Genomic DNA, 118,554 nt, shown 5'->3' on the forward strand with positions numbered 1-118,554 from the left:
TGATTAAGAAATAATTAATAAGCTATGTATATGTAAATTTTTTACAGGGCGGGCAACGTCGCCGGGTATCAGCTAGTTCCTAAATAAAATACATGTAGAAATCATTTGCATGAGAATGTTTTTGCAAATGAATATGCACCGAGATAAATAGAAAAGATGCATTTAAAAACGCATTTCCGTTTTTTGCTTGGTTATTTGTTCTTTAGCACATATTTTCTCAGTTTTAGTTCATATTTAGCCATTTTTTTAAGTGGAAAATTCGGGCTCTAATTACAGGCGAATCCCGTTTTAACGAATACCGTTACAGCGAAAATATCGTTTTAACGAATGGTTTTCTAATCCCTCTAATAAGTATACATAGGAACAATGCAAACAATCTGAAATTTCTTTATAACGAAGTGTTTTCTCCGGTTTCTTGGACTTCGTTATAACAGGATATTCGACTGTATAACAATCATTTAATGTATTGTTACCAAAGTGAATGTGACAAGGGCGTAGCCAGAAATTTCGTTCGGCAGGGGGGGACCAAAGTGATAGAACAATAGATTTGGTCATCTTTTCCCCTTTTTTCGGTCATTTTCTCACATTTCGGACGAGGGGACCAGACCCCCAAGTCTTCCTCTTCGCTACGCCCTTGGAATGGGACTACCCCTGAGCATGAGCGTACCCAAGAAAACCAATCTATTGGGGGGGGGGACACACGGAATTTCTTCCAGAGAATTTTTGAGTTGGTGCCAATTTTCCAAAAGCATTTAATTAACAAAAATTTATTTGATTGTTGGGGGCGTAGCCTTTGCCCTTGAGTCCCATTCTAGTTTGATCACGGTCCAAGTAAAAATATACTTTCATTCTCTCTCTCTCTCTCATTGAAACGAGCACAACTCCGGTCTATCGCCATAGGCAATTTATTCAGATCTAGTCATGCCGTAAATCTGAGTATATCCTGCCAGGATCCCCCAGATCTCATGAATCCCGAAATCCCCTGGGCGGGGTCATGAAAATGACTATATACAAAAAATATATTCAGAACAGTATATGCATCTTTATTTATTCCAAGGTTGGACAAACCCCAAGTGCCAGGTCACCATGGTGACTGGAAAATCTGTATTCGCGCCTAAAATTTTGTATATGTGATTGCTAAATCAGAATCTAGTGATGGCTCAAAATTTTCCGATTTCATAATTGTCTTCCAACATAGAAAGGAGCAGAGCCACAACTAGAGAAAGTAGGTAGGTCTGGTGCTCCGGACGCTGGACCAGAATGTGAGTCGAATTCACCCTTTAACTGCTTCTTCTACATGCAAGGGGCGCCAAAATTCCGAATTGCCCCAGATGACAAAGTATCTAGTTGCGGCCCTGGGAAGGGGGTCATCAATTCCCAGAAAGGTTGAAAAAAGATTATTTAAGATACTTTTCTCGTGAAAAAACCATGCTTGGCTCTTACAAAATTTGGCTGGTGCCTAAATTTTTTAATGATTTTTGTCGAGCCCTGTATTTATTTATATTTTATGATACAGTGTATATTTCCCCCAAAATCAAATTACATGTCACTTATTTAAGATTTATTTTACTCTCATATATCACGTTTTAAATTAGAAAAATAATAATTTTTTTAGTTGCATAAATTTCTTATTAAAAACTCGATTCAAATATTGTCCCTTTTACAAGTATGCAAGAAAAATGGAGTTTAAATTTTTCTTAAATAAATTTTAAATATGATTGAAAAAAATAAAACATGGTAAGTTTTATTAATTTATTGATATGTCTAACAGAAAAAAAAGTATTTTATACTACGCTTTATTGATTATAACTATTAGAGGGCTGCAAAATCTAGATTGTTTTTGAAGATTCTGAATAAATTATCATTAAAGAAAATGTTTAAAATGCATGAATTTATCAAAAATGTGTAGCTATATTTAATATTGCTTACTTTTTCTGTCAGGAAACTGTGCGGAATCACGAGGAACTTTTCCGTTTTCTTGTAATACAACATGTTTTACTAACAGAAGGTTATACTGTACGTGCACAACCGAATGTGGTCCACACAAACCATAAAATACTGTGGAACTGTCTATCTCAACATTTGTGGGGGTTTTTTTTCAGGGGAAAAACAAGGAGTTTACTTCAAGTGGCTCCAAACACAGCTATTCTTATTTTGCAGAATCACAAACCTCGTCTAGATTTTTCTTCACCACCGTAATTTCTTTATATTCCAATTAGGATCATCTATGTCGGCGTCCTTCACGGATGGCCATCCATTAAGCACAAAAGCTTTTAAAGCCTTGACCGGCGGCGTCAAGAAGAATGTAGTTTTCAGGATCAGAAGGGGGGTCCCCATATGGACGGATGCCTCCAGGTGACATATTCCCCACATAAGCGACACGCTATACACTCCCCGTCCTTCTAATTAGGAAATGGTGATTGTATTCAGTAAACCTGCATTGAAGCAGCCGAAACTGAACCCTATTGAAATGCTCTTTGTCAGCTGCAGAAGGGGCGGCCCCTTTATCATGAAGAAAAAAAAAAATACATGGAATAAAAAGTCCGCCAAAGATCCCAGGCTAGAAGCCCTTCTCCAGTATGTGGGAGTCCATGGCCGTGCTTATAGCTCGCTGAGTGCCCCCCCCCCCGGGAAACACGCCACTAGATGCCACAGACGGGCTGTAACTAGGAGTGAAGATCATTTTATTGTCGGGAAAGGGGGGGGGGGAAAGCATCGAAATACCTCCTTGAGATCGACTGTGATGCCGCAAGATATTTAAAATTTCTAACAGTGCTGCGAACGTAAACAGGGTATGTAAAACCCCCTCTTTGCGGTCACCGGCTGGACAAATAGAAATTCGTCCGTAAAAAAGAATTGATCGGGAAAGGAGGAACCCTATTAAAACCTTGAGAATAATTCTTCATTTTGAAATAAACACAATTTTTTGAATAACATAAGTCAGAAATACTACATCCTTTTCAGAAAAATTCCCCAATATAATTTGCAATGGAACATAGAAAAAATTACAGTATTTTCCGATAAATAGAGGTCGCATCCTGTAAAATGGCCGGAAAAAAGTGTTTGTGGAAAAATCGCCACTTTTTTTTTTACATGTCACAGCTTCGTATAAAGGCCGAAACTCACTGTACTGACGTGACGTGATTATTCCGAGTCTAGGTGTGGAAAACGTATCCATGCGATTTTTTTTGGGGGGAGAGGGGAAGATTGAGCCAGCTCTCCGAAATTAATAAGGGGGGGGGGGGGAGTCTCGATCCCATTGGCTTAAAACAAGTTACGACTTAATGCACTTAACATACGACTTAATACAAGTTACGCTTACGACAGGTCCAAGCACTTCCCTGTGAAAAATCGGGGTCCTCGCGAAAGATCTGTCCAAAAGCCCGGTCCAACGGAGACAGGATCAATTTAGTCGTGGAGGGAGGGAAGAGTATGTAATTTTTTCACCCTCTCCCCGAATCCTCCTCCGATCGAAATGATATTTTTCGTCTTCCACCCCCCCCCACCCAGAATTAGCAGTCCCCACAAGAATTCCGCCTGTGAAAACTGCCTTCTTCCCTAGTTCCGGCCCTGGCTACCTAAGTGTTGGAGTACTGGAAACAGGGCTGGGGGGAGGGGTCAAATGTCTAGGGTGCCGGACCAGAGGGGGGGGGACGCAAATTTCACCTTTTAACCTCTCTTCAACATTTATTGAAATACCGTATTTAAAATTTCTATATAAGAGTGCTGCTAACGTAGATAGTTTGAGAATCCCTGATTTATAAGGAGGAAATTTCATATTCCTAGTATTAGAATGCAATAGTACCCGGCTCAGGGGGCTTTGAAATTTTCCATTCATTTCTTATTTTCTTTTTTTTTGTGTGTTAATTTTATTTTACTATTATTTATTTGATTCCCCTCAAAGGCACCGGAACCTAGGAGTGGAGGATATTTGAGCCCAAAAAATTTTGTAAGGCGGTTGAGCCCCCCCCCCCAATAGTTTTTAGAAGAACAATGCAGTGCGTCTCTCTCCACCCAATGTTAATTTCTTCATGTCAGCGCCTCTGTTGTGAAGAACTTGTTAATAAGCTTAATCATTGTTCACTTTACCTCCTCCCACTTTTTTTCTTTTTTTGTGTTGCATCATGTCCCCATCCCCAAGGGTCACACTCAACAAAAGAAGGAAGAGATGCTCTTGAGTTTACCGACAGTGCAAGCAAGAGAAAGGTTCCCCCGCCCCCAAGTTATTTACACTGGTGCCTTCAGGCACCTCTGGGAGGACGCAATTTAGGATGAATGGATGCAGGATTGATTCGGAGATAAGACTACTATTGTCACAGAACAAGTGCGTTGAGATTCTGAAGAAAAGTAAAAAAATAAAATTTCGAGCAGATGGATTTCTACTATTTAAAGAAATTTTTTGTCAAAAAGTTTTTTCTGAGCCAAGTGTGAGAAACATATCCACTCGAATTTTTGGGGGGGCCGAGCCGGCTCTTCTAAAATGGTGGGGGGGGGGGGGGCTCGGGCCCACGGGCCGGATACAAGTTTACGCCTATGTTCTACCCCCACCCCCAGTCAAATTTTGTTGTGAAGGGGCTCGAAAAATGTTTCGGCATCGATCCTCAAGATCTGTTATGAATGGGCATTTAGAATGTGCTTTTTTCCCCAATATTTTTCAAAAAAACATTGAGGGGGGGGGGCCTAAAAGTTATTGGTCCTCCGCATATACGAGACTCAAGCGTGTACGAAGGAGAGGGAGAATGCATTGCACAATGGTTTTTTTCAGTAATTACTGGGAGGCTCAGTCCCCTTACAAAATTTATTGCGAGGGGGGGGGGGCTCAAATGGCCTCAGCCTCTAGGTTCTGGCACCTATTCTTTATAGAGTGTAATTTATTTCGGTTTCAATATCATTGCTTCCCAATTTTCAACCTTCCCCCTCCCCCCACCATGCATCTTTGGGCTTATTTTCATGTCGGCGCCATGGCCGTCCTCCGGTCGCAGTGAACAAAAGAAGAGACACTCCATCGAGAGACACTCAGTTTTTGCCACAGGCAAAGAAGAAAGAGCCCCCCTCAACACCGCAAAGAATCTTCCTCTCAGCCGTGCCTTCTGGCAGTAACCGATGGAGACCGATTGGAACCGATGGAGGGTGCAATTGGGGATTGAACGGCAGGGAAGAAATGAAATAAACGTATTGTCATGGAACAAGAAAGCCAAAGACCATCCAGATTTTTTAAAAGAACTAAAATTTTGTGCAGATTGTTTCCATTAACTAATTCATAATTAGGACAACTTTTGGTTAAAAAAAAAATTTTCATCATTGCAAAATGAATAAGCCATATTCATACGAATTTTTGGGGGGGCTGAGCCGCGTCTTCAAAAATGTTGGGGGGGCTCGGGCCCATGGGCCCTATAGAAGTTTACGCCTATGGAGAAGGGCGGAAAAATTTGATAGCCCACAGTCGGTAAAACCATAAATCTGGCTCTGCCTAGGTCAAGCGAGGGACTAGGTCAGTGAGTGACGTAAACAGTTTGCAATTATGAGAGTGAACAAAAGAGCAACTTAAGTGATCTAGATAGTGTAAGCATGGGAGTGACCAAGAGTTATCTAAAGAGCGTGCAAGCATGGGAGTGTCAAGAGCGATATATAAAGTGTAAGCATGGGAGAGATCCAGGGAGAATGGGGGCAGGTCAGTGAGAGACAAAAAGAGTGACCTAGAGCATGTGCAAGCATGGGAATGGCTGGAAGCATATGAATGACCAAAAGCGACCAGATCAGTGAGAGAGTGACAGGAAAGTTCATAAGCTTGTGAGTGACCTAGAGCATTTGCAAGCACTTGAATGATGAGAAGAGTGACCAGGCAAGTCAGAAACCAAATGAGTGGCGGTGGCGTATTCGATCTGGAGACAGGTGACATATTTCAAGTGGTGGAGGCAAAGCTCAAGGTGGCCAATTTGAGGAACTAGCGATCAAGACTAGAATGGTTGGATGATAAACTGGAGTAGTTAGACTAGAATGGAAGAAGGGCAGCACAAACCATAAATCTGTCTCTGGTAGTCCTTGTGGGTTTCAATCCACATTTGTTGCGAAGGATCTCCTGATAATGACAACAAAATTGGTACTTTAACACCACAGACTAGACAATAGTTTTATTTTTAGAAAAATTACATTCAGCAGTGATATGGGAGAAATGTCATTTGCTTGCATGCAAAAAACACTAAAAGTGACAATTTCCTCGATAAAAACATTAATTTCATTTGTGGAATACGTTTTGTTGAAAAATGGTTAAGTACGACAGCAACACACACAGACATCAACATTTATTACATAAATACAACAGAGATGATCAGGAGAATGAGGTTTGTTCAAATAGTATCCCACCATAATTTTTCGTGCGTGAACCAATGAAGCTAGGGAGGAGGCATGGTTTGGTGCACGCATGCAGGCAATCCTAGTGTGCATGCTTGAATTTTTTCCTGCTAGCAGAAGCTACCAGTCACTGGCAGACCACAGATGAGCAAGGAAGTGTAAGTAAGCAACATCACATTTTAGGTTTTTGACAAAATGGTGGTAAAACTTAAACAACGCTGCTGTTTTAATTGTTATGGAGCTACCAATTGCGATGCAGAAACTCTTGATAGTATTTCTTGGCCCCCCAAGCAGAATGTTTTGCATTGTTCTGCAACAAGCCCTCAGCTGACTAGAAATGTTCTGCGGTAAAAATCACCATATAATAGTGTTTTTTCCACTTTTCTTAAAATTCATCCAGATTGTTCTGTAGTAACACTAATTTTTCTGCTACGTATGTTGCACATTTTGGCATATTCTTCTTTGGGAGGCTCCTTGGTGATGGTTGTGCAGGGTGATGCATACTTTAGCATGTCTGTGCGATCTCCACACAGAATTGTTTCTGCTAGATCTTTAGCACAAACTTTGCTGAGAATCTCCTGAAGCCTAAATCATCAGTCAAAATGGAATGAATGGATCCAATGTTAATGTTTGCCTCATCTGCAAGTTCTCCGATCATGTTTCAACTATCCTCCAACATCGGAGCCCTCACTTGGTCTTATTTCTGGATGTCGAGGGCCTACCACAATAGGATTCACTCTCCATTGATTTGTGGCCATTTTTGAAGCGGTTGCACTGCTTCTGCTTTATTAGTGTGGTACCCACTGTTTAATCTTCAAAGGCCTGTTGAATCTTGCGGATCATTTACACTTGGGAATCATTAAGCTTGACACAAATTTAATGCAGCAGCATTGTTCAAATTTCATCATTCTGCCATTTTGTCAAAAACAGGAAATGTGATGGCGCTCCCTTACACTTCCTCACTCATAGGTGGTCTGCCGGCGACTGGCAGCTTCTGTGGGCAGGAAAAAAATTTGATCATGCAGGCTGGGACTGCCTACATATGTGCATCAAACCAAACTTTTGTAGCTTCATTGGATCAGCTTGAAAAAGTTATAGTCATATACTCTTTGAACAAACCTCATATGAAAAATATTGCGTTAAGCTTACAAAAAAAATTTTTTTTGTGACTCCATACTGAAGATGGTAAAAAAAATTTGACAGTTTTTCATCTTCACACAAACATACATACAGTGAAACTTCCAATATCCGGAACAACAAAACTAATTGTTTTTTTACATGTGCATATGCAAAGATATGTATGTGTATGCTGAGAAGGTGGTGATGCCATGTAAGTCAGTCAAATGCATGCCCTTCTCATGCGTTATTGAAGTGATCAAACAGAGATGTCCCGTAGAATATTTACAAAATTGTTCAACCATGAATTTTTCAGTTATAGAAGACATTAAAAAAAAATTGTCAACTCCTTTTGTTATTTGATAATGACAACAGGATTAGACCCAATAATAAAGACTTACAGCATTGACAACCATGTCATAAATCTGCACCAGTGGAATTCTTGGATCCATAGACAGTTTGAATTAGGGCCAGATTTTCATAAGGGGAAATAGAGTATTTGCACCCCCAAAGCCTCCATAACTTTGCCCCCCAAATTCAAACAACATATTCACTGACTAACCAAACATCTTTGAGCCTTGTCGCAATGGTGTCCTAATTCCTGCTTTGCCCCGGGCCTCTTCATGTTGGAAACAGGCTGTGGTCAGTTCCAACGCTGGATTCTGGAAGTAGTCACACGTTTCCATCACCATAATTAACTTGGAAGATCTCTGTTTTTTTCGTAGCTTTTCTTTCACTTGATTTTCCTGTGCTCATCTTCAGTCTATTGTGTTTGGTATCGCTGCTTTCCATGCTCTGATAGTGTACACAGTTTCCCCCAGTGAAGTAATTATCGGAGCAGCAGATACTCTCGTCAATTTTAATCAGTTGCATCCTCTCCTTTGCAACTTTCTTTGTTTTGTCCTGGGATTGATAACACCCGTCAGCACTGGAATGAGTTATTTTTAAATGAACAGACTCAGTGGTCACATTCACCACTCAGTGGGGGAGGAACATGGAGCATTTGAGAAAAACACTGATGTGCATGTGCGGTGATCTAACATAGCTGGAAAGAAAAACTTAATCACGACTTTCATTCGATGAATCAGCACCAAGCTTTTCATGATTATTCCTTAACTGCTATTAGCTTGTAACAGGAATTCTGAGATTTTCCACGAATACAGATTTGCTCTAATAGGGACTTCGACATTCATTCATGTGCCAGTCAATTCGCCTCTCAACCAACAACCAATACGCAATGAATACCCACCTAGAATGTCTTTTTGGGGGGGGGGGGTGCAGGGTTTAAGCTACGGTCATATTTCTCGCAAAATGGGAAAGAAAATCGCAGAATGGGAAAAAAGTAGTAGGCACTTTCACAAAAATGCGCACATGAGGTACACAACGAGTAGACATCCAACCAGCAATCATTACATTAGGGGCCATTCAAGTATTACGTCAGCATCGGCGGGGCGGGGGGGGGGGGGGTTTCGGATTTGCTGACTTTTGATGACAAGGGGGGAGGGGTTTGAAGGTTGCTGACGTCATCAACCACCCTTTTTGAAGGTATGAAATATTCTAAGCTGCTGACGAAATTTTGCTGACAAGGGGTGGAGGGGTCAAAAATGGCTAAAAATCTGCTGACGTAATACTTGAATGGCCCCTTAGCATTGTAGCACTTTGCTAAATCTTTTCCCCTCATTTTCGTTTTTTTGCGAAAGGAATTTTTTATCCAGCTTAAACCCTGGGGGGGGGGGGGGGTGAGACGTATGCTTGAGTACCCCTGAAACACTGCAACAATAGGTTCATTCCCAACATACGGTAAACTTTATTGTTGTCAAGGGTGGGGGGAAGGAAGAAACATGGAGCAATTGAGAGAAACACATGATGATGTGCATGTGTGATCTCACAGCTGTAAAGAAAAACTAAAAACTTCATCACATGACCTTCGTTGTGCCAAAAAGACTGTTCTATGTCAAAACAGCAATGTTGCCATCACCTTCCTCTCAGGAGAATTTTTTAATGATATTGGGTTCTTATCGTCTCACTGGTAATGCTATCAAATAGCACCAAATCGGGTGCAGTGATCAAAAAATAGTCGCCAAGCAGTAGTATACCATGTATTGGGAATTTATCCAATAATAGTCAAAGTATGTGTTAATATAAGAAATTTCAAATTCTCTCCGTTCTTCAGAGTTTAACTTTTTTTTTCAAGTGAAAAAACACATCATTTGTGAGAACGAAAGCATTGAAAAAAATGACAAAGATCAGGGATTCTTAAACTTTTTCCCACTCATGGTGCCTATTTTCCCTAATCAATGCTTATCTGCAGCTTATGGATCCCTAGAGCAATTTAACAAAGAATATCTTTGAAAAACTTTCGTCAGTGCCGCAGCTCCATGGTGAACCTCACAAAGGTTTGGGCACATAGTGTGAGAATCCCTGACTTAGATGATTTGAATGCAATACTAAAAGATGTTACTTCCCTGTTATAATGGCCTTGGTGAGAAAAGGGACTTGTAGCGTTCCCACGTTAACAATTTAACATATTCATTCCCTCTTTCATACCAAGACCAGTATTGGACAAAGAAGTACCCAAAATATTATACAGTAAATTGCATTTAACCATTATACACTTTCTTGTCACTAGATGGTGGCCACTTTTAAATTTTGAGAGAAAAGTCTTGTTTATTAAATTAAAGATGCATGTTTTTCGTGTCATCAAATGTGCAAAATGTTTTCCAACAAAAATTTTATCACATGGCATTGCTGACATCGAAAGGAGCAGTGAGCGGTGGTTCCAACGTAATGCTCTCCTCAGACTGCGCTGATGGCGACGACTCCATCCTCGTCGGACTAGCATCATCCATGGTTGTTCCGAGACTGTAGGGAGACGGGTCTGCTGAGGAAATATCAGCGTTCAACAAGTCCCCGTCATCCATCGGTGTAACTGCCCTAGAACTCCCAAATTTCTGGTCCACTGGTGATACATCTTCGGTTTTAGCATTGCTCGCGTCACTGGGACTGCCGCTGGTAGTGCTTGGCGCGGTTGCCTGAGGCCGTCCCCTCTTCCGGACAGTTGTGTTAGTTCTCATTTCTTTCATATAAGCTTTGATTTTCTGCAGCATGAAATCTGGGACAGTGAATCCTATTATCTCGCTTTTCATCAGTGTGCGACTGTTTCGGTATTCCTCTGTATCTGCTAGCTCCAGCATATCTTCAACCAGAAGCATGTACGCTTTGCCGCCGGTCGCAGGCATGAGATTATGATCGTAGAGCCACTGCTTGTCGTCTTGATCACCAGAGTACTTGAACAAATCAGGATGTTTTATATACAGTCGTCCTCTCGTAGCACCGAGACCCAGGGCTTTGTTGGCTTTTGCACCCATGATGAATTCAGTATTCGAAGTAAGTCGCTCTGGATCCCATTTCGGACCAACACGTCGCGGTATCTTCGTCTTCAACTTTATTGCAGTCGTTCGCCCAGAAGATGCACCTTGGTAATGAATAGGCGGGCGACCTTTCTTTTTTTTAGGCTTTTGCGTGATAGCGCTGATATCGGAATCAGTATCAGAATCTTTCCGTTTTCTTCCGACATGCTTTGCTGCATGACGATCTGGTTTAAGCTCTGATACATTCTTTTCTGCTGTCTCAGAATTTTCATGAGTATTGTTGGCACTGCTAACTGTGACATTTGTGGTCTGGTACATCGCTTTCGCTTCTTCGAGGATCTGTCTGCAAACTGCCTGGATATGGAGATCAGTGACTGATGCTTCACCGTTGTTCTCCTTTATGTTGTCGATGGCCATCTTGAAGAACTTCTTCAGATATTTTTGCAGTATGTCGTCGATTTCCTTATTGATGCTTTTCTGAAGGTTTTGACGGACAATATCCAGGGACTTTGCCGTGCTGGTCACAAAGCCCAAGCGCGCTCGCTGCATGACCATGACCTGGGATCTGTACGTTCCCCTACAGTTATTGTTGCCGGTGGAGAAATTGTTGAGGTTTTGCGCCCTCATGTTGAATGTATTTTCCCATTTGACCATTTGAATACCTGGTTTCTGGCTGTCTTTCCGTGGGTTCGTGGGTTGAGTGCCAAAGAAGCGTGGGATCTGTAGTGATTTGGACTGCCGGACCTCGGGCTTCGGTAGATGCCATGTGAAGCGAGATTTCTTGGACGTCGGAGAGTAGATCTTTATGGTCGGTACTCGCGATGACATCATGATTTTAACCTTAAATTTGCGCAAAGCTAAGCACCTTCAACTTTAAAATATCCGATTATTCACATTATTTGAAACACCAAAGCGTAAAGAAGCGACATCTCATCACATAATGAAAATTTTACCGGAAAATGATACACAATACAAACTGGGAAATGCTGCATAATCCGAAAATGCTAATACTTTGTTGACATAAGTTCCGAACGGCCGTGACCGCTCATCAATATTGATCCACTTTTTACTGACAATCACATATGGATAAATAAATTCGAAATAATTATACCACTGAGCAAATATATTAATATTCGCATATAAAAATGTGGAAAAAACTGCATTACTTAGAATTTATGACATGAATAGTCCGAAAAATTGATTTGAGCTCAAAAGCCAATCACGATACAATTCTTATTCCCACTTTGGATAATTTTTCAAAAAGAAACGCACGGTGATTCGTTAAAATTTGTTTGTTGTCCAGAGGCAGGGCGCGTGTGGGCATGTGTAAAAAAAAAGTGTTTTAGTTTCCATAGCAACATAGTTTATCCCTCTATTTGTGCTTTGTTTATCTGATAGTAAACAACATTTGGTGATCTGTCCTTGTTGACGTCGTAAGTATGGTGTGACATTTATGTGGTACACAGGGCCGTGACTACACAGGGACAATCAGGGAAATGCACCGGGGGGGGGGGGGGCAGATTTCGAGAGACAGCAAAGGAATCAGATGAGAAAGATTCATGGCCCTCACACTCAAGAATGATGTTGTGCCAAGCCGGGGGGGGGGGGGGGGGGGCAGCAGGAATGATCTTTACAGTTTTTTGCCTTTTCGCACTCCAAATTCACTCTTGAGGGGCTGTGTGAAATCTGGCTTGGAGTTCGGTCGAAAACCACAGCCTAGGGACACTGCTGCAGGATGTGGGGCCATGGAAAGATTAAAATCATAGCCCATGATGAGAGTTGGGGGGGGGGGGGGAATTCACCCCGAAATATGAGGAAATGTCTGAATATATATAGAATGACATGCATTGTTCAACCACTTTGGGCCCCCTTGAAAATAAGTTGTCCTCCCTATGGGTGATCTGAACGCTCGCATTGGTAATATAAAATAAATTTCTGTCTACAGCCCTCTCATAGCCTCCAAGGTTAATCTACCCCCTTTCTAAGGCACCTTTATCATCAAGGAGCTCTACCCCTGGCAGGGTCGTCTTAGAAGCATTATGAGCTCCTGAGCTAAGTGATTATCTGAGGCCTTTTGCCTGACTAAAAATGCATGTTTATACAGTGGCGTATTCACAGGAGGACTTGGCGGGCTATAGCCCAGGACGGCAAGTTTGGGGTGGCGACAGATTTGAAGAATTTTCTTGAGTTGTCAAGAAAATTATAATACTCAGAGAAGGGCTTTTCCAAAGTCAAGTCCAGTCCTTGACTTTGATACAGTTTATCTATTCTACTGATGATGTCAACTACTAGTGTTGGGGAAACGTTGAGAACTAACTCAAACGGATGATGGTCTTCAAACCCAAAAAAACAATTTTCAACAATTCTGAAATTATTCGTATCAGTAGTTCAGCAATTATTTCATTAATTCTGTGACTATTTTTTTCATTAATTATAAATTTTGATCATTTATGAAATTATTATTTTTTTCAATAATTCTAAAATTATTTCTTTCATTAAGGTGTTTTTTAGCATTTCTGTAAATTCTGTAATTATGTACACCTTTTGGATGTCAAATTCGGTCTTTTGAAATATGTAGCCTATAAGAAACCATAGGCTTCGGAAACTGTTTTGCTCAGGGTTCTCCCGTCACCACAACCCTTTTAATGTATCAAATGCACAGCATTACTATTGAATCTGAAAAGTATATCACAGTTCTAAATATAGTAGTACGTATTTCCCTGTAGCTAGAGCTCTTTATTGATTTCTTGTTTTTGGAATTTAATCAGTTTTCTATGCAAAGTATCTATTTAAAAAAAATTCTTGGGAGGCCACAGCAAAAAGCTAGGACCGCCACATTGTCTCACGGGCAAGCGAGTAACTAGGCTAGGGCAACCGTGACCCCAAGCCATATGGGGTCCCTCACAAAAAAATTTTATGCTCATTTTGCATAATAATAACTCTTTCTGGAGGGGGGGGGGAAGAAAAGTCTGCCCTGGGACTTCAAGAAGGCACCTATGGCCCTGCCCTAGAATTTCTCCAACCTGTGCATGAGCTTACAGAGTAGGGAGAATATTCCATGATTGGGATGAATGCTTTTATTGTTCAATGTTCGTGAAAGATTGAATTATGAATACTATTTTTAGGTCTAAGATGGATGATATTGATGATACAGAAAAGTCAGATGTGAGTAACCTTTTCTTCATTGATTCTTATGTTTCATAACATGCGTGAAATAACAATTTCTATGAATTTACTCATTAAGAGGTTAATTGCATGAATGGTGAATTCCTATCATAAATTCCCCCTTTTTTTTATTACGAAGAAAAGTGAGTGAATTATTATTTTGGCTATTAAATAAACAGATTTAATTTCTGTTAATGGACTGGACTTGAAATTTCTCATCCCCAAAGCAGAATGTTTTGCAATGTTCTGCAACAAACCCTAGGCCGACTGGAAATATTTTGTGGTAAAAATTCCCATAAGTAAGAAGTCACCAATGAACAAGGCAAATACATAAACTCCTAATGCATTTTGACACCAGTGGGTGTTGTCACATCATGGGTGGATGACACCCATTGGCATCAAAATGCATTGAGTTTGTGTATTTTTCATGTATTTTCCTTATTCGTTGGTGACTTCTTAATATTTCCGGGCAAAGTTAATTTACTGTTCCTAGTGTTTTCTACATCTTTCTTAAAATTCTTCCAGATTGTTCTGCAATAGCACTGCTTGTTCTGCTACGACATACGTCATAGATTTCGGCATATTCTGCTTTGGGGTTTCTCATTTGAATTGATTAAATTAAAAAACCGTTCTTTAATGACGATCATGGTTTTATTGGGTTATACTTTATTTATGTTCTGCAGCAAAACTGTCATTTAAATTTTGTTTTCATTATAAGTTATGCAGCATAACAAAAAACACTACAGTGCATAGATTTATTTTGTAGAAAGTTTTCTTTTATTCATCCCGAAATTTCCTTAATAAAACTGTACCTAACGTTTGTTTTGTTCCAGCTGATTATGAAGTCAGGAATACCAAGGCCTTCATCACGTCCATCCTCTCGCCCACTGTCTCGACCCACTCCGTCTGCCAGAGTCCGTGCTCTTGGAAAAGGTGATCTTGAGGAAGTGGATCGAAACAGTCAAGAAGATGAAGAGGAAGAAGAAGATGATGATGAAGATGAGGAAGATGAAGAACAGGGAATACAAGTTGAAGGGTAAAAAATCTTTGCTGCTGGTAACTTTACAAGAAATACATCACAACTATTCACTTGCCTAAGCATGTTTAGTGGCAGTTCACCGAGTTGCATTAAGATAAATATTTTTATTTTATTATGCAGTCAAACCAAGCTTATAAAAAAATCTCCACGCATAATGAAAGAAAATTTTAGTCTCATCTCCTAAATTTTATCCATCATTATAAGATATCTTATTAAATCAGATGTGGTAATCAAATTTTTGGTTCCCTTAAAGTTAGTTGTAATGCATTTTTTATAACATTTTATGGGGATCAAATGTCTATTGTTGATGGATATAGGACATAAGTTTCACAAATACTTTCATTAATCTTTCAAGTTTCAGTTTTTTTTATTCTATAGAAATTATGATACCAGTAAGTAATTGTTGTCGTATTAATATATTAAATTCTAGGTGTAAAACAGATGTGGACATCCTGAGTTGTATCATTATAAAGTAAAATTATAATATGCCATCCCAATGGCATAAGTTTTGTAGTGCTGCTCTAAAGCATTACTATCACAATATTTTATGAACTATTTGCCCTACTTAAATAACTAGGAAATGAAAAACAAACTCGTGGTTGATGAAAGGAAAGTAGATACAGTTCTTTTTTTCACACCTTTTTTCTAAAATGCATAGTGGTTCTAAATTCATGGGATAATGAGAGGTGATAGAACATATACCTAAACAAGCATTTTTCATCATGGAAAGTGTTGTGTTTTCTTTAACACTTTGTTAGCCGAGTGGATAACACATGGGTATTTATTTTGATGAGTATTTATTATTACGTTAGACTTAGATAGATTACATACATATAGATAGGAAGAATTTATAAAGCGGAAAGAGCAGAACATTTAGACATCTTGTCTACTTGATGTCCGAGGTGGAACTCACTAGTTCCCCTTACACAACACTAGGTGGCGTTGTATGTTCTTATCAGTTTAGTTCTTTTAGTCATTTCTTATGAGGACACCACATTCCTCCCCGCTAATTTAAAGATCCAACTGGACAGGAGCTTTCCTGGTTGTTGGGAACGTTGCAAAGGAACGGGAGTACTGGACATCGCTGTAGGCTTGCTGGACGTCGCTGGTGCCTTAGCTGGTGTTGGCAGATCGCTACTGATCTCTGCCTGAGTTGTCTGTTCTGGAGCAATCTGTACCTCGGAGTTAGAAGCGACAGGAGTTGATGAAAGTTTGCCTGCAACTCTCGGTACCACCAAGGTTGGCTGAACTTGATTGCCAGCTGCTCTCATCTGGTCTATGTGACGTCGGAAGAGAGTTCCATTTACATCTACAGTGTAGTGTAGAACTACGTCTTTGTTGAGAACAGTTCCGAACTTCCACTTGTTATTGGCGAATCTGTAATCTCGCACAGCCACACGATCTCCTGTCTCGAAAGTTCGGTCATAGAAGTCTGTGACCTCATTTCTGATCCTTTCTTGAACCCTGTTCTTGATATTTGGCAAGACTAGGTCTATCCTTGTTCGGATTTCTCTTTTTAGGAATAACATTCCTGGGCTTTGCATGGTAGTCGCATTTGGCGCTTTTCTGTAATTCAACAGAAACGTGCTCACTTTTTGGTAGATGTTTCCGGGAAATCTTTGCATCGCCCGAAGGGATTGTTTTAAGGTGTGAACTTATCGCTCTGCCTGCCCGTTGCTTGATGGTTTGAAGGGAGCACACGTTTTGTGCTTTATTCCATTATTCCTCATGAATATTTCAAACTTGTGTGATGTGAACTGAGGACCATTGTCACTCACTAACACTAAATGCAGTCCAAATTGAGAGAAAACAGTCCCATAGGCATTCAACTGTCTTGAACGTGTTTGTTGATTTCATCGGGTATACTTCCATCCATTTAGAATGAGCATCGACTACGATCAAAAACATATGCTCGAATATGGGACCTGCGAAATCTACGTGAATTCTCTCCCATGGAGCACTCGGGTATTCCCAATGGTGTACCCTTGCTTTCACCGGATCAGACTTGAATCTGGAGCAATCTGGACAGTTTTTAGCAGCTGTTTCTATGTCGCTATCAATGTCCCTCCAGTAGACTTAGGATCGAGCAATTGCTTTCATTTTAACAATGCCCAGATGGCCTTGATGGAGTTCATCAAGAATTTGATTTCTAAATTTCTTCGGAATAAAAACTCTTTGGCCATGCATTATACATCCGTCCTGCAAGGTGTACTCGGCTTCCTTCCCTCCTAAAGGTTCACCGAATTTCAATTTCCTCAGCAATGGACCCAACTCTTCATCATTTTGGGTCTCTTTTGCTAAATGTTGAGCTTTCACTGGTAGTATTTCAATTCGATTCAACTGGAAGAGTTCTATGTCATCCTTGACAACTAAGTCTTCCGACCTTAAAGGTAATCGGGAAAGACAATCTGCATTACCATGGTTCTGTGTGTTACGATAGATGATATCAAACTGATATGCTTGTAAGATCAAGGCATAATGCAGAAGTCGAGTAGCCGTCAACACTAGTAGACCTTTCTTCGAGCTGAATATCGCTACCAAAGGCTTGTGATCTGTTATGAGAGTAAATCTTCGGCCTTTCAAGTAAAGCATAAATTTCTTTACTGCCCAGATAATTGCCAAAGCTTCTTTGTCAATCTGGGAGTATCTCTGTTCCGTTTTCGTCAGCCTACGAGAAGCGAAAGCAATTGGTCTTTCTGTTCCATCTGGTAAGACATGTGATAGAACTGTTCCTATTCCCACTGGAGAAGCATCCGAAGCAAGAGTAAGAGGTAGTGTAGGATCATAGTGCATCAAGATTCGCTTTGAGAAAATTTCCTTTTTGATCTTCTTGAATGCAGTCTCACACTTTTTAGACCAACGCCCCGGAACGTCCTTTTGTGTCAGCTCATTGAGAGGATAGGCAATGGTTGCCAGATTTGGACAAAATTTCCCATAGAAATTTACCATGCCCAGAAAACTTTTTATTTCTTGTACGTTTTTCGGTGCGGGAACTTTCAAAATTGCTTCAGTTTTCTCATTTGTTTCACTGAGGCCATTTTCATCAATTTCGTGACCTAAGAAATTTATTTCTTTTTGAAAAAATGTCAGGAGCATGGGCTGAAGTTAAATTTGAAAAAGAGCAGAACATTTAGACATCTTGTCTACTTGATGTCCGAGGTGGAACTCACTAGTTCCCCTTACACAATACTAGGTGGCGTTGTATGTTCTTATCAGTTTAGTTCTTTTAGTCATATCTTATAACGACACCACAGAAAGTGTGGCCTAATGTGAATGGTTGAGGTGCAAACTCTGCAATAAAATACATTGGCATCACTAATTTTGGAAATGAGGTCCCCAAATGTTTCAATGGGAATCATGCACACAATGCCCAGGAGATGGACCCAAAAAAAAAAAAAGAAATAAATAAAGAGGAGAGAGTATCAGATGGATGCCATGTAATGGGATCAACATATCCAATACTATCCAATCCATTGGAGCAGAAATGTGTTTAAGTAATTTAGTGTTTTTCTGCAAAAATGGGCAAACTTTGCTTCTTTACCACATGTACTCCTTGATGGTTTATAGCACATACCACAGTATATCCATTAAAAAAATATAATATTTGCTGCAGGTGTGTGAAGTCCTATTGTTCACTTTATAAAAGCATCTCTAACGTCTTTGCTATTGGGATTTCACTACACGTTTTATGACCAAAATGCTTGCTTAGGTACCTTTATGATATTGTCCCATGAATCATGGACACCCTGTATATATGCATATATCCATATAATTTAATTAAAATATAATTAATTTCTAATTTAAGTAACCTTATTTCTGTAATATTCATTTTCTTGAGCTTTCCTATCTGGTACTGGCATTTATTATTGTGCATGACTTTAAGCCTTGACTTGCATGTGAATTTTTTTTTCAATGCACTTTGCACGTAGCATGAAATCAAAGCAGCTCTTCTACAGGCCTGTTACACCAACAGCAATGCATGGGAACCACAAGCGCTTAAATCGAAGAAGAAGAATGCATGTGTCATCATCCTCAATGCAGGACATGTTTAGATATGCCGATGAACTGTCATTATCAGATTGTAGCATTGGTGATGAGATTCTTTATGATTCCTATTATGGCAATTTAGAAGATGAGAGGGATTTATTATATCAAGAACTTCCTTATAATAGCAAAAGGTGTATTTTGTATGCATTGATAAATTTTGATTTCGAAATTGGCGTTTCATTTGTGTGCACTAATTTAGTCCAAAAGCTTAGGATTCTGATTTTTAGTCAAAGAAAACAGTACAAATTTCTGTGTACAATTATTTATTTTGAAATATTTATACAGAAGCCAAAGTAGTTTGGTTATTAACATTTTGATAGCTTAGACCAGCGGTTCTCAACCTTTTTGACTCGCGGAGCCCTATCCAGTTTATAATTTCTATGGCGGAGCCCTTTTTGACTCGAGGAGCCCCTTTTTTGTGCATAATTTTTATGGCAGAACCTTGTAGGCCTCTTTTATTTATTTATCTATCAAATTTATTGATTTATATTATTTTACTTGAGTCACCGCGGAGCCCCTGGGACGTGCACATGGAGCCCTTTGGGCTCCGCAGAGCACCGGTTGAGAACCCCTGGCTTAGACACTCTGGCAAAATGTTCATTTTTAATTAAACTGACTTTAAACTGTGGGTTCCAACATGCCCTCTAATTTTTTTACCTGCACAGGCCCATTGTTACTTTGTACACATAATTTTTGCATCTTTATGGAATTGATGAAAAAACATGCTTCCCGTATAATGTGTTGAATTTCTCAAGTGTAGAAAAATATATATCCCTGTGCTCGAAGTATTTCAGTATTGCACAGTCATGCACATGAACAGCTTAGAAGTAGCCTTGGGTCCCAGCATTATGTTTTATTCAGATTTTTTTCTTCTTTGCAACGTTAAAAATGAACAAGAATCTTCTGGCTAAAAAAGCCAGTGTATACTTTGTCAAACTTATACCATCATTTTGTAATGCCACTATTTTCATGAAACACTATAATTCAGTATTTCCCCAATGGGGTTGATGTGATGGATCTGGGATAGTTGTGGCGGTAGAGGCTACACTTACAATATGGGATCTTATTGAATGGTTTAGTGAGGGCACGGGCCATAAAGAAGAAAAAAACCCCATTTCTGAAAGGGAGAGATGGTGGCACAAAATTTGGCAAATTCTGCTCTAATGAGCTGAATGAGGCCACAACATTATATTTGTTCTAAAGTCTAAAGTATGATACTAATTGCATGAACTGATAGCTTGATATTTTTGATTACTTTGAGAAATCCAAACTTGATTTGAAACTTAACCCTTCAAGCAGTATTGACTTAGGATATCTAGAATCCTTTAAGAAAGATATGTAGACTCCTTAAAGGCCTCTTATTTTAGCATTATCAAGTCCAAATATTTTGTAAAGTTGATTTTTCAATGGAACCTTTTTCCCTGTACCCTTTCTTTGCACCTGCTGAAAATTAGAAGAAAGCCTTTTTTCTGAATTAAAAAAAAAGATATGGTGTTTTAGAGGGGGTTTAGTGATTTCTGCTCTGCCATTCAAAGGGTTAGTAATATTTTGTGATTGAACAATTTGCATGATTGTTTGCCTTGAACCTTCTATTTTTTCCCGACTAATACATTGGCATATCATAAATGAGTATATGACATATGAGTATCTCATTTGTTATTTCCTCAGATGGATCTGAAAATTAAAGTAACACCAATTTTTAAATCCCACTCAGACATATCTAATCACTCGTGCAATGATTGCTAATCTAAGCATAATGATGATAGCACCTACAGCAGTTATGTTACATTTTAGACGGGCTTTAAAATGGAACAGTATGTGGCACAGGGTTGCAAGACTGTTTAGATTGAATAAAACTTTTAACTTTTTTATATGAACATGATATTTTCCTATGATTTCAATCTTGTTGGCATTTTTGTGAAGGGCTTATGATCCCGCTGACTTCGAACACTTGACCGTTTCCAATGATATGAAAGAAATGTTCCAGTACATTACTAGGTGAGTTATTGACAATAAAATCAGTTGCTCAATCTGATGGAAAATTTCACGTTACTTTTATTGATTGCCAATTTTGATTGGTTCTGAAATAATTTTTCTCACTAATTCTGAAAAAGTTTATGATTATTTACTGATAATAAATTTAAATGACTCTTTAATCATTAATTTTGATGATTCTGAAATTATTTTCCTTCTCAATATATGTTAAAAAATTATTTCTTTCAATGATTATGCAATTATTCTTTTATTGATTGTGAAATAATTTCTATCAGAAATTATAAAATTATTTCTGTCATTGATTTACACATTATTATTTTTCACCAACTCTGAAATTATTTCTTTTATTAATTCTGAATTTTCATCAATTCGAAAATTACTCTTTCATAAATTCTGAGTTTTCATCAATTTGTTCTGGAATTATTTTCATTTGTTCTAGAATTATTTTCATTTGTTCTAGAATTATTTTCATTTGTTCTAGAATTATTTTCATTTGTTCTAGAATTATTTTCATTTGTTCTAGAATTATTTTCATTTGTTCTAGAATTATTTCTTTCATCAATTCTGAAATGATTTCTATTTCTTTCATCAATTCTGAAATGATTTCTATTTCTTTCATCAATTCTGAAATGATTTCTATTTCTTTCATCAATTCTGAAATGATTTCTATTTCTTTCATTAATTCTAGAATTAATAGTTTTTAATGCTTTCAACCATTTTCTGAAATTGCTCAGCAGGCCATGACAAAAAGATATGAGGGTCAAATGTGATCCACGGGCCATACGCTGAAGACTCCTGATTTAAATGATTATTATTTATTAATAACTTTTACAATTTATTTTCAAACAGTATTTGTTAAAAGCTCATCAATTCATAAAAAATCTTTTGAAAGCAGACAGTTTTTTTTTCTAGGTATGAACCTTTTCCAAAAAAAAAAATATTTTACGAATATGTTTTTCAAAGTTCAAAAAGCTTATGTATAATGTAAAAAGCTCACATACAACTATCACTTTCTTCCCGCATATTTTTGTTTTTGTGTGTATTATTGTCTCGAAATAAAACTTATTAATTGTCTCAAAATTTGAAAAACAAAGTAAAATTAAATTTGAAAATTTCCTCAAACATATAACCATTGTCATGTTTTTCTAAAAGATCCCACTGGCTATAAATTGTATCATACATATTACAAGTCAGTTTTGATGAGATCCAAATCACCATTTAAAGGGTAATAATGCTATTTGTTTTGTGGGATTCTGAATTTTTTTGGGAAAAATTGAATATGTAACTATTTTACAATTTTAAATAATCATACACAATAAGTTAAATTGTTATATTGTTTTTGTTTCTCACAGATACACACCTCAGACCATAGAGTTAGACCATAAACTCAGACCCTTCATTCCAGAATATATACCAGCAGTTGGCGATATTGATGCCTTCATCAAGGTACACTTTTCATGAATGTAAAATACCAATTATTATAAATTTGAATGCTAAAATGTAGCTATGACATCAACAGGCATTAAACATTTATTCTTTTACTTATTTAAAAACAATATCAATAAAAATCTTTAGTGATAAATTCTTCAAATTTATCCTAGCAAATGTTTTTTTTTTGGTGTATGGATAAATAAATAAATAAACTTGTGTTGAACGGACCTGATGAAATTTTGGAATTAGTTCTTGTTTGAAGAAGATATTTACTTTTTTTGATGATTTTCTCATGGTTCATTCTATTCTCTGCTGTTAGGTTCCAAGGCCAGATGATGAGTTAGATAAACTAGGTCTCGTGGCTTTGGATGAACCATGCGCTAAACAATCTGATCCAACAGTGTTAGACCTGCAACTCCGAGCCATCACTAAAGAAACAACAACAAAAGCGGTTGTAAGTTAATTTATTATAAGATTTAATTTATTTATGGGACTTTTATTATGGGTCATAGGTTTTTATTGCAGTAATTGAGTTTAGAACACTGCTTATATGATATTTAAATAAATATCATCTGTGGGTATTTAAATATAAATATCATACGTATAAATATTTATGATATGATTTATATAATAAAAATAGTTACCTGAATACTTTTTTTTTAAAACTTGGATTATTGTGGATATTCCTTTGTTCCAATTATTAAAACGTTGTTGTACATTATTTCCAATAGAGTTTCAAAGCATCATTTTTTTAATTTTTTGTGCTAAAAAGTATTTGTCACAGATTGATACACCTTTCCACTGTGGTTCCATCCCCTATTTCTGAATTTTTAAAACATTTTCTTTTCTTAGGCTGTGAAAAAACTTGAAGATGCTGACAAACGTCCAAAAGAGGTAGAAGCATGGATCAACAGCATTGCCAATCTTCACCAATCAAAGCCGCCACCAACTGTGCATTATGCAAAGTGAGTGGAACCTTTCTTTCAAATCGAGCACAACACAGGTCTATCACCATATGCAATTTACTACCTAGTGAGTTGTGCCGGTAGTGTAAGTGTGCGTGCACCTAACAGTCTGAGGTGTATCTAGTGTTGTGTCTGATTTTTCAGTGCTGCCATCTGTATTTCAGAAGTGAAGTGTAATGATTGAATATTTGTACCATTTGTAGGCCTGTTGCTCTAGTGAGTGGAACCTGTTCATTGGCGATATGGCAGCTATTGGAGAATAGATTTTAAAAGAATGAAAAAAATCATATTTTATAATTGAAACTCTTATCTCCCTCCTCTTTTTTAAAAAGAGTTTTGATCGTTATTTACGCAAGGGAAAAAAATAAAATTTTGCAGAGTAATATGTATTTGTATTTTACACATTGCAAAGAGTGTGTAGTTTTGTTTCTCAATTTAAGTTTGAATCTAAATTAGATCATGCTAGTTGATTGTTATCTCACATTTATTTAATCATAGTATGTTAATATGCCAATCTTTAGTGTGTCACTGATTCTTTCTCAATTTTTTTTGTGGATGAAGGAATATGCCTGATATAGAAGCCCTAATGCAAGAATGGCCTCCAGAATTGGAAGAATCTTTAAAAGAGGTCATAGTCACATTTTTTAGTTTTAAAAATGTCTAAATTTTATTGAATAAGATTGGTAGTAATAGATTTTGAAATCATGTATCAATTTCAAACCATGTATTTTTTGAAAAAACTAGATTAAGTTTTTGGACTGCTCAACTATCTAAAGAGAGATAGATCATTGGTAACTTCAATAGAAAGTTTCTGATTATAATTAAATACTTTTTATAATAATAATGTTGGTGACGCACACACACTACAGTCAAGAAAATTTTGATACAAATCTAATTAATCGAATATGGTCAAGCACCTATATAATGGTTTTCAAAGAACAGAAAACACACACATGTATCATTATAGAGGAGTTATCATAATAGATGGAATTTATTAACATTATGAAAAGTGCATCAAAACCAGAGAATGATATCGTTATATATAATTTTCCCTTCATCAGTTAATTAGATAAACAGAATATAATTTTGATAATTTTTGTCTTATACTATTTTTTTAATTTAGTACTTACAATGATTTTTGTACTGCTTTAACCATGATAAGATACCTAGGATTATCTCTAGTTTTTTAGCTTATAGACATTTACAACTTAATTAGAAATATACTGTAATTATTATTATACATCTATTTTTGAACAAAACTTGTATCAAGTGAAATGACGTTTGCATGCAATTCAATTTAAACATTTTTATTATGAAAAAAATCTAATTCTAAAAGTTTGTTATCATACTATTTTTCACTATCATTCATTGTATCCATATTGATTCAACCAAAACTATTGTCCTCTGTAACATTCACAGGTTGGCCTTCCAACAGCTGATCTTGATTGTTCTTTAGAAGAATATGTTGATATTGTTTGTGGTGAGTTGGTTGAAAATTGTTAATTACAATTTCAAAACAGTGAAAAATGTGTTAGGATAATTCCAGTTACTCTATTAGAAAGCATTTTTGGTTGAAATGAAGAGTTTTCTTCCAATTCTCAAAAATATATGCTTGTTTATGAAGATAATGTTTAAAGAAAAAAAAAACGGTTCATGTTTTTTAAATTTAATAAAAAATTTTTTTGGATACTGGAGATTATGTACTGGGCTTACAGTAATCCTACGCTAGAGCAATGGTCTTGGTGATCAAGGGATGAATCCTATCACTTTTTGTTTTGCACACTATAATTTCACTTTAGAGACGCCTGTAAAAAATCCTGGGCTGAGATCTCCAAGGATTTCAGCAGCCTGGGAGAGTGGTTCCAGGGTTTGAAGAAATGTGGGTGAGATTAATTTAAAAAAGTTTTTGTTTGCTTTCTGAAAATTTGTCTGACATTGTAATTTTTGTGTTTTAATCATTCATCATTCTTCCTCAGTGAAATGAACATGCCTCTGTGTAAATTTACATTTTTTTTGTAGCTTAATTATATTAAATAACAATTGTTAAATAATGAAATATCAAATAATTAATAATTGATAATTCGCAATAATTGATAATTCACAATAATTGATAATTCACAATAATTGATAATTCACAATAATTGATAATTCACAATAATTTTAATTAATAATCAATTGTATTTCCTTAAAAAGTCATATTTATATTATTGTTCCATGGAGGATAATCACCCTTGAGATGATAGAATTTTTTCCTGTTGTTCTACATTGTGAGCAAATGAAACTGTTTTTTCAGTGTTTATATATTCACTGTACATAGATTTTAATATCTGGCAATTTCTTCAACATATAAAAAATTCTAACAGGTCTTCTTGATATACCCGTGTATAAATCACGCATACAGTCGCTTCATGTGCTGTTTTCTCTCTACATGGAATTCAAGAATTCACAGGTTAGTTTGAAAATGAACAACTTTTCTAATTATACAGTAGATACTGAATTTTTGAAAAAAAATCTTAATTTTATTAAAATATATTTCCACATTAGTTGATGTGTAGAAAAATATTTTTTTGAAAATGATTGAAGTTCCCGTTTCTCTATTTGTTAACCATTTTCTTTCAAATAGCATTGCCTCTTAAAGATGATGATTCACAAATTTGTATATTCTTTATATTCATTACAATTCTATTAGCATTTCAAGTCATTGGCGCAAAATGAAAGTGTCGATGATCTAGTTGATATAGATGATGACGATGATGGAGATGATGACAGTGATTCAGACGATTTACCTAGAGGTGGTCGCGGAAATTTTTCTGACAGTAGAACAGATAGACTTGTTATCAGACAATAATGAAGTTTTGCACTTTATTTGAGAAATAGTGTTTGTTGTTTTATGTATTGTTTGTTATTGATAATATCGACTCACATGTTTATATCGTGATAATATATTATTTAGGTTGCCATTCTCTGAAAGGTGATTGTTAATAAAGTCAGATGATCTAGTCTATAATTTTCATGTTTGGATGTTTTAATTTAAGTAACAGCATAAGTGAGGTGTTGGAATTTAATGATTTTTTTGGGATGAAATGTTTTCTGCCACATTCTTCCACATGGTTTTATAGTGATTTCATTTCCTTTCAGATGCTGTTAAAAGATCGATTTGTAAAAAAAATTATCAGTGAAAAAATAGGGGGATTCAGTAAAATAATCATAACCAGAGGAATAATATACTGTAGAAGTTAAAATTTATATATTTCCTCTAATTATCCTACCAATTGATGAAATTCACACCTCTCTCCATCATACAAAAATTGAATATTCCCACATCATAAGAAGAAACATTCGCATGGATATCGGTGCTTGAAATTCTTGTTTTTTGACAATTTTACTTGATAAAACAATTGTCTTGAATAGAATGGAGATTGCCATAGGAATTAGCAATTACTGAGAATTTTAATCAATATTTTAGAGCATTTTCCTAATGTGCAAGTTTCACAAATTGACATTCTTTCGATTAAGGGCCATATTATATTATATTAAATTTTAATTATAGGAAATTTAAATTTAAATTCTTAATTTCAGATTTCTTCAATTATGTATTAATGAAGGTGACTGTATCACAGCTCGATTCCCTTCTTTCCCATCTGATCATTTCTCATATTTTTCTACACTTTATAGGCAAGTAAAAAAGAAATAGTTTTCTAAAAGAATAGTTTATATGATTTAACAATGACATTGATATGCTATGGTAAGTGGGATAAATCGGTTATTATACATAACAACCGTTTATTATGCATGCTTACCAATCTTCTTGATAAGTTATTTATGCCGTTTATCGGCGAATATGCATAATACCCAAGTGTCGTTGGTAAATTTGATAAATACTTGAAATTTATCGCCTTTATCTGTGATTATGCATAATACTCTGGTGTAATTTGTGAATTCGATAAATATGAAAAAAAAAAAATCAAAATGAGTCTAGTGTATATATGTGATGAATATAGTCGGACACCTATATAATAACAAATTTTACGATCGTACCCCGATATAATACAATACATGTATGAATCATCATGCATAGGCTATCATATAGTAAGATTTATCATGTTTACCAATGACGGACGCTTGGGTATGCAGAATCGCCGGTAAAAGTGATAATTGTTTTAGTACTTATTAAATTTACCGAAGACGCTTGGGTTCTATGAATAACCACAGGTAAAACTGATTAATTTAGGGAAATTCATCAAACCAAAATGCTCTTCTCGATTACCCATAATAACCGGATTTATCACATTTGCTGTAACGGTACATCCATAAAACGATTTTTTTTGTTACTTTGTAAACTGTCACGAGAATGACCTCGAAAAATCGTACGGTTTATAAATTTTGAAAATGACTTGCCAATAGTATTGAACGAATTGCGGTCTTTACTAATCAGATAATTCTGTTTTGTTGAGAGCGATATGTATTTTATATTGCATTGATTTAATACAATTATTCATTTGCGTTATATTTCTATTCGAATTCAAGACAACGGAATATATTATTTCTCGTGTACGCAATTTCTGACAAGCATGACGACCTTTTTTTTTGTTTTTTTGCCGATTTTTCTATTTACCTACGTCATTTTTTAGCATTAGAATTTCCTGATTGGAAATCATCGTATGCTGACTCGAGTTCATGTATCCATCTATTAATGCGACTTTGATTGCTCGTTTAGTGACGTCTTAATGGCTGATCTTTGTCAAGAAGCAGAAGGAAAGCTTTTACCATTAATTTCGATTCATGTTACTTCAAACCTGTTCTTGCGTATTTTTAAGTACTATGATATGTGAAGATATAAACACAAAATTTTGAAAACATTTCGTTATTTTCTAAACCATCAAAATAACGTCTCATGTACATTTGTTCAATTATTGGTTCAATCACCATATTTTCCTTAACATTGATTTTTTTATGCAAAAAAAAAAAAAAAAAAAAAAAATCAGTGACAAACATTTTTTTATTAATTTTTTTCCTTTTCCCTGTGTTTTTCCCCCCCCAGGAATCAAAATTTTAAACTCCAAGGCTGCATGCAAATTGTCTATGTGATGTATTACACAGTATGTTTGATAAAGAACGAAAGTCGTTTGTATAATGCTTATCTGCGACTTCCTAGAACAATGCCGTAGGATTCTGGGATGCGGTGGGTGCTCAATCATCCACAGAATTTTGGAGTAGGAAGGCGAGCACCTCCTGTGAATTAATTTGTAAATCGAAATCTTCTACAATGAATTTCAGTGGGGCACCGACAGGTTATAAAAACACTTGCAATTACGTATTAAAGATTAATGCAATTAATTGTCGCAGAATAAACTAATAAAGAAAGGGAGGGGGTTATACAGTGGCACAAAGTTCAGATCCACTTTATTTTAAAAAATGTGATTAATTCCCCCCAATTTTTATAGGTAAGTACCCTTGGGATATATAACTCGTCCGCCTCTCGTTTCTATTCTGTCTCTTACATATCGTACATAAAGCGTACATATACGTCCTAAACATTCCTCTGAGGATTTCCTAACGCTGGGATTCTCGAACGTTTCCACACGCGGCTGCCCATTTTCGTATTCAATGCTTATCCGCGAGCTCGGTCGGCTTTTCAACCAGAGCTTTTTCACAGAGAATCTCTCCGAAATACCTTTGTCAGGTTCACCGCTTCGCGGTGCCTTGACAAAGGTTGGAGGCGCATAGTTTGAGAACCCCTGTTCTAACGGATTGGTATATGCCGGAAGACGCATTTATACTGTCAGAGTTATGAATTTCTCCGTATCATATTAGTGCTCCATCTGTCTTCCATATTTTTAACACATTCGCATCGGGATATATTTTCTGAAACTTATATTGGTTTTATACTTATTAATATCATTATCATATAATAATAATAATGATATTATTAGCATAATTATTACTATTTAATGACTCACATAATATAATATACTTCACTAAACAAAACATAATGCGGGAAAGCCCGTAGATTTGGCTTTTCACGACCCCTGCATAGTGAATTTATAGCGTGAAAAAACAAAATATGAGAATTGTCTCGGGCCGTGTTAGCCCCACCTTTGTGGGGATTATGGCGAATGTGTTAAGTGAAAATGGGAATTATGTTTTAATTTTCGTGTTCTGTAAGTACGTATCACGTTGAAGGTCTACCTGCTTTTTCCGACTGACTTTTTGAAACGGGTTGATCGGCTCACATAAACATCGTACTATAGATATCTCTTGTATATTGTTGCCCACATTCACTCCTCGAAATTAGAAAACCGCAGAAAACTCAACTTCAGCCGGCAACCACTGCTCCCTTCCAACGGTGTTCGAACCTGGATCCTCACGACACGAGTCCATCACAATGTCCCATGCGACCGCACAATCAATCACACTTTTACAAAACAAATCACACTTTTCCTCGCTATACAGTCAACCAACTCTGTTCACAAACTTTTCTTTTTGGGAACAATTCGGTTTGCCAACAACAAAAAATGGTTCGTTCACGAACACGCAAAACCGTCTAAATCAACATATTTTAGAAGTCCGAGGTTATAATTTTTTTTGTCGATAGAATTTGATTAAAAAGAGTAAAATATTTCACACATCACAGTAAAATTCCCACCACCAAATGTTTCTCCATCCGATGGATCATCAGCAGGCTCTGAAGAGAAGAACTTTTTCAGATTCAATAATATCTGGCGTAGAACTAACACACAGTCAAGTAACATGTGGGAAAACTGTTTCATCATCCTACAACTGCATAGTTCTTATTTACAAAGTTCGGCAGCGAGTATCTTTCAGAACCATCAGTTTGGCTTGGAGTATATGTTGTGGCCAGGGCCAGACAGTAATACAAGCGGACATTTTGAGGGCTTTGATACTCTCCTCTCCTCTTAACCAGATCATGGCACGCCGCTCTTTCTCAATGCAGAGACTTTAGCTGGTGGTCGAACATGACCTGGGCCGTACTGGAAAATATGCGTGTATGTGTTGTGAGCCTAATGTGAAGTCTGTTTTTGTGTAATGCTTGTTATATGTGTGTGTAGTGATGACACAAAATTTTCCAGCTACGACTGAAGTGTAATGATTGAATAATTGTATCATTATAGGCCCGTAACTTCCTGTAGTGAGACTTTTTTAACTGGCTCGCATTCACGCCTCGAAGTTGGGAACCACAGAAAACCAACTTCAGTCGACTACCACTGTGACAATCGGTTCGGTTTGAACCCGGAATCCATTACCATGACCACTCGATCAGCACAGCGAGGGCTTTGATAATGAGATTATAAGTTAGATGATACATATTCACGAAACCAGATTTCGCCCTTACATTGTGTTTTCAATCCGTTTGCATTTTATTTTTTTCGAATTATGGTAATTTTTTCCAGTGTTGATTTAATGAATTCACACACAAGGTTGGTTTAATCAATTGAGTGCTGGTTTAATCAATTCACAGTGTTAGTTTTTAGATCATGGTTAGAAAAATTGATGGAAGATGGCAGCACTATATATAACAAGCCTTCTTCAGAAACAAACTTCACGTTAAGTTTACAATGCAGAGGAATGTGAACGACGTGCATGTGTGATTTAGTAGTGTTGATTTAGTGGTAACCGTATTGGTTATGCAAACGAGCAGCACAGTAGAAGTTCACACTAAAAATCTTCGGAATAGATTTATTTCACATTAATTCCTATGGGGAAAAATTACTTCACTTCGCAAACAATTCTGTTTATGAACTACCTTCAGGAGCGAATTAAGTTCGTAAAACTAGGGTTGATGTATTCCACTTGAACGATTTACATTTGTGCTTTTCCACCAGTCTCTGTGCCCCTGCTGAAGTTGGTTTTCTATGGTTCCCAAGTTTGAGGCGCGAATGCGAGCTTATCTTCCTGTTTCGCCACAGAGAGCAACAGACCTACAACGGTAAAAAAATTCAATCAATTACATTTCACTCACAAATTGAAATATAAAGATGGCAGCGATAAAAGTTCACACACAATACTAGATACGCACTCAGACTGTTAGGTCCACACACACACACACTTCCGGCACAACTCAATCAGTAGTAAACTTCCCATAGAGGTCATAGTCATGGACTTGCATCCCGGGATCGAACCCCATCGCTGTCACAGGTGGTGGCCGGCTGAAGTTGGTTTTCTGTGGTTCCCAACATCGAGGCGCGAACGCGAGCCGATCTCCCCGTAAAAAAGTCTCGCTACAGAGAGCAACAAGCCTACAACAGCACAATTATTCAATGATTACACTCCCGTCATAGAAAAATTGATGGCACCACCACACATACCAAGTATTACACAGTAACAAACTTCACGTTAGATTCACAACGCGTACGTACACGCACATTCCAACGTGTACCATTTCGTTAGAAATCCCAAAGAGAAATGTGGACGAGGTGCATGTGTGAGTTAGTAGTAGTAAACTGGCCATAGCGATAGCCCGGAGTTGTGCTCGACTTGAAAGGAAGAAAGAAAGTTTCTGAGTGTGCCCTCCTATAAGCATTTGCCATGGTACGAAACTTTCTTGATGTTGATCCGTGGCTCCCTTAGAATATCCCAGGGCAGTACATACGTATCGATTTGATTCACAGTGATTACGCATTTCCGAAACGGGCATTCACAGAATTTTTACATTCACTTTACGCATGCTCGATCTTGAGGCGCTTCGGTTTCATTATAAAAGTGGAGTCACATACTCGATGAGAATCACATTATTACTATACGTCAAATAGGATATTATATAGAAAATAGTACTCCACGGAATGCAGTTTGGAATCACTGAACTGCAGCATTTGATTTACGGAAGGCAATTGTGGTATAATCTTATCTAATTCTCGTAAGTATCATTTACTTCATAAGTGCTACAAAGGGGTGTAGGTCGATTGCCTCACGCTGAGTCGTTTTTCAGATAAAATAAATCGATTACCCTCCTCTTTATTTCAGAAAGACAGGTCGTTTGCCCTTTACCCCCCTCCTCCGCCGATTTCTTAACATGGCAGGTTAATTATTAGGCAGATTATCCTTACTCGGACAGCAAGCGAAACGTTGTTCATCCTTCTTTTTCCTATTATAACACGCGACAGTTGATAAAGGTTTCAAGTGACTCGAGCAAGTTACATGAGAAATATTTTTTAGTTAATGCTTGTGGAGTTCCACTTATACCATAGATAATTCTGTGTTTTCTTTTATTAATCTTCATTTCTGTGGATATGGGGATCGCTTCCAGTAAGCACGGGAGAAAAAAAGAAATTGGTGCCTTATTTTGATTATACAAATTTATAAATATAGCAAAACGAACGAATGTATCAATTGGAGATGCACAAATAGAAAGTTCCGATTCGGAATTACCTCATAATCGCGAGCTGGAAAATAATCCTAGAAGACTAATAATAGACTAATTTCACGATGATGCGATGAAACAAAATCGGTAAGAAGCCTTTTGGAAAATCATTCAAGTAGAAATCAGTGTTTCTCGTCATTCCGAAAATATCACTGTTGAGGTTTAGGAATACACAGCATATGGAAAATCTTAATGCATCGAACGAAGCGAACGTATAGGCATATAAAAAATGTATGCCCGTTCAAGAATTTTACATGTATCGGGAGATAGATTTGTCCTGCTTGTTTCCAACATTCGAAACATAATGAGCACTGTTGATGAATGAGCACTGTGAAATACATTAAAACGGGCATTAAGTTTGAAATCTTTATTTCAATGATTAAAGGTCTCTGAACACAGAAGAGACATCGTATTAACCGTTATTTTACTGTATGCGTTTTTTTATAAGTGGATGCGACCTATCAAAATAATCAAGAATTCTATTAATTATTGGGGAATTGATATTTCCGATGAAAGAAATGATAGAAAGTATAAAGGTATCTCACTAAAATTTATACGTGTGAAATCAAGAAGTATCATATCAAGTCAAAGATAGATGTCACTAAAAACAAAGCTAATTTATCTTTGTACGTACAATTACCGAAACTGAAACTATCTGGAAAGAGGAGAAGGAAAACAAACTTTTGTTTTTATATAAAAAAAATTATTAACCGACTGTATTCAATTTCTCTAAGATTGAAGTATTCACTTCTGTACTAAATTTCATCAAAATAATAATTTACAACATAAATTTCTCCAAAACAAGAGATAAAAGTATTCCTATAACATGTATTAATTCACAAATTAAAGTTTATAAGTCAACAGCAGAGGTCGGTAGTAAAAACAAATTTTCTGGCATGCAAATCAACTTATTTTTGATCGGTCTTCCAGGGTCTTTTCCAAAATTACACGTAATTTTTACATATGATTACAGGTTACTTAAATAATATATGTTTGAGAAGTTTTAAAATCCCCCCCACACCATCACCTACAATGACGAAAATCAGACAGTGGGCAATCGGCCTGTTGCGGGAACACGCTGGAAATTCAAACCCTTCCGTTTTAAGGGCAATCGACCGAGCCCCCAACAAAGAGAACAATTTTCTTTAAGCATTTATGAATTTTATTAACAAAAATAACGAATATTTGAAAGATTTTATAATATTCCCGACACAGTTATAATATGTACTCAGTTGTTTTTTGACTAGGTCTACTAAACCGTACATGCACCTCGTAAATAGTACTTCTTTGTGGAACTTCCAACGTGCCGTGTATGTGTGTGGAGTTTGCTTCTGAGGAATCCTTTTTCGGTGTCTAGGAAGTGCTACCAGCAATGTCCGAATTCGTAAGCAAACCACTCGGCAGGCTATTATGCCCGTTGTATTATGCGTGAATAATTGTAAATGCTGTTACTACAATGACTTGCGATGCAACAACACATAAGGAAAAACATATCTTTAGCCATTAGAAAACGTACAAAATTAAAATCCTTCCCATCAATCTTCGCAAAATTTCAATAATGCATGTTAGTGATGATTCAGACGTGTATCTATATCTACACCTTGAATGAACGTTCTTTTGTTTTGGGGAAGGGGAGAAATTAGCATTGTGCTTTTTTTCCTGTTTGTTTTAGAGCCTATTCAACGTCTATTTGATCACGTTTAAATTTATTTATTCGAATGGTTTTTTTTGTTTTCACACATTGCACACTCTTTCCTACAATAATAGTGTGAGGAAACATTTAAATGCTCGTTCTTGAAAATTACGAGACATTTCTTAATCATATTCCCACATTTATAAATTTATGACCTGCTGTAAGCTAATGGATAGGTTAATGCAATGAAAACATTACTGACTGTGATAAAATCGTTCGTGTTAAACTTAGAATCGCCTTCGCTGTAAGGAAAATAATTAATATGCCCGTAGGGGGAGTCATTAAGACAGTCACAAAAGACAATTGAAAAATAACTTACAGTGAGATAATCACTTCAAAACTATTTTTATTCTCAATATTCTCAACATAATCTCCACCAATATTTATGAACTTATCCCGTCGTTTTATCAGTGCATCCAAACCAGCTGCATAAAATTCTTTGGTCTGCTTTCTCAGCCACATTAGGACTTCACCATCTGCAATGCATTTCCAAGATAGTTCTTTTAGTGGAGGATTAAACAGATAAAAATCGTTTGGGTCTAAGTCGAGACTGTGTGTAAGATGTATGTTGAAATTTTTAAACAAATTTTTTGAATTGTCTCCTGTGTTAGGGGAAGCTAAATGTCGATCAGCCCGAATCAATTCCTCCACCTGCTGCACAGTTGGTTCAGTTTCAATCAAAATGCCCGTTCCGATTATTGTTATGAATTTTTGAGCAGCCTTGAGAGAGAAAATTTATCGACCCAATTGTGCGCTGCTTTATGCAATAAACACTTCTCTCTTATAAACAGGAAATATTTCTTTGTGAATATTTTTTTCATCAAGTCTTTTTGTTCATAAAAATCGGAGAGCTACACCTGCCCCCTCTATCGTACAATTATCGAGCACGATCACCATTTTAAAACTGAATTACGCATGCGTGCGAATGCTGCGAGTTGATATCAAATGAATATCATAAAGCTGGATATAATGCAGTCATCTATTAACATTCTTTAAAAGTACTTGTTATTAGTCTAAGATATATATATATATATATCAATTTATGACTTAATGACTCATCCTCGTATAATTAAAGATAATTAATAATCATAAAAAGTGCTAAATAAATAAATAAATATATATATATAAATTTATGACTTACTTAATGGTTCATCCTCGTATAATTAAAGATAATTAATAAGCCTACAAAGTGCTCAGTAAAATCATTATGCACATCACGAAATTTCGAACAATTTTTTCTCCCCATCGTTTCACATCCCGAGCGATCCCATAAGATTCTATATTGTATCCGTAACTACAGTGGCTAGATGTCCGGGAAAATCCCGTTTTTTCCCCATTTTCGTATTCAATGTTTATCCGCGAGCTCGGTCGGCTTTTTCACAGAGAATCTCCCCGAAATACCTTTGTCAGGTTCACCGCTTCGCGGTGCCTTGACAAAGGTTGGAGGCGCATAGTTTGAGAACCCCTGTTCTAACGGATTGGTATATGCCGGAAGACGCATTTATACTGTCAGAGTTATGAATTTCTCCGTATCATATTAGTGCTCCATCTGTCTCCCATATTTTTAACACATTCGCATCGGGATATATTTTCTGAAACTTATATTGGTTTTATACTTATTAATATCATTATCATATAATAATAATAATGATATTATTAGCATAATTATTACTATTTAATGACTCACATAATATAATATAAGAAATATACTTCACTAAACAAAACATAATGCGGAAAAGCCCCACAATTTGAACCTTTGGAAAGCCCGTAGATTTGGTTTTTTACGACCCCTGCATAGTGAATTTATAGCGTGAAAAAACAAAAGATGAGAATTGTCTCGGGCCCTGTTAGCCCCACCTTTGTGGGGACTATGGCGAATGTGTTAAGTGAAAATGGGAATTATGTTTGAATTTTCGTGTTCTGCAAGTACGTATCACGTTGAAGGTCTACCTGCTTTTTCCGACTGACTTTTTGAAACGGGTTGATCGGCTCACATAAACATCGTACCAGGGGCGTAGCCAGAAATTTCGTTCGGGGGGGGGACCACTTTCATTTCAGGGGGGGACCAAAGTGACAGAACAATGGATTTGGCCATCTTTTTCCCTTTTTTCGGTCATTTTCTCACATTTCGGGGGGGGGGGGACCAGACTCCCAAGTCCCCCCACCTCGCTACGCCCTTGCATCGTACTATAGATATCTCTTGTATTTTGTCGCCCACATTCACTCCTCGAAATTAGAAAACCGCTGAAAACTCAACTTCAGCCGGCAACCACTGCTCCCTTCCAACGGTCTTCGAACCTGGATCCTTACGACACGATGTCCCATACGACCGCACAATCAATCACACTTTTTCAAGAGAGAGATTTAAAGTAGAGTAAGTAGAGAGAGAGAGAGAAGGAGAGATTTAGAGTAGAGTAAGTAGAGAGAGAGAGAGAGAGAGAGAGAGAGAGAGAGAGAGAGAGAGAGAGAGAGTAGAGTAAGTAGAGAGAGAGAGAGAGAGAGAGAGAGAGAGAGAGTAGAGTAAGTAGAGAGAGAGAGAGAGAGAGAGAGAGAGAGAGAGTAGAGTAAGTAGAGAGAGAGAGAGAGAGAGAGATTTAGAGTAGAGTAAGTAGAGAGAGAGAGATTTAGAGTAGAGTAAGTAGAGAGAGAGAGATTTAGAGTAGAGTAAGTAGAGAGAGAGAGAGAGAGAGATTTAGAGTAGAGTAAGTAGAGAGAGAGAGAGAGAGATTTAGAGTAGAGTAAGTAGAGAGAGAGAGAGAGAGAGATTTAGAGTAGAGTAAGTAGAGAGAGAGAGAGAGAGAGATTTAGAGTAGAGTAAGTAGAGAGAGAGAGAGATAGAGATTTAGAGTAGAGTAAGTAGAGAGAGAGATAGAGATTTAGAGTAGAGTAAGTAGAGAGAGAGATAGAGATTTAGAGTAGAGTAAGTAGAGAGAGAGATAGAGATTTAGAGTAGAGTAAGTAGAGAGAGAGAGAGAGAGAGATAGAGATTTAGAGTAGAGTAAGTAGAGAGAGAGATTTAGAGTAGAGTAAGTAGAGAGAGTGAGAGAGAGAGAGAGAGATTTAGAGTAAAGTAAATAGAGAGAGAGATTTAGAGTAGAGTAAGTAGAGAGAGAGAGAGAGAGAGAGAGAGAGATTTAGAGTAGAGTAAGTAGAGAGAGAGATTTAGAGTAGAGTAAGTAGAGAGAGAGAGAGAGAGAGAGAGAGAGAGAGAGATTTAGAGTAGAGTAAGTAGAGAGAGAGAGATTTAGAGTAGAGTAGGTAGAGAGAGAGAGAGAGAGAGAGATTTAGAGTAGAGTAAGTAGAGAGAGAGAGAGAGAGAGAGAGAGAGAGAGAGAGAGAGAGATTTAGAGTAGAGTAAGTAGAGAGAAAGAGAGAGAGAGAGATTTAGAGTAGAGTAAGTAGAGAGAAAGAGAGAGAGAGATTTAGAGTAGAGTAAGTAGAGAGAGAGAGAGAGAGAGATTTAGAGTAGAGTAAGTAGAGAGAGAGATTTAGAGTAGAGTGAGTAGAGAGAGAGAGAGAGAGAGAGAGAGAGATTTAGAGTAGAGTAAGTAGAGAGAAAGAGAGAGAGAGAGATTTAGAGTAGAGTAAGTAGAGAGAAAGAGAGAGAGAGATTTAGAGTAGAGTAAGTAGAGAGAGAGAGAGAGAGAGATTTAGAGTAGAGTAAGTAGAGAGAGAGATTTAGAGTAGAGTGAGTAGAGAGAGAGAGAGAGAGAGAGAGAGAGAGTGAGAGAGAGAGAGAGAGAGAGAGAGATTTAGAGTAGAGTAAGTAGAGAGAGAGAGAGATTTAGAGTAGAGAGAGAGAGAGATAGAGATTTAGAGTAGAGTAAGTAGAGAGAGAGAGAGAGAGAGATAGAGATTTAGAGTAGAGTAAGTAGAGAGAGAGAGAGAGAGAGATAGAGATTTAGAGTAGAGTAAGTAGAGAGAGAGAGAGAGAGAGATAGAGATTTAGAGTAGAGTAAGTAGAGAGAGAGAGAGAGAGAGATAGAGATTTAGAGTAGAGTAAGTAGAGAGAGAGAGAGAGAGAGATAGAGATTTAGAGTAGAGTAAGTAGAGAGAGAGAGAGAGAGAGATAGAGATTTAGAGTAGAGTAAGTAGAGAGAGAGAGAGAGAGAGATTTAGAGTAGAGTAAGTAGAGAGAGAGAGAGAGAGAGATTTAGAGTAGAGTAAGTAGAGAGAGAGAGAGAGAGATTTAGAGTAGAGTAAGTAGAGAGAGAGAGAGAGAGATTTAGAGTAGAGTAAGTAGAGAGAGAGAGAGAGAGAGAGAGAGAGAGAGTAGAGTAAGTAGAGAGAAAGAGAGAGAGAGATTTAGAGTAGAGTAAGTAGGGAGAGAGAGAGAGAGATTTAGAGTAGAGTAAGTAGAGAGAGAGAGAGAGATAGAGATTTAGAGTAGAGTAAGTAGAGAGAGAGAGAGAGAGAGAGAGAGAGAGAGATTTAGAGTAGAGTAAGTAGAGAGAGAGATTTAGAGTAGAATAAGTAGAGAGAGAGAGAGATTTAGAGTAGAGTAAGTAGAGAGAGAGAGAGAGAGAGAGATTTAGAGTAGAGTAAGTAGAGAGAAAGAGAGAGAGATTTAGAGTAGAGTAAGTAGAGAGAGAGAGAGAGAGATTTAGAGTAGAGTAAGTAGAGAGAGAGAGAGAGATAGAGATTTAGAGTAGAGTAAGTAGAGAGAGAGAGAGAGAGAGAGAGAGATTTAGAGTAGAGTAAGTAGAGAGAGAGGGAGAGATAGAGATTTAGAGTAGAGTAAGTAGAGAGAGAGAGAGAGAGAGAGAGATTTAGAGTAGAGTAAGTAGAGAGAGAGAGAGAGAGATTTAGAGTAGAGTAAGTAGAGAGAAAGAGAGAGAGAGAGATTTAGAGTAGAGTAAGTAGAGAGAGAGAGAGAGAGAGAGAGATTTAGAGTAGAGTAAGTAGAGAGAAAGAGAGAGAGAGATTTAGAGTAGAGTAAGTAGAGAGAGAGAGAGAGAGAGAGATTTAGAGTAGAGTAAGTAGAGAGAAAGAGAGAGAGAGATTTAGAGTAGAGTAAGTAGAGAGAGAGAGAGAGAGAGAGAGAGAGATTTAGAGTAGAGTAAGTAGAGAGAGAGAGAGAGAGAGAGATTTAGAGTAGAGTAAGTAGAGAGAGAGATTTAGAGTAGAGTAAGTAGAGAGAGAGAGAGAGAGAGAGAGAGATTTAGAGTAGAGTAAGTAGAGAGAGAGATTTAGAGTAGAGTAGGTAGAGAGAGAGAGAGAGAGAGAGAGAGAAATAAGAGAAAATAAGTATATATATATACTTATTCTACACTCTCTCTCTCTCTCTCTGTATGTGAAGCTGTATGTGAAGTAGAATAAGTATATATATATATATATATATTTAGAGAGAGAGTATAGAATATGTAGAAAGAGTAAGTCAAAACAAGGTTTCGTTGAAAGTTCGAGAAAAAAACAGGCGATTTTCAGGAAAAATTCTGGAAATACGTGTAATATGGTCACTCTACTTAGTCATAAAAAATTCAGTAGCTCATCGAATTTTCAACTCTCACCAGCTTCACATACAGATTCATAAATTCGCGTTCAAAGAGAATCACGTTATCCATCACGTAACCTAATTTCCATAAATTATAAACGTCAAGCTGTTGAAATTTCATCATATCGAAAGTGAAAATGTCTGCGTATGATGTCTTTTCGCGTTGTGTCTATATATACAATTCACTAGTTTTTCTTTTCTCTCTATGCATTAAAACTACAGAGAAGAAAAGCAAGAGAAAAAATCGCTAGAAGGCATCGTCGTCCTAAGAGTTCATCGGAAAGACAGCAGAGAGAGAGGAAAGAGATCGGAGTTTTTATTACAGCATAAAAACGCGCTCAAGGAGGAAATAGGTGAACTGGAATTCATTTTTTGGCCAAGAAAACCGCAGAGAAGACGTCTTAATTTTTGTTCTTGTTTTGTCGCCAGTACGTGCCGTTGCCGTCGATTCACACAGCTGGATTTCATTCCGACTTACTTTCTACTTTCCCAGAGGTTTTTTTTTTGCATTTAGATCTTTGTATTACAGTCTTTATACTGTAAATCAATGTTTTGTCTCTTACGGATTTTTCTTTACGGATGATCAACTTCTAAGATGGGTTTTCGAATTCAGAGAAGTGTTGGTAAATATATTCATTTTTCTTCAGTTTTATATAATATTACATGTTTGTGTGATAAATAGTAATTTAGAAATTTTGTAATTTTGTTTTATAAATTTTTATTACACTTATTAAGGCCAGTTTTCAGTTTAGATATATTTGTTTCGGAATCGCAAAATTTATGTGTTTTTAATCACCTAAATTTTCAAACTTGAATTTTCATTGAACCCCTTCATTCTTTTTCTGAATAATTTTCCCATTTCCCCCCCACTCCAACAAGTCAACCTAGACAGCTATATTCAACTATTGCTCGCGAGGAGTACCATTGTGCTACCATGAAGAACCAAAAGTGCTAAATGTTCGTGTCCGATTTCGTGCTCGTGAGTTCTTCATCAACCCTTCAATTAAACACCCTGTAAAAACTGCATTTAAGAATTACAACTACATAAATTTCAAGCATACGTATGTCTATGGTGCCGTTAGGATGCTCTTCGTTTAATGATAAGAATAGGCAGTTCTCGCGATTCAAGAAAGAGTAAAGATCCCTGCCATGGGAAGATCCTATGTTGTATCTGTAGATTCTATCGAACCTTGAATAGAGGCGATATCGTCCACTTTGGTCCAACGGAAAAGCACTTTACTAAAATTACAAACGCGTGCATTAGAAAAACAACATTCTGATAAATTGGTGATCGAATTGACAAAGTAACTAACCAAAAAAGTAACAATTCTAAAAAATGTTTGGTGAATTGAAAAATTCTAATGAAAATTTTGAATTAACATTATTGAAACTCTAACACATGACTATCCCCTTGACAGTGACGCCGCAGTCCAGCTCGGGCGATAGAAAAATTTTATATTTGTGTGATTTTTTATAATTATATTTGGGACAAAAAAATAGCATTTGCTCTTTTCCATGAAGTCCGAATTGAGTTCGTTTATCTTTTTAATTGATATAATGCGCAACAACAAACAAAGAAAAAACTTCATTTTTTTTGATGCATTTTTCTGAAACACTGTTAAAAGGGGTTCAAACGATATCCACCGATACAGAAATAATGCACTTGAGTCTAAAAATACATTTAAATTATTATATTATATATTATATTATATTATTGTTATATTTCTCGAACGCAGACAAAAATTAATAAACATAATTATGAGTTAGTTGATAAGGTTTTCGTGGCCATCATTTGATGAAAATTGTTTTTTCGGGTTGTATTTACGTACACGAGTGTACGTAAATACAATTTGAGACTCCGGAAAACTTGACTTTGATCCTGTTTATCAATTCTCCTGATGATGCCAACCACTAGTGTTGGGGAAACGTTGAGAACTAACTCAAACAGACGACGGTCTTCGAACCCGAAAAAACAATTTTCATCATAATTATGAGTTATTATAATATTTCTTGGTGTTTGCGTTTCAAGAACATGCTTTTGGAGGCGCGTGGTGCTTATTCAAACGTGACGTTGACGTTATTTTTGTGTGAATAAAAATAAAACGCTATTCTAAATGAAACACAAATATTTAGCGTTAAAATTTGAATAAATTAGATTTTTTAAACCGTTTTTTGAGATTTTCATAGTAAGCGTTTATAAAATGAATGTAAATATTTATAAATATTTAGGTTACAGATATTTGTTTTTAGATTAATGTAAGTAATTTTAGACATGAAATAAGTAATTACACGGATAACAAGTTTTACCCTGGAAAAATGTGACGTTTGCACTGATGTCTCTCTCGCATACACTTTATGCTCACAAATTTACTTTGTTGGTTGTTTTGCTCATTGCAGCGCACACGCCACGAGGAATACACCGAATGATTGTTTTTGATTTCAATATTATACACGCTATTTTTAAGACAGTTCGTTAAATTACACGTCCAAAAACGGTAAAAAAATAAGCGTAAATGATAATGATAAGATAAATAACTTGGAAAATTATTTAGAAATTTAAATGAAAGAAATTGGAAACAGGTAAAAAAATTTGAATGAAAAATTTTGAACTTGTTTGAAAGTGAAAAAAAACACCTTTTCAATCTATTAAAGTAAAGCTGTTAAAGCTTTAAAGCAAAAAAATTAAAAATAATGTTGATGAAAACGTTTCATTGTATTTTAAACCTAAAATTAATTGTTTCTTTATAGAAATGACAACAGTAATTAAAACTTAACTAAAAGTATCATAAAACAGTTTAATGGAATAACTTAACGGTACTTCTGTAAACATGATGCAGCGGATTCGAATTTCCATCACAAATTACGCGTAGAATCATAATAAGAATAATTAACACTACTTTATTATAATGTATAATTGGTTTAGGTGACTTCAGAATTATTGGGATTTTGCTTCTTTTTGGACCATAATGATAGATTTTCCAATTGAATTTCACCAGTAGTTGGAAATCGGTAAAACTGAAATGTAATTTAATTTTCCGTTACTTTATCAATTTGTATTCCGTATCAGTATAATATGAGAAATTTATTTTTGTACCTAAGAGATGTCTAAAGTAAGTAAATTACGTTTCTTGTGTTTCAAGAAGACGCGTCGTCTTTAAGATTTGCTGATAATGCCCCTTGTCCCATTGTGTTCAATGATCAATGAGAACATCGGATCCACAAGACAGGAGGAAGATCGGGATTTCTTGTAGCAAACAACATGGGCTTCGAGTATCAGTCGTCTGAATCAGCAGCATCGTTATTATTCTTCTTATCATTGTGTAACCTCTACTACATTGATTTCAGTGCTTTCTAGTCGTGTGCCGTGAATAATATAAAATACAACCCGACATTTTCCATTCGAGGGTATCGAGGGTCATGCATTGCAAAGAAAAATAGAAAATATGATTATGAAAGGTTGTTTTCAGAGAGACCCCTACAAAAAGGTCGTTGCAGTGACCCCTTTAAAGATCAGTGTGGAGGAAATGAAAATAACTTCGATCGTACTAGTTATCAATTCCGTGGAACCGGGTTAAAGGTGGGCCCCAAACTCGGGGTATAGCAGTATAATGAACTACCAGGTAACAAAAAATAATTTGACATTTCGGAAATAGATGGCAAAAAAAATATGTATGTAAGACCTTGAACTGATGCCAGAGGTCTTACGCAAGGGGGCGATACTATGAGACTGCTGGATTTTTTTTTTATGATTTCGTTGAACATCGTTGACGTAAAGAAGGGAAATAAGTAATGCAGTATTGAATTCTATATACAATAGAACTCATTTTAACGAATACCGTTACAGCGAAAAAATCTCGTTTTAACGAACATTTTTCCAATCCCAGATAAGTTTACATATAAGAACAATGCAAAAACTTGGAATTCCTTTATAACGAAATTTCATTATAACGAAGTGATTTCTTCGGTCTCTTGGAGTTCGCTATAACGGGATTCGACTGTGTATATGACTAGTGCCCAGATTATACGCAAATGCATAATTGCATATGGAATTGCATATTTTAGCATTTTTCGTAGTGCATATTTAAATGCATAAAACCACCGAAATTTCAGAATGAATGCATATTTTTAGCATTTTTTCTATTAATCGCATTACTCTAATATTCGCAATATTATTTCTAACCTTTTATTCTTTGAATTTCATCAAATGTCTACAATTTTTCCAAGAAAATATTTCATTATTGACTAATGGCATTTTTAAATGCACATTTTTGCACTTCTATGCATGTGTGATTCATTTTTTGCTCGTAGTTTTTAGTTTATGATGCATATTTTTCTTTTCTCTTACGTTAGGAAATACTTTAGTGCTTTTAATATGGATATTTTTGCCATTTGTGTGCACGTCTCATTTCTGGGGGGAACTTCCTTTTAAATGCATGTGTTTTTCATTTCATGTATATTTTTCAGTATTTTATACAGATTTTGGGTCAATTATTTATCAGTATTTTGGGTGTCTCGCGGTTTCTCCAGTTTCTTTAGTATTTTATACATGCCATTCAGAATATATTGAAGAGTTTTTAAAGCATATTTTTTTTATTTTATGCATATTTTTCGGTATTTTTAAATGCATATGTTCAAAATTTTCATGAATTATTTCATTTTCCGACACTTATGAATGCATAGTTTTCATTCTTGCATATACTTTTCATTTTTAGAATCATACTTCGGCATATGATATACTAAATGGATTCATTTTAATTTTTGTCACATATTTTTGATTCCATGGTTTCATGATTTAATTTTTGATGCATTTTTCAAGTGCATATTTCAGTTTTTTCAGAGCATATCTCAACGATTTTTAGTGCATATTTTGCCAAGTGCATATAATACGGGTTCTATTTATGACTATAGATGCTGACGTAGTAAGTATAAACAAACATAATTTTTTGTACCAGCTGTTTGAAATTGTTTTTAGAATTAGGTGAATATGTTTGAAGGAAAAAAAAAATATTGTTTCTGTCAAATGGAAGTAGAGCCACCCATAGGAGTGCGCGGCAGGTACGGTCACACTGGGCCAGCGTTCATGGAGGCACAGCACGTACGGCAATTAAAAATGAAAATATATATCAAATAAATTTTTTTGTAGTAAACAATAATGATGTTTTGAGCTTCAAACCATTTGATTCTGGAATTAGTCCTTTCATTGATTTTGAACTTTTGTCACTTATGGAATAATCAATTTTCACCAATTCCGCAGTTATGAACTTTCATCATTTCTGGAAATTTGAATTTTCATCATTTGTGGAAATTTGAATTTTCATCATTTGTGGAAATTTGAATTTTCATCATTTGTGGAAATTTGAATTTTCATCATTTGTGGAAATTTGAATTTTCATCAATTCTGGATGCAATTATCAATTTTCATCAGTTCTGGATTCTCTTCAATTGTGGATATCTCAAAATTCTCATCAATTCTGGATATCTAAAAATTCTCATCAATTCTGGATATCTAAAAATTCTCATCAATTCTGGATATCTAAAAATTCTCATCAATTCTTGATATCTAAAAATTCTCATCAATTCTTGATATCTAAAAATTCTCATCAATTCTTGATATCTAAAAATTCTCATTAATGTAAATTTTCACTAATTCTGCAATTATCAATTTTCATCAATTCTGGAAATCTAAAAATTCTCATCGATTCTGGAAATCTGAAAATTCTCATCGATTCTGGAAATCTAAAAATTCTCATCGATTCTGGAATTCTTTCCTTCATTAATTCTAAATTTTAATCAATTCTGGTATATTCTGCAACAATGTAGGCAATCTTTGTATATATGCCGTTTCCCCCTCTCTCCGCTTCCCCAAAAATAACTCCACGGAGCTCCTTGGCTCCGAAATTATCAAGACACGTTTATCCTCCGCTATTCTTTTTAGATCGGGCCCTGAATGGAAGATATTTCCTAACGATTACCTCTCCATTATTAAACGAAATGTTAATGATCTTTTGCTTTGTGGGGGGGGGGGGAAAGGAGCAAACACGAACAAATGGTACTAGAATCAGGAAGTAAATTCGCTGGAAATTATAATGTCATCAGATTTATTACGTTTCTAAACAAGCCACGGAAATGCGATGGTAAAATTACATACCATGTAGGATGAAGGAATTTTCCTGCGTCGCACTCATTTTCAAGCGGTTGAAGGCTACGTTTTATGGCGTTCAGCATTTTACAGAGATACATAGTTTCATTCATTTCATTCTAAAACCGGTATCTTTCTTATTACATCACCAGCAAAGCTTACTCATTCACTTCTGCACACTGTTTACGCGCTACGGTGCGAAAACACCGTGGGGGAGGGGGCACGGATAAAAATCAGTTGCTGATCACTTCTTGTGAATATGCTAGACTCCAAACATGGACTGTGGTTTCTGTCAATTAATTCTGCAATTATCAATTTTCACCGATTTCGAAAACCTAGAAATTCTCATCGATTCTTGAATTCTTTCCTTCATTAATTGTAAATTTTAATCAATTCTGGTACATTCTGCAATAATGTAGAAAATCTGTATGCCGTTTCCCCTCTGGAATACTCAATATTAAAAGATAATAATATAACATACACACTAAATGACCAGAACCAATTCAGAACAGTTTAAATCAAATTTAACTGGTTCAAATTTCAATGTTATGCGATAATAATCACAGAAAATTTCTTGTAGATTTTTTTTTCTAACGTCAATATATTTACGAAGTCAACATATTAATGTAAGCGCCGCAAGCTTTAGAAACAATATTTTAAAAAACCTAAGCGCTGCGGTGGTTAGTCCAGAAAAGTACCATAGTGTCTTGTGTAAATGAATAGCACGTATGTGGGATTATAAACTCATATTACCCACAATGCTTTGATGGGAAGAGCTGATTATTTTTTAATATTCCTTGTTATAAAAACTGTAAATTTATTTATATACATACAATCCGAGAGTCTTTAATCCTAAAATCCTTATTTACATACATACAATCCGTCCCGTTTGGTCAGTTTTTCTACAGTGCACTTACATTTAACATGGAAAATTATACACAAAGCATGTAAAAAATTCTTGTAAAAGAAATCATCTAAATTAAATCAAGCTCACAATTGCTAACAAGTATGAAATACTAAAATAAATAAACAAGTAAAACTAAAACAAATAAGTAAAGATTACTCAAGCAAATAAAAAATAAAAAACACTAAAATAGGAAAAGCAAGTAAAAATACTAAAATAAGTAAGTAGGTGAAAAATACTAAATATGAAATGCCAATTTACAAGCTGCCAAATACGGGACAAAATGTTTCAAGAATGAATTTCCAAGTCAACGTAAAATCGAAATTAATTGCAGATCAAAATGCACATGGAATATATATCTTCATTCAATGGAATTGAATTCCGTTTTTATTTTCAATAAAGAACACGAACGAAAAAAAAAAATTCCAAAAGATGTAGATTACTTATTTACATTTTCATAGCATGGAAATTAGAATTTAAATTGGTCTAATTATTCTAATTATTTTTTTCTGAATTCGCAAAGAAGTACTAATTACGAAATAAGATTCGAAACAAGAATCCTGTGATTCCGAACTCGCCATTTTATTTTTTCACCTCTCTATGTCGCATCAAACTTGACTGATGATATTTTTTTCTTTACTTTTTTTTATTATGTTATGAAATCTTCGGTAATATTTGACCTCTTTTAACAGGAGTAGGTAATTACTTCTACGATATAAACTCCTAAACAGAAATAGTCACCGATATACCGGTTTTACTTTCACAACATTCTGTGAAAGAAAAGAAGAAAAGTCGTTTGCTGTAACAAATTACTTCATATCTTCGGGGTGAAAAAAACAACAACAAAATGTTAGCTTATGTAAAATAGTAATAAAAAAAATGGCGATTCAATACATGAATGAGAAACGAAAATCACGTTAATGCAAAAACAAAGCTTTCTCTACTTCCTGGAAACATAGTTTCAATAATGAAGTTTTAATGAAATTGCATATTGGTGGAGGATACGCAAGAACAGTTTGAATTTGCTTATTCATTTGTTTTAAAAACAAATAAATACCACATATTTTGAGTAGTAATTGTACTTGAAATTTGTATATCAATGACATTTGGTATACAAGAAATTGTGCAGGTTTGAATTCTGTAATAGATAAGGAAATTTCGATTATACGAAAAGTTTATGGAAAAGACTGAACTCCCAATATCCTTAATTACTTCATGCTCATGCAAAAGTAATTGAAATATTATTTTTCTTTCATTGTAACTTTTCGATTCGACACTGAACTGAACAAACCACCTACAAGACCAACACCTACTATAGGATAGATATCATTTTTAGTGGGTGTTGACAAGTCCCAAGCTTCATCATAAACATGTAATTTTAGCCAATGCTGTGCTGTAATGCTCCCTGAGAAAGATTTTGCATGATATGCCGATTTTTAACGAAGAATTGCATTATGTCCCAGTTTCTAGGCTGCGTGATCTGGCTAGCTGTCCATAAATATTATCGCTCCTCTTCCTGAGCGATCCCATAGGACCCATATACCTATTGTGTATACCCATAAATATTATCCCGTTCCCACCTTCTCCCAGTATACTCCAATGCGTACGTGGGAGGGGACGGCTTTCTGAGGCCACACCTTATTAATTGAGTCTTTTTTTATGAATAAAACCAGAAATATTATTCCACTTATGCACCACGTCTGTTCCCCGATTTCGTGAATTCTGCTTCTCCATCTTAAAGAAACTTATTTCATAAAATTTTAATTTATATTTCCGAGAGTTTTTTCCAGTACACATCTGCAGGTTGCAACAATGATGTCAATCCACCAGGAATGACGGAAAGACTGGTGTCACATTGCTGTTTCAAGCTTGCTTTGATGGTTTGCTTCAAATACGCTGGTGCAGTATCCATGACAAGTACGCTTTGGCTTGAAAATCCCGTTTAGTCAGTGGTTCTGAGAGTTCTGTCACCCGTTACACTCTTGCGGTAGTCGATATTTATCCGCGGCTCCTCAGAATGATTTATCGAAGTACCGCTTCAGAGAGTACTGGTATACATCAATATCACCAGCTTGCCGCGAGGTCCCTAACAAAGTTTGGTGACTTCTTAGGAGCGTGACGCACACTTTGAGAGCCACTGTGTTTCGTCTTCTCCCCCATACTTGTCGTTTATAGTCGTTCACCAGCTCACTCGTCATGGAGATTTTTGTGGTGACAGTCATTACAACATCCTTAGAAAAAAGCACCCTTCAGAATGTTTTCAAGTCCTCTGAATATATACACATTGGCTTCAATCTTGTGCCATTTTTGAATTATGAATTCAGATCTCTCTTTCCCGTTCAGCAAAGAGTAAATGATCTCGGATAAAAGAAACTCAAGTTGCAAGAAAAAGTGCCGGTTTATCCGGCATGCTACTCAACCTCGCAATTTCCTGGCATGCTGGATTATGCGTGGGAATATGATACTTCATTTTCACTAAAATTTATATTGCAGTTTGATTTTTTTTATCCTCATATATACAAAATTTATTTTGAAGGAGTTGTGCTAATATTTGTAATATTTCGATGTTATCGAGATATTTTAAAGTTTTTATTTAGACAAAATAACACAAAAATGAACATGACAAAAAGACAATTGCGAAAGCAAACGCTATTTGAATAAACGGACGATCCTTCGATGAGCCATAAAGAGTAACTTACGAGATTCATACCACATTTCAATTATACAAAAATAAACAGTAATGATTCTTAAAAAATTTAACAATTTTTTTGAAAAAAACTACAAAAATTGTCCTTATACCATCATATTCAACCAACAGTTTTGATAAAAAGATTAGTAAACAGAAAAGCAGTTCAATAAACAATATTTCTAGAATTTTACACGCAAGAACTCAGCGAAACAGGTCTTCTACGTCTACACAACTCCCTACACGTTATCACTAAAACATAATAAGAACCAATAATATTCAGGTATTCGACAACGTGTTCGAAAGCACTTTTCTATAAAATGGTTATGGAGAGTGAACTTTAATGACATTTTTTTTGGTGTGATACAAAGTGTCTCGAAATGGTGAGAAGACAATAATAAATTTTAGATTAATGTTATTTTCTATGAAAAAGTCATTTTGAGTCAAATTTTAAGCAAAATTCGTATAATATTCGAAACACGATTGAAAAAAAAACTTTATGAATGGAATGTTTTGTTATTTTCACAGTATATTTAACTAGGTTCAAACCCCACCGTCGCAGCAGTGGTGGTCGGCTGAAGTTGGTTTTCTGCGGTCCCCAACTTCCAGGCGCGAATGCGAGCCGATCTCCCTGTTAAGAAGTCTCGCCGCAGAGAGCAACAGGCCTACAATACGTTACAATTATTCATTCATTACACTTCACTCACTACGAGTTGAGAAAAAACTCGTAGTTTAAAAAATTGATTGCAGATGGCAGCACTAAACATAACAAGCATTACACGAAAACAAACTTCACGGAAGGTTCCACTATATATGCACACTCATTCCAACATGTACCACTTCGTTAGAAGTTCCGCAAAATAATATGGACGAGGTGCATGCCTGGTTTAGTCGTAGTAGTAGTATATTCAACTAGTAATGGTGCAGATTATGAATAAAAATGTAGAGGATTTTATGATTTGCTCATAAGTTACACTCAAATCTGTTAATGTACGTGTTTTTTTTTAAATTAAAATTTCATCCTACATATCGTCTATAAAAACATTGTAATTAGACAAACATATGTGATAGACCTAAGATTTTAGTTTATAATCTAAAAAAAAACATAGAATTTTATATTAAATGTTTTGTAATGATAAAATGAGTAGAATTTAACAAATCATGTTTCAAACTCAAGAAAAATGTCGAAAATAGTCGTAAAACACGTTTAAAAGTTTTTATTCACGTTTTACTTGTATGTGAAAACGCAACACCAAAGTTAACGTAACTTTAATTCTAAGCGTCATATAAAAAAACAAGGCCTGTTTCCGAATTACAACAAACTGGTCTTTCATGAAGAACGAAAAACAAAAATCAATATTTTCTTTTAAAATGGCGTTTTCAATGTAGTCGGATACATGAAGTGAAAAGAAATAAATTTTATATAACGTATTAAAGAAGTGGGGGGGGGGGTGACAGAACACATTCGATCAAATACAAGTACGTATGAGAAGAATAAATATACTTGACATTTACACGTACAGAGAAATTTTCTGAATTGGGTATACCGAATAGACGACATGTGATTCGAGTGCACGTGCAATTTTCACCAGTAACAAGAAGGGTGGTTTCCTTTCGGCAGCTGGTGAATAGCTGCTGTTCGAAAAAATAGTCGTTAACTGTTATTGCAATAGATACAATTGTTCCTTTTTCGTAAACTGTATCTATTAACGCGATCATTTCCTCTCTCGTTTATTTTTGAAGATGAAGAAGTCTTTGCAAGGAAACATTGATTTCTTTCTCTGAAATATGTGCGATTTTTTTCCTTTCTCTTTTTATGTTCCCTTAGAAAATGCGATGAGTCAGTTTAAGGCACCATTGGTAACCCAATGACCCAATTTATTGGTTTTAGAACGTGATTTTTCGACAAAACGATTGAAGTTCTAGACGGTTTTCCGACATTTACGGATTCTGCATGAAAGATCCATCATATAAATCTCTATCGTCAGGAAAAATGATATAAGTGTTGTATCGTTTAGTTTTATGGTAATTATTTTAGATCCTGAAATATTTATATATTTTTTTAAATATATAGCCTACCGTTCATTATACATATTACCTTATGAAGCTTTTTAACAACCAGCTGTTGCGAAGATGAATTTTTGGAAAGAGAAAATTCAACTGCCTTTGCGGGGAATTGAACCAGCACCTCCTAGAGATAGAAGGGCTCCGCACGAAGCTCGTGACGTCACTAAAGAAGTCCCTTTCACATATTGCCATTGGATACAGCAGGGCATGCGATATATTTATCTCTTTTTAAGTATACCCAATGGCAATAAATGAAATTGCTTTCTTTAGTGACGTCACACGCTTCGTGCGGAGGCCTTGTTCTGTAGGTGGTGTTGATCGAACTCACGTCCTTTCACTTTTCGGGTGAACGAATCTCTCAATCTTTCCTTGGAGCTCGTGTGCACTGAAAGGGACCGTACATGGACGGCCGGACCTGACTCAGGCCAAGCTCACAATGCTGTCGATGCCACCAGATGGCGGAGAGTGACGTCATCCTTTCATAAGTCGTTACGTATTATTCGCTGTAGTATTAGTAGCTATTAAATCGCTGGTATCTGTGGTGGATAAGAAAGGATCGACAGATACCAAATCAATACAGATATTAAATCACTCGTCTTTCATCTACAACAGATACTAAAGATATTCACTCCTCCGTCAACTACAAAAGTCATAAAGCATTCCCCCCCTTTTATCCATCGTATACACGAAACTATTTCATTCTTCTCTTCTCTTTTTCTGCAACTAACTCAGCCGCTCTTCTTCATTTTCTTCAACACACACTAAAGGGATTCGCTCCTTTCCGTTTTCTACAACAGACACTAAAAACGTTCGTCTGTCTTTATTTTCTTCAACAGATACTGAAGAGATTCACACCTTTTCATTTTCTACAGCAGACACTAAAGACGTTTGGCTCTATTCATTTTCTACAACAGACACAAAAGACGTTCGTCTGTCTTCAATTTTCTTCAATAGGCACTAAAGGGATTCGCTACTCTTCATTTTCTTCAACAGGCACTAAAGGGATTCGCTACTCTTCATTTTCTTCAACAGGCACTAAAGGGATTCGCTACTCTTCATTTTCTTTAACAGGCACTAAAGAGATTCACTCCTCTTCATTTTCTACAACAAACACTGAAGAGATTCGCTCCTCTTCATTTTCTGCAACAGGCATTAAAGGGATTCGCTCCTCTTCATTTTCTTCAACAGGCACCAAAGCCATCTATTCCTCATCATTTTCCCCCAAAATATACTGAAGACGCTCCTCATTTATCCACAACGCACACCAAAGACATTCCCACATCTTTCATTCATTACAAATGCTAAAGAAATTCACTTTACCGTTTGAAGAGCTTTGAGATATCAATCATTTGCCTTCCCCCCCTGTCTTTTTTGTCTCAAAGTAGTATTAAACAAGGGGGGGGGAATTTGTTTTGATAGTTTTCGAGAATTTCTAGAAATTCGAAAATGCTGGAAAAGAACGAATTCCTATTTTACGAGTCGGCGTTTTTTTTTTTCGTATGAAGTCCTTGAAAGTAAAACGAATATCGAGTCGTATTTTTCCCAGCCGTATCAGTTTCCTTAACGCAAATGATTTCAAAATTAATGTAAATTTATTTTCTTTACAGGTTTTGCAAAAGAAAAATATGCATTTCTCGTTTAAACATATCTGTTTTTTTTCCCTGACGTCAAGTATATGTGGTCACATTCTAACCGTCATCATATCAATTTATTAGTAAGGAAGTGAGCATTACTAGTAGACAGAAAATAAGAGATGAGAAAGGAAATAAACAATCTCGTCATTTTATCGTGAATCTTTTAAAATACGATTCGTTGAATAGATTATGTATACAATTACTACGCTTATTGCGTGAATGCGAGTTTGAAGTTGGTATCAAGGGTATTAACGGGAAACCGCGGGAACGGAATTTGTGTTCAGGTGATAGATACGCTGATGAGGAAGGTTTGTTAAATATCATTACTCAATTCACAGGGTGTCCCATAAATTCTTAAATAGTTTAAGAATTAATGAAAATTGAAGAAATTGGCATATTTTAATGAAAGAATTATTCTCTGAAGAGGGGAAATTATTTTGCCACAGAAAAAAAAAGAAAGTTGTTCAAATTTTTGTCGATAGAAAGCGCTGTACGAAAGCAAATAACAGAAAAAATGAGAATCAGAGTCCCATAAAATGCGGTGTGTACGATTAATAGCTTGTTTCCGAATATTTGCTGTTACTGGCGCTTACATGAGGTTTTTATTGTGATGTTAGCATTGGTGGATAAAGCACTATTGGTGAAGTTGTGTGTTTTACTGCAGCCACGAATCGCCGGCTGAAGCTTTATGAGCATATCGGACACAGAAGAGATCGAAGAATGATTTGAGTCTAAAATTCTGTGATTCGATTTTGTGCAGCATTCTCTATCAACAAAAAATATAAAATTTTTTCTGTGACAACAAAAAAAAAATCCCTTTGTGATAATACCTTTTATTAACGCAAACCGTATTCAAATATTCCGATTCCTAAAACTTTTACGAATTTTCAAACTATTTACGAATTTATAGGAACCCTGTATTTAAAACTTAATAATATCAAAAATAATAATATCAAACTTAAAACGTAATAAATCGATCAAAATTACAACATACTTAATCCTGGAAAATATCAAATAATAAGAGCTTGAACAACTAGAAACTATTGAAAAGTTTCGAAGCATGTGCCTATGAGAAAGATTAATTAATTGAACAGAGCACAAAATATGGAAATGATCCACGATTATTAAATACCAGAATTACGGCATATAGAAAACTATAAACTAGTATTAAGTTTCTAATTTCTCATTTCGGAATTTTCCTGTCACTGGAACTTACATGAGGTTTTCATTGTGATATTGATTGGTAGAAAAAGCACTATTGGTGAAGTTATTTTAATTCAATCACGAATCGCTTACTGAAGCTTTACGAGCATTTCGGACACAAAAGAGATTAAAGAAAGGCTCAGGACCAGTCAGTCTTGGAGACAGGTTTACAGCGCCCTTCATCGACAGAAACGTCAACTGATTTTTTTTTCCGAACCGAAAAGAAAAAGAAAAAGAAGTATCCCCATCCCCGTTCGGGAGCATAACGTCTTTTGCGAATCGCATTGAAATATACAAATTTCTTTAATTTTTATGAACTTTTAAACTATTTACGAATTTATGGAACACCCTGTGTTTTTTGCACTATATTAGTCACAGCAGTGTTATGCGAAAAAATAATTTTCAGGAGTAATTTCACTCCTCTCCAAAATTTTAAGGGGTAATTTTGTAAAAAAAAGGGATATTTTTTTAAGTGAAACAGAGAAATAACTATTGGAAAATCACCCAAAAGTTTTGAAGGAATATTTTCACTCCCCAACAAAATTTTGAGGAGTAAAATTAAATTTTGATGCATGAAGCACGCATTTAGATGCGTATTGGCAAACACTGGTCACAAGGGAGAATTAAACCACCTTTTACAATCTCATTACGATGCACCTTATATTATCTCAATGAGCATGTACTTTAAGACATGCGTGATCTTCCATATGATTCGAAAATAATTTTTCTAGCAATATTTAATGTATGGCCGGCCATGAACGAATAGACGAAGGAAGAGTTGGATATGACTCATCATGGACACGAATAGCATTAGCTGATAGCATAAAAATGCCCACTTTTGAGTATTCATTTCCGTCACCAGTAACTGTGTCACAAAGAGGAAATTTATGACAAATGGGTTAAAATAAAACACAGCAATACACGCTTTAGGCGTAACAAAACATTGTTAACGAGCAATAAAAATTTTACTGTTTGAAAAATAAAGACATACATATGCAACCTGTTTTTTTTTCTTGTTTCAGATCCTCTGAGCCGCTGGCTAATAATTAGCTGCGTCGTCCATGTGACTATCATCTCGTGTACAAGTACCATAGACTTCAGTTCTGTATCATTAGAAAATGACGGTTGTTCCACGTATGACTCGTGCAACGTGACTGACTTTTTCCGCACTTGCAGTTGCCAAGAAGACTGTACTTTCTATGGGACCTGTTGCACAGATTCTCCAAACTTCGATGCCTCCAACAACGAAGGAAAAAATTTCATCTGCTACGGGAAAAGGTTACCACAACCGGTGTTCTTCAGGAAAACATGCTTACCCGGATATCGGGGTGACAAGCAGATAATATCTTCGTGCGAAAATTCGGTCGACAAGTTATCAGATCTCATCAGGAGCATCCCCGTCAGCAGCGGCAAGACGCTGATAACGTACTGGAACTGGAACTGCGCGATTTGTAACGATGAGAAACCGGTGGACCTATCGTTCTGGACTGTACAGATTTCGTGCAACGTCGGCAAGTCTCATAAGCGATACGACATAGAGGTGTATAGGAGGAATCTGGTATACCAGAAAGAAGTGGATGCTTGGGGTGTCAACGAAGACAGCAAGTTCAAAGAATGTCCCATCGATTTCTTCCAGCCGACGTTTCTGACCGGGAAGCTCAGGTACTGCGCTCCTAACATGATTGCGGATTGTCCAGAGTCCTGGGAAGACGATGAGGTCAGAGAAAAGTGCCGAGTTATCCACGGAGAACGTAAGGATAAAGGAAAGGACGTTTACTACAAGAACGTCTACTGCGCCATGTGCAACGGGATACCCGTAAAAGACCTGGATTGCGCCGGGAGGAGTTACAAAACGTTCAAGCCTCTGAGTGATCACACCACGATGAAGATGATATTCAATTTGAACCCGTCCAAGGGAGAGCACTCGAAGTACGACTTGGCTTGTTTCAGAGGCAAACGCTACGACCCTTTCTTGAAATTGTGCCGCAACACACATTGTGGAATTGTCAGTTCTGAAGACGAAGGAAGGGATACTTGCCCTTACTCTGCGTCATCCTCGACGTCGGTTTCACCGTCTTTCCGTGCAACTATCGGCTTGGTGATCGTAGCCAGTTTGTTGTTCGGCAGATCTTGAATTTTACAACTCAGTTTGAATGAGTGTAAAGTTAAATATAATTATTACGCTCGATTGTTACGAGCAATTTTATTGTGGATTTCGGTTTTTTTTTGTATTTTTTCTTAGGAAAAAAAAACCCATCACGATTTTGTGATTTTATTTAGAACGTTGATGCTCAAAATTTTGGCTTATTGTTCATAATTCTCTTAGGTTAAATTTAGCGGGCCGCATAACCACCAAATTACTTCTATTTCGGACAAATGTGAATGAAAGGCACCGATGAAACCAATTGAAATATATTTTGTTTATTAAAAGTTTCAAAAAAATCATTCTTTTAATTGTTGCAGTTGTTTTTTTCACGCATAATTATCATTAATTTGCATGCATATTTCATTAAACCTCAAGTCCGGTAGACCGTATTTATTTTAAAAACAATTAAATATTTTTATCAATTGTTTTGTGGGCCACATGAATAGACAAAACACTATGCACCTGTAATAGAGGGTTAGTATAAACGAATGACCGGATTTTTACAAATTTTTATTTTCAAAACTATTACAAAAAATACAATCAGTGATACATAAAAATAAAGAAGAACATTCCAAGTTTTTTTTTAAAATTACAAATGTTTGATGTGTGTGAATTTTTTGTAACACGACAAACATCTAATCTGTAATCAAGTTCATTCCATACACTTTGCAGTTTTACACTACAAATGATTCTTTATTCTTCCGTTTCTCAACTGTTAACGCTTCTGATGCGTTCTGTAAGTTCATTGAGTGATTTTTGATGGGGGGTTTATGAACAATGAACTTGAAGAACGCAGTGTTGCTTTAAGAACCACAGACAGTCAGAGGCGTACACAGGATCGACCTTTGGGAGACAAAAAAAAGCTTGGGGACGGGGGCACCAACATTTTTATTAAGATAAATTTTGAGCTACCAGCCATCAAAAAGCATTTATTATTAACAGAAACCGGTTAATATAGCATATATAGAGCGTATTTACAATCGGTATTTAATTTTTTCCCACCAAACATATTAATTGTTTTCTATTTTTTTGGTCACCTTGGTGGGGGCACGGGTCTCCTGAACATCCCCTACGTAAGCCTCTGCTAACAGTGTAAAACTGCAAAATGTGGGAAATGAACCTAATTATAGATTAGATGTTTGTCGTGTTACGAAAGGTTCACACATCGAACACATTCGTAACTGAACACACAAAAACAAAAATAAAACCTTGGAATATTCTTTATTTTTATGTATCACACTGATTATATTATGTGTAACAGTTTCGAAAAAAATATGAATTTCCAAAATTCATTTTTCATTCATTTGAGACATTAATTTATGCTAACCCTGTATTGAACTAAACTTTTAAGGGGTGTCACGGCCCCTGAAGTCAATTTTTCAAAAAAACGACTTTTAAAAATATTTCATTCAATTTCAAATCGGATGAAAAAAATTTCGTGTCAATTGGTTTATTTGTTCTGTCAAAATAAAAGAAAGAAGTAATGAATTATTATAGAGTCTAATTGTACACAAGGAAAAACGCTTTGCATGCGATTTTCTCAGATTGCAGTTTCTGATTTCATTTCTAATTAAGAAGGAAAAAAAAACAAACAAACTACTGCACCAAAAATTCTGAAATTTTACAGAAATGTTTGTGCAACATGTGCTAGTAAAATTAACCTCGAACTTGGATATGTGACCATTCGTTAGAGTTTTATGAATTTTTCAAGTTTGACAAAAAACATACACATTGCAAAAATCTGAATTCAACAGTTTTTTTTAAAATTAGTCTCATTGGTCAATTGCTGAGGCTCACTTCACTAATGTCAAATAAATAGTTCTGTAAAATTTCAGTTTTTTGGTGCAGAAGTTTATTTTTAATCTTATGGATGAATTCAAAAACTGTAATCTGAGAAAATAATCGCGTTCAAAGTGTTTTCCATTGTATACATTTACACTATATAATCTCTCCATAACATTTTTTTTTAATTTTCAACCAACTAACGCGAAAGTTTTTGTATTCTATTTGCAATTGAATGAAATATTTTTAATATTAAATTTTTTGAAAAATCGACTTCAGGGGGCTGTAAAACCCCATAAATAACACTAATAATTGCAAGTAACTTTCTAAATGCAATGAAACCTTTTTGAAAGACCATCCTTATAGAGCCAAATATTTGTGGTCGGGAATTTTCCAATTGTACGCGCGTATTAATCAACTTTTTGTAATAGGTCACTTCACAAGTTTTCTGAGTCGATCGATTTCACTATATTCGTTACATTTAGATTGAAGCTCAATGCATGATGTACATTTGCACCCATGCTTCATTATCTACAAATCTCTAACGTAATCAAACGGATTGAAAAATTAGTGATAACGTTCAATTTGATTATAATCAGTATTATTAGAAAGAAATTCATTACGAGCAACTGCTATGATGTTAAATATAAATAAAAATCGGGGCATTCTCTTAAGGGGAATGATGTCAGAAATTTAATCCATTTTTCTAAAATTCTACTGTTTTAAAAATCAAATTTAAGGATATTTCCTACATTTAGAAACACCTTTTCTTCCTAAGTTCAAAAATTCTCGAAGTGACATCAATAAGTTCGTCGAACACGGAAGCTTCTCCGTTCAAGATAACGTAATTATTCGTTGTTATGACTATCTAAGTCAGAAATCCTTCACTGGAGCGGAATGAAATCGATTTAAGACAATGGAAAAAATTCAGAGAAAAAACGACCTATCTAACGGAAAAAAAAGGTCTTAGTTTCGGTTTTTACGGCAAACGTCGACAACGGAACACGAGGTGCATGTAGGCTATTGATTACAGAGTGATTTGAAAATTAGACTGAGTGTTTCAAACCTCTATAAAAAATTACTGTAAAAAAAAAGCACTGTAAGTTTGGCAACAAATTTGTGGGGCAGGTCACGAAATTTATTTAGGAAGCCCTTCTTGTGTTGATACGAAATCCTGCTGATAGATGGTACTGAGATGCCAGTGAGTGTCTATAGTCAAATAAAGGAAAATCAAACCATAATACCGTGAAAATAATAATTAACCGGTACTTTAGATGGAGTCATAAACGAAAATAGCCGATATTTTCAGTATGGCAACTGGAATAATGCCACTTAATGTACGGTTGTACACATGCACCTCGTGCACATTCCTCTGCGGAATTTCTAACGAATCGGTACATGTGTGAATGCGTTTTCTGAGTAACCCAGCGTTCATATTAAAGTTGTCAGCGTTGTACTTGTTTCGTGTTATGCTTGTGCTGCCATCTGGTTTCCATATTTTAAAGTGAAGATGGTGAATACTCGAGTTTTCATGTTATGAAATGTATTATGTTGCGGGTCTGCTCGCTGTCCGCGGGGAGACTTTTTCAAATGGAAGACCAGCTCGCATTCGCTCGTTGAAGTTGGAAACTCACAGAAAACCAACTCCAGCAGATCACCCCTGTACCGCCAACAGGTTTCGAACCTGGATCCTCAGAATGAGAATCCAGCACGATGACCACATGACCGTGAAGCAGCTGGCAACTGGAATAGCATTACGTTAAGAGAAATCATTATTTTTTCGTTTCTCAAACAGTTGAGAATTTCTGAGAATTTTTTAAGATTTTAAAAATCCACTGGTCCTTTGGTCCTTTCAGACCATGCATGCACAAATGTGTGGATTGCTTTTTCTCACTGTAGATTTTTTTTATTTCAGGGAGATAAGCCCTGGTTTAAAGGATTATGTAAATTTTGAGTTAGAAAATATGGTAAATATGATCTTTTGCGAAGCGCTTTCATCAGAGAGCAGCACTTAAAGTTGAACTTTCGGAGGTAGGGGTTCAAGATGGTTTCCAGGAGGAAGTGCCTCATGAGAGAGAAAATTGTGATTTACTAAGTAAAATTTAGCAATAAATATCTGGAAAAAAATTGTATGTGAAGATAAACATATTCTGCATCATCTTGGCTGAAAAAGATTTGAACGAAATGAATCATTTCTTCACACAAGAAAAGAGTGAAAATTTGAGAAAAAAAAATTGGAAAAATGAAAATTTGGTGACATTTATGTTTTTAATGCATTTTTTTCAGTACCAAAAATGCAAAAACATCTTCAGATTCTAAAAAATATATATATATGAACGCTCAGATGAAAAATCAACAGCTCGTAATAGTGTGAGCGAAATCACCAAAACACTTTTCTAATCAATGATGTGGTTCATCAGTCAATGATCAGTGGTTCTGGTTAGTGCTGAACGGAAAAGTTAGTGTTTTAATGAGGGGAAAAAGAACTGTCTCCTAATTTCGTGATGAATGACAAGCTTCATTTATCGGAAGTTGTATATATTCACCCCACAGGCTTCGTTTTCGATTCATTAGTCGGTCTTGTAGAAGCAATCAGTTAAACTGACCTAATAAAAGACATCAAGTTAATGATGCGATGGATACTTTTGACAAAAAAAAGAGAAACATATTTCAGTAAGAATAACCTATAGTAATATTTAACATGCAGGGTGTTCGACCAAAAGTGTTCGAAAAGAAGAAAAAAAACAACTCTACGCGTTTCATTTTCAAATTAAATGAAATATTATAATATAAAAAATGAAATTTTTTCATTGCATCTTAAAATAGGAGAATTTTTATTAAAATGATCACGGAGGATATGTATAGGAAAATAAAATTTTTATACGACCCACGTCAAAAAAATTCAAAAATTAGCGAAACCTACGTCTTTATATTTCACCGAAAGAAATTTACTCCCTTAAAATTACGTAACAATTGAATGAAAATTCGCCGAGATATCGGTGATCGAAATGATTGATTTTTGTATTTTTTCCGGTTTAAGTGATCATTGATCATTTTTGTCTGAAGTGAAGTTCACTGCATTCATTGCCTGTGGTCTACTAGTGATCAATGTCCAAGGTCAACCTTATCGGACGTTGTGCCCGGTACACAAATAATCTTGGGAGTCTCCCCATTCGCGATGTGAATATACTGTATAATGTGTTCTCTAACTGTTTATATTAATTGTATTTGCGTGAAAATTTTCTCGATTGAACAACCTTGTTTTATATAATTACAGTCGAATCCCGTTACAACGAACTGCAAGAGACCGAAGAAATCACTTCGTTAAAACGAAATTTCGTTATAAAGGAGTTCCGGGTTTTTGCAATATTTCTATGCAAACTTATCTGGGGGATTAGAAAAGTGTTCGTTAAATCGAGATTTTCGCTATAACGGTGTTCGTTAAAACGGGATTCGACTGTATAAATAAAGATAATATTTCAAGTGCGGGAAGCCTAGGTGCCGCCAGAGTCGCCGAAACCTGAGGGCTTAGGCTATTTCAACCTCCACAATAAATTTTGTAAAGGTGCTGAGCCAATTAATGAATATAAAATGCAACGTACCTTTCCCCTTCCTACATACGGGTTGAGCCTCGTATATACGGGACAACTATTTCACGACACAACTCTGGCCATATCGCTATATACTGCCAGTAATAAGATGGGTTGGAAATGAAGGCGCTGTCTATCGGTGGTCGACTCAAATTTGTTAGGGAAAATATCTTATCTATATCCACCCACGTGTTTGAACCTGGGACCGTGACGGCAACCTTCACGGTGGTAGACTAGAATCACTCGGGCGCAACCATCACTTGGCAGCGATGGGATTATACGGGACAAATGGCACAACTTTTAGATCCCCTCCCCCCAACATTTTCTTTATGTCAGCGACTCTGGGTGCGGTACACAGCCTACGGCGTCTCTGCCAATGTCCGTAGTGTCAAAATACGTGAAAGATGAGTTTGCTCCATTTTTTTGAGAACTTTAGGAAGATGACATTCATGACAATGAGAGCCTCATTTCATGACGCTACTATCATAGTGGACGAAAAGCAGAGTAGGTATCATCAGAAGTGTATGCAGGATCGACTTTTGGAGGGGGAATGGGCATGAAAACCTTTGGGGGGGTGGGGGTACGATCACCCTTTTTCCTCAGCGTACGCCTCTGAGTAATACATATATATTGTTAGAAAAAGGAATTTACTTTTTTCAATTTCATTTTAGAGAAATTAATATGTAAAATCCATCTATATAAAATTACCTTTCTGTCTGTGTGTGTATGTTCTTTACATACAAATCTACAATTTTGGGCCGATCGTCGTCAATTTTTGCATATATACCAAACGGGACTCGACTTGAACGATAGGCTTGAAATGTTTACTTTGGTTTTACCGTGGTTTCAATACAAAGCGTTTCAAACATGTTTAATATTTTACAATGAGTAACTCTTGTAATATAACTTCTTCAATGTTCTCACTACAAGGAGAAAACCTGGGCAGCGCTAACAAGTATTTCCGAAATCTTGCCAAAGTTTCGTAATTCGGTTTCGACAGTCAACCGCCTTGTACAGGAAAGTGAAATATTGTTTGCTCTTTGATGTGATGAAATCACACACCTTGTTCCCGAGTTAGACAGTCATAAAAGTTTCCAATTTGTTAATTTGATGATAATTTATTCTATCTTCTAACCGTCTTGCATATTCATTACGTCCTCCATATCTTTTTTTCGTTCAAGGATAAGTAAACCGTAAATGGAAGCGTTGTGTTATTCACAGTCTTCTCAAATAATTATAACATTAAAAAAAGGGGAGAGAGAGAGAGAGAGAGAGAGAGAGAGAGAGAGAGAGCTAGCTAGCTTATACATTGTTTTTTTCTCGATTTTTTTAAATAGACTCTGAGAAAAACTATACTTGTTTTTTCAATTTATTAATCCAATGAAAAATGAAGAAAAATAACAAATAAACAACAATGCAATCAATATGATTTTTTGCTTCTGTTTGGCTCACTGCCTTTACTTGGTAATCAGATGATGATGGGGGGAATAAATGATTATATGTATGGTCAGGGAACTTCATGAACTGGTAGTTGAACGAAGTCTAAATTCAACCACAGTCAACCCTCGGTTTACGAACTTAAATTTTTCCCGAAGACCGTTCGTAGACCCAATCGTTCTCAAACCGAAATAATTTTTCCTATAGGAATCAATGTAAAATGGAATTAACTCGTTCCTGGGACCCCGAAGATTTCTAGTGTCAATTTTCACAACACTCCTTTACGATAAAGGGCATAAAGTACGACCAACTGAAATCATTATACTGACAGTAAAGCTATTTGAAACTCTTAATCCAACTTTCACTGACACTGAAAGCACTTTCCTTTAGTCCTTTGTCCAGACTTCATGTCTGATCTATTTAATTTCATCTACTAATCTCAGTGCCAAGGTCCTCGAAATTCCTGCCTGCAACGCAATCTGGTCTAATTGCCTTTTAAACCGAATTCATAATGGTTCTGTAAGTTCTCACACGTCGCCACCAAACGTTATCAATAACCACTAAGAGCAATGCAGGCCATCAACATGATATTTCCAGAAGTCAGCGATTGTTGATTCTGTGTCAGACATCATTGCAAAACATTTTCTTTGATGTGAACCTTCTCAAAGTTTGAAATGAGACATATTGGGCTTGACAGAAGGAGTCGTATATGAAGGAAAAAAAAAGAAAATAAACCGCTTTGTGGCCGTAGACCTATCAATTCCTCTCTATTGTTCCTTCGGATTTAATCTAATTTTTCCAGCTTACATGCTCGTGAACCAAGGCTAGTTCGTCAACCGAATCAATTTTTGCTGTTCGTAAAACGAATTGTGTGTGAATCGAGACGTTCGTAAGCCGAGGGTTGACTGTATTTTCATTAAAAAGTCATCAGCTGTCAACCCGAGCTCTTCAGGAGATAATTCACACTCACCCCAGAACCAGTCCGTAGGTTAAGAGACAGTCAGAAGTAAAGATCATCGTATTAAATTCATCTGCATGACGCATATTTGTGAGATTTATTTATGAATTGAATAATCAGTTCATCCGCAAAAATTTATTTCACTATTTTGGGGTTACTTTCTTTATTCTTCTGGAAGATAACTCAGTACCTCTCCTTTCCCTACGAGGTGTTGAATGGAACTCCTTCGATTTCTATCTCACCAATGCACTCCCATAGTGAGGATCCAGGTTCAAACTCCATTAACGGCACGGTAGTGGTTGGCTGCAGATGGGTTTTCTGTGATTTTACAACTTTGAGGCGTGGATACGAGCTCTGATCTCAAAATAGATCTTCAAAAGAGTTTCTCCGCAGAGAGCAGGCAGAGCGACAACAGTATTCTTACATAACAAGAAAATGTCATGCATTTACAATCCTTATCAGAAATAATATGGAAGGTAGATGGCAGCACCAGCAAGAACACGAAGCAAGCTCGATTCTGACAGCATAAATAAATACGCTAAGTCCATAGGCGTAAACTTCTATATGGCCCATGGGCCCGAGCCCCCCCAACATTTTTGAAGACGCGGCTCAGCCCCCCCAAAAATTCGTATGAATATGGCTTATTCATTTTGCAATGATGAAAATTTTTTTTTTAACCAAAAGTTGTCCTAATTATGAATTAGTTAATGGAAACAATCTGCTCAAAATTTTAGTTCTTTTAAAAAATCTGGATGGTCTTTGGCTTTCTTGTTCCATGACAATACGTTTATCTCATTTCTTCCCTGCCGTTGAATCCCCAATCGCACCCTCCATCGGTTCCAATCCTTACTGCCAGAAGGCACGGCTGAGAGGAAGATTCTTTGAGGTGTTGAGGGGGCTCTTTCTTCTTTGCCTGTGGCAAAAACTGAGTGTCTCTTCTTTTGTTCACTGCGACCGGAGGACGGCCATGGCGCCGACATGAAAATAAGCCCAAAGATGCATGGTGGTGGGGAGGTTGAACATTGGGAAGCAATGATATTGAAACCGAAATAAATTGCACTCTATAAAGAATAGGTGCCAGAACCTAGAGGTAATTACTGAAAAAAACCATTGTGCAATGCATTCTCCCTCTCCTTCGTACACGCTTGAGTCCCGTATATGCGGGAGGACCAATAACTTTTAGGCCCCCCCCCAATGTTTTTTTGAAAAATATTGGGGAAAAAAAGCACATTCATAACAGATCTTGAGGACCGATGCCGAAACATTTTTCAAGCCCCTTTACAACAAAATTTGACTAGGGGGGGGGGGTAGAACATAGAATCAAATAAACAACAAGTGAATTATAATATTGATTTTAAAAAAGGAAATGAAAAATAAATGATAATTTTTCAAAGGTCCAAGACCAACCCCTCGACCGGGCTTTTTTGGCCCATTCGTTAAGTCACCACTACATTTTAACAATTAATACAAAATATTATCTTTATAACTAAGGGATTCCTGAACTATTTACGTTCGCAGCACTCATGGAAATTTTAAATGTTGCCCAACACCTCAGCCAACGTCTTCCTAAAGAGTGTAGTCAACACCATAACCCTTGTTTTGTGGAACAGATTTGCACCCTCCACTAATATAATTTGACTGGCTCTTCGTTTTCGTAAGAATGCTCATTTAGGAAAGAAAATTAGAATTTTTTTTTGAATTTTTGAGTAGGAAAACTGAACATCCTAATCTAAATTGTGCATGTGTATCAACAAAAATTGTACAAACTGTATAATTTTTATTGATGAGGTGACTGAAAAGGCAGTGACAGCAACGCCAATGAGGTATGTGATATCCCCGCCCCCTCAACGTTTTCTCCCCATCAAAGCTGCATTAAGAGCTGCATTAAGATTATCTTTCAAGCGGCTTTGCTCCCCATCTGGTTGGGAATTTCGAAGATGAGAAACGAAACTAAAACTAATTCAATAAAAAGTTATTAATTAGGTCATTGCAAAGATGGCCTACTACACATTATCGGTGGGGGGGGGGGGAGGGAGATAGCCTACAAGTTTGCTACAAGACTCATTCATTCATAAGAAAAATATCGCTCACAAATTGAAAAGAATTTCTTCAATTTAAAAAGTAAAAATTAATCTTCAATTACCTAAGGAAGCAGGTTGGCCACCCCTTTATAAATAGTGAAATGCATGCACAATATCGGTATGTAAGTGCCGCAAAATGTATCTATTTAAAATTCAATAAATCATAAATAGTCAGTCCTCGGGGACCAAATAAAAATGACCGGAAGCTGCGATAACTTGATAACGAGTAATCCCATTTCACTAATTTTGTTGGCAAGGACTATAAAAGAGATGTTATAGGCATCCCCTATCCTGCATCAGGGCCTTTGGTGGATACAGTGAATTTTTCGTGTGAAAAACAAAAAATGATAGGGGGGGGGGAAGAATCGTCCCCCCGCACTGGAGCCCTGTTAGTCCAATACCTTCTAAAGCAGCTTGCTCTAGAAGGTGTTGGTTAGTCCCACCGTTGAGCGGGGGGGAGGGGGCATGTTTATAGTGCAATGTATGTCTGATGATAATAGTTATGACTTTACAACGAGATCTTTGGTCGAGAGATCTTTTCAAGCCTCTCTCTCGGTCGGTCATCCGTTTATAAGATTTCAAATTGAAAATTAATTCAACAAAGAAAAAAATTATAGGTTTTCTTTCCATGTTTAGCGAGAAAATTCTTTTTCTATGAACACAGGACCATAGCGTGCCTTTTCGGGAGCCCCAGGGCACACTTTTTCTGGGGGCCCTTGGAAAGGATTATTATTATGCAAAATAAATGTACATTATTTTGTGGCGCCCAATTAGGCATGTGGCCCTGGTGCAATGCCCCGGTTGCCCCAGCCTAGTTAGGGGGCCTGTATGACCATATAGTAGTTATTCCAGACAACCAGCTTTCGCGGGTAGATAGGACAAGGCAAATCGCTTTGGGACAAGATCAAAGAAAAGCGTTGGGTCGCAATCAGCATTAACCATTGAGGACAACAAAACCCGTACTTCTGACACGGGCATCAGAAAAGAGCAATCACTAATTTATTTTTTCTTAGGATTTTAGCTGAGGATTGTTTACTGTCTCTGTAGATCGGCTGGCGACAGAAGTAGAAAATGCCATCAGTGAATCCTCTTGAATGCACTTCTGTACTATGCCTGTGACAGATACCCATTATGAGTTAAGAAAAAAAAAAGGAGAAAACTGTTCAACAGAATACACCCCAACTCCCCCCCCACTTGTTAACTTGGGAACTGGTTGACCGGTCTATATCGCTTCCTGTACGATCTCCTTCCTCATTGTTTGTACACCCCTCTGGAGGTAGCAATGTATTATATGATAGCAATAACGAGATCGATGTTGTAGTTTTCTTGTCAGCGGCGCTTTGACTATTTTTGTTCCACTGTAGAAATTTAGTAGCCTTTCTAGAATACAACTGCCCTGAAGCGAGGCGGAGCATACACAAACACACACATATATATAGGCGAATTCCGAACAAAGACACACACGAATGGGCAGCCAGATGTATTGGAAATTTTTCCCTGAGGAAGCGTGAGAACTTTCCCGAAATTTTCAGTCATGGATACCGCCATCTAACTGAATCATGTGTTTATAGGTGTTTAAGTAACACACATCTATGTGTCCCTCCTTCAGGAAGCTAGCACAGTGTTACATTTTTATGTTGTCCAGATGTACTAACCATGAGAAAAGAACGAAGAATAAAAGACATCCGAAATGGTCACAAAAGATGAATTCGGCTGGTCAAATGGTAATTTGACCAGCAGAATTATAGTAGTTACAAAAGGTAATTGCCGACAAATGGTTGCGCACGAAGACGTGAGAAATTTTTCTGTACAGAGTTGACAATACCGAAAACAGGATTGTCATATTAACTATAGCATATAAGAAGAGGAAGAAACATCCAGTTGTTTTTGAATCCAAGTGTCATCGTTGAGTGTTCATGTTACAAATTTTCAAGTCAACGCTGATCGATCGTTGCATCCTTACTCATCCTTCATGATGAAGGAATCATCATCAAAGCCCAATTTGTAGCAGAGCAACAATAATCTTGGTAAGTACAACCTCATTAGCAGTTTCTCTAATTTTTTGGGAATTTTGCGATTGCATAAAATGTTTATACAGATATTCTTGAGGCCAAAAGCTTTTACGACAAACATTGTTTGGAACAAGATTGCTAAAGAAATCTAAAGTACAGTAGAACCTCGATTATCCGAGCGTGGATTATCCGGAGTTCAGAAATTACAAAACTACGAAAGGTGAAAGAAAACCGACCATGAAATTATTGATCAGACAACACAAGAGATTTTGGTAATAATATTCGGTGATAGTGATTAGAAGAATGGGAACAGAGATTGTTATTGAAGTTATGATCAGTTAGATCAGAGTATCCTATAATGGGCAATATCGCCCCTTGGGGGCATGGAAAGGTCCGGGGGGGGGGGGGGATTGAGAAAAAAACAAATTCTGAAGAGGAGGACGATGAAACAAAAAGTTTGGAAAACTGCGAGTTGGATTATTCAAATTTGTTTTGCTTAAACAGTGGTCTCTAATAACAAGGAACAAAATAAGTCGAAAATAATTTGTGTAAAAAAAACATCTTATGACACCCAAATTTTTTGGTTTGATATTAATAGCAACTGATCACCTATGTTGGCCAAATAAAATCGAAACCAATGTTTTTATACCCTCTATGGTTCTCCTCCATAAAACGTATTGAAAATTATTTTTTTTCCAGAAACCGATGCAAATTGGCACTGTTAGCATATGTTAACAGCAATTTAATTAATTATACTGGATTTAACTAGCTAAAATAATTAATTAAGGGTAAAATATAGTCTGCCTTAATTTTAATGTTATCTATAAACAGATAGAATTTTGCTCAGCAAAGTTGAATAGTTTCGTCCTTGAATTTTATTTCCATTTCCCTCAATTTGGTGCTATAATATAAATCTCAGAGCATGTAAAATTGGGACAGCTCTCAAATACGACACCAACAAGGAATCAGCTTTTTCTAGATAGATAAAAATTATTGTACTTATATAGCTGTACCTTGTACTGAAATGACACTAAAGGATGTACTTTCTGAAATACCAAAAAACCTGTTTGTGTTTTTTGACCATTTACCATGTCTATTGAAAAATCAACGGGACTATATAGGGTTAATGCGCAAAAAAGTTGCTCTTCCTTCACATTTTTTTAATTGATGCAATAAAATTATTGCATCATTGATTTCATAATGAGATTATCACCATATCCGATATTATCTACACCGAACTTTTGTCATTAATTACGCAATAATAATTTTCTCATTATTAATACGTGAAAGCTCAGTATGGTGTTGCATTTTTCCTCTCTTTAAACACTGTACTCACTCAGACATTTTAATATTTTTGTTTTGTTTGTTTATATTGAATTTTTTGCAAATCAAATACGGTACTCCTGTACTATATTGAAATGCACATTATTGAACACAAATGAAACGAAATTAAGTATTTCTGCTCGAAGAAATGTCGACCAACAAAAAACCAAAATATCAAATCGTAATATTTTCAGTGATTTTGTCCTCTTCCCCCCCCCACCTCTAAAGCGAAAAGGAAATGAACATGAAGTAAAATCATTTGTCAAACATTTTATAGGATAGCGGCTCTGGCTGCATAAGCCTATATGACCATGCTTTTTGAATTTTTCATCGAGTATAAATTTCAATACTGTTTTAAAACATTGAATGATTCCTGTTTTGATGTCATTTGAATATAGCCGATCTTGACAAATCAAAAACTATGTAGGAAACAGCCATATTCCTGAAGAGCCATGCATGGTTTTTGCTGAAGAAAAACGGTCCGAAATGATGTTTTTTAGATTGTTTCAGGACTTACGGAGACCCCCCTCCCCTCCCATGTTGAAAGCCACACTGTTTTCGTCATCCTATGATTCCACTCTAGCAATCACATGCAGAGAATGTTTGGTGCCGATACCGATTTTCTAATCGCCATGGTGACCTGGAGCCCGAGATTTGTCAAGCCCTGATATATAGGGACAGGGTTCGTACCCTCCTTGAAAATCTTTCGAGAAAAAGTTCATTTTCAAGTCTTTAAAAGTCCTTGAAAAAAATTATAATAATTTTCAGTGTTCCTGCGGATGTGACCACGGAATGGAGGTGGCTTCAACAATATCTGTTGCAAGTTCCGAAATGAACTGACTGCTAACGGAGGTTGATTGTTGACCGTAGATGCACGCAAAACAGTTCTTTAAAACAGAACTGATTTTTTTTCAAAAGAGCTAAACTCGATGCTTTATTGACTTTTTTCTTGAATATAGAAATCGAACAACACAGACGAATTTTTTGTTTAAGTTTATAAATAACGCATTTTTGTATTTCAAATCTTGAAAGGAACATCATAAGAGTGCTTGAGGTTTATGAAACAGCAATGTTATATCAATCTTAGTGCTGTATTTCGAGTAATTTTTTTTGTAATATAATTTTTTTTTTCTTGATTTCAATTTCATGAAATATGGTTTTGAATTACAATAATTTTTAGTTTTCTTAGGGAAATTTTTGCGGAAGAGTAAGATAGAGATAACGTTTCAGTTATACGATTTTTGCATTTATACGACGCTTTGACCCGACTGTTCGGCGACGTGCTTAAAAACCTCGTTTATACGACGCGACGAATAAACGAGGTTCCATTGTATGGGGCTTGAGCCCCCCCCAACATTTTCAATAACTTTACGCCCTTGGCTAAGTCCCCATATTTTCTCAGAATACCCATTTCAGCTTATACCAGTTCGTTAGAAATTCTATAGAGCAATGTTTCTCAACGTGTGCGTCACGGATCCTGGGGGATGGGGGTGTGGCTGCCAACTTTTGTTAGGGGGTATCGCGGATAGCTGGAGATTTGCGTGCCTGTCTATGCTTTTAAAGTGGTACCTTTAATTATCTTCTCAACTATTCTCAGGAGCCGCAAATGAAGCATGAATGGGGCAACGGAGCCGATGGTGGCGAAAGTTTGAGAACCAGTGTCGTAGAGCAGCGGTTCTCAACATTTTTTGACTTGCGGAGCCCTTTTCAGTATATAATTTCTATGGCGGAGCCCTGTTTGACTCGAGGAGCCCTTTCTTGTACATAATTTTTATGGCAGAACCTTGTAGGCCTCTCTTATTTACTTATCTGTCTGTATACTGATTTATTTTATTTTCTTCGAGTCGCCGCGGAGCCCCTGGGAGGTGCACACGGAGCCCTTGGGGCTACGCGGAGCACCGGTTGAGAACCGCTGCCGTAGAGGAATGTGACCGAGGTGCATACACGCTGTGCCATCTTAACGCATAGGCCCACCCGGGCAATGAATTGGGGGCGTGAATTGCAGAGGGAGGCTTCGTGATGATGAGATTTCGTTAATGTATTCGACATTCAACATGCAATTTGGTGAGAAATAATTTTTGTCAGGTGGGAGCTAAAAAAATATTGATTTGTCCGGGGGCCCACGATGTTCTTAAGATGGTCCTGCATACACGGTCAAGTAGTAGCAGTAGCATCATACTCAAGTTAAAATCAACTCCCTTTACGCGCATTGTTTCTCTTTAGAAAAAAATACGCAAATTTGGTCTTCAAAACACCGGAAAATACGGGACAATGCTAAAATTGCCAAAAATGATGCCAACAGTAAGAAAGTGTGCCAATTCATGCTAAAATCACAGAAAAGTCGCCAATCGAGGAAAATGAAGCAAGGCTCCAAATTGCAGTGAATTAAAAAAAAACCATGACAAATATGTGAAATGAATATTTTTATTTTTGGTAGTAATTATCGTAATACAATTTATAAGTGTGAAAGATAATTTATACTTTGTATAATAAGTACTTTATTTAAATTTTTTATACGCAGCAGTGCCATCTGTAAACGAGTTTTGTCACTAATTCCGACATTCTGCTGAATTCAACTCACGCTCCGGACATTCCGGCTGGGAGGGGGTTTATTAGAATTTTTTACTGAGATTGCACCATATTTATACTGCAAATGGTGGATATTTTGAAAATATTGAATTTTTTGATTAATAATTCTTGATTGCAGCGGCATCTGTTGCAAAAAATTAAAAAAATTTTTTGTAATTTCATCTGACTAAAAATTTACTGCTTTCTGAAACTTCAAATCACAATGCAGCAAAAACGTTGCAATTCCATTACTTCCCATTCTTTTTCTCCTGTTTAAAACGGGCTCGTTAATTTTTAGGACACCGTGAATTATCAGCATGGGATTTTTTTTGAAAAATAAAAGACAGTTACAAAAATTGGCTGATAGGTGGCATTGCCATAGAAAACACAGAAAGCGAAAAATATAATGCTGAGAAAGTGAAAATGACGTTGAATTTTGAATGTGTGATCATTATAAACACTTGTTGCACTCATAGCAGTACAAGCATTTTCCCACAATTCTTTGAATTAGTACTATATTCACCTTGGGTTTTAAAGGTTACCGGATCCGAAAACTGAGAAGGGGGGGGGGGGGGGAAGGACAACTCGTGCATCTTTAGCAACGTCATTTTCCCCGATTTTCACAATAGATGGCATCACTATTCTGACCAATGAAACCGGCCACATTTAATGATTTTTCCCAACTCTAAAACAGAACAGCTAAAAAAAGTAGAAACAGAAAAAATTCTGGGAATTTTCCCTGCTATTAATGAATGCGTGTGGGGAAATAAAAAACGCCCATATCAATGGAGAGATATTAGAAATATCTAAAATATAGAAACATCTAAAAATGGAGAGATGTTAGATAAGACAAAAAAGAAAAATAATTCTGTAAACCCCTGAAAAGAAGAACAATTACAGGGCGAATTTTCCGAAACGTAGGAGAATGCTTGAAATGACATAAAAAAGAGGACATGTCTTCCTTTAGGAACGCGTTGGTAACCCTACTTTCGATTGACAATCGCTTATGTGCGTTTTATCTTTTATGTACATAAAAATGAGCGCTAAACATAACAAACCACCTGTCGCCATCTATGGATAATGATCCAAAAATGTGTAATAGTTTTCTCCTACACAACTATAGATGGCAGCACACAATATTTCCCCTCCCCCCTCCCAATTCTTTGGTCTCGTGATAAAATGATTTACTGTGGAACTTCGGTTAACGAGCATAATTCCTTCCGTGAACGTGCATATTATCCAAATCACTCGTATAACGAATCAAACCTCCCCATAGGAAATAATGTTAATTCTGATGACTCGTTCCACAAATATTCATTCACATGAAAATGACTAATAAAAACAGCATTTCATCAGTAATGCAATACTAAACAGGGGCGAATCTGTGGGGGAAGAGTGGCCACTCCCGACAAATTTTGGAAAAACAGCGTTAAATTCGGAGAAATTGGTTTAACCCCCCCCCCCCCATCCCTCCGCGTTTACTATACCAACACCCTACTCAGTGGCGTCGGAGCCGGGGGTGCTGTGGGTGCTCGAGCACCCACGGAAGTATGTAGAACGGGTCCGAGCACCCACAGAATTGATTCGAAAATCGAAATTTCCTACATGAATATCAAGACGGGCACCCACAGGTTCGAAATACTTCCGACGCCCCTGACCCTACTCAGGGCAGTCTTAACAGCATCATAAAGCTTTCCCGGACAAAGCGATGTTCTGAGAAACCTTACGGTAAAGTAGAAGTAGTAGCTGGAAGTACTTACCGTTTTATGCTTTTAACCCTTTACGTTTCAGAAGTTTTCCGGCACTTCGTTCGTGCAGTTCGAACTTAATAGTGCCTTCCCCGCAATGAGGAAGGCTCCTGGATGTTTGTTACTTTGTGGTTTTTGTATAGCTTATGCGTTCTGCTGAGAAGTCGAATTCATAGCGACCTTCCCATTATTGACGTTCACCGTTGTAAAAATGAAGTACCGTTATTTCCTGTGGTGGTTCATGTCGGGTGCACACACACTGCCATCTTGACTACCGTGAGTCACGCTGGCAATGATGCACCTGAACATAGGATCGCAATAGGTAAAAGTGGAAAATCATATTAGCGAATATCATTTGCATCACGAGGCATTCTATGCATTTGTGGCCTCCGGGAGGGCACATGTGCTAAGACGGCTTTGTTGCTATGTGCTTTTGCTGCAGAAAGGTTTAAATTTAGATAGAGTTTCTGTATACAGTAGAAAATTTCCGGATACACCCATCCCCCGGGAAAGCTTCGATGTCTCTCTGAGATGGGAAGCGGGGTGTGTCCGGTCCTTCAATGTTCAATGTATACAGTAGAACCTTGATTATCCGTGCTACGAAAATTTCAATTTCGTGTTCAGGTCTTCTCTATCCGTGTTGTTTTTTTTATTGGTTATGAAGATTTTGAAAAGGTTGCGCGCGATGAAAACAAACATTCCCATGTTGTAAACCTAGATTTCTTCATTCTTTTACAGAACGGCCCTGTTCCCCCTTATTCCCAGAGTTGTGAACTCCCATGTCAACGCGTTGAAACGGCAGCCCCGATATGTTCACGTAAGAATCTAACATTGTCCTGGGACGATCTGCACTTGAAGATTTACAGCCAATGACAGGAAATGCTGGCAAGTTAGTCCATATGCATTGCTTTTATTGCAACTTAAACATAAGTTACAACAATGGTGTAACAACAAGGAATAGCGCTGGTCAATCCGATGAGTCATGCGGGCACGTGACCGCATGGTTCATCGAATTGACCAGCGCTATTCCTTGTTTGTGTCATTCTCGTAGTACATTTTATAACTGTGCGTAATGGCTGACAGGAGAAGGATAATCGTGTTTTTCGGTGTTATCCATGATCACCTCCCCCAACATTAGCCCGGATATAATCGTGGTTCTACTGCATTCTATAAACCTAGAGTTTGCTCTCTCCTTAGGGTTTCCAAACTGTGAAGCGCGCCGGGATATGCAAGAACTTCCGAATTTTCGAAAGTACTTGATGCCGCTTTATTTAATTTTTTTTGTAGGAATCGGGAAGTTGGGAGGTGCGAGCACCGAAGACTAGTATATTTTTGAGAAACTCATTGAATCAAGGAAGCTCAACCATATAAAGTTTAAAACCTCTGTCCGCTATCGCCTTATTTTTTATTTAATTTTGACATCCTGGATATTCCACATGTTTGAGAAATTCATGGAAATATCACATCAAGGTGTACGACTCATGATATTCAGCTCATAATTAAGCAGAGAGTTACAACATCAACTTTATTATAACTCCATGATGATAAACAAAAATGAACAAAGCAAAAGACTTAATTGCTGGCAACTGTTACCGAAACGCTTAACGAAAAGTTTGACGAATTTCTACGTGCGAGAAACAGTATTTCAATGGAATCCCTGCTGCCACCTGTCGAATAAAAACTAATCTATTTGTTGCAATGAAATTGGATGTTTGTATAATACCGGTTTTATGCAGGAAATGTGAGCAATATCAGTCATGTTCAATACGAAATAGCCGAAACTAAACTTATTAGATAAGCCACTCTGCGTCTTCGCGTGGTCATAGTGACCGACTCTCACCACGCGGAAACACGGATTCCAAACCCGCCCGTCGACGTCAAGGTGGTCGACTGAAATGGTTTCCCGGGGTTCCGAACGTCGACGCGTGAATGCGAGCCGACCTCCCTCAAAAAAGTATAACCATAGAGAGCATCAAGCCAACAACGCTACAAACATTCAATCATTACACTTCGCTCACAGTTTGTAAAATAGATGGCAGCACTTGAAAGTTCAAGTACAACACCAGGTATACGAAATCAAACTTTTACGTACACAAGCACACACTTTCGGCACAATTCATTGGATAGTAATTTTTAATCGTTCATGGCGATGTGACCTGAGTCGCGCTTGGTTTGAAAGAAAGAAAAAGCTATTAGAGAAAGAGGATATGTTTTAAGGCAGACTCCCCAGGACGATATTTAGTTTGTTTTATATTTTCTAGATGGCAGCAGGGGTTCCAGTGCGACCTTAATAAATTAATTTATTTACGATTTTTCTCTTAAATATTCTCTTTTCTTCCTCTCTTAATTTTCAATCTTAGTTTATTCTCTCAATTTTTTTTTCTTTACGTTATTCCCCCCTCCTCCTTCGTACTTTTCTCTATACCTCATCTTTTCCTACTGCTTTGTAATGCTAAGTAAATATTCTTCTTGTTTTTATTACCTTCACGTGTAATTTTCCCCCCATGCAATGCGTCTCGCGTATTTTGAAATATCACTATTTATTTCTTCCTTCATTACATTTTGTTCTCATGTTTTTCGTATCTCTTTTCTTCCTATTTCTCCACACAAGAAACGCTATTCAAATGGAATAAGATTTATATTCTGAACATTCAAAATATGGTTATTACAAAAAAGAAATTGTTATTTTATCTTTATGAAAAACAGTCTGATTGATGGGATTCAACATCCAATTATTTATTTCAGTTGATTTATTGAATGTAAATTGATACTTCACTCATGGAACTTTCATGGAAATGAGTCCGTTAAACAGTGTTAAAATCTAATATGAGAATTACATTTTCAATTATTAATATTGTATCACACACATCTAGGATTACCTGTATTTTTTAGTGATCTTGACCATCCCGGCTTTTTGATAAAAATGTCTAATTTTTTTCAGATCCCACTGGAATTATTTTTCTTTCTGAAATCAAGAACATGAATTATTTTCCCTAATCTATAAATTAAATTATGATAATATAGATCATAAATATGGATATTCATCTGACATATATGCCATGTTGAACGTTTTCTCGTAGAATTCGTTTTAATCCACTGAGATTTGCGATAGCACTTCATTTCCTGCCAATAGTGATTTTAAAAATAAGTTTAAAACATTCTTGTCTTTTGCATAAATTTTTGAAACTGGCGATTTTACGTATTTTTCGGTGTTTGGATTCTATTTTCTAGTGTTTCCTCAAGGAAATACAGTCAGCCTAATCAAACTAACTTTTTTCATGGAAGTTTTTGGCACCGCAAATTGAAAAGTTTTTAAAATTATTTTTCCACCTTTTAATAAATCCCGTGTTTTAACGATGTTATCCCATTTACTTATTCTTTTTTAATCTTGTTACATAACCGCTTGGTATGCAAATGCAATCGGAATAATAATTACATAGAATAGAAAAATTTTAACCCCAATGGGGAAAAATAATATAGTCGACGCTCGTAGCTGCGAACCAGCACGGACTTAATTAGTTCGTAAAATTGAGAGTCCGTAAATGGGCGAGACGATGAAAATGTGCAGGAAATAATAAATGCGTTAGTTTTCTACATTTATTGATGATTAAAAAAACACTTATTTTAGTTTGCTTCATCGCAATATTTTGATAAATGTAATATTCCATAGAATTGACGTACGATAAAATTTCGCGCGAATTCCGCTTCTGTGAAATATTTTCCGGATTTTAGAACGCCGGGAATCACTTGTCGCAGAAACGATCTTTTGCTAATCTCCAATTTTAGAACTCGATGCAATTTTTGGAATTCCGTTACGTTTTGGCAATTTCTGTCTTTGTAAGAGTCCACACATTGATTTCGTGCAAAATATATTTTTATTTTCATCCAAAGCCAAGCACAATCTTTTCCGTTTTATTGATATAGTGATTTGCGAAAAGAAAAGTAGACAAACTGACCGATGTACAGTTCTGTCGACTCTGGCCTTATCAACAAGCCTAATGCAGCGGTTTTCAAATCTTTTTTGACTCGCAGAGCAATTTTTAGTCTACAATTTCTATAGCAAAGTCCGGTAGGCTATTTTTCCAAAAATTATTCTTCAAATTAACTGATTTATTTTATTTTCCTGGAGCATTCGTGGAGCCCCTGGGAAGGACACACGAAGCATTTAGAGTTCCGCGGAGCAAAAGTTGAGAACCTATGAGCTAATGTATCATACCATTTCTCGAACCACCAGTTCAACCAATCACAATGCATAAAAAAGTGAATTTCGTTGTCAAAGCATCTTCATTTCATGGTCACCCCAGCCAACAATCCTTTGGCAAAATTCTCTACGAGTATGTTGGTGACTGATGATAAATTGGGGCGAACGCTCTCTCTCTCTCTCTTACTCTATTTTCTCTTAAGACACGTAGAACGTCCGAATTGAAATTTTACTTTTTAGTACAAAAAATTCAGAGTTGGCTGGAAGAATAAAATTACCGGAAATACAATAACAAGAAAAACGAAGTTCGTAAAATAAGTAGTAGATAGAAATGAAAGTTCATAAAATAGAGCGCATTTTAACATTAGCTCTATGACGTGCTTCTCTGGACACAGGAACAGTTCGCAAACAATAGCATGTTCTTAAATCGGAGGTCCGGAAAATTGAGTGTCAACTGTAGTACATTATTATTATTTTTTCAAAAATACGGTGTTCTATAGCTAACTCTAACTGAAAATGTATTGTGAATGTCTCAATCCATAATGTTTTTATATTTATTATATAGGGAAGCGAAATATATTATTCAGCTACATGTCCAAAGTATTGCCTACAAAAATTTATATAATTGAGACAATGACGTGAATTCATAAACACGACACATAATGTCAAAATGAAAAATAGTATGGAGCCCCCATTTCATAATAGACTCGCCTGGGGAATTTATTTCGTGTTTTTGTGTGTTCTACGCCCCTATATCTGTCGGCAGTTATGAATCAACTGTCGCGTGAGTGACAGAATACACAGTAAACATTGCGTGTTTGTTTGAAAATTCTTGCAAAAAAAACCTTCGGCTGCCAATATCTCTATCTACATCTAACCCCCCAATAGAATCTAATAACGAAGACAGATTGAAGCCTTTAACATCGAAATTTTGAGAAAAATAGCACAAAGTTCGAGAAAATCGTTCAATAGAGCTTAGATGAGGAAAGGATAACATTTTAAGTATCAGTTATATTTTGTGTTGTCCAAATTCTTTGAAGGTAAGTTTATCTCAATCTTTAACTTATTATATATTTTTTTAATAGAAAACTAGGTGATACCCGGTGACGTTGCCCGCCCCGTAAGAAATTTATACAAATAATACAAATACAAATACAACGCCACAACAGACAAAATGCCCAACGAGGTGGCTGATAAAAAGATGCCCATAAAAATATGGATGTCATATATTAAAAAAAAACAGCAACCTAGTTAAAAATGCAATTAACACAAATTATAAACAATATATACACATGATAAAATATTATACAACGCCCATAAAGAATACTTATGGTTGTCTTATTGTAAGAATGGATAGCTTCTCGATTTACCCCAACATGTTTATCGTATATCTTTTAAAAAGTGTCAATTGTGTTACAATTTACTACCTCCGGGGGTAAGCTATTCCATTTATTAACAATCCTATTAGAGAAAAATTCCCTGCGACACCATAACCTTACATTGTCCCTCACCAATCGAAAATGGTGTCCCCTTGTAAAAGCAGTCGATTGGCGGTGTACTAAAAGTTCATGGTCCATCCCATTGAAAATTTTGAACACTTCGATCATATCTCCTCGACACCTGCGTTCATCCAATGTAAACATATTCAAAAAATGAAGTCTCTCTTCATAACTCAAGCCCTGTGTGCCAATAAGGACACGCGTAGCTCTTCTCTGCACCTCTTCAACCAAGTCTATGTCCCTCTGTAGGTATGGTCTCCAAAACCTTACAGCATACTCCAGTCCAGGACGAACTAAGCCTCAAAAAAGCGGAAGAATGACTTTAGGAGAACGCGAAGAGACTTTTTTGAAAATTAGACCAAGCATTCTATTCGATTTTTTGACCACCGCTGAACAATGTTCAGAAAACCTAAGCCGCTCGTCAATGAGAATTCCCAAATCGGTGACCCTAGTTGCATCCGGGATAGTGACGCCATTCAACTCGTAAGAGAACCGTGGTACATGTATGTAACTAGATTTGTACATGAATGTAACTCAATTTGTGCCGGTATTTTCCAGGCTCATTTGAAAAAAAGTGATTCAATAATATTGAAAGTGACAATAAGATTTATTAATTTGAAAGTTCAAAAATTGATTTGTTTTTATTAATTATTTTCTAAGCGTTAGAATACACTCATCAATGCATCACTTGTTTTTTAACGAACTTGAAAACAACTTGTGAAAACAAACTTGAAAAAAAAAAATACTGAATACACACCCCTGAGAAAATCCTACGTACGCTACTGACGTCACATGCTCTTTACCGCGTAAACTTTATTCACCCCGAAGGATGTACCAGAATCACGCTTGATATACACATTAATATCTTTTACATCTCGAGTTCGGTAAACTGTCTAATTGAATGGACTTTCCCATACGTAGACGCGACAAAAAGAAGATATATAAATATATACTCTATAAAATTTATACTATGAAAAGAATTATTAAGTAACCTAACCGGATTTTTGTTAGTAAGAAAAAAATGAAAGAAGCCATCCCGGATGGCTTTGAAAACCAGTTTTTATATAATCTCAGGACTGACCTAGAACCCCTAGAAGTACCAAGGGGTCTTTACAGACTGACCCGAAGTGCGTAGAGCAGCATCAAAATGACGTAAAACACTCTTCCCGTTTGCTCTCTTCAATTCGTTAGTTATTACTTAATGGTATTCGCTGACTATTATCAAGTCGATCGAATGCGCTTATTAGCGAACTGAATGACGTAATAACTACGTGACAAACGAATCATGAACTAATGATTCAAAAGTTGGGAATTCCTCTCAAACAAAATCCCTCCTCTCAATCCTAAAAATTAAAAATAAAGACCGGATGACTGGAAAGAAAAAAAATCAGTAGACGACCAACGGGTTTCACGTTTTACACAATCTGTGTAGGTCCGAAAAAAAAGCAAGGCCATGTGGTTTTGCGGGTAGTGAAAGAGAGGAAGTTGCTGCTTTTTCACAAAGTGGTTTGTAGTTTACCGGGAGGGACCTTGAATACGCAACTGTTGTCCTCTGCTTCGTCTTAGACAGGACTGGTCTGAGAAACCATCGTGAGTACAACTGGACTTTTCATTTCTCAAATTATTTAAAATGATTTTCTTATGTAATAAGAAAGATAAGTAATAAGATAAAGTAAATAAGCTATTGTATAAGAGTTAAACGGAGAGTATTTCTTAAACTTTCTCCCGATGGAGCATCTCTAAAACATTATAAGCGGATTTCGGCCTTGTTAATCGAGTTTTGATGCGCACAGTTATGGAAAAATTTCATTTCACTGGAAATCTAGACGTTTATTTGCTTAACCCCTTGGACTGCAATTTATTTTCAGGCAGCACTGCTCAGACAATTTAATTTCCTTCGTTTCAAAAGGAGGGATTGATATAGAAACTGACGGTTCTCTTGCTAAAATAATTTCTAATTAGTAAAAACAATAATTTGCTTCATACATTTACATGAATGTTTGTTATATACACATAATAGAACATAATTTGTGTCGAAATATTCTTCAATAATTTTCAACGAAAGTATATTACAGTGCTAGTCTTTTAAAGAAAAAAGTACGTATTTCAAACATAATGCTAATGTATTTGCAATTAAAATTCTTCCGAATTGTTCTGCAGCAGCGCTAATTGTTCTGCGACGTATGTCGCAGATTCTGGCACATTCTACTTTGGGGGGTCTGCGTGTTCTCTATACAAATGTATAATTTTGGACTGATCGTCCCAGGGACGTCATTACAACTTTTTCTGGGGGGGGGGGGCAAACTATTTCCAGGTTGGGGCAAAAACATGTACTCAATGTATTTATAATTATATATATAATGTACCCCAAATGACGGGCCTGCATCGTCCTCGAATTTTGCATATACATTATATCAAACAGGACCCGAAATGAACGATAGGCTATTTCAAAAGTTCGTAAGAATTTGACAAATATTCTAAATGGAAAAAAAATGTCTGGCAACAATGGTTCGTGAATCTCAACGATGACTTTTGTAATTTTTACTTTGTTTACCGTGGTTCCCCAAAAATGCGTGTAAGACACGTTTATCCCTTTAACGGTTTGTTGTTTCTTTAATGCTGACAGCATATGGGGGAAAAAAAAACGGGCAGCGCCGGGTATATTGTAGCTTTTTTTATTATTAAATGCTAAAAAATTCCAAATCTGAGTTTCGTTCCCGTGATTCTGAATCAATTGTTGGTATAGAGCTTTTGAGAATTTTCTTAAAATGTTGTTCTTTCTCTCTTGATCAAGCATCTTCAACTAGTTTGCTTAAGAAAAAAAAAAATCATACTGCTCACTGTATCACCCAGCATTCACGCTTGTGCTTGATTTTGCGTTCGCGTGATCTTGATCGGCACCCGCAATCAAATCATAACACAAGATTTTAAGATTTCACGTAGTGCTGGTCTTGGTTTAAACATATGCCATAGTTTCCGCGTGTTTATGTTCTGCTTCCAACGCTTGTCATAAACGATGCTCGTGATTCGCGGACCTCTGTTCAAGATTACATATTTAACGCAGAGCTTCCCTAATATAAGAATATATAAAGCATGACCCCTCTCCTTCCGATAAGAATTATATCGGTGACATCCCATCCTGCTCAGCCCTAGCCGAAATCAACTTCATTCAAATTAAAACACCAACTGCATTGAAAACTACTGATATGACCAATTTTGTGATCAAAACTCATTTGATTTGATTGTGCGTATTAATCTCCTTGAGGGCGGTATTCACCGACAGGGTTTAAACTATAGTCACAATTGTTTGATAAGAGATCCACACGCATTGGTTAAATTCAGGTTTTTAACAATTTATGCTGATATCTTATCCAAAAACTGTGACAACGGTTTAAACCATGTCAGTGAATACGGCCCTGAATGAATAGAACATATGAGGTTAACACATCTGACTAGGCAACATGTGATCAATAAGAATTTCAAGTATTCAAGGGGAAAATATGAAAAAATATTTTTGTGTATTCTTGAAATACTGTATAATCTTATAATGCAAGGAAGTATAAGAAAGGTATTACGAAATATGGAAAAAAAATTTATTCTTACGGGAGATTTTTAGTTTCGTCACAAATCGAATTAAATATCATTTCGGTTTTCAAGGAAATACAAACATGTAAATGATGTTGAAGATGCCTGCTTTATAAAAACACGCTAGGGAAACACTTTTTCGAACACAATGATTCCGCTCCAAAAGCGGGGATTTTCAGCCTACAAAAATTCTCCAATTTTTTTCATTTTAAGACAGTTTCTAATGTCCCATAATTTTCTGATGGGTAGGTAAGGCTGTAAAGAGCTCAGAAAGTCAACCTCAATTATAGACAACTTATCATCGTAAGTTTAATGATCGCGCAATTTCCCCGTGTTTTCGGAGCGTTACTGCAGAGTTATTGCCGACGTTTATATGCCGACGAACGAGTATTTCCAATGCTTCAAGAACACAAATCGATCTTTCATTGAACGTGAAGAGGAAAATACGATGACGAAGAAAGAACCAGGAGCTACATAACGTGTCCTAATTATATACACGTTGTATGTCCGAATAACTAAGCGTGGGAAAGAGTTCTCAAATAGGTGTTAATTATTATGAACATTATAATCAACGTTTGCATCTGTAGTGTGGCCATTGTGTACTCATTAAGATAATATCTACTCGTATGACGTATCGTTATATAATCTATATACAGGTTGCATAGCTGACTCCCTTTGTCGCAAATTACTGGCGAACCGTTGATCCCAGAGGCATACTTCCTATTAGAAAAAGTATACAAATAACGTGTAGACCTCAGATACGTCATTCATCTCACGCAAAGGACTGCATAGTTATTAAAATATAAAAAAATATATTAACTTTTTTAACTAAATTGGGAAGTTGTTGCCCTGCCTCTCCTGAGGTAAAAAAAATAAAGTTCCACGTTAAGTGCAATTCGCTGAGATATTTTGATTCGAAAATTGGAGAAACTTTGGGGGGGGGGGACAGCATAAACTTACGGACAAAGCTTCTTTATATCGTTTATGCTGTTTTTCCCACCCCCCCCCCCCAAGTTTGACATACAAATGTATGAAAAATCGGGATGATTTCAATTTTTGAATGCAATTTGCATAAGGTGTTCAATTGGAACGTTAATCAAGTGCTTGCGAGCACATGAACAATGAGGAGCACGGTGGTGCTCTCAAGCAACGGGTTGAAGATGCCTGCTCTAGGATCAACGGTTCGCCAGTGATTTGCGGAAGGAGAGTGGTTACGCACCCTGTATAAACGTGATTTTCTGTCTGTTTGTGCCTGTATGTACATATGTTCTCAATACAATTTGCAATTTTTGACCAATCTTCTACAATTTTGCGTGTATACTAAACAGGACCCGACTTGAACGACAGATCACTTCAAAAGTTTGTCATAGCGAGGCAAATACCTTAAATTAGCAAAAAAAACTATCTGGCAACAATGGTTCGTAGGCCACTTTTTCAATGCTCCCAGTTATATAGATGAAACCTGGGCAGCGCCGGGTATTATAGCTAGTCTAATATATATAATTGATTTTCCGTATGCCTGTGCGTATCTTCTCTATACACATCTACAATTTCAAACCGTTCTTCGACAAATGTTGCATATGCACCAAATAGAATCCCATTTGAACGACAGGCAACTTCAATGGTTCGCCACAGCTGTGCAAACGCCAAAAATGGTCGAAAAACCGTCGTGCAACAATGGTTGATGGGGGCCTCAACAATAATCTTCTGAATATCTACTTTGGTCACCGTGATTCCTAAATAATGCGTTTCAGGCATGTTTATTCTTTTACAATAGTTTGCTACTTCTTCAATGTTCCCAGTATAAGCCCTGTGTGGGTAGCGTTGGTAGTAATAAATAGCATTGGGGAGAGGAAACTAAATTTTACAGAAGAAATGTTCAATTTCTTGTTAGTTGCAACTGAGAGATTATATTTAAAAATATTCCTCGAAATAAAAGAGGAAACATTCATGGCGGCGGAATTCAATATTTACAACATCCGAGTTCTTGCAATTGAAAGTCGCAACAGCGGATGACATTAGAGAGGAGCGGGTTTTCCGCTCTTCCCAAAAAACGTGCTTTGAATGAGAATTATGATAAAAATCGGTCGGACACCTTGGAGATTATTAAATCAAGTTAAAAAGGGGGAAGAGGAAAGCCCAGAAAATACAAAAAAAAAAAAAAAAAAAATAACATGAATAGCTCGTTTAAATCATAAAGATTAATGGCGACGTGTTTCTATATTGCGCAGTAGGTATATATATATGTTTAAAGCTCAAAAACTCTGACACAGTTTTGTTTTATTTGAAAAAAATTGTATGAAATAATTTATTTTTGTTTGTAGAATATTTTCTGTAGTTTTGCTTGTGTTTTCGCTGATATGCTGTACTTGGGGTTTTTCAAATTTCTAATATTGGATATTATGGGTGATGTCCCGATTCATGCTCTTGCTAAGATAGTGCCGTTTCATCCACTCCATCTCCCTTCCGTTCGCATGTTGACGTCTTAAAAATGGGGTATGGAGTAGACTTCAATATTTTTCGAATCAAGGGCACTAATTAGTGCATGCTCATCACTAAGAAAAGGAGCACTTATGTCAAGGGTGCTCAACATTTAGGAGAATGATGGTTGCTTCAATGGTTTGAAAACGTGTCGTAGGCCAATTAAGTGATCTCGAAATATACCACGGGTCACTTAAGTCACGTGAACTATGGTGTGGGCCACTTGAGTGTTCTGGAACTGTTCCGCGGGACGCTTAAGTGCTTTGAGATGGTTTCTTCAAGTCACTTAAGTGATCTGTAAATACGCCGCGAATGATCTGTAAATGTGCCACCAAGGTAATTTTTACAAAATTAGGTTTGGGTTTGTGGGCTACAACTCCGAGGGCCATGGGTTGAACATGTATGGCCTATGTACTCATATGCTTAACCTATGATCAACATAAATTATTAATGTTTAAAACGGGTATCGATCTCGTGAGTATAAAATCAGGCACATCGAGAGCATTCTCAGTACTTTCAGGAGCACCACGGTGCTCGCAAATCGTCATTGGAACAAACTCTGTCGCAGGAATATCTAAATTTGAAGTTATGGAGTTCTTTGTTCTTGGGGTTGAAAGGGGGTAGAAAAAAAGGAAAAGAGAGGAGACCTGAATGAGACACTTTATACGAAAACTCAGGATAAAAAAACGCTATTTTTTGTGTTGAGGATGAATCGGGAAAGGATGAAACGGTACTTAGCCAAAATTATGAGACTCGGAATTAGACAAAGAAAAAAAAATCAGATTCACACACACACACACACATATATATAAAAAAATACTCTGGATATTATATCCGAGGTGAACTTAAGCCTACTGGTAACCAGACCGGTAATCGAATTCTAGTCTTTTCGAAATCCAGGCAAGTGTGCACTAAGCGATACAACAAGCAAAACATGACTTTAGTTTCATAATATAAGACGAATACAGTGGAATGATGGCAATTTTCATATTCGCTAAATATCAACATTTGGTGCACGTATTAAGGTATCCGACTACCTTTCTTTTCTTTAAAATGGTACTGGAGTGAACTTTAATAACATTTTTTGACAGAAAGTGTCCCAAAATGATGAAAAGAATAATACGTTTAGGACTATCTAATATGTTATTTTCTATGAAAACGTCATTTTTCTGTCAAATTTTTAGGCAAAATTCATGTGATATTTCAAACACGATTGCAAAAAATTCTACATATGGAGAATCGTTTGTTATTTTCACAGTACATTCAGTACAATTTCAGGCACAAGTACTGGAATAAAATCTAAAGGATTGTATTATATGCTTATAAGTTACAGTAAAATCAGTTGACGTACGTGTGAGTTTTTGGAAATTTCATTCTACACATCGTCTATAAAACACTGTAATTAGGATAGACCTTTGATTTCGGTTCAAAACTTTGGCAATGTATAGAAGAATATCATATTAAAATTTCGTGATGATACAATGTATGCATTTTTGGAAATCGTGTTTCAAACTCAAGTAAAATATCAAAAATAGCATTCTTTGTGAAATATGTTTAAAGTATTTATTTACGTATTACTTGTATGTAAAAATGCAACACTGATTTGGGTGTAACTTCGGTTCTGAGCGTAATATAAACAAAACAAGGCCCGTTTTCGAATCACAAAAATAGGGTTGTATAAAAAATTAAAAAAGAAAATCGACATTATCTTACTAATTTCATGTTTTCAGCGTAGTCGGATACCTTAACGAAAGCATATGGCATATATGGGGTGCCTTGCCACCGGCGCGACAGTGGTGGCCTTCTGAAGTCGGTTTTTTGTGGTTCCCAACTTCGAGGTTCGAATGCGAGCCGATTTCTCCTTCAAAATGTCTCGCCACTGAGAGCAACAACGATACGTTTGTTCAATAATTACACTTCACTTATATAGGAATGGATTTAAGATGGCAGCACCATAACAATCGTTACACAGAAACAAACTTCACGTTAGGTTTGCAACACATGCAGGCACGTTTTCCAGTATGGACCAGGTCTTCTTCGATCATTTGGTTTGGAGGAGGAGGGGTGTCTATAGTAATTGGAGCTAACCTTTTCTGAGCAGTCTGCAGCCATCAGAAACTTGTGAATCTTTGGGGGCGTCTTAATGCTTAATGAAAGAATTGAAAAGAAATTTGCAGAAGAAATAAAATAGATTTTACTAGATATTAATATTTTATTATTTAAACTAGATATTCACAACAAGATGGTGTTTTTTTGAAAACAATAGCAATTTTCTTTTTCAAACACGTGACTATAACGATTAACCCTTTTACCGGCATTGACGTCTTCTTCATATCCCGCCTTCTTCAGACTTTTATTTCATCAGTGACCTTATATATTTTGAGTATTTCTAAATTTTCACAATTTCCTCAGGGGGTAGTTTAGGCTGAAGGCAACTCAGAATACGTCAACTTCAGTTATAGACCCCCCCGTATAGCTAAATCGAACCAATAATTTTCCAAAGTGGGACATACCACTCGTAGAGAGGACACTGAAACTGTCCTTGGAGTGGCCGTAGTTGGTTGGTTAAAAATCGAGGGGCTGCTGTGAAAAAATAATAAATTCTGAGGAGGTAGCCGGGGAGGGGGGCGGTAGGAGAAATTAGCTATGGCGACTCTAATTATATGAATCACATAAAATCCATGCAATCCTTTAAGTAAAATTACAGTAAAAGAAACCGTATTTAGAGAATTTTTTTACAGTAGCAAATTCAACTCCAACACACCGCTGTTCGAATCTTAAAAAAAGTTATGAATACTTTACATGCAAATAACTATTGGAGGCTCCTAAATAAGGGGGACTGACAAGGCTTTATGGGCAAGTGACAAATCTCATTACATCTAGTTTTCCACGCTATATATTTATTATGGTATGTCTATGAAAAATCCTGGGCTGGAGCTCATCAAAGCTCTCAGCTCCAGGACGTGGGAAAGAAAAGCATTTTCACACAAAATTATTGCATATACAGCTATTTTAATTAGACATGAGGTATGACTTTCATACTCGAATGTTTTAATTAGTTTTGCTCTAACTTGTTTTAAACTTTAAAACTTTTATATTTATTTCCAGGTTGTCACTGTCGGTGTACAACTCGTCTTATTGGAAAGCATTGGCTTACTGGACACACACGCACACATTCGTTGTTGGCACAATGTAGACCATCGATGGCTTCGAGCGTTGACCGCTATCGCATCTACTGTTTGAAACTTGCCAGGAGCTTACGGTTTCATTGAACTTTCCAAATTAGAAACAGAAAATAATTTCCAACGACCAAACAAGATGCAGCTGCTACATCATTTCCTTATGGTGACGGCCATTCTCGGAAGTTTTCCATCCGGTCATTGGGCATACTTCGTTGCCGAAGGGTCCACCGAAATTCCGTCTAATAATGGATCACACGCAAACAACAGCAAAGATATAGCACAAGAATCCTCGGATTTCGTTGGTAACACATCACATTACGCTAATAAAGACGAAAAATTCCTCTCCTGTCAGGCGTTTGCACTGGATCCCGATGAGTACGTTATGTTTGAAAATGGCACAGCGTACGTCGAGGCATACAACCGAACGTACAATTCGTCCTTCTACGAGCTCGATGGTGATTCGCTGTTTATTTGTGTTCCCGATATGACCGATGGCTCGAATTCCACGATTTCGATCGAAGCGGCCAATAGGGAGACCAAATTCCCTCTGGCGTTCATGTACCTGACTGTGATCGGATTGAGCGTCTCCATACTGTGTTTGCTCCTACATCTCACCGTTTTCTGTCTGGTGTCCGATCTCCGGAACCTGCCGGGATGCAACACCGCGTCCTTATGCGCGTCCTTGTTGCTGGGGTACTCCTGCTTCATGACTTCGTACGCACCTTTTGTACAAGCGTACGACGTGCCGTGCATACTCTTTGCAGTGGCGACTCAGTTCTTTTTCCTCTCGTCGTTCTTGTGGAGCTCGGCCATAGCCTTCGACGTATTCAGGACATTGTGGAAGGCAACCGGTAAGCTGAGGTTGGCCACGACGAAATTCAGTTTGAAGAAATATGTCGTGTACTGTTTGTATGCCTGGGGTACGCCCGTGATATTCGTCACGGTGACGCTGGTACTCGATAACGTAGAAGGAGTACCCGAAGACTATATTCCGAGGATCGGACGCGAAATATGTTGGATAGGTCAACGTAATGCTCTGCTAGTTCTGTTCGCGGCACCCATATTCACCGTCATCTTGACGAACGTGCTTTTCTTCGCGATGAGTGCCTACATAATCTACTCGAACCGCATGAAGTCGGCAGAAGCCGCTCACAGGCAGATGCTCGAAAAGAATTTCGTCGTGTACTTCAGACTCTCCGTGGTGATGGGACTCACGTGGATTGTAGGTGTCGTGGCTGGAGCCGTGAACGTGATGTGGGTGTGGTACATTTTTGCCATCTTGAACACTCTGCAAGGGTTCTTCATATTCGTGGCGTTCACCTGCTCCAGGAAAGTGAGCAACAGCCTCAGGAACAGATTCAGCTCAAGGATCCGTAAGATATCCACTCAGAGCTCCGCTCCGACTTTCCAGTCGTATTGTAACGTTACTTTCTCAGGCGATCTCGACATGAAGCCGGATTACGGGAAAGGTTTGGACGGCAGCCCGTTGACCATGAAGAAGATCGAAGAAAGTGATGAGCCGGTTTCCAACGGAACTCATGAGAAAACAAACTCGGTTTAGGATCAACAGCTGAATACACAGATTCACTGAAACTTTGACTGAGTGTTCTTGACTAAGCACAAATGAGTAAAAAAACTGACCCGTATCAGTATTACGAGAGATTAACGATATATTCTCTCAAAATGTGAAATTCGCATATGCATGTGAACGCATACCATTTTCATTTATCAATGAGAAATTCTAATCGCCTAAAATTGTTATCTTCATATTACAGTTTTCAGACGTGCCATTTAAAAAAGAAAAATCCCAAAGACCAAAGGTATCATCCTCAAAAAATTATGAAAAATTCAGTTACATTCATATACAACGTAGATTAGGAACACGTTGAAAAAAAAATTAGCAAGGGAGTGCAAAATTAGCAACTAAAGCAGCAAAAAATGATTAAAAACGACAAAGGTTGGTTACTCACCGCCTCTCGCGTTTCTTGAAGATATCTATAACATATTACTTTTTTTTTCACTCTCAAACACACCCTCTGTCTCTCCAGCTCACCCCCAATTTTTTTCCTTCACATTATCTCTTCTAGGAGGGGAAAAATGTTATTTCTTTTCTTTCTTCCTTTGTGCTGTCCCTGATCATGTGTGCTTTGAATGGCGTCACTCTGACTCTAGGGTTGCAGGGTTCTTAAATTCATTGTTGGCCACTATTCGCGTTCAAAATATAAATATTTACAATTTTTTTTTTTGAATAAGCCATGATAATGCCCTTGGATTTTGTTTTATATTTAAGTGAGTAGAATCAGTGAAGTTCGAAACTATGTACGTATGTCATTTTCAAGCACCCTAGTGGCAATGAACCAAGTTCACTTCGGAAGGGAATGAATTAGGGTGGATTCACATCTACACAGACACGGCAAACATTCTCCAACATAAAAATGCCTGTAGATGTGAATTCACCCTAAAGTTTCTTATGTACCATCTGTACACATGCGTCTTAGTTTCAGAATAAAATGTATATACATGTATATAATTAAATGTATATATTAATGTGAGTGTGTAAAATGAAATAGGCTGGGAAGAAAGTGTAAGTGTTTGGTTATTGTGTCGACGCAATTTTCTAGCTAACGATTGGTTAGGAGGAGCGATATATTTTGTAGGTTCGTTAGGTCATCCCGTATTTTACGGGAGAGATGAATTTCCCCCCATAATGTTGAATATTATTCGGTTTCTGGTAGAGGTGTCGCCCCCATCACTTCTCCTCTGGATCCACTTCTGGCCATTTGTTGAAGGCGAGGGGAGAGAGTGTGTGCGTGTGTGCGTGAATTTTTCACCAATTTTCTCCACTAAAGAACACTTAAATGCAAGGGGTGCACAACTTTTTCAGTTTGCGTGCCAGATATGCGCTATTTTTCTGTTAGCCTGCCAGAAATTTGTATGTATATACATATATATATATATATATATTCAATTTCTATCATATGACCCATATTTTACGGGGTATTCCTGTAATTTTAATTAAATTATTAAGGTCGTCCTAACTTTTTCATAAAATGTCCCGTTTTTCCCTCATAAATTCCAAATGTTAATTGAATTTTGGCAGCTTAGCTTGACTTTGACAATTTTATTATGGAAATTGGCAACTTTGATTGCCCATCTGACATTTTCTTTTACTGCAATTCGCAACTCTACTTTCCTTTGGCAATTTTTTGGATATAATTAGCAACTTTACTTGCAATTTGTTTGCGATATTTGGTGGTATTTCGCATGGATATGGATTTCCAGTATTTTTATGAAAGATATGGTCAGCCTAGGCATTTATCGTGTTTTGTGAACTGATACTTTTCTACCGGAACATCTTTCGCGGACCGGATGGGAGACCTTGGTGGGTCGCATTTGGTCCGTGGGCCGGAGTTGTGCACCAATGCTTTAAAGTATGTTAGTTGATGCTGGCATCAACTAACATACTTTGAGGTAAAAATTACTCTTAGATCGAATTTTCTGGATCCCCCCCCCCCCCATCATTTTTTTGTATTGCTTTTTAAAATAACAATTCAACTCAACCGCATTTGCTTTTTTCATCATCGTTGTAAATACACTTATCATGTGTGTTTCTAATTTTGTAAAATTTTTTGTTGATTATATTTGTATGAAAGTTCGCATATACTGTATTAAAACGATCTTTCCTAATATGTACTGAACATTTTATTGACTCAAGTGAATATGGACAGGACGAAATACCGCAATTTTCCTGATCAAGATTATATTTCAAAGCTTCCGAATATTAAATATCCACGCTATAAGAAATTTCGTACGAAATAATTACTGAGCAATCTGTTTATGTGATTAATATGGAATAAAACGCGTTTTATATGGGCATGTGACATACGATTCAACTACACCTACATCCTAGTTAAATCCTGCATGTTGCAACTAAAAAAGGCGATTGTGTCACATCCGGGTCATACATCCGCTTGACGAACAGGAAGTGCAGAGATTCTTCACACCGATTAATGACAATAACTAGTAAAAGAATTGCAAAAAGCCATTTTCTCGAAGAATCTTGTGGAAATTGGGATTTTTGTTTGTCTTTAAGTGTCGACTCAAATTATTTGTTTACTTCAAAGTAAGTAGAACATTTTTTTTAATGTGATTTAAAATTCAATTCATAAGTGAAACGTCAATTTTTAAGACAAGAATGAAGACCAAAAATGGTAAAATTACTGTTCGTACTCTAAAGCAACGGTTCTCAACCTTTTTGGGTTCACGGAGCCCTTTTTAGTACATGGATAATTTCTATGGCGGTGCCAAGACGATGTATAGCGGAAAACCTCCACGCAAAGCTCGTGACGTCACCAAACAAGGCCATCTCACCCTATAGCCATTGGAAATGCTACACAAAAAGGGTAAAGATGACGCATGCGTCGGCCAGCCATATCCAGTGGTTATAAGGTGAGATGAACTTCTCCAGCGAAGCCGCTTGAAAGTTAACTCTTATTGGAGCTTGGTTCTTCAGTGACGTCACGAGCTTCACGCGAGGCTTTCGGCTATAGATGGTGGACAGAGCTCCGTAGGGCCTCTATTTTGCACATACACTTGAACTCGGTGATAACGTCATTAATTAGCAGTTCTAATCCCCCTGGGGAATAATGTTAACGGACCGCGCTTATAACGTCAATCAAAAGGGAACGACCTCCGATATAATGGAAATGTTCTTTTTCGTCATTCCTTTTATTATAATTAGGGTGATAATATGACGCGTATGCGGAAAATTTCGTAATTTTGCTCTTGTTTACTTTTTCTTCTTTAAAAAAGCCCTTTATTTTCAGCAAGGGGCTCACTTCAATTTATAACCCTTACTAAAATAAGGGACGGATGTGAGTGTGTGTGTGTGGCAATTCATATGACAATAAATACCAATATTAATCTCACATATTTATCACGTTCAGTGCCGCCTTAACGCATCGGCTCACCCGGCCACGGTCCGGGAACCTCGAGTGTAGAAAGGGCCTTTCGTGAAAATAAGATGTGGTCAAATTTTTGACCGCGAGTATGAAATTGGGTAGCAGATATTTCCCCCTTTCTAGCCAAGTAGGAGTCCCAAAAAAAACACTGTCCTTGGGTCTGTGTTGCCGTGAAGACGGCCCTGGACGTGTTCATACCCCCCCTCCACTGTGAAACATATTTTAAATCACTGCGGAGTTGCTGTAGAACTGTATTTCTCGCCAATGGTTGTTTATAAAGGAATTGGCATTTTGCCTGGTAATTGGCAACATTTTAGCAATGCCCCATACGATCTTAATGAGGAAGTATTTCTGGTTGCAATTTGGTGATCAAGCGGCCAAATCGCTGGATGCAGTGACCAACCCGTTATCTTTTGTTGAATTTGCTGTGGGAATAAATTAACATTATCATTTAATTTCACCGATGATTTATTTCGCAGCAGCAAACTGGCCTTGGCTTCAAATGGATAAAAATGGCCACCCCCTCCCAACCAAGAGCCGGTTAATATGGGAAAATTTGTCTGTCCCGTAAAATAAGGGATGATTCAAAGAACTTACACGGCCCGGAGGAAGGTGAATGCAGTTTATTGTCCGTGATCATTTTTGTGATTTTTTGCCCACGATGATCTTTATGCATTTGTAGATGCAAATGTGATTTTCTGTTATTGTTCCGACTATTGTTATAGGCCTGTCATTCTTCCTGTCTAGATGTTTACCGTATTGCACTTGCGTGACGTACACAGGCAGCTTGGATTAAGATCAGGGCAGCAACTGGGTGGGGGAGCAGACGAGTCTAGCCAACACCATCTACAGCAGAAGGCCGCCACACGAAGCTCGTGAAGTCACCAAAGGTCATCTCGCATATAGCCATTGGATATGCTACAAAAAATAGTAAAGATGGCGCATGCGTCGGTCTGCTATATCGAATGGCTATAGGTGAGATGACCTTCTTCAGTGGTGGTCCAGTGGGCATAGTGACGGACTCGCATCACGAGGTCCCGGGTTCGAACCCCACTAGCGCCACAGTGGTAGTCGGCGGAAGTTGGTTTTTTGTGGTTTCCAATTTCAAGGCACGAATGCGAGCCGATCTGCCCGTTAAAGAGTCGCGCCTCAGAGAGCAACAGGCCTACAAACGGTACAAATATTCAATCATGACACTCACCTCACTTCTGCAATATAGATGGCAGCACTGAAACATAGCACTACACTAGACACGAACTCAGAGACTGTCAGTTACACACACTTACACTTTTGGCACAACTCACTAAGTAGTAAATAGGCTATAGCGGTAGACCTGAGTTGTGCTTGGTTTGAGAGAAAGAAAAAGTGACGACACGAGCTTCGCGCGGAGGCCTTTTGCGTGGTGTTGGTCTCGCGCCCCGGACGCTGGTTCAGAACGGGGCTCAAATTTCACCTTTTTAACTCTTCTTTAACCTCTTTACGATCACAGATGTAATATTGCGTGCAAACGACAGTGGAATAACTTCAAACAAGTTCGCCATGTTTTCTTTCCTCTACCTCCAACATCGCGAAGCTTTGTTGTAACCCTATCGACAGAATATGTTTTTTCTTTCCCACTTTCTTTCTATGTGCCTGTGAATAATGTTTTTCCACGAACAAACTCCGGTCATTTATCGCTATACGGCAATTTCCAACCAAAAATGAAGGGAAATGAAAGCTCCACATATATACCGTATCTTTCCACTATTTGCATGTAAGAGCGAAAGAGAACAAGTAGGGTAAGTGAAAAGAGGATTCGAAAAAAGAAACTCTCCTCTCTCTTAGCCGTTATACTTTTTCCTTTTTTATATATTTTTTCCCTTTCCTTTCGTTTTATTTTTTTGTTAGGTTAGGACGAGGTAACCAGATTCATTGCCGATTCGTCAAATATAGAGAATCCAAATTTGTTGCCAAAAGCTTGTACGGGAGGTGGTTAACTTTACAAGGGCGCCAAATGACGCGCTTGCCCGGCTAATAAATCATCTAGTTAGGGTCCTGATTGGGATCACAATTTCTATCCCCCCTAATAATATTACCATTTAACATTTGGGTTGCTCGAACCAAAATGAGCGATCATTTTGCACTTGTCAACGCTGAAACTAATGCGTCACTCATTTGCCCATGATACGATCATATTCAAGTTCGTCAGCAGTACCAAAACGAAGGAGCGGGGGGAGGGCGGGGTAATAGTGAAAAAGCGTTTTATTGAGAGAAATCAACTTTATAGAAAATATCTGCGCTGGCAATGCTAAGATCAGAGGCATTTAGGAATGTGAGATATCTCATCCATACCTTTGAGAGAGTTAAAAAGTTTCAGAGAGTAGGTAGACGATACTATTTAAAAAAAACCGAAAAATTCAATCATCTGCCACTTTTGCTTCGAACCTGGAAGCCAGATGGCAGCATTTCATTTCTCGAACACGAAACGCACTGACATCATAAACACGTAAGGATCCACACATAACATTTTCCGGCGTGTATCAATTCATTCGAAACTCCCAGACGAATATTTATGAGGTGTAGCTGTACTTATTCAAATACATGTACTTCCGTACATGAAAATTCCGTAGAGGAACGTGTACGAGGTGCATGTACGGTTCAGTAGTAGTAGTAACTTGTACTTTTGAAAGATTGGTCAAAATCCAGTTAAAAAAGTTAATTTTTTTCGTGATAATACAAACTCAGTTATAATGACCTCGGTCATTACGACATCTCGTATATAATCATAATGAGAAACGGTTCTAGTCGATTCCCATAGAGATCAATGCCGCAGAACCTAGCTTTTCATGTCAGGGAAATATGGAATGACCCCGGATATAACGGCAAATTTTCAGCACTTTTCCCTCTCGCTTTTGCTTTTTTTCCCCCCTCCAAGAAGTTCTTGGAATTTGAGCTTGGCACGTTTTTTAAACGTTTGTTTGCCTCTTCTGTTTATAGTTATGACAATAAAAGCATTTCCTTGCATTGTCTACCATGCATTGCACATCTGGAACTTTAGCAGAGTTTCTAGAAGCTGTTGCTGCTGGTTAAATTGTCTCAAGGTCGGAAGCTGACGACTACTTGTAACCGTTGAGCAAGGGTGCACAGCCTCCAGCCCGCGGGCAGAATGCGGCTCGCCAAGTGGTTCTATTCGGCTCACGAAAAAAGTTCCTGAAGAAAAGTATCAATAAGCACAAAACACGATAAATATGACTCGGCCGATCATATTTCTTTCATATAATTACGGCAAATCGGCATCAATACGGAATATCGCCATTTATCGCAAAAAAATTATCAAAGACAAGTAAAAAGAACAATTAGTGCCAATGCAAGTGAAGTTGCTAAATACAGTTAAATGCTTTCAGCCACTTCGATGGGGAATTCACCTGTTGTAGCCTTTTCATATGTATTCGCAGAAAATTCTCAAAAATACGTTAAGTTGCCAATTAGAGCCGAAAAGGAAAACTCAAATGTAAGTAAAGTTTTCAATTACCGGCAAAAAAAAAAAAAAAAAAAAAAAAAGAAGTAAAATGCAAGTAAGTTGCTAAATGCAGCCAAAAGATTGTTAAAAGCAAATAATCGTCTAAGCTGGGCCATAACTAGATGCTTGGTCAGCCGGGGAAAGCATGCATTTTGGTGTCGTTTATAATGTTGAAGGAGAGGTTACAGAAGAACTTTGCATTCCCTCTGGTCAGGTGCTCGGGGCACCAGACCCGCCTGCTTCTCCCTAGTTGCAGTCCTGTGCCTTCTACATACAGCCGAAAAAAAAAATTGTCAAAGGCAAGTGAAGTTGCCAATCACAGTCTTGGTGAAAATAAAAGAAAAAAATGGAAAATTTTTTATATCCGGGTCGCTCCAGAAATGCACATATAGGTACCTCATTATTAACGGGTTTAAATGATCATTTTTTCAAGTATACCTGAAGGGTACACACAAGTGTGCCTAACTCAAATGGTCCTAGTAAAGATATCGACCCAAATTAATTAATTGATAAATTTGGTTTTTCTTTTTAAAGAGCATTTTGACATAAAATACACATCCATATAATAATTAAAAAAATATGTTTTCAACATTCAGTTTTGGCTCAGGTGTGAAGAGGATAAAAAAAGTTGGAACGACAAAAATTATATATATATATACACTATCTAACAATAAGTATTTGGACACCTATGCAAATGACGATATCCGGTCCTGAGACACGTCACGCCCTCCGCCGGTATATATCGTGAAGGAAACAGCATCGGCATTAGTCGCATGCAAGATGCCGCGCAGTTCGGAGCTCTCTGATTTCGAGAAAGGTATAATTATCGGGTATCACAAAAATGACCGATCCTTAAGGGACATATCTAGCGAGCCTGAAGTACCCAAAATCGACAGTGGCCTATGTGATTAAGAAGTGGAAGGTGAGCTGTGATTGTCGGAATTTGCCCCGAGTCGGCAGACCAACGAAACTGGGAGATAAAGACAGACGGGTGCTGTCCAGAGAAATTCGGAAGAACCGCACCCAACCGATGGCCCTCATCCGCGAGGAGTTTCAACAGGCATCCGGGAGTATTGTTTCAATGAATACCATCCGTAAGGAAGCACATCTGATTGGTTTTCATGGTCGTGCTGCTGCCCATAAGCCTTTGATCACAAAGTCCAACCGCGTTGCTCGGTTAATGTGGTGCAAAGCACATCGAAATTGGACCGTACATCAGTGGAAACGGGTTCTTTGGAGCGACGAATCGAAGTTCACCCTCTACCGTTCGGATGGCAGGGTCTGGGTCTGGCGTCTGCCTGGAGAACGTCTCCTGCCAGAATGCATTGTGCCAACAGTCAAGTTCGGCGGAGGTGGAATTATGGTATGGGGGTGTTTCTCCTGGTATGGACTGGGACCCGTGGTCCCCATTCATGGTAAGCTCAACGCCGATGCCTACTGCACTATTTTGGATGACAATGTGCTTCCTACGTTGTGGCAGTTTTACGGGGTGGACCCCTGTTACTTCCAGGACGACAATGCCAGCTGTCATACTGCGAGGTTAACCAAGGCTTGGTATGGTGCCAATGGGGTTCATCGAATGGACTGGCCTGCCCAGAGCCCAGAACTGAACCCTATCGAGAACCTCTGGGACGAGTTGGATCGCCGAATTAAGGAGTGCCCTACCCGTCCAAAATCGGTGAAGGAACTGACATGTTTTCTCCAAGCCGAGTGGAAGAAAATACCACTAGCCGTCACACAAGGACTTGTGGAAAGTATGCTCTGGAGGGTTCACGTTGTAATTGCCTCTCGTTGAGGCTCTACCAACTATTGATTTTGAATAAAGTTAGTTTTTCTTTTCTATCACAGGTGTCCAAATACTTATTGGTAGATAGTGTATATATATATATATATATATACGGAACGTCCCATACATAAAACAGGGTCATATATATATATATATATATAGTCACCTTATATAATACACAAGTTTCTGGCCCGCGAGAGGCAGAATTACCATATATATATCTAGCCCGCGGAATGAAAGGTTGTGCACCTCTTGAAGGAGAGTGTTCGCACCTTCGGTTTACGAACTCATTTTCCAGCATGATCCAGGTCTTCGACCACCTGCTCATATCTCTTCTTTGGCGGAAGGGTCATGTTCTGGTTAAGAGGAGGAGGAGTTTACGATCTCAATAACTTTTGAAATTCTTTGTAAATTATGAATGTTTGTTAAGCGTTAAACATACACATTTCAGTAAATAATATAGACTTTCACCTGGCAACGAAATATGCGAACTGAAATAATCATTGAATCATAGGGTGCTCATTTGAGTTGTCGGTTAATATCTCCTGAGTATGAAATAAACCATCTATCCCCAATGGTTTAAGTGAGCACTATGACCACCTCCCCCCCTACAAGGGTAGCTCTGGGAGGGCTCTAGCACGGTTTACGGAAAATTCACCGACAACAATTCACCACTAGGAAAATTCACCGACCAACAATTCACCACTAGGAAAATTCACCGACCAACAATTCACCACTAGGAAAATTCACAGCCACGCAATTCACCGCCATGCAATTCACCACTAGGAAAATTCACCGACCAACAATTCAACGCCATGCAATTCACCGCCGGAAAATTCACCGACGACAGTTCTATGAGTGAATGAGCGATGGAGTTACTGAGTGAGTGACCCAGTGAGTAAGTGATTCAGTGATTGAGTGGGTTACTGATTCAATAAGCGAGTAAGTCAGTCCGTCCGTGAGTGAGTGAGTGATCGCCATATCCTAAAGGAAAAGTTCAAATAATGACTTTATGAGAAGAAATTCAGATGATACGGATAATACTGGGTCACTCACTCACTCGGTCACTCAATCACTGACTCGGTCACTCGCTCAATCACTTACTCACCGCTCAATCACTTACCCACTCGGTCACTCACTCACTGGGTCACTCAGTAACTTAATCGCTCACTCCCTCGCTAACTGACTCACACTAAAACTGTTGTCGGTGAATTGCTAGTCGGTGAATTTTCCTAGTGGTGAATTGCATGGCGGTGAATTGTCGGTCGGTGAATTTTCCTAGCGGTGAATTGTCGGTCGGTGACTTTCCCTAGCGGTGAATTTTCCGGACACGCTCTAGCACGGGGCCCGGGACAAACTTCATTTTTTTACACTATAAATTCACTATAGACGATGCCCCACCAAAAATCTTGGGATCAGGGGGGCTAGCTCCAAAATGGTGGGAGGATGATGAGCACCGTGATGCTCGCAGTGAAAAGGAAAAATGTCATTCTTACATAAAATGTGCCCTTTTATTTTTTTGTTTCCAGATAGGGAAACAAAAACATTAAAGGGCATTAAAAGTGCTTTCTATTTCACCTGCACAAACCTGTTTCTTTGCTCACAGAATTTCGATATCTGCGAGGAATGATGAAATAACTGTTGCCTTATTAAAAAAACAAACAAACACACACTCGATGTATATGGAAGCATTCTCAGCCGCTACAGTTTATATTTTGTAAGCTTTTATTGTAATGCATGAAAAAGACGGTGCCTTTCTTAGGCACTTCTGTACGCAACCAATTTAAACGTGTAAAATAAAATTTCATCAGAAAAATATGCCTTCTAGAAAATATTGAAAATAAACAATTATACCGTACAATATTATATTACATGCGAGAAAAGAATCAATGAAGTAAAACCTACCCTTCCGCCATCTATCGTATAAAACTGTTACAATCTTTTATTTCAAATTAGTAAACGAATTGAGATTAACGTGGCGCATGAAAAAAGCATTACAGATATGAAATAATTATTTATAATTAATATTAATCCATTAAAATTATCCAATTTCCTTAAAATCGGAAAATCGAAAATGTGAGTTTAAATCTACCAAACGATTATTATACTACCGTTGCCGTTGGGTGGAGGAAGGGGCTCCACACTCCATTGATGTTTCTCACATTTAATACAGGGTGATTCTAAATTCATGGGACAAACTTTAAGAGGTGATATAAGACACCTAAGAAAGCATTTTTGATCGTAGAATGTGCTGCTGAATCGTAATAGCAAAGGTGGTAGAGGGTGTTTTTGGAGAGTGCACAACAGCACTTCACCACAAACATATTTTGGGACGGATTTGCTGCTCAAAGTACTGAATAAAAAAGGGTTTTTCCATAAATTGGTGTACGATTATTTTCTGTTATTTGATTATTTCGAGAATAGGCCCACAGCATTATGCGAACGAGCGAAGACGAGTGTCTGATATATGCTATGTAAGAGAAGTGTTTTAGCAAAACACGCGTGTATGATGCCAAAACGAACAAACTAACGTATAAAATGAACTAACAGGAAACAATCGTATACTAATTTATGGAAAATCTATTATTATTCAGTACTCACAGTACCCTGCACACTTTTCTGAATACCAAAATTCAGTTGGAATTTCCATGTAAGTTGCACTAGATAATAAAAATAAAATTTGTATTTTTTTTTGTGCATGAAATTAATAAATCATTTACTAAAAATACTCATGTACCATTGGATAATGACTTGCAGCACTTGCAAATTTCTACGCAGTATATCTCATGCATAACATCATGTTTTTTGTAAATTTCATAAAAATTGGTAGAAAACTCGGAATGTCACAAGCAAAAATCTTGCGATGAAAATTGGAATTTTTATAGAAAACTTTTATATTTCCTGTATGTAATACGAGCACGTATTGCACAAAAAGTTAGTAGTACAATATTTTTTAAAGTTGCGTGTCATTTGAAGGCTTTTTTGATCAAAAACATTTTTTTTTTCTTATTTAATTTTCTGTCGGTTCCCTAAATGCACTCGTGGCTAAATTTTCACTTGAAATGGTGAGTACCAATGTAGGGTATACATGGCTGAACTCCAAGAAGGGCACAGACTTTTGGAAACATAGTGCACGTCTACCTAACTCGAATAGTCCTAGTAAAGATATCAACCAAAACTTTTAAGTCATTTTGACATGTAATAAACACAAATCAATTATTATTATTACTATTTTAAGTCAGTTTTGGCTTAGGTGTAAAGAGGATATGGGTAAGTTTTCACAGAGCAAAGCCTTGATCTCTCTCCACATTGTGGTTTTGAGAGTCCGTCAAGGCGTCGGGGAAGGGGAGGAATTCGACTTATACACGAGTATATACGGTATAGTAGCACGTAAAATCGGAAAAAATCAATTTCAATCACCGATATCCCAGTGAATTGCCATTCCATTGAGGGGGCGAGAGATTTTTTTTTCACAGTGAGTAAAGAGCAGCACAAATTTATTTCAATGGTTGAATTTTTGTATAAAAAAAGTTTAATTATTATATTTTCGTAAATATATTTTACGGAAGTTCAAGCAGAATTTTTCCACTTTTGCCAATTATTTTTCATAATTGTCTTTAATTTTAATTGAAGTATAATTTTTTGATTCTTTTTGGCTCTTAATTTCTTTTCTCTTTGTTTAAATCGCAAATTATTCCAAAAACCTCTTTTCATCTCGATTATATGGTACTCAATTTTTTTTTATATATCTCCTCGTAATATTTCTGTAGTTTTAATCTTGTAGATGCAGTTATTTTCTGTCATGATCCACACTCTGTAAGAGATAGGTCGCTGTAAATCATTGCAGAGTGGGCAGACCTTCAACACGATACTTATATAACATGGAAATTCAGACATTTGCTATTTTAAATCCGAAATATGGAAGGCAGGTGGCAGCACCAGTAGCACGGAACAAGCATAACTCCAATAACATAAATACGGGACCACGTGCACCGCACACGGACACACACAACAACAACAATTGTTAGAAGTCGCACACACATTTGTTAGAAGTTCCTCAGAAGAATAAGTGCGAGGTGCATGTATGGTTTTTAGTAGTATTACAAATCATTGAAGGATGATCCGCCAGGACTGTGATCTTCTATTGGTTGGTTTGCTGGACTCCTTCACAAAACACCTCGTGCAGTCTATGTATTTTACTGCCAAAGCCCGAAATTGGCCAATTTCTTTGTAAATTAATCCGACCGATATCTAAAAATTTCAGGATTTGGTCAATCAGTTTGTGAAGTGGCCGGAGATCCCTCACCAAAGTCCGATTCCAAAAAATATAGCCATGTATCACACGTTGGCGATGAAAAAAGAAAATGAATTTGGCACCTACCGGTCTGTCTTACATCAGCACATCGAACTGTGTTGTCAGCAATCTCCGGTCACTTCACGCACTGGTTGGCCAAAGTTCGAATCATTTCTGCAAATTGTTTCTGGCACGATGGGGGACAATATGAAATTATATCCGGATGTGTGTGTGTAACATAATACGGTATGGAAAGGTCTTGACGATCATGACGGGATGTTCATTTCTGGGGATTGTGAATCCGGTGATTCAAATAATATTACTACCAATACCAGAACAGAAAATTTTATTTTTCTTTTCATTTCAGGTTGAACAACTGATTGATAATGCCATCATAAGGTGGCCTCAAGCATTTATGATGCCATCCTGGGCTATACAAGAGACGAGCCCACTCTGGACCATTCCATGATCGAATATATAACGCTCGTAACATCAAAGTCAAAATCTCCAGTTGACATTTTTTTCGAATTTCAGAGAAATTTCATGAGCTGACACAGATTTCTCCTCTGTTTTTCACTTTGTAACGATGTTTCACGGGTTGAAATTCACGGTTTTATTGTATTTAATAGTAAACGTCATCAAATGTAATGATGATGATGATAATGATGCTGAACACGACGCTGCATCGATCTCGACCAGAGAGCAAAGATCCGAACCGACGACAAAAAAACCATTGTCTGATCCCGAATACTGCTTCGGCAGTCATGAACCTGATGAAGAAGAGGGACAACAGACTGACAGCAGTAGAAGGCGGCGATCACCTGGATCACTGAATACAACGAGCTTCGACGAGATCCTAATCAACACGACGACTTCTAGCCCGGAAAACGACACCATAGACTTGGATAAGTTTAGCGAAAGTTTCAAGGAGTGTCCGAAGGTAAAGATAGAAGAGGGTTGTTTCGAGGTCCTGCCCAATGGTTCCGTATACATCGAAGCTTACTCCAAGTTGTTCAACGAATCTGATTATTACTTAGTTCCCGAGAATGGCTTATTCATTTGCGATTCTGTAATCACTCTCGTACAGCCGTCGAAATTTCCCCTGGCATTTGACATATTGGCCATGATTGGCATGATCGTTTCCATGGTGTGTATCTTCTTGCATATGATCATGTTCGCCTTCATCCCTTCGTTACGCAACCTACCCGGATACTGCCTGGTATCACTGTGCTTTTCCCTGCTGGTTACTTACACGACCATGTTCCTAAGAGATGCGGCCGGTAAGGGTCACGGTTGCTTCCTTTACATGATGACGCTGATGTACTTTTGGCTTACGGCTTTCTTCTGGATGAACGTGCTGTCCTACGACGTTTGGCGAGCGCTCCGTCTGGCGACGGCGAAACTTCGACTCACGTCGAACTTGTGGACGAGATTCGCGACCTATTCCTTGTACGCTTGGGGTGGGCCTGTTTTCGTTGTCATCACCGAGTTGGTCATCGATAGCGTCGGTGACGTACCCCTCGAGTACAGGCTGATCCCGAGCCCGAAGAACTGTTGGTTCCAGCACCGTCCGGCGCTGCTGTGGAACTTCGCGGTGCCGATGTCGACCTTACTCCTTTGCAACATGGTATTCTTCATCTGGAGCTTCGTGATGATATCGAGCGCGGCGATGAAGGAAGCTGAAAACAGCTCTGTTCTGGCAGTAAGATTCTGCGTATTTCTGAAGCTCTTCGTTATAATGGGGTTGACTTGGATCTTGGGGATTATCGCCACGATGACGGAAGTTATGGAGTTCTGGTACATGTTTGCGATCGCCAACAGTTCTCAGGGGATTTTGATTTTCTTCAGTTTCAGTTTCGGTAAGAAGACGAAACGGGCCTGGAAGAATTACGTGAACAAGAGGAAGATATCGAAATCTACTACTCAAGTGAGTTTTTCGGCCGTTTGCAAGTGAGTTCACAATTTAATAACGTATAGTTTTTACCACTGAGAAACACGTGATCCTGTGTGGACTGAGCATTTGAGCTTCCACTCGATTTACAAATTGAAGTGAATCCGATAACTTACGATGTTGAATCCATGAATTTCGAACACATGAATGGTGATAAAACCCTTCTCTGAATAGATCACTCATAATTCATAAAACAAAATTTTTTCTTCCTTTCACAGTAGCCTTATATCTCAGATTTGAAGTAAAAGAAAAATTATAATGGCATAACTTTGTTATATTTAGTTTTTATGCGAACTATAAGCGCATATTTATACTTTCGAATGTGTGTCATAAGAATTTCGGGTGAAAATATTCGATAAAAATTTGGAAAAGAAATAACAGAAATTTAAATAATTATGTATGTATATACAAAAGACTGGATGTTGTGAAGATATTTATTATTTGAGATGTTAATTTTTTTGAAGGAGGAAAAACTCATCTCTGCCTCCACCGGGAGTCGAACCCGGGTCCCTCGATTGCCGGACGAGTGCTCTGAACACTAAGCTACAGAGGAGATAGAGATTTTCCTTTGCTAGAGCGTATATGTGCCGAACGGAACCGTGCAATGGGCGGTGAACCGATCAGCCAATAGCTCATGGACGAACGACACGAATTAAAATCCCTATCTCCTCTGTAGCTTAGTGGTCAGAGCACTCGTCCGGCAATCGAGGGACCCGGGTTCGACTCCCGGTAGAAGCAAGATGAGTTTTTCCTTCTTTAAAAAAATTAACATCTCAAATAATAAATATCTTCACAACATCCAGTCTTCTGTATATCTTGTATTAACAAGTGGAGAGCGGCATTCATGTCGTATGTATGTATATATTTTTAGGAAACAAAAAAATTTATTTTTTAATGAAAGTTTTCATTGAAAAATGAGAGATATATATCATGGTTTTATATTCATATCACTCATACAATTTTGTATTCATATTTATGTGATTTTCAAAATAAATAACGTCACCGAGACTGTTCACCTTCTGTTATGTGTGAGCCGGTTATATACTTGACGCTCGTTATAACGACCCCACGGAAAAAAGAACGTTGTATTGGGAGGTCGTTATTTCGAACGTTTAAAAACAATAATAAAGTTTAACTTGTCCAGAAAATTGCACATTGCATTCTTTTATAAAAAAAACTTTCATTTTATTATAAGGTTGCAATGAAAACGTATCTGAAAAATTAATTACATTATACAGCATGTAAATTTTTTCTCTCTTTTTCTTATGAAAATACTGTACATAGCCTATATAAAACTGCATTTGTTTTTTTATTACGTGCAGCAAAATAATAAGTTAACTTTGCCTGTATATTCTTCCACTGAGAAAATTTAGTAAAATTGAGCAATAAACTTCCGAATAAGATAACGAAAAAGTGGGAGTGAAAACAATACAACAGAATGATACGAGTAAAGTCTTCAGGGGTGGCACTAGTTAACCACTCGTTTTACAGCGCTTCATCTTTCAACCATTTATGTTTAATGCCCTTTTTTCACCAACCCACCAACCATCAAAGGTGAATGAAAGAGTCGCTACAATGGACGGTCGATATAACGAGCGTCGACTGTGTTTAGAATTCAAAATATTTTTTAACGTTTCTAATACCAACAGCTTTTTTTTTGCAATGATTTGGTTGTTTATGAAGCTCATGGAATGAAACTGATACAAAAGGGTTATAGAATTAAAATTCAGCGGTTCTTCGCTATTCGACGTTCGTAACCCTCGGGGATGAGCACGCGCACGAATCTCAAGTTGAAAGATTTAAGTGTTAAGCCGGGATTACACTATGAAAGTTTGATGAAAGATTTTTTATCAAGTTATAAAACTTTAAAAAACCAACCAATAAACCTTGACTACATCCACTCGAATGTAACTGATGCGCTTGTTGGCTACATTTTTGAAAATCTATAAAAGATCTTTTCTAAAACTTTTATAGTGTAATGCCGGCCTTATTAATTAACGCTTTCTTAGTGTGAGCTGCGTGGTGATTCGTTCATGGCGTTTTTGTTCAATGTTTTCAAAACAATTTATAAAATTTTCAATAAAATTAGATGATGGGTCGAAAAAAGAAAAATGAACGGATGAGTGATTCGGGAAAAAGTACACCCATTAACATAATGAAGAGAGGATAAATTGGAGATGATGAACAGAAAGGTGAATGTGATGGGGCTGAAAGGAGTGAAGCGTTCTTAGTCAACTCTTCTTCTTTTTTGGCAATAGAGAGAAGATTATGGCTGTTAAATTGTCTGCTAGTGCTTGATGATTTTTGACAGGTACGAATCTGCAATCAGCGAGGGGGGTTGGAATAAATTGTTTATCGCTTTTTCTTTGATTAGAGAAAGACTGATCTCACACACGCGCGCGCACGCACGCAGAGGACAGAATCAGTCGCAATTGTCTCTAAAAAAGGCTAGGTTGATTTTGAAAAATTTCAGAAGAAAACTCCAGATTTTAGGCTACCGTAAATCGAACGGACAATGTTATTCCAAAGGTTCAAAGCCACTTGAAGCTTGTTTTCACCAATTTAACCTTTTAAGTGGCTTTTAAAAATTCCCTGATCTTCATTACAACTTCCACAATGGGAATCATATTCTAGAAATCACCACCTATTTTCAAGAAAAATATTTTTCCTGATCGAATGCTCATAAATGCCTTCCTCACAACACAAAATAATAATAATAATGATGAAAAACAAGGAAAGGAAAAAAAGCCTATAATTTTTCTGTTATTTATACTGCACGTTATAATCCTATATTACCTCGAAGGAGAGGAAAAACATTCGTTCTCCCCACTTCTGTTATCAGACTTTTTACAAAAGCTGACTCCGCCCACTGACTCCGTTGATTGACAGGACGGGGGAAAGGAAAACATATTATCAGGAACAGAAAACTTAAACGGCATCTGTGCTCGTCAATGCCGGAATAAGAGGGATTTAAGATTCCGGATATTTTGGAAATTCCGAAATATCTCGAGAATAAAGCGGATGAAGTTGGACGGGATATCTCGGGATTGCCGCTGTAAAGGTTGAAGGCAGAATAGCCTCTACATTTTTTCTGTGGGGGGGGGGGGGGGAGGCGTAAGCAGACGGTGAACTTCTAGATGCGCCCTGATTATCATGACTTGTGCGATTTCGAATCCTCTTAAATGATATATGTGTGTTAAGGTAAAAAATATAATAAATAGGAGATTATTCTTATTTTTTGTAGAGACTCACAAGTCCTCTAGTGTGTGTGGTACATATGGTAGAGATTTTGCCCGGTTCACCAGAAGCCCTTGGTTTGAAACCCTGCGAAGACCAAATTCATATTTTTTCCGAGCTCTCTCTCTCTAACCTTCCCTCTTTAATTCCCTAACTCTCTCTCTCTTTCTCTCTCTCCAACCCTCCCTCTTTAACTCCCTAACTCACTCTCTCTTTAACTCTCTAATTCTCTCTCTCTTTAACTCTCTAATTCTCTCTCTCTTTAACTCTCTAATTCTCTCTCTCTCTCTTTAACTCTCTAATTCTCTCTCTCTCTTTAACTCTCTAATTCTCTCTCTCTCTTTAACTCTCTAATTCTCTCTCTCTCTTTAACTCTCTAATTCTCTCTCTCTCTTTAACTCTCTAATTCTCTCTCTCTCTTTAACTCTCTAATTCTCTCTCTCTCTTTAACTCTCTAATTCTCTCTCTCTCTCTAACACTCTCTCTTTAACTCTCTAATTCTCTCTCTCTCTCTAACACTCCCTCTTTAACTCTCTAATTCTCTCTCTCTCTCTAACACTCTCTCTTTAACTCTCTAATTCTCTCTCTCTCTCTAACACTCCCTCTTTAACTCTCTAATTCTCTCTCTCTCTCTCTTTAACTCTCTAATTCTCTCTCTCTCTCTTTAACTCTCTAATTCTCTCTCTCTCTTTAACTCTCTAATTCTCTCTCTCTCTTTAACTCTCTAATTCTCTCTCTCTCTTTAACTCTCTAATTCTCTCTCTCTCTTTAACTCTCTAATTCTCTATCTTTCTCTCTCTCTAACCCTACCTCTTTAACTCCCTAACTCACTCTCTCTTCAACTCTCTATCTTTCTCTCTCTCTAACCCTCCCTCTTTAACTCCCTAACTCACTCTCTCTTCAACTCTCTAATTCTCTCTCTCTCTCTCTTTAACTCTCTAATTCTCTCTCTCTCTTTAACTCTCTAATTCTCTCTCTCTTTAACTCTCTAATTCTCTATCTTTCTCTATCTTTAACTCTCTAATTCTCTCTCTCTTTAACTCTCTAATTCTCTATCTTTCTCTATCTTTAACTCTCTAATTCTCTCTCTCTCTCGTTAACTCTCTTATTCTCTATCTTTCTCTCTCTCTCTCTCTTTAACTCTCTAATTCTCTATCTTTCTCTATCTTTAACTCTCTAATTCTCTCTCTCTCTCGTTAACTCTCTTATTCTCTATCTTTCTCTCTCTCTCTCTTTAACTCTCTAATTCTCTATCTTTCTCTCTCTCTAACCCTCCCTCTTTAACTCCCTAACTCACTCTCTCTTTAACTCTCTAATTCTCTCTCTCTCTCTCTCCTCTCTCTCTCTCTTTAACTCCCTAACTCACTCTCTCTTTAACTCTCTAATTTTCTCTCTCTCTTTAACTCTCTAATTCTCTCTCTCTCTTTAACTCTCTAATTCTCTCTCTCTCTTTAACTCTCTAATTCTCTCTCTCTCTTTAACTCTCTAATTCTCTCTCTCTCTTTAACTCTCTAATTCTCTCTCTCTCTTTAACTCTCTAATTCTCTCTCTCTCTTTAACTCTCTAATTCTCTCTCTCTCTCTTTAATTCTCTAATTCTCTCTCTCTCTCTTTAACTCTCTAATTCTCTATCTTTCTCTCTCTCTAACCCTCCCTCTTTAACTCCCTAACTCACTCTCTCTTCAACTCTCTAATTCTCTCTCTCTCTCTCTTTAACTCTCTAATTTTCTCTCTCTCTCTCTCTTTAACTCTCTAATTTTCTCTCTCTCTCTCTCTTTAACTCTCTAACTCTCTCTCTCTTTAACTCTCTAATTCTCTATCTTTCTCTATCTTTAACTCTCTAATTCTCTCTCTCTCTCTTTAACTCTCTAATTCTCTCTCTCTCTTTAACTCTCTAATTCTCTCTCTCTCTTTAACTCTCTAATTCTCTCTCTCTCTCTTTAACTCTCTAATTCTCTCTCTCTTTTTAACTCTCTAATTCTCTCTCTCTCTCTTTAATTCTCTAATTCTCTCTCTCTCTCTTTAACTCTCTAATTCTCTATCTTTCTCTATCTTTAACTCTCTAATTCTCTCTCTCTCTCTTTAACTCTCTAATTCTCTATCTCTCTCTTTAACTCCCTAACTCACTCCCTCTTTAACTCTCTAATTCTCTCTCTCTCTCTCTCTTTAACTCCCTAACTCACTCTCTCTTTAACTCCCTAACTCACTCTCTCTTTAACTCTCTAATTCTCTCTCTCTCTCTCTCTCCTCTCTCTCTCTCTCTCTCTTTAACTCCCTAACTCACTCTCTCTTTAACTCTCTAACTCTCTCTCTCTTTAACTCTATAATTCTCTCTCTCTCTCTTTAACTCTGTAACTCACTCTCTCTTTAACTCTCTAATTCTCTCTCTGTCTCTTTAACTCTCTAACTCTCTCTCTTTAACTCTCTCTTTCTCTTTAACTCTCTCTCTCTCTTTAACTCTCTAACTCTCTCTCTCTTTAATTCTCTTTAACTCTCTCTCTCTCTTTAACTCTCTAACTCTCTCTCTCTTTAACTCTCTAATTCTCTATCTTTCTCTATCTTTAACTCTCTAATTCTCTCTCTCTCTCTTTAACTCTCTAATTCTCTCTCTCTCTTTAACTCTCTAATTCTCTCTCTCTCTTTAACTCTCTAATTCTCTCTCTCTCTCTTTAACTCTCTAATTCTCTCTCTCTCTTTAACTCTCTAATTCTCTCTCTCTCTTTAACTCTCTAATTCTCTCTCTCTCTCTAACACTCTATCTTTAACTCTCTAATTCTCTCTCTCTCTTTAACTCTCTAATTCTCTCTCTCTCTTTAACTCTCTAATTCTCTCTCTCTCTTTAACTCTCTAATTCTCTCTCTCTCTTTAACTCTCTAATTCTCTCTCTCTCTTTAACTCTCTAATTCTCTCTCTCTCTTTAACTCTCTAATTCTCTCTCGCTCTTTAACTCTCTAATTCTCTCTCTCTCTCTAACACTCCCTCTTTAACTCTCTAATTCTCTCTCTCTCTCTAACACTCTCTCTTTAACTCTCTAATTCTCTCTCTCTCTCTAACACTCCCTCTTTAACTCTCTAATTCTCTCTCTCTCTCTCTTTAACTCTCTAATTCTCTCTCTCTCTCTTTAACTCTCTAATTCTCTCTCTCTCTTTAACTCTCTAATTCTCTCTCTCTCTTTAACTCTCTAATTCTCTCTCTCTCTTTAACTCTCTAATTCTCTCTCTCTCTTTAACTCTCTAATTCTCTATCTTTCTCTCTCTCTAACCCTACCTCTTTAACTCCCTAACTCACTCTCTCTTCAACTCTCTATCTTTCTCTCTCTCTAACCCTCCCTCTTTAACTCCCTAACTCACTCTCTCTTCAACTCTCTAATTCTCTCTCTCTCTCTCTTTAACTCTCTAATTCTCTCTCTCTCTTTAACTCTCTAATTCTCTCTCTCTTTAACTCTCTAATTCTCTATCTTTCTCTATCTTTAACTCTCTAATTCTCTCTCTCTCTCTTTAACTCTCTAATTCTCTCTCTCTCTTTAACTCTCTAATTCTCTCTCTCTCTTTAACTCTCTAATTCTCTCTCTCTCTCTTTAACTCTCTAATTCTCTCTCTCTCTTTAACTCTCTAATTCTCTCTCTCTCTTTAACTCTCTAATTCTCTCTCTCTCTCTAACACTCTCTCTTTAACTCTCTAATTCTCTCTCTCTCTTTAACTCTCTAATTCTCTCTCTCTCTTTAACTCTCTAATTCTCTCTCTCTCTTTAACTCTCTAATTCTCTCTCTCTCTTTAACTCTCTAATTCTCTCTCTCTCTTTAACTCTCTAATTCTCTCTCTCTCTTTAACTCTCTAATTCTCTCTCTCTCTCTAACACTCTCTCTTTAACTCTCTAATTCTCTCTCTCTCTCTAACACTCCCTCTTTAACTCTCTAATTCTCTCTCTCTCTCTAACACTCTCTCTTTAACTCTCTAATTCTCTCTCTCTCTCTAACACTCCCTCTTTAACTCTCTAATTCTCTCTCTCTCTCTCTTTAACTCTCTAATTCTCTCTCTCTCTCTTTAACTCTCTAATTCTCTCTCTCTCTTTAACTCGCTAATTCTCTCTCTCTCTTTAACTCTCTAATTCTCTCTCTCTCTTTAACTCTCTAATTCTCTCTCTCTCTTTAACTCTCTAATTCTCTATCTTTCTCTCTCTCTAACCCTACCTCTTTAACTCCCTAACTCACTCTCTCTTCAACTCTCTATCTTTCTCTCTCTCTAACCCTCCCTCTTTAACTCCCTAACTCACTCTCTCTTCAACTCTCTAATTCTCTCTCTCTCTCTCTTTAACTCTCTAATTCTCTCTCTCTCTTTAACTCTCTAATTCTCTCTCTCTTTAACTCTCTAATTCTCTATCTTTCTCTATCTTTAACTCTCTAATTCTCTCTCTCTTTAACTCTCTAATTCTCTATCTTTCTCTATCTTTAACTCTCTAATTCTCTCTCTCTCTCGTTAACTCTCTTATTCTCTATCTTTCTCTCTCTCTCTCTCTTTAACTCTCTAATTCTCTATCTTTCTCTATCTTTAACTCTCTAATTCTCTCTCTCTCTCGTTAACTCTCTTATTCTCTATCTTTCTCTCTCTCTCTCTTTAACTCTCTAATTCTCTATCTTTCTCTCTCTCTAACCCTCCCTCTTTAACTCCCTAACTCACTCTCTCTTTAACTCTCTAATTCTCTCTCTCTCTCTCTCCTCTCTCTCTCTCTTTAACTCCCTAACTCACTCTCTCTTTAACTCTCTAATTTTCTCTCTCTCTTTAACTCTCTAATTCTCTCTCTCTCTTTAACTCTCTAATTCTCTCTCTCTCTTTAACTCTCTAATTCTCTCTCTCTCTTTAACTCTCTAATTCTCTCTCTCTCTTTAACTCTCTAATTCTCTCTCTCTCTTTAACTCTCTAATTCTCTCTCTCTCTTTAACTCTCTAATTCTCTCTCTCTCTCTTTAATTCTCTAATTCTCTCTCTCTCTCTTTAACTCTCTAATTCTCTATCTTTCTCTCTCTCTAACCCTCCCTCTTTAACTCCCTAACTCACTCTCTCTTCAACTCTCTAATTCTCTCTCTCTCTCTCTTTAACTCTCTAATTTTCTCTCTCTCTCTCTCTTTAACTCTCTAATTTTCTCTCTCTCTCTCTCTTTAACTCTCTAACTCTCTCTCTCTTTAACTCTCTAATTCTCTATCTTTCTCTATCTTTAACTCTCTAATTCTCTCTCTCTCTCTTTAACTCTCTAATTCTCTCTCTCTCTTTAACTCTCTAATTCTCTCTCTCTCTTTAACTCTCTAATTCTCTCTCTCTCTCTTTAACTCTCTAATTCTCTCTCTCTTTTTAACTCTCTAATTCTCTCTCTCTCTCTTTAATTCTCTAATTCTCTCTCTCTCTCTTTAACTCTCTAATTCTCTATCTTTCTCTATCTTTAACTCTCTAATTCTCTCTCTCTCTCTTTAACTCTCTAATTCTCTATCTCTCTCTTTAACTCCCTAACTCACTCCCTCTTTAACTCTCTAATTCTCTCTCTCTCTCTCTCTTTAACTCCCTAACTCACTCTCTCTTTAACTCCCTAACTCACTCTCTCTTTAACTCTCTAATTCTCTCTCTCTCTCTCTCTCCTCTCTCTCTCTCTCTCTCTTTAACTCCCTAACTCACTCTCTCTTTAACTCTCTAACTCTCTCTCTCTTTAACTCTATAATTCTCTCTCTCTCTCTTTAACTCTGTAACTCACTCTCTCTTTAACTCTCTAATTCTCTCTCTGTCTCTTTAACTCTCTAACTCTCTCTCTTTAACTCTCTCTTTCTCTTTAACTCTCTCTCTCTCTTTAACTCTCTAACTCTCTCTCTCTTTAACTCTCTAATTCTCTATCTTTCTCTATCTTTAACTCTCTAATTCTCTCTCTCTCTCTTTAACTCTCTAATTCTCTCTCTCTCTTTAACTCTCTAATTCTCTCTCTCTCTTTAACTCTCTAATTCTCTCTCTCTTTAACTCTCTAATTCTCTCTCTCTCTTTAACTCTCTAATTCTCTCTCTCTCTTTAACTCTCTAATTCTCTCTCTCTCTCTCTCTAACACTCTCTCTTTAACTCTCTAATTCTCTCTCTCTCTTTAACTCTCTAATTCTCTCTCTCTCTTTAACTCTCTAATTCTCTCTCTCTCTTTAACTCTCTAATTCTCTCTCTCTCTTTAACTCTCTAATTCTCTCTCTCTCTTTAACTCTCTAATTCTCTCTCTCTCTTTAACTCTCTAATTCTCTCTCTCTCTCTAACACTCTCTCTTTAACTCTCTAATTCTCTCTCTCTCTCTAACACTCCCTCTTTAACTCTCTAATTCTCTCTCTCTCTCTAACACTCTCTCTTTAACTCTCTAATTCTCTCTCTCTCTCTAACACTCCCTCTTTAACTCTCTAATTCTCTCTCTCTCTCTCTCTTTAACTCTCTAATTCTCTCTCTCTCTCTTTAACTCTCTAATTCTCTCTCTCTCTTTAACTCTCTAATTCTCTCTCTCTCTTTAACTCTCTAATTCTCTCTCTCTCTTTAACTCTCTAATTCTCTCTCTCTCTTTAACTCTCTAATTCTCTATCTTTCTCTCTCTCTAACCCTACCTCTTTAACTCCCTAACTCACTCTCTCTTCAACTCTCTATCTTTCTCTCTCTCTAACCCTCCCTCTTTAACTCCCTAACTCACTCTCTCTTCAACTCTCTAATTCTCTCTCTCTCTCTCTTTAACTCTCTAATTCTCTCTCTCTCTTTAACTCTCTAATTCTCTCTCTCTTTAACTCTCTAATTCTCTATCTTTCTCTATCTTTAACTCTCTAATTCTCTCTCTCTCTCTTTAACTCTCTAATTCTCTCTCTCTCTTTAACTCTCTAATTCTCTCTCTCTCTTTAACTCTCTAATTCTCTCTCTCTCTCTTTAACTCTCTAATTCTCTCTCTCTCTTTAACTCTCTAATTCTCTCTCTCTCTTTAACTCTCTAATTCTCTCTCTCTCTCTAACACTCTCTCTTTAACTCTCTAATTCTCTCTCTCTCTTTAACTCTCTAATTCTCTCTCTCTCTTTAACTCTCTAATTCTCTCTCTCTCTTTAACTCTCTAATTCTCTCTCTCTCTTTAACTCTCTAATTCTCTCTCTCTCTTTAACTCTCTAATTCTCTCTCTCTCTTTAACTCTCTAATTCTCTCTCTCTCTCTAACACTCTCTCTTTAACTCTCTAATTCTCTCTCTCTCTCTAACACTCCCTCTTTAACTCTCTAATTCTCTCTCTCTCTCTAACACTCTCTCTTTAACTCTCTAATTCTCTCTCTCTCTCTAACACTCCCTCTTTAACTCTCTAATTCTCTCTCTCTCTCTCTTTAACTCTCTAATTCTCTCTCTCTCTCTTTAACTCTCTAATTCTCTCTCTCTCTTTAACTCGCTAATTCTCTCTCTCTCTTTAACTCTCTAATTCTCTCTCTCTCTTTAACTCTCTAATTCTCTCTCTCTCTTTAACTCTCTAATTCTCTATCTTTCTCTCTCTCTAACCCTACCTCTTTAACTCCCTAACTCACTCTCTCTTCAACTCTCTATCTTTCTCTCTCTCTAACCCTCCCTCTTTAACTCCCTAACTCACTCTCTCTTCAACTCTCTAATTCTCTCTCTCTCTCTCTTTAACTCTCTAATTCTCTCTCTCTCTTTAACTCTCTAATTCTCTCTCTCTTTAACTCTCTAATTCTCTATCTTTCTCTATCTTTAACTCTCTAATTCTCTCTCTCTTTAACTCTCTAATTCTCTATCTTTCTCTATCTTTAACTCTCTAATTCTCTCTCTCTCTCGTTAACTCTCTTATTCTCTATCTTTCTCTCTCTCTCTCTCTTTAACTCTCTAATTCTCTATCTTTCTCTATCTTTAACTCTCTAATTCTCTCTCTCTCTCGTTAACTCTCTTATTCTCTATCTTTCTCTCTCTCTCTCTTTAACTCTCTAATTCTCTATCTTTCTCTCTCTCTAACCCTCCCTCTTTAACTCCCTAACTCACTCTCTCTTTAACTCTCTAATTCTCTCTCTCTCTCTCTCCTCTCTCTCTCTCTTTAACTCCCTAACTCACTCTCTCTTTAACTCTCTAATTTTCTCTCTCTCTTTAACTCTCTAATTCTCTCTCTCTCTTTAACTCTCTAATTCTCTCTCTCTCTTTAACTCTCTAATTCTCTCTCTCTCTTTAACTCTCTAATTCTCTCTCTCTCTTTAACTCTCTAATTCTCTCTCTCTCTTTAACTCTCTAATTCTCTCTCTCTCTCTTTAATTCTCTAATTCTCTCTCTCTCTCTTTAACTCTCTAATTCTCTATCTTTCTCTCTCTCTAACCCTCCCTCTTTAACTCCCTAACTCACTCTCTCTTCAACTCTCTAATTCTCTCTCTCTCTCTCTTTAACTCTCTAATTTTCTCTCTCTCTCTCTCTTTAACTCTCTAATTTTCTCTCTCTCTCTCTCTTTAACTCTCTAACTCTCTCTCTCTTTAACTCTCTAATTCTCTATCTTTCTCTATCTTTAACTCTCTAATTCTCTCTCTCTCTCTTTAACTCTCTAATTCTCTCTCTCTCTTTAACTCTCTAATTCTCTCTCTCTCTTTAACTCTCTAATTCTCTCTCTCTCTCTTTAACTCTCTAATTCTCTCTCTCTTTTTAACTCTCTAATTCTCTCTCTCTCTCTTTAATTCTCTAATTCTCTCTCTCTCTCTTTAACTCTCTAATTCTCTATCTTTCTCTATCTTTAACTCTCTAATTCTCTCTCTCTCTCTTTAACTCTCTAATTCTCTATCTCTCTCTTTAACTCCCTAACTCACTCCCTCTTTAACTCTCTAATTCTCTCTCTCTCTCTCTCTTTAACTCCCTAACTCACTCTCTCTTTAACTCCCTAACTCACTCTCTCTTTAACTCTCTAATTCTCTCTCTCTCTCTCTCTCCTCTCTCTCTCTCTCTCTCTTTAACTCCCTAACTCACTCTCTCTTTAACTCTCTAACTCTCTCTCTCTTTAACTCTATAATTCTCTCTCTCTCTCTTTAACTCTGTAACTCACTCTCTCTTTAACTCTCTAATTCTCTCTCTGTCTCTTTAACTCTCTAACTCTCTCTCTTTAACTCTCTCTTTCTCTTTAACTCTCTCTCTCTCTTTAACTCTCTAACTCTCTCTCTCTCTTTAACTCTCTCGCTCTTTCTTTAACTCTCTCTCTCTCTCTCTTTAACTCTCTCTCTCTCTCTTTAACTCTCTGGCTCTTTCTTTAACTCTCTCTCTCTCTCTTTAACTCTCTAACTCTCTCTCTCTCTACCTCCCCAACCCAAACACACAAACTAACGTCGGCACATAAAATCCCAGAAAAGGTCTATTTTCGCAATAAAATACAATTAGATTTGTGAACGTAAATGTGAAAGGCCCATATTATTGAAAAATCTATTGTTTTTTTTTTTTAATCAGAACTATCGTTCGATACATATTCAAGCATCATTAAAACGTATTAACAATGCACTAACACTTTTCCATGGTAAATTGCATCGAAAAACAGTTTTTGACTATCAATACC

General features: G+C 37.0%; 4 protein-coding genes across 5 annotated transcripts; 3 read left to right on the top strand and 1 right to left on the bottom strand.

The window, feature by feature from the left end:
* Nucleotides 1-6,287: 6,287 nt before the first annotated feature.
* On the bottom strand, nucleotides 6,288-11,846 carry LOC149082569 (deoxynucleotidyltransferase terminal-interacting protein 1). Its single transcript, XM_089235819.1, has one exon. The coding sequence runs from the start codon at nucleotides 11,667-11,669 to the stop codon at nucleotides 10,203-10,205; it is 1,467 nt and encodes a 488-aa protein (XP_089091945.1). The 5' UTR covers nucleotides 11,670-11,846; the 3' UTR covers nucleotides 6,288-10,202.
* Nucleotides 11,847-12,135: 289 nt separating this feature from the next.
* On the top strand, nucleotides 12,136-26,480 carry IFT46 (intraflagellar transport 46). Of its 2 annotated transcripts, XM_089235826.1 has the most exons (12): nucleotides 12,136-12,271; nucleotides 13,964-14,003; nucleotides 14,837-15,039; nucleotides 18,972-19,220; nucleotides 21,013-21,087; nucleotides 22,437-22,530; nucleotides 22,835-22,969; nucleotides 23,368-23,480; nucleotides 24,042-24,108; nucleotides 24,900-24,960; nucleotides 25,844-25,929; nucleotides 26,170-26,480. In XM_089235826.1, the coding sequence occupies exons 2-12, from the start codon at nucleotides 13,971-13,973 to the stop codon at nucleotides 26,326-26,328; spliced, it is 1,275 nt and encodes a 424-aa protein (XP_089091952.1). In that variant the 5' UTR covers nucleotides 12,136-12,271; nucleotides 13,964-13,970; the 3' UTR covers nucleotides 26,329-26,480. The 2 variants fall into 2 exon arrangements, with proteins under 2 accessions (XP_089091952.1, XP_089091954.1); XM_089235828.1 differs by lacking the exon at nucleotides 18,972-19,220 and having other exon boundaries at nucleotides 12,137-12,271.
* Nucleotides 26,481-40,272: 13,792 nt separating this feature from the next.
* On the top strand, nucleotides 40,273-92,961 carry LOC149082571 (uncharacterized). Its single transcript, XM_089236765.1, has 3 exons — nucleotides 40,273-40,669; nucleotides 55,702-56,802; nucleotides 89,335-92,961. The coding sequence occupies exons 1-3, from the start codon at nucleotides 40,642-40,644 to the stop codon at nucleotides 90,831-90,833; spliced, it is 2,628 nt and encodes an 875-aa protein (XP_089092891.1). The 5' UTR covers nucleotides 40,273-40,641; the 3' UTR covers nucleotides 90,834-92,961.
* Nucleotides 92,962-93,307: 346 nt separating this feature from the next.
* On the top strand, nucleotides 93,308-106,464 carry LOC149082572 (G protein-coupled receptor Mth2-like). The gene is made up of 2 exons (XM_089235820.1): nucleotides 93,308-93,395; nucleotides 104,180-106,464. Exon 2 carries the CDS (start codon nucleotides 104,399-104,401, stop codon nucleotides 105,764-105,766), a length of 1,368 nt encoding a protein of 455 aa, XP_089091946.1. The 5' UTR covers nucleotides 93,308-93,395; nucleotides 104,180-104,398; the 3' UTR covers nucleotides 105,767-106,464.
* Nucleotides 106,465-118,554: the final 12,090 nt, after the last annotated feature.

The sequence above is a fragment of the Pholcus phalangioides genome, unplaced genomic scaffold (genome assembly GCF_987345545.1).
Source record: "Pholcus phalangioides strain wild (caught in Gottingen) unplaced genomic scaffold, Ppha-v1.0 ptg000009l_1, whole genome shotgun sequence".
NCBI classification, from domain to species: Eukaryota; Metazoa; Arthropoda; class Arachnida; order Araneae; family Pholcidae; genus Pholcus; species Pholcus phalangioides.

Bases quoted from the DNA above. Each gene is read 5' to 3' on its own strand.
- LOC149082569 (XM_089235819.1), bottom strand. From the start codon at position 11,669: ATGATGTCATCGCGAGTACCGACCATAAAGATCTACTCTCCGACGTCC.
- IFT46 (XM_089235826.1), top strand. From the start codon at position 13,971: ATGGATGATATTGATGATACAGAAAAGTCAGAT. The intron at 22,970-23,367 runs GTAAGTTAATTT...TTCTTTTCTTAG, and splicing joins AAACAACAACAAAAGCGGTT to GCTGTGAAAAAACTTGAAGA. The intron at 23,481-24,041 runs GTGAGTGGAACC...TTGTGGATGAAG, and splicing joins CCAACTGTGCATTATGCAAA to GAATATGCCTGATATAGAAG.
- LOC149082571 (XM_089236765.1), top strand. From the start codon at position 40,642: ATGGGTTTTCGAATTCAGAGAAGTGTTG. The intron at 40,670-55,701 runs GTAAATATATTC...TTCTTGTTTCAG, and splicing joins TCGAATTCAGAGAAGTGTTG to ATCCTCTGAGCCGCTGGCTA. The intron at 56,803-89,334 runs GCAGATCTTGAA...CTACTGTTTGAA, and splicing joins CGTAGCCAGTTTGTTGTTCG to ACTTGCCAGGAGCTTACGGT.
- LOC149082572 (XM_089235820.1), top strand. From the start codon at position 104,399: ATGTTTCACGGGTTGAAATTCACGGTTTTATTGTATTTAATAGTAAAC.